General features: G+C 50.3%; 1 protein-coding gene across 7 annotated transcripts; it reads left to right on the top strand.

Annotated features, from left to right (window-relative positions):
- The first annotated feature begins 22,929 nt into the window (after positions 1–22,929).
- On the top strand, positions 22,930–126,163 carry LOC147729482 (spermine oxidase-like). 7 transcript variants are annotated; one of them, XR_015308317.1, is made up of 6 exons: positions 22,930–23,214; positions 30,984–32,204; positions 119,692–119,875; positions 123,237–123,463; positions 123,603–124,060; positions 124,219–126,163. XR_015308317.1 is itself a non-coding variant. In XM_086954348.1 (4 exons), exons 2-4 carry the CDS (start codon positions 31,015–31,017, stop codon positions 123,372–123,374), a joined length of 1,512 nt encoding a protein of 503 aa, XP_086810474.1. In that variant the 5' UTR covers positions 23,003–23,214; positions 30,984–31,014; the 3' UTR covers positions 123,375–126,163. The 7 variants fall into 7 exon arrangements, 3 of the variants coding, with proteins under 3 accessions (XP_086810474.1, XP_086810476.1, XP_086810475.1); XR_015308318.1 differs by having other exon boundaries at positions 23,003–23,373; XR_015308316.1 differs by adding an exon at positions 24,590–24,645 and having other exon boundaries at positions 23,003–23,413; positions 123,237–124,060.
- The last annotated feature ends 15,354 nt before the right edge of the window (positions 126,164–141,517 follow it).

Here is a 141,517-nt window from a genome sequence, read left to right as displayed (position 1 = left end):
GAGAACCACCAGTGCCAGGAAGAAGTCCTGCAGCGGTGTGTGTGTGCAGCATAACGTCACGCGACGTCACGTCTGGCCTCAGACAACTCTACAATTCGTGCAACTGCGGCCTGCTGTCTGACCTGCTCTGAAGAAGATGGCCCCGCCCCCAAAGAAAGTTCTCCGTAGCTCCTCTAGCAAGAAAGTTGCTAGTAAGGAGCAGAAGAAGCAAGTTACCAAGGAGGCTGGTGTGCCACCCGCCACTTTTTTGGGGAGCAAAAAAAAAAGTACGCCTGCAGCAGCAGGATCTGCTGGGGACCAAGCTGGGAGCAGCACCCCTGCTCCATTGGGTTCAGTACCTCCACCACCACGCCAACTTAAGTCAAAGCCCTTGAGTGCTTCAGAGGCAGTCAGTGTACTTCTCCAATCACCATCGACCAGTGATGTTGGCTCATCGCAAGAAAGTAGCAGCAATGTCCCTGAATCAACACAGGTTGTTGTAACTCATCTGACAAGTGTTGAACAACCACAGCCGCAACAACAACACCATGTGCAAGTACACGCCCAAGTACATGTGGAAGGAGAGGCAGCAAAAGGAGATGCGCAAGCAAAGGTGCATGGAGGTTCACAAGTGCCCACAATAGTTGTTCCTCCCGAAGTAGGGGCACATTTGGAAATCGACAATGAAGCCGAGGTATAATTGGAAGCCACTCCTCCTGATGATCATTCATTGTCTTCCACATCCCTAGCAAGGAAAAGATCAAGGGGGGTGTCTACATCTTCTTCAAGCCCACCTCGTTCTGATGCAAGTGATCTGTCTTGGGAACCACAACTCGGTCTGACAGTGAGGCACACCATGATCTGACACCGGTACCTAAGCGTAAAAGGAAGGTCGTCCAAAAACTCAAACCTATGGAGTGTGATGAGGCTCAACAAGAAGTGACAGATACTGCTGGTGATGAAGCCTCTCACGATGACGACGAGCCAGTCATCACAAAGGTCACTGCAGCCCCACCGGGCATGCAGCAAAGAGACATTTTGACCCTATCCCGAGAAGCTGCTGAGCGTGATGATGATGTCGGCGAGGAGGCAATGGAAATGGAATCATTAGATTTGGAGTTAAGTAGTACACCAAAACCTACCGCTTCCATATTTCTTCCTCGCAAGAAGGTACCCACCTCGTCCTCGACCTCAATTCGTGGTGGTGAAAGTGCAAAACGTACTGAAGTTCGGCAATCCACATCCTCCACTTCATCTGGCATTAGCAGCAGGACCACCACCACCAGTATCGCCGCCTCCTCCGGCCCCCGAAGACATTTCAAGTCTCCAGTTTGGGACTTCTTTAGTGTTTGCCCAAAAAATGAAAACGTAGCCATTTGTAGCATTTGTAAGCTTCGAGTTAGTCGTGGTAAGTTGGGTTCCAACTATGGTACCGGAGGCCAGAGAGGTCATCTTAGGAGAACGCACGATGTCCAATGGTTTGCGCACCTACACACGATCAAGGAAGCCGCAATTGCACGCAATGAAAACGTTGTTTTTTCATCTGGTGATGACGAGGAGGTAGAAGACGATTCAAACACTTCACTTACACCCAGTTCCCCTGTCAGCAGCACACCCCATGGGAGCCACACTAAGAGTGTGGGAGAGAGTGAGACATCAATGCGGAAAAGTTCATCAGCGAGCGTAACTGGGTCGAAGAGATCATCATCATCCCGTAAATCCTTGGTCCAGGGCAACATTAAAAAGACGTTGTTTACAGAAGCGCAATATGAACGCAACCACCCAATGACCCGTCTGTATAACACTAAGCTGGCTAAAATGCTAGCTCTGGACCTTCTCCCTTTTTCTTTTGTAGAAGGGGTTGGTTTTCTAGAATTAGTGACAGCGCTCTGCCCTAAATGGAAGGTTCCTAGCCGGTTCTATTTTGCCCGAGTTGCGGTTCCAGCACTACATGAAGATGTTCTGAAGGTGATTGGGGCAGCTTTGCAGAAGAGTGCTGTTCACACTATACATCTGACAACAGACATGTGGACCAGTGGCGCAGGCGCTGATTACATGTGCATCACTGCACACTGGGTCTCTTTTTCAGGGGCTAAAGCAAAGCTAAACTCAGGTGTTGACACTAACATTGTTTTTAAAGGTGCTCGGAAACATGCAACACTAGCCATGTTTGGTTTGGAGAAACGTCACACAGCAGAAAACATTTTGGATGTCTTTAACACAAAGGTCCTTAACTGTCTGTCCCCACTAAAACGCAAGGTTGGTTATGTTTCCACGGACAATGGCGCCAATATAGTTAAGGCCATGAGGGACGGTTACTATTTCAGAGTGCCGTGTTTGGCGCACTGTATAAACCTGGTTGTCCAAAAATTCTTGGGTAATAAAGGCAGTGCAGCGTACAGTGTATTGGAGACCTGCCGAAAAATGTGCAAGCATTTCAGGCATTCTTTTAAGGCCCGGAAGCAGCTGAGGAGCCTGCTATATCAACGTCAAATGCCAGTGAAAGCACTCATCCAGGAGGTGGTAACACGTTGGAACTCAACCTTCTACATGCTTGAGCGTCTGTATGAGCAGTATACGGAACTCGATCAATATTTCTTGAAAGAGGGTATAGAGGAGCTGAGGATGGGTGGGCCGCAATGGAACATAGTTGAAAGCCTGACACGCATGCTTCGTCCTTTTGAGTTCTTCACGCGTGCAGTCAGCAAGGAGGACTCTAATTTGGGAAAAGCTATCCCATTGTTGTACATGCTGGAGGACCAACTGAAGGAGGTGTGTTCTGTGTTTGGAAAAGATGACAAAAACCAAGACTCTTTGCTTCTGGCTGAGCAATTATTAGAGCTCCTACAAGGTGATGAACGTCTTAAAAAGATCCACTCAGAACAGCATTACATTTGTGCTACTATTCTGGATCCACGCTACAAAAAGGCGCTGGCAGGCCAAGCATTCTTTCCTTTTGATGATGAACATGTTCCAAAGTACAAACGTTGGCTAGCCTTGTCAGCCAAGAAGTTTGAAACAGAACGGCTGGAAATTGAAGGAAATGGCAGTACATCAGCAGGCCATCCCCAGTCAAAACAATCCACTTCTGCACCTGTGGCTGTGGCACAAGTGACCTCTCAGCCGTTAAAGACACCGGCAACCGGATCATCTGCACGAAAGACAACAGAAACATTGGAGGCTGAAGAGGATTGGCTAGCTCTGCGTGGGTTTGGTTCTCAAAAGGTCAGAGGCACAGCAAGAGCTAAGCAAAGTGGAGGAACCTTGGATGAGGACCTTGAGTCGATGGTGAAGGACTATCTGAATGACTCAACAGAGGTCTATGTTAATTCTGACCCATTGGCGTATTGGCATGGGAAAAAAGAATTGTGGCCACAGCTCACCAACCTGGCTTTAAACTACTTGTCTTGCCCACTCGCAAGCGTGTCTTCTGAACGGGTTTTCAGTGCGGCTGGTGGGATTGTAACTCCCAAACGGAGCCGCCTCTCGCCCAAAAATGTGGAGAGGTTAACAATGATCAAGATGAATCAGCACCTCATACCACCAGATTTCAGAGTACGAGAGAGCGTGCCGGATGAAGAGGAGGTGGCCAGCAACATAGATGAGGGAATTTCTACTCTGTCAGGTGACACTGAGCTCACCCTGCCTGAATTCGCAGAGTATGATGACGAAGCCTTATTCTTATTCCTGGACCGTGATACCGACTTCGAGCCCTGAAAATGAGACAACGAATCAATAACTTTCTTTTTCATCCTTATTCACTTTTATTCCTGTGTGTCTGTCTTTCTTTGTTGTGCACAGTTAATATAATTCAAACTTTAATCAGATAATCACAAAAACAAGCCCATCAGCAGAACTGTCTTCACTTGTTTGCTAATTTATTTGAAGGTGCCGCAGTCTGCATTCCTCAGGTTCACAAGTTCAGAAGAACATGCTCCTCTATCCTCCTCCTCCAGACTCCTATTTCCATCAAAGCAGAGGGCTGGTTTACGCCCAATGAAGAAAGACTCAGCACTTGTGGGGGTGTTGTTCTACCTCTTTGCAGGTGAGTTGACGGGTCTGGGGCCATTGCTGGGAAGCACTAAAAGTGGTTTGGACCAAATCCGAGGCGGAAATTTTTTTGTGTTTTTGATGACTTGCTTGCCTTTGAGGTGCTCTTAGGGGGGGTTCCGTCTGTTTGTGGGTGAGTTTCGTGGTCTGGGAGCATTGCTGGGACACTCTAATCTTGATTGCATTTGCTTTTCAGGAAATCCGTCGTGCCAACCCCGACTTATGGCCTAGCTACGCAGCGCGTTTGGACCGAAGGCCCAGAAATATTGCAAGTATGAGATTTTGCTTTTGGCCTGTTTGGGGGTGTTATGCTTCTTGGCGGGTGGGTTGCCGGGTCTTGGGGCATTCCTGGGAAGGTCTAATACCGGGTAGAAGTGGTTGGGACAAAATCCAGGCCGATTTTTTTTTTGGCTATTTCTGACATTTTGCTCTATGTAGCGTTTTCGGGGGTCCTGTTTGGGGGGCTTCCTGGTGTTTGTGGGTGAGTTTCGTGGTCTGGGAGCACTGCTGGGACACTCTAATCTTGATTGCATTTGCTTTTCAGGAAATCCGTTGTGCCAACCCCGACTTATGGCCTAGCTACGCAGCGCGTTTGGACCGAAGGCCCAGAAATATTGCAAGTATGAGATTTTGCTTTTGGCCTGTTTGGGGGTGTTATGCTTCTTGGCGGGTGGGTTGCCGGGTCTTGGGGCATTCCTGGGAAGGTCTAATACCGGGTAGAAGTGGTTGGGACAAAATCCAGGCCGATTTTTTTTTTGGCTATTTCTGACATTTTGCTCTATGTAGCGTTTCGGGGGTCCTGTTTGGGGGGCTTCCTGGTGTTTGTGGGTGAGTTTCGTGGTCTGGGAGCACTGCTGGGACACTCTAATCTTGATTGCATTTGCTTTTCAGGAAATCCGTCGTGGCAACCCCGACTTATGGCCTAGCTACGCAGTGCGTTTGGACCGAAGGCCCAGAAATATTGCAAGTATGAGATTTTGCTTTTGGCCTGTTTGGGGGTGTTATGCTTCTTGGCGGGTGGGTTGACGGGTCTTGGGGCATTCCTGGGAAGGTCTAATACCGGGTAGAAGTGGTTGGGACAAAATCCAGGCCGATTTTTTTTGTGGCTATTTCTGACATTTTGCTCTATGTAGCGTTTTCGGGGGCCTGTTTGGGGGGCTTCCTGGTGTTTGTGGGTGAGTTTCGTGGTCTGGGAGCACTGCTGGGACACTCTAATCTTGATTGCATTTGCTTTTCAGGAAATCCGTCGTGCCAACCCCGACTTATGGCCTAGCTACGGAGCGCGTTTGGACCGAAGGCCCAGAAATATTGCAAGTATGAGATTTTGCTTTTGGCCTGTTTGGGGGTGTTATGCTTCTTGGCGGGTGGGTTGCCGGGTCTTGGGGCATTCCTGGGAAGGTCTAATACCGGGTAGAAGTGGTTGGGACAAAATCCAGGCCGATTTTTTTTTTGGCTATTTCTGACATTTTGCTCTATGTAGCGTTTTCGGGGGCCTGTTTGGGGGGCTTCCTGGTGTTTGTGGGTGAGTTTCGTGGTCTGGGAGCACTGCTGGCTATATATACTTTACTTTGCAAGAGGTTTGAAGCAAATCCATGGTGGCAGAGGGGACTTAGGGCCTAGCTGCAGAGCGCGCGCGGAGTGATTTGGGAAATTTGTGAAAAATTGACTAAGTCCCCATTTTTGTACTTTTGCTCTTTGGCTGTTTGGGGGTCTTCTACTCGTTTTCTCCTGGGTTGACGGCTCTGGGGCCATTGCTGGGAAGCTCTAATACCGGATAAAAGTGTTTTGGACCAAATCCCAGGCGGAATTTTTTTTGTGTTTTTGATGACTTGCTTGCCTTTGAGGTGCTCTTAGGGGGGGTTCCGTCTGTTTGTGGGTGAGTTTCGTGGTCTGGGAGCATTGCTGGGACACTCTAATCTTGATTGCATTTGCTTTTCAGGAAATCCGTCGTGCCAACCCCGACTTATGGCCTAGCTACGCAGCGCGTTTGGACCGAAGGCCCAGAAATATTGCAAGTATGAGATTTTGCTTTTGGCCTGTTTGGGGGTGTTATGCTTCTTGGCGGGTGGGTTGCCGGGTCTTGGGGCATTCCTGGGAAGGTCTAATACCGGGTAGAAGTGGTTGGGACAAAATCCGCGCGGAAAAGCCTTTAGTTTTGGCACTTTTTGTAACTTAGGGTTCGTTAGGGTTAGCCCTAGCAGCAGGATTGCATGTGTTTCGGGGTGTTCTAGATTTTTCCAACTGAGTTCTGGGGTCTTAGAGCACTCGTGAGAATGTGTAATTTTGGTTGCAAGTCATTTGAAGAAAATCCATGGTGGGAAAGGGGGGATTTGGCATAGTTAAAGAAAGCCTTTGCCACTATTCCTAACTTAGGGTTCGTTAGGGTTAGCAGTCTTTCTATTGCATGTGTTTGAGTGGGGGGGATTTCGAGTCTTGGAGCGATGCTGGCTATGGCTACTTTTGCTTGGTTGCTTGCAAGTGGTTTGAATGCAATCCACGGTGGGTAATGGGTAATTAGGAAGGGGGTACTTCGGCCTACTTTTACTTTCAAAGTAAGTTTTGTCACCAGTTTTCTGCTAGGCCTCGTTTTTTGAGATTTGATTGGGGGTCTTCTACATTTTTGCGACTGGCTTTAGTAAGGGTCTGGGTGGGAGCACTGCTAGGAAGATCTAATTTTGTTCTAAAACACAGTTTACAGTACACCTAGCTTGAGGGGCAAGATCTGCTACATTAATTTGCCCATACTTATTTATCCTTCAAAAGGTGACTCAGAGTACGCACTTTCAAAAATATTGTACTGTCTACTAGGAAAATCAAATTGTGACTTTTTGCACTCCACAGCCTACATACCTTATATTTATTTATCAGTGGTGTTGTAATATTATATCACTTCCTGTTTTTCGTTGAATAATTACAGGCCGGGTTTCAGTCTCTGCAATGGGGAAAAAAGGATGGAGTCAGGCTTCACAGTAGCGAGCCACAATTCAGCATCAGTCAGGCAGTGGACAGGGTGTCTTCTGGTGACCAACATCGATGGACGAAGCGTCGGCTGCAATGGAGGAGTGCCGCTAATAGGAGGATTTTTTTTCTGCAGGCAACTTACTTACCACTTCCAACAGGACCACTACAACCACATAGATACAGTATCCCTTGCCTTTTTCTCTGACTGTGACTGCATTTCTTGGCTCTCTCTCGGCTTCTACATTGATCCCTTAACACATCACTTAGTCCACTCCACTATCACATCTGCACCACACATAGTCATTTGTAAGTGCTCCTACGTAATTCGCAAGTCGCAGCACGCCCCAGGCCGTAGAGGACTGGGATGGCCCCAATGATGAAGCATGTCACCAAGGGGCAACCCTGGTGAGTGAGGGGACACCTAGAAAAAAAGCAATTTCTCCTTTTCTATCTACTATACCTTCCAGACCAACCCCACTGAGTGTTGTTGTGAATGGATTTATAGTGACCAGCAAGGCTCTCGGGTATCTGGCTACAGAGACCTTATGTTGAATATCGTTATCAATAATTTACACATAGGCCCTTTACTGTTGCATTCTTTCTTCCACAGTTGTCGAATGTACTACTTACTTTTCACTGACATGCATGCAGTAGTGCATGCACTTTCAAAGATTGATGGATAGGTTTGTACCCAAAGAATTGTTTATGTTCAATTGTTTGTCTATGCTGTGCTTTTTTTTACAGGGTGTCTTCTGGTGACCAACATCGATGGACGAAGCGTCGGCTGCAATGGAGGAGTGCCGCTAATAGGAGGATTTTTTTTCTGCAGGCAACTTACTTACCACTTCCAACAGGACCACTACAACCACATAGATACAGTATCCCTTGCCTTTTTCTCTGACTGTGACTGCATTTCTTGGCTCTCTCTAGGCTTCTAAATTGATCCCTTAACACATCACTTAGTCCACTCCACTATCACATCTGCACCACACATAGTCATTTGTAAGTGCTCCTACGTAATTCGCAAGTCGCAGCACGCCCCAGGCCGTAGAGGACTGGGATGGCCCCAATGATGAAGCATGTCACCAAGGGGCAACCCTGGTGAGTGAGGGGACACCTAGAAAAAAAGCAATTTCTCCTTTTCTATCTACTATACCTTCTGTCAGGTTACGCAGCCCCTAAGCGCCTACCGTACTATGAAACTACATTTCCCATGAGTAGGCGGGAGACTTGCAGGAAGTTTATCTGGGGAACAGACGCGCTTCCTGTTGCGCGTTATTCTGGTTTCTGTTCTGCACCGGCATGAGAGCGGACGCTCTGCATGCTTTTCTATCGTGTCTCCTGTGGACTATCACCTTCCCCCCCCCCCCGGAGGCTCAGTGGGGAGCGCTTCCGTGTTCTGTCCTTGGCGGTAGACGGACTTCACGCGTCTTCAGGTAAAGCCGCTCTAAACTCTTCGGCTGCCCGTGCGGTCAGCTGATTACTGCCTGAACGGATTGTTAAGGGAGGTTCTGTGACTGTTTTCTAACAGAATTCTACCTTTGCTGAATTCCTGTTTGGTTGAATTGTGTGTGGCGGAGCACAGTGGCGGTCTATACCACGTGTTAGCGTTCACATCGGGGATCGTTTTTGTACTATTAAAACGGAGCGCGGTAGTAAGGACAACTACGCGTCTCCGTTGTATAACTGTGTATTTCAAAGGACCTCCATAACTGGGCATGTAGTGAGGTAACTACAGGCTACCCCAGTTCTCTTTGTGTAGTGCACCGTGGGGTGTGTTGTTGGCAGAATTCAGTGGTGGTCGCAACTACGTTTTTCTGTTTGACCTTCACCAAAGATTCTCTACTGGGTCATTACTTAGAGAGCGCAGTGTTGTAGTTCTTGCTTCCTACACACTACCGTTTCCCTCTTCCTTTTTGTTGGACCATACATCTTTGCTTTGACTATTTGGAACCCCCTTTGTACATTGAGTCCTCTACCATGTTTGTGGTATGTTGTGAGTAGTGGGTTTGATGTCTTAGTATAACGCGAGTGTGTTTGGTGCGACAGGAGTGTGTTCGTTAACTATATGTTTATGTGTTTCTTAGGCCTTCCTCACAGATTGTGGCAGAAGGGCTATAGTATTTCCTATCCAAGGTCATGTTTTCTTGGTGCTCAGGTACTTGTCTACTTCCTTGGTTCTTTAGTGAGACTATATGAGAGTAGCCTTGTATGTTAGGACAGCACTTCACTGATGCCTGTCTTGTCTTCTGTTACAGGTATCCTTTCCCTGCTGACCCTACCTTTACCCATCCCACATTTTTTATTTTAGTTTGTTATTTTTCTCCCCCGCCTAATGGCTCGAACACCCTGTGTTTACACTTCTGGGTGTTGGTGACATTTGGAGGTGGAACCATATTTGCATCGACTGGATCACGGGGAGTAAACCTGACACCTTCCAGACCAACCCCATTGAGTGTTGTTGTGAATGGATTTATAGTGACCAGCAAGGCTCTCAGGTATCTGGCTACAGAGACCTTATGTTGAATATCGTTATCAATAATTCCACACAGGCCCTGTACTGTCGCATTCTTTCTTTCCACAGTTGTCGAATGTACTACTTACTTTTCACTGACATGCATGCAGTAGTGCATGCACTTTCAAAGATTGATTGATAGGTTTGTACCCAAAGATTTGTTTATGTTCACAATTGTTTGTCTATGCTGTGCTATTTTTTCTTGTCTCCCAAAACCTTTCCCAAAAACCCCCGTACCCATCCATTTTTCAAACCCTAACCCTCTTCCCCCGGGCTGTGTGGTTTTGATTGATGTGTGACTAAATTATTATTACAGCAATAAATCCACACACTTGCTGGGGAGGATAAGGTGATAGCAACAGGCTGGTGAAGAAATCCGAGGATATATTCTTACTCTGCTTGACAAAGAACCATTGCTAATGTGAAAGAACTTCAACCGAATTAGTAGTTATACTTTACCATTTGTTAGGCTACAATGTGGCACTGCTCTACTGTACTTCTGTCACCTGCTATATTCTCAGTTGTACCGTTGAATTGCTCAGGAGGACAAACCAGATTTCATTTTCTTTTTTTTCATAGGCATGCAACTGCCACTGTGTCACACCACTAGTACCACCGCTATGAGGAAATTTTATCCAACCAAGATTGCCAACCTTATTCGGTGTTTCCCGTGGAGCCAGCCCTGGGTCTAGCCCTACTTTCAAACACAAATTACAGGTAAGATAAGCGTTTGGTGGTTTGGGGGTATAATGGAGTATTAGTACGAGAGACGAGAGACTGAAGGTAGTACTACTAAAGTCCTAGGACTCTTGGATTCACTTCACTTAGTCTGTGAGAGGCACTTAGTGTTGAAAACATTTGGGCATTTACACTTAAAGGAAGAAAATGGAACTAAACTTTCAGGAAAACAGTCAACGTTAAACCCCCACCCACCAGGCAAGCAGTAAAAAACAGGTATGCTCAGATAAAGTTTGAAAAAGTATATTTATATCCCTAACAAAATAATCTCCCGCAAGACCCTCCCTAACCCCAACGATTGTCCTTCAAAAGTCCCCAAAAACCCAACTCCCAATTCCCACCCCCCAAAAGTCTCTAAAAAAGGGGCAAGGGACACTATGGGTGGATGCTGTTAACTTTTTGGGCCAGGGCATCATGCTCCTCGCGGAGCAAGGCGAGCTCCTGCTGAAGGCGGGACACCATCAGGGTAGTGCGGCGCAGGCGTGCCTTCACTGCCTTGCAGGTGCAATGCCTGTGAGAGGCAGCTGTTGGCCTTGCTGCACGGCGGTGGCGTTTGCCTTTGGCAGCCCGGCTCAGTCTGGGTGGACCACTGTGCTGGGTGGCAGCCCGTGGGGCCACGGAGGCCGATGCAGACGACGTTGTTGTTGTTGTCGACTGCACACTTTCCTCGTCCTCCAGGGCCACCAGCCGCCGATATTCCGCAACAGTGGCCTCGATCCTCCGTTGCCGGGCCGCTCTAGCCAGCTCCTTCCTCCTTGTTCGTTTGGAAGGAGCATCTATATGAAGAAAGAAAGACATAGTCTGTAACCAATGCTCTTTAAGATTAACTCAATCATTCAGCAGAAATTTGTGTTGCAGTACAACTAGCAACTTGCAAGCGCATTACATAACTATTGAGGCCAGTATCTATCTAACCTCACACTTCTTCATCCTTGCTCTAACATTAGTGGGAGTTTAAGGAACAAATTCTACGAGCACTGTGGACTTCCATTGGAGTCGACTATGAAAGTACACCAGTCTTATTCTTCTTCTTATCTCTTGTTTTGGAAAATTGGTACGTTATTTTCTGCAAGCCGGCATAATGCCAGCGCAGTAAACTTGCACCCGAGAAAAAGAGACGCACGCCATGAGGAGTGACCTAGACTTGCGTTGCGTTACTGTACCCGTCCAGTACATGCAGGTGGTGAAGCTCTTACTTTTCTATTACGGGTGGCACTGAGAATACTCTGTTACAACTCAAGGGCTACTGCTTAATTAATTTAACTTTCACCCTACAGTGGAAATGAGTACTAGAAATGGAAAATTGAAGAAGATAAATAATCTGATTATCTATCACTTCACATGGGATGTTTTTGCTTATATATGGGATGACTTTAGGTGCTTTGCTTTTTATTGAGTGACCAGTGATACATCCACACATGAATGACTGAGTACTACTAAACTTATTAAGAGAGGTAGGGAGTGGCCACCATAATAACCGGATCTATGCAGTGCTTGCAATACAAACTACTGCTACTATTTATGGTAGTATTTGGACAAAATTAAAAGTTCTTTTCCTTGCCTTTCCTACACTGGAACGGACGTGCGGGTGCAGTGTTACATGCTCTTCAAAGTTACACTTAGTTCATCCACTGACCGTCTACTCTCTCTAGATCATGGGTACTCACAAACTTTCTCTCAGGGGCTACATTTACAGTGTAGTTTGGGGCCGAGGGCCGCACTGGTGGGGGCGGAGTCAGAGGGGGCGGGGCTAAAGCAAAACGATAACTTGTGACCATGAGGTTGCACACAGGTCCCTGCAGCAGATGCCCTCATCCACTGAGCCACCAGACCCAGCATTTACATACATCTCTCTCCCTCCTGCTCTCCCTCCTGCCCTCCCTCCATCTCTCTCTCCCTCCTGCCCTCCCTCTCCCTCCCCCTCTGTCATCTCACTGTGTGTGTGTCTATCTGTGTCAGCCTTCAGCCCGGGTTGAGACCGCTTCCTCAACGCGCACACACAGACAACAATACCAAAGTACTTAACAGGTCTTTAAAAGACCATTAACATAATATTGAGGCTTTGTTTGTTGTAGCGCCCCTGCTTCTCCACCCTGACAATCACTGCTTGCCCGGCCCCACAGAGCAGAGGCTTTGTTCTATTTCACCTCTTTGTGGCCTTGCATCTCCACTCTGCTCTGTGGGGGCCGGGGGAGCAGTGATTGTCAGAGTGGAGATGCAGGGGCGCTAACAGGTGAAATACAAAAAAGCCTCTGCTCTGTGGGGGCCGGGGGAGCAGTGATTGTCTGCAAGGTCTGCGCACCGCCAAGGAAGGCTTGCCGGGCCACCACCGGCCCGCGGGCCGTACTATGAGTACCCCTGCTCTAGATACACATATGCTATCTAAGAGTCAGATAGTAGCATGATCTAGGTATATGGACACATACAGTTTCTGTGTCACCCACCCAGGCTGTTGTCCTTCCACCCATCATTGCTTCATCATTCACCCAGCCATGCATCTCATATTCTTGCCTTCCCAGCTAGTCTTCAATCTCAATAAGTAAGGAATATATAAGAGCTTACCTCTGGCCGCCACCACCACCGTCTCAACTCTCACAGCCGCCGCCTCCTCCCCTGAAGAATCGCCCTCCGCCTCCGTGTCGAGCACCACCACCTCCACATTGGCCCCGCCACCAGATGTTCCACCTACAAAGTACATTTAAGAATGTTAGAATAAAGCACTCACTAGTCTTTGGTCTAGGAATGAAGACATGTGAAAACAATGTAATTTGTGACTGTCTACGTTAAAGTTAAAAAAAATGTCCCTTTTTCCAGGGAAGGTTGTCTTGCTGCACTTTTTGGCACAACTGATGAAGGCTGTTTTTTTAACACGCACCATTTTTCTCCACACAGACAGAAGATGGACTTCTAACAACAAGATCAAGTTGAAACCAGGTGAGAGCTCGGCTCGACCACAAGAAATGTCTTCAATTAATCGTCAGCACTAACCACTTTTCCATTATCAGTTAAACGTTTAGTTTTATTATGACTTCATTTTAATAAATGTGTTTACTTTTAATAAAGCTTTTAAACTTAAATACAATCTGTGTTTTTTGGTCCAGACTAGAGTGACTGAGCGAAAGGTTTTGCAATTTTTGCAAGCATGAGTCCAGATAGAACACTTCAAAAGACATTATGGACAATCCCAGAGGACTGCACTAAGTTGATAGAGCTATTGCTGACTAGAATCATGGGAGTTTCGCCAACCGTGCAATCTTAGTTAGCTACACAGACAGACTAATAAGAATAATCTAGTAATACCACAGGGAGTCATAGTAGAGGCAGGATAAGAATTTAGATACAGTCTACAAGAAGAGCAAAGACAATTTTGAAAAAAGTCAAATGAGGAAAGCTAGGAAAAAGAGGTACTAGTCTAAAATGAAAACTTACTGGGGCCAGCAGAGGAGCCCTCGCCTGCCCGATCCTGGCCCTGTTGAACAGCATCCGCCGCCTGCTGCTCCTGTGTCCTCCTCTCGCCCCTGGGGGGAGCTGACGTACAACATGAAAGAAAGCACAGAAAACATGGATGATTGTTGCTTGTCAATGTCAACCAAATCAAACATTTCAAAAGAACAATAACAAAATATTTCCGCGAAATTATATTGCTTATGGTTACTTTTCATTTATTTGCGGACCTGTGACTTCGAAAGTCACGTAACTCACTAAACAAAGTACTGAAACGTTCACCTAGGACTGGCAGGCAGCAGTCCGCAGGCAAGACGCAAAGTGACAGACAAACTCCATTGTGATTTCAGTCAGATCAGTGACAACACTAACAGTTGCCTGCTACATTACCAGTCATTTAAATAGTCAAACTATCAATCCACCGCCACTATTTTTCTTATTGTCAGGGGTACAAAGGAAGGGGCAGATTTAAGCCCTTGCGGCTCTTTTGCGCCGTTCTTGCGTGACTTTTGTGACGCAGCAGCTAAACAAAAAAGGGCGCCATGGTGCGGCGTATAATATTATAACAACGTGACGCATTTGGGAGATGCATCCCGTTATAAAGCCCTGCGCCATCAGGGGGCGTTCCGGCGCAAGGGAGGGCATTCCTGCGCTGGAACACATCCTAATAGTGGCTGAGGGAAATCTACAAAATATCAATCAGTCACCTTTAGGACAATGATGCGTCACACAAACCCTGCACCTGCTTGAAGCAGACGTACGGCTTGACCCAGCATTGGGGAGATAGGGTACCCCAGAGCATTGATGGAGCTGCGCCATCGTTGCGACGCAACTCCAGCAGTAAAGCTTCGGTGACGTTTTGGGCCCATGGTGCGCCGCATTGCAAATACGGCGCACCATGTTTGGTGGTGGTAGCGGGCCGCACAATTAATGGCGCATCCCTGCTACTTTGCAGGAATGCGACGGTAATTGCAATTCTGCCCCTTAGGGGCATACTTACTTACGCGTTCTGGCGCATCTCCAGAGATGCGCCAGATCAAATGCGTCACGCAAAACTACCCTTGCAACACGGCAGATGTGCCTCATTTACAATGCGGCGCGCCCTGGCGCAAGGGTAGGCACTTGCGTGACGCATCTCGTCACGTAAGAGCGGCGCATCGCTGGAGTCACGTCACCAACGCAATGCAACTCCAGTAATGCTCAGGGCCACCCAATACTTAACATGCTGTGTCAGTCCTTTCGCCTGCTTCGAGCAGACATAAGGAATTGAATTGACGTAGCAGCGTCGCAGAAGTGCCTGCGTTAAATCTTGTAGATTTCACGCAGGCAATTTTGCGAGGCGCACAGCCGCTGGACCGCCCACCCTGCGTACTAGGAACGCACCCATTGTGGTGCAGGCCCATGGCTTTATAACGTGACGCATCTCCCTAGATGCGTCATGCTGTAAATGACTCGCAGGGATGCGGCACGTTTACGCCGCTGTTGCGTCACGCAAGGCAACGTAAACGTGGCGCAAGGGGCTTGTAAATGTAATCTGCCCCCTAGTGTCTAGCATTACGCAGTTCTGTAAAGTACACTCATACATAATAGTTACTCAGGCCAATGAGACCACGAAATAGAAAACAAATAAGCATAGTAGCAACGCCACTGAGAAGGAGAGCAGTGCACCTGAAATGCACAGAAGATTTTGAAATATAATTTAACTACAATGTAATCGTCATCAGCGGCATTATTGGCTTGCTCCATGTAAAAAACAAATATTTGCAATACAACAACACAGAGCAGGAGAAAACATCATAGTAGTGAGTGATTAAATGGCTACTACTACTCACCAAGCCCGGGGATCTCCAAGCCGAGCTGGTCCAGCAGGTCGCGCTCGCGGTCCAGGAGGTCCGTCCAGCGATGGGTGACCTGGCTGTAGGTGCGCTGGACCCCGTAGAGGTGGGATATGGCCCAGCACACCTTCTCCCACCGCTTCCGGCGCTCCCGCATGTTGTAGCCGCCGGCCGCGATCCTGCCGCCTCCCGCGATGGTCCTGGGCAGGCGGCGCTGGACGAAGTAGACCAGCGCGCCCACTTCCTCCGGGCTGAATATCTCCCGTCGCGTCACCTGCTCCCCCCTCAATCTCCCGCATGCTGTCCTGCCACTGGGTCCAGCACTACTCCCCGCCGCCGCTGCGGCCCTCAAGTGCCTGGGCAGCTTCACGGCGCCTGGCTTGACCATGGTCTGGGCAGGTAAGGTAGGAAGAAGTAGAAAATTAAGAAAGAATAGGATAGGGAAGAAGAAAAGAAAAGAGTTTAAAAAAGTAGTTTAAAAGTAAAGAAAAATAGCAGAAAAGACAAAAATATACAGCTAGGAAAAGAGAGGGATAGATAAGAAGCAAAATCGTAAAAAAAAACCTGAAAACAAGCAAAGGATGGCAAAGATACCAAGAGGATTAAACACCATGCCCAGACACAGGAAATGAATGAAAAACAAGATGGCCGGCGCCCGTTCACGAGCGCGAAAGTAAGTTCGCGCGAGATTTTCCTCGCGATCTCGTGCGAACCTCTAGATTTCCCGCGCGATCTCGTGCGAACCTCTACTCGCAATGCGCTTACTGCGCGAGATTATACATAGCGGGCGGAAACGGAAATACGTCACGCAAACAAAATGGCCGCGCCCGTACTCGACCTTGGGGTAAATTCGCGTGTTGCGCTGCAAGCGGCTCGCGAATACTGCAAAAAAACTCGCGAAACAACAAGCCGCAAAAAAATAAAATGCTCATTCGCACGAATTGGCGGCTTCCGCGGTCGGTTTCGCACGACGCCGCGCCCCGCGAATAGCGCGAAAAAAACCGAAAAACGATTTCAGCAAAAGCAAAAGCAATGAGCAGGTGCAAAAGGTCAACCTCATGATTTGTAACGATTCTTTGTAGTGCTTCCTGAGGGGGCCCTCCAGAATTCGGTTGCCTGCTTGCAACTATTGTGTGACCCTGCTCTGACCTTAACTGTATGCCACAAAGGTCCTGATTTACAGCTAAAGGAGCAGACAAGCAGGTGCCAGGCTGGAACTTTAAATTCTTTCAGTGACACATTAATTAGCCCCTAATTCATTATTGTCAGTTGGGGCAGGGCAGGTGTTGTTAATAAACTAACCCCAAATTAATTCATGTCAGTTCAAGCAGGGCAGGTGGGCTTGCTTTTCCCCCCCATCTTCTACAGTGATGATGAACCAGAGGGTGGCATTGATGTAACAGAGGGTGGCATGGGTCAAAGAGAGGGTGCCAGTGGTAAAACAGAGGGTGCTGGGAGGCTGTGATGATGAACCAGACGTAGAAACAACATAGTCGCGACCGTTGCGAGCCGACAAGTAAGTTCGCAATTGCGAACTAGTACCAAATCCTCGCGAACTGGCAGAAACAATTGCGAACACACAAAAAAAAAAAATCCGCAAATTCGCGGGAATTCGCGGATTTTGCGGATTGCGAGTTCGCAAATCCGCAAAATTCGCGAACGCGAGATCCGCAAAATTTGCCCATGCTTAATTCACACTACACAGAGGCAGTCAACCATAGGTGTGTAAATCTGTGTATAGGAATGTTAAATAAAACTACAGGGTGTAGGAGTCACATGGCATCCACACTTGTAGACAGTATTGTTTAAGAGTGCTTTGTCTGGATGTTGGAAAGTGGGTTAATAGTAGGGGCAAATGTATATCTGTCCCCGGCAATAAGACCACTACCTCGGCTCAGTACCGGTCTTCGAAAATTATTCCCATGCTCAACCGGTGGTAGGTTGGCTGTGAGTAGGCGAGCTTAACTTCAAAGACAGGTATGTAAAGCATTTAAAAGCTCACACTCAGTAAATAATTAAGACACAACGTACAATAAAAATCCAACACCAATTTATAAAAATAGGAAATATTTTTCTCTGTAAAAGGAAAATATCCAATGTAGGGAACCTGATATGTGACTTTTTAAAGATTTAGCACTATATAGCACATAGAAACTTACAGCCCCTTTTGGTACATCTGGTCACGCTACACCTGCTCAAAGTCGAAGTTTTAGGCTCACCGCGATGACTACTCGCGGGCTACTCCTTGCGGTAGGTCTCGGTCAAAGTTTTTACCTTCTGTATTAGAAACTTTTCTAGAGCTTTTTTTCCCGGTGTCCCACGTAGCTCTCACCCAGCCCTGATTCGGTGAGGGTTCGCCGGCTTGCCTTGTGACAAGCTCCCGGTCAAACTTATGGAAGTCTAACCTCCGAAGCTTTCTAGCGGTATGAGCCAGGGATCCAGGCTGGCACACAGTTCATGGTGGGTGGCTTGGCTCTTGTGGTTGGTCCCGGTCACCTTTCCTACGTTCGGAATTAGAAACTTTTACAGAGCTTTTTCTTGCGGGTCCCTCAATGCTTTTCACTAGGCTGGAATCGGTGAGGGTTCACCAGCTTGAGTTTCAGCCTACGCTTGATCAAACTCTGGAAGTCGGACCCCTGGAGCTTTTCAGCAGAAGGAACCTGGACGGCAGGCCTTCTCATGGTTGATGGTTGCTGGCTTGGCTGGACAGGGCGAGCCGGTCCACTTATGGAGATTTTTTCCAAAGTTGCTCCAAACTTCTCCAAACCTCTGGAAATTCTTCCTGAAGTTTCCCAAAGGGTCTCAAAGTGTCCAAAACTTACTCCAAGGGTCTGGAATCTCCAAGATGGTCCTTAAAAGAGACTTCCGTTCCCACAATCCACTTGGACAAAACTCTTACAAATTTACTTGTAGTTCTCCAGGCTGGGCATTCTTGGTGGAGGTGGTTCAGGGGAGATCTGTTAACCTTCAACTTGCAGGGAGTCCACTCTTTAATCCTTTTGAAGCAAGGTAGTCCACAGGGCTGTAATTCCAGATTGTACAACAGGTACAATCTTCAGAGTCCAGGACCTGGTTGGTGCAAATCAAACTCCTCAGCAGGGACCCTTCTTCTCCCAAGTTTGAAGCAGCATCATCTGAGAGTCTCTGTCCCTCTAAGATACTTATTCCAAGTTCTCTGGGTCAAGAAGGAGGTCACTCCTGTCCAATGAGGTGCAGGGCAACGCTCCAGGGTATGACCACATCCTCTAAAGTGTGGCATTATTTTTTCACAGAGACCACAATTTCTCCAAAATGTTATCATGGCTGATTTTCCAGCAGAGGGAGCAGAACTAACTAAATCAGCCTACAGGATGGCTTCATCTACCTAGGCCCACTCCCCTTACATCTGGGAATTCCTCCTTAATCTCCCCTATCCGGCTGTGGGGCCGGGAGTAGAGGTGTAAATGAAAGTGATTTCTCCGGCTTGTCTCCTCCATCCCTTGAAGAGCGTTGTTTAGCACCCCTCCTCCTGGCTCTGGCATTCCCATGCCCAGCAATCTCTCCTCCCAGAAAGGCTTCCCAACTCCAGGGGTCATTTATCAACTCTTCAAACAGCCATTTTAATCCACTTACCTCCGACCAATCAAGGCAGAGCACTAGAGGGCTGAATTGTGGCTTACAGACAAGAAAGTCTTATAACTTCTTGTCTGTACATATTAGAATAAATTCAACAATACCACATTGCAGCATTTATAATTAACATTCTTCTGAGTCGTTTAATCCTAGTTGTATGGCTTTGCTTTCTCCAGTTATTAATTAATAACCTCTTGCAATGTTAACCTATGGGCTGGAGAGCTGCAATGGAAAAATGACCCGGCCAATTTCTCCAATACCAGGGCCTATATAAGGACCCTGCTTATACCTACAGAACCCCCCACCCCTGGAATACCCAAGAAAGACTTTAGGGGTTCTAGTTATATCAAAATATTGCAGATCCTCACTTCACAGTGCTCCTAGCACAAAAGCCAATTTTGGGAAGCACTTTACTACAATGTAGGCAGTGAAATGTGCAATTTCACTAAACCCAGGGCATATAAAACTCATTTTATACACCTCCTTGTAGATACCCGACCCCCACCCCTGGGACACCTGAGGGAAACCCTGGGGATACCTAATATGCCCCAACATTGCAGTTTATCAATTTGTAAGTGCCCCACACCCAGAAGTCAAGTTTGGGCACAATTTGCATTTTAAAAGCAGTCCTGCAACACGGGCCTGCTTTTAAACTGACCTCAGGCTTCAGCAGTGCACACATGCAAGAGCAGGAAGGGCTGCTGGCCTCTAAACCACTATGCTCTAATACAGAGTTCTTCAAACTGTGGGGCGCGCCCCCCCAGGGGGGCGCAACACTATCCCAGGGGGGGCGCGACGCGCACTCGGCACTAAAATCTTACCTTTGTTGTCCTCCTCATCGCAAATCTTCACCCATTTCAAATGGGAATTTCCTTCATTAAAGAACTCCAGGTGACAGAGGGTTGAAGGGGGGAGGGACGGGAAATCATTGGGCACGACGCGCCCATGCTTTTGTTTGCGAAGTGCTAACTGTTCAGCATCCCAGGAGGGGGTTAATAGGTAGCGCTGACATAGCTGTCAAGTTTTCAGATTGCTATGTGTGAAATTCAAACTTCTATGAGTGACACTTTCTCGCGAACAAAAATCATTCAATGAACACGAAGGAAACTTTCAAATATCAGAAATTGCAGCCATTTGAACAAAAAACTCCAAAACCTTCTTGAAACTGCTGTAGAGCACCAGAAATGGAAGGGCACTAGTGGCAAATCACACACCGGCACCCGTAGTTTAAAGAAAATACCTGAGCCTCAAGTGAAGTACCACGGCCTGCGAGATTACTGCCTGCAGAATTAAATGAAACCCGAGATCTCTTGCAGATGTAAACCTGAAGGATGACGAGCGGCCCAGCGCCTGCAGATTTCTGTATCTCAGTTAATTATCATCTTATCTCATCTCATCTCAATCATTTGCAATGCGTGGTGAGCTCCACGCTGTGAAACAATGATGTTACAACAAATGAGAGGGGACAGTGGGCATCTGAAGAATGATGATGATGACGTGAGCCATAACAGACCCCCTTCCTTTCCTCCCCCTCCCCCAGCCGGGCCCCAGTGCCAAGAGAGCAGGGAGAGTGTGCTGGTAAAACTGTCAACCGTAGTCTGTGAAGATAAATCTAGTTAGTCAGGGCGGCCATGATAAGGATGAGGAGACAGAGCAGCCCTGCGGCCAGGCCTGCAGATTTGAAATAATTTACCAGAGATATTGTCTTCTGTTAAACAGACACATACATACATGAGTAAAAAATACATCATGCCTGCAGGTCAGCCATGCCAGCATGGTGTTCTTGTCATCACTGTGGCTCCTGACTGTAGGCCTCCCAAAGCATAAGGTGGTGCGCCCATCCTAAACTAAAATCCCCCATGCTGTGATAGTGTTCTTCCGTGGCGTGGTACTTTTCTGCCCTACTACTAGTACTACACAAACCTAGTCCCATAGCTAAAAAAAACTGTAACAGCAATCTATTCACGGCAGCAGCGGATAAGTGTTTAAAAAGATGTAATTGATAACTACAGTTTAGTTAATAGATATGGCCCCTGATATGTACGCGGCGGTCGATTATGTAGTGTACTAGATTCCAGAAATTTCTGTCAAGTGGTGGGGGGGGCCAACATCGAAAACAATTCTGCTGGGGGGGCTCAACCTACAAAAGTTTGAAGACCTCTGCCCTAATATATATTAGGGGCTTAAAGGTAGTTTCAATTCCCATGCCCTACTATGTACTAGGGCCTTGTAGGAGAGGTCATGCCAACCATAGGGGTAACCTAACCCATGGTGCACCCTAGTGTATGTAGGTGTTTTCACTGTATTTGTAAGCGTCTCTGTCAGCATAGCACTGGCCCTAGGCCTGGTTAGACAGAGCCCAGGGTCAGTCAGAGTCAGGTGCCACCAGTACCGGTCAACAAACGGTTGGGGAGTGCCCAGGACACAGGATGGCTTTGCAACACTAGAGAAGCACAAACTCAGAATTTAAAACATAACACCATGGTTGGGGGTTCTCTTTAATATTCAGAATTGATTTCCATTCCAATGAACCCAATTTACAACATTAGGATAAGGAAATACTGGGGAAAAAGCATCATGTTCTAATCTATACCTTGCATTTTTCATGCTGCTCTTTGGTGACGTAATAGCTCTGTGTTCAGTGTTAGGATTTTAACTGATAAACTGCAAATAGCTAAATAACCTTTCAGACAAAAGCAGTAACTCACTGACCTATTTACATGATATGCTTTTTGTGATCCGCGTGGTACACGTTCTTTGCAGCAGGCGTGTTACCCCGCTGTGGCTACCTTACCAGGAGTAAAAACTTCCACTAGCCAAACCTCTGATCTCTCTCAATAAAGATCATTAATCACCGAAGTTATCTTCACATTTTTATTGTTGCCTGAAAATTGCTGGAGACCAGAAATGCAGCAGCAGGAACTTTTCAAGCCGTAATGCACTTGCAAACACGACGCCCCCACCCTAAGTCCGCGACCTTTGTTTGCTTGGTGCATGAAGATGCAAGATTCATATACATGTTTTCTTAACATTTGGTCTGATTACTACGTGAATGTAAATAAGAATAAAGCATACATGCAAACTGTGACTACATGCCTGCTTTTCTCAATATTTCCCTTCAGATATATGCGATTGTATGTGTTTAACATGTGGTGATTTGTATAGGGTCACTTGAAAGTCCACAAGGTTGTCCCTGTCCCCCCCAGAATTTTAGTGTCTCCTACGCCCCTGTAAACATGCAAGGCCCCCCGTGTGGACGGGAAGGGACTCCCACACCTTGTAACCCGCATGGTCTGATCTAACATTGCCTGGCCCTGATGTACGCACGTGTATGTTTGTGTCTGTACACTGTGTGGGATGTAAAGCGCTGTGAGACCCTAAACTGGCGCTATACAAGAAATGAAATAAAGAGTCATTAGTGCGCGCTCTTTTAACCATTATCGGTCGTAGAGTCACTCCTACAGACTGACACTTCCGACCTTCTTACAGCGCATGATGATGTCTTACACATACATGTGAAGTGACAGCAACATGTGAGGCTGCAGCATGGATGAGAGTAGCGCACAAGGGTGCTGATGGCCCTTGAAGTCAGGCCTTTGTGTTGGACCCACATGGAAGCGAGATGCTGAGAGCCCCCCGCCCTCCTCCTTGGCATGCTGCTGCTCGGAGAGGACTGCAGACACCGGGGGCGCTGCTGAGTGTGTCCCGCTGTCTGCAAAAGACACACATTCCGCACATGTCACGGGTGCAGGGCAGGATCCGGCTGCATAAGAGACGCTGGATCCGGCACAGTCTGTGAGTGTGTGCGTGGCACGGCGGGGGCACAGATCATGGGGCACAGGTGGGCCTGGCCAGCTGGGTGCCCCTGAACCCTTCTTATCGCCCGGCCCTGGCTGTGGCTCGCTCATCTTTCCAAAGTTCAGGTGCAGCGCCTGCTCACCTTTATCTGTGGCAGAGTCCGTTCAAAGTCCGGCCTGCCCACTCCCTGCCCTGCCCTGCAGTGAGAGCACAGGACCCCTGGCACGGCCACCAGAGCAGCACCACTCCAGGGCACCGCTGAGGACGCGGGCCGCACGACAGGTGAGCGCCATGTGTGAGCTGCGACCAGAATAGCGCCGCGCTGGAAGGAGGCTGAGGCTCAGCTATAAAGAGGAGACACGAGGGGGGCCCAGTACGGGGTGAGGAGCATCGGCAGAGCTGGCAGGGGCCCCAGAGCTGCACCAGCAGAGGGCGCTGCAGGTACGGGGTGAGGTGCATCGACAGAGCTGGCAGGGGTGAGGTGCACTAGCAGAGGGCGCTACAGGTACGGGGTGAATTGCATCGGCAGAGATGGCAGGGGTGAGGTGCATCGGCAGAGCTGGCAGGGGTCCCAGAGCTGCACCAGCAGAGGGCGCTGCAGGTACGGGGTGAGGTGCACCGACAGAGCTGGCAGGGGTGAGGTGCATCGGCAGAGCTGGCAGGAGCCCCAGAGCTGCACCAGCAGAGGGCGCTGCAGGTACGGGGTGAGGTGCATCGGCAGAGCTGGCAGGGGTCCCAGAGCTGCACCAGCAGAGGGCGCTGCAGGTACGGGGTGAGGTGCATCGGCAGAGCTGGCAGGGGTCCCAGAGCTGCACCAGCAGAGGGCGCTGCAGGTACGGGGTGAGGTGCATCGGCAGAGCTGGCAGGGGCCCCATAGCTGCACCAGCAGAGGGCGCTGCAGGTACGGGGTGAGGTGCATCGGCAGAGCTGGCAGGGGTCCCAGAGCTGCACCAGCAGAGGGCGCTGCAGGTAAGGGGCGAGGTGCATCGGCAGAGCTGGCAGGGGTCCCAGAGCTGCACCAGCAGAGGGCGCTGCAGGTACGGGGCGAGGTGCATCGGCAGAGCTGGCAGAGGTGAGGTGCATCGGCAGAGCTGGCAGGGGCCCCAGAGCTGCACCAGCAGAGGGCGCTGCAGGTACGGGGTGAGGTGCACCGACAGAGCTGGCAGGGGTGAGGTGCACCAGCAGAGGGCGCTACAGGTACGGGGTGAATTGCATCGGCAGAGCTGGCAGGGGTGAGGTGCATCGGCAGAGCTGGCAGGGGTCCCAGAGCTGCACCAGCAGAGGGCGCTGCAGGTACGGGGTGAGGTGCACCGACAGAGCTGGCAGGGGCCCCAGAGCTGGACCAGCAGAGGGCGCTGCAGGTACGGGGTGAGGTGCGCCGACAGAGCTGGCAGGGGCCCCAGAGCTGGACCAGCAGAGGGCGCTACAGGTACGGGGTGAGGTGCATCGACAGAGCTGGCAGGGGCCCCAGAGCTGCACCAGCAGAGGGCGCTGCAGGTACGGGGCGAGCTGCATCGGCAGAGCTGGCAGGGGTGAGGTGCATCGGCAGAGCTGGCAGGGGTGAGGTGCACCAGCAGAGGGCGCTACAGGTACGGGGTGAATTGCATCGGCAGAGCTGGCAGGGGTGAGGTGCATCGGCAGAGCTGGCAGGGGTGAGGTGCATCGGCAGAGCTGGCAGGGGGCCCAGAGCTGCACCGGCAGAGGGCACTGCAGGTACGGGGTGAGATGCATCGGCAGAGCTGGCAGGGGCCCCAGAGCTGCACCAGCAGAGGGCGCTGCAGGTACGGGGTGAGGTGCATCGGCAGAGCTGGCAGGGGTGAGGTGCACCAGCAGAGGGCGCTGCAGGTACGGGGTGAGGTGCATCGGCAGAGCTGGCAGGGGCCCCAGAGCTGCACCAGCAGAGGGCGCTGCAGGTACGGGGTGAGGTGCATCGGCAGAGCTGGCAGGGGTGAGGTGCACCAGCAGAGGGCGCTGCAGGTACGGGGCGAGGTGCATCGGCAGAGCTGGCAGGGGCCCCAGAGCTGCACCAGCAGAGGGCGCTGCGGGCACGGGGTGAGGAGCATCGGCAGAGCTGGCAGGGGCCCCAGAGCTGCACCAGCAGAGGGCGCTGCAGGTACGGGGTGAGGTGCACCAGCAGAGGGCGCTGCAGGTACGGGGTGAGGTGCCCAAGCAGAAATGGTCTGCCCCAGGGGAGTGGTCTGCCCTCAGGGATATTGTGTGTCTTCCCCTAGAGGCACAGACTCACCCGTAGGAGGGCTCTGCCCTCACTGAGGGAGAGGTCTTCATGAAAAGCTTGACCTGTTGTTTATGTCTAGCCGTCCCTCAGACCACGTCCTACAAAGGAGCAGAGGCCCTCAGGGGCAGGGCATTTCCACCCAGGACCGGTGTGCTCTCATTGGAGATCTTATCTCAAGGGATCTTCTATCCTTAGAGATGGAATTTGTTCCGAGAGCACGTCAACCAGTTGTGCCCTCAGAGCAGATGTGTGCCCTCAGAGCAGAGGTGTGCCCTCAGACCCCTGGTGTGCCCTCAAAGCACGGGTGTGCCTTCGCAGCAGAGGTGTGCTCTCAGATCAGAGGGCTCGCCTCAGAGCACTGGTGTGCCCTCAGAGCAGAGGTGTGCCCTCAGAGCTGAGGTGTGCCCTCAGAGCAGAGGTGTGCCCTCAGAGCAGAGGTGTGCCCTCAGAGCAGAGGGTCCCCTCAGAGCAGAGGTGTGCCCTCAGAGCAGATGTGTGCCCTCAGAGCAGATGTGTGCCCTTAGAGCAGAGGTCTGATCTCAGAGCAGAGGTGTGCCCTCAGAGCAGAGGTGTGCCCTCAGAGCAGAGGTGTGCCCTCAGAGCAGATGTGTGCCCTTAGAGCAGAGGTCTGATCTCAGAGCAGAGGTGTGCCCTCAGAGGAGCAGAGGTGTGCCCTCAGAGCAGAGGTGTGCCCTCAGAGCTGAGGTGTGCCCTCAGAGCAGATGTGTGCCCTCAGAGCAGAGGTGTGCCCTCAGAGCAGAGGGTCCCCTCAAAGCAGAGGTGTGCCCTTAGAGCAGAGGTCTGATCTCAGAGCAGAGGTGTGCCCTCAGAGCAGATGTGTGCCCTTAGAGCAGAGGTCTGATCTCAGAGCAGCGGTGTGCCCTTTAGAGCACTGGTGTGTCCTCAGAGCACTGGTGTGCCATCAGAACACTGGTGTGCCCTCAGAGCAGAGGTGTGCCCTCAGAGCAGAGGGTCCCCTCAGAGCAGAGGTGTGCCCTTAGAGCAGAGGTCTGATCTCAGAGCAGAGGTGTGCCCTCAGAGGAGCAGAGGTGTGCCCTCAGAGCAGAGGTGTGCCCTCAGAGCTGAGGTGTGCCCTCAGAGCAGATGTGTGCCCCCAGAGCAGAGGTGTGCCCTCAGAGCAGAGGTGTACCCTCAGAGCACGGGTGTGCCCTCAGAGGAGCAGAGGTGTGCCCTCAGAGCAGAGGTGTGCCCTCAGAGCTGAGGTGTGCCCTCAGAGCAGATGTGTGCCCTCAGAGCAGAGGTGTGCTCTCAGAGCAGAGGGTCCCCTCAAAGCAGAGGTGTGCCCTTAGAGCAGAGGTCTGATCTCAGAGCAGAGGTGTGCCCTCAGAGCAGAGGTGTGCCCTCAGAGCAGAGGTGTGCCCTCAGAGCACGGGTGTGTCCTCAGAGCACTGGTGTGCCATCAGAACACTGGTGTGCCCTCAGAGCCCTGGTGTGCCCTCAGAGCTGAGGTGTGCCCTCAGAGCAGAGGGTCCTCTCAGAGCAGAGGTGTGCCCTTAGAGCAGAGGTCTGATCGCAGAGGTGTGCCCTCAGAGCAGAGGTGTGCCCTCAGAGCTGAGGTGTGCCCTCAGAGCAGATGTGTGCCCTTAGAGCAGAGGTCTGATCTCAGAGCTGAGGTGTGCCCTCAGAGCAGAGGTGTGCCCTCAGAGCACGGGTGTGTCCTCAGAGCACTGGTGTGCCCTCAGAGCCCTGGTGTGCCCTCAGAGCTGAGGTGTGCCCTCAGAGCAGAGGTGTGCCCTTTAGAGCACTGGTGTGTCCTCAGAGCACTGGTGTCCCCTCAGAGCACTGGTGTGCCCTCAGAGCAGAGGTGTGCCCTCAGAGCTGAGGTGTGCCCTCAGAGCAAAGGTGTGCCCTAGGGGCACAGGTGTACCCTCAGAGCAGAGGTGTGCCCTCAGAGCAGAGGTGTGCCCTAGGGGCACGTGTGTGCCCTCAGAGCAGAGGTGTGCCCTCAGAGCAGAGGTGTGCCCTAGGGGCACAGGTGTACCCTCAGAGCAGAGGTGTGCCCTCAGAGCAGAGGTGTGCCCTCAGAGCAGAGGTGTGCCCTCAGAGCAGAGGTGTGAGCAGAGGTGTGCCCTCAGAGCAGAGGTGTGCCCTCAGAGCACTGGTGTGCCCTCAGAGCAGAGGTGTGCCCTTAGAGCGTGGGTGTGCCCTCAGAGCAGAGGGGTGCCCTCAGAGCAGAGGTGTGCCCTAGGGGCACAGGTGTACCCTCAGAGCAGAGGTGTGCCCTCAGAGCAGAGGTGTGCCCTCAGAGCAGAGGTGTGCCCTCAGAGCACTGGTGTGCCCTCAGAGCAGAGGTGTGCCCTTAGAGCGTGGGTGTGCCCTCAGAGCAGAGGTGTGCCCTCGGAGCCGTGGTTTGCCCTCGGGGCAGCGGAGTGCCCTCAGAGCCGACGTCCATCCCTCAGATGCTCCGCCTGCTTCCTAGAGAGCGTCCGCCTTCCAGATTCCTGGCAACCTCTCGCTCCCATAGCAACGCCGCCACCTAGCAACCGCCTCCCAAGGCACTGCCGGAGGAGTTATCTTGGAAGTGGGACCCGAATGCCTGAGCTTGTCCCGTGAGCTGGACGCGCAGCCCTGCGTGGGACCCTCTGAACACCCTGCCCGGACTATGAGCGCCCCTGTCATGGGTAACATCTGGCAGGTGAGGCCCGGCTCTGGGCGGGCGGAGGGGAGCCCTGGGCAGGAGCAAGAGGGGCTTCGAGCCCAGCTCTACTGCTCTCTCGGGTGGAAGCCTGAGGCTGGGTCACATCTGGGTGGCGAGGCACAGCCTCAGAGGCTGGGTCACATCTGGGAGGCGAGGCATAGCCTTAGAGGCTGGGTCACATCTGGGTGGCGAGGCACAGCCTCAGAGGCTGGGTCACATCTGGGAGGCAAGGCACAGCCTCAGAAGCTGGGTCACATCTGGGTATCGACGCACAGCCTCAGAGGCTTGGTCACATCTGGGAGGCGAGGCACAGCCTCAGAGGCTGGGTCACATCTGGGAGGCGAGGCATAGCCTTAGAGGCTGGGTCACATCTGGGTGTTGAGGCACAGCCTCAGAGACTTGGTCACATCTGGGTGGCGAGGCACAGCCTCAGAGGCTGGGTCACATCTGGGTATCGACGCACAGCCTCAGAGGCTTGGTCACATCTGGGAGGCGAGGCACAGCCTCAGAGGCTGGACCACATCTGGGAGGCAAGGCACAGCCTCAGAAGCTGGGTCACATCTGGGTATCGACGCACAGCCTCAGAGGCTTGGTCACATCTGGGAGGCGAGGCACAGCCTCAGAGGCTGGGCCACATCTGGGTGTCGAGGCAAAGCCTCAGAGGCTTGGTCACATCTGGGAGGCGAGGCACAGCCTCAGAAGCTGGGTCACATCTGGGTATCGACGCACAGCCTCAGAGGCTTGGTCACATCTGGGAGGCGAGGCACAGCCTCAGAGGCTGGGCCACATCTGGGTGTCGAGGCAAAGCCTCAGAGACTTGGTCACATCTGGGTGTCGAGGCATAGCCTCAGAGGCTGGGCCACATCTGGGTGTCGAGGCAAAGCCTCAGAGGCTTGGTCACATCTGGGTGTCGAGGCAAAGCCTCAGAGGCTGGGTCACATCTGGGAGGCGAGGCATAGCCTTAGAGGCTTGGTCACATCAGGGAGGCGAGGCATCTGGGAGGCGAGGCATACCCTTAGAGGCTGGGTCACATCTGGGTATCGACGCACAGCCTCAGAGGCTTGGTCACATCTGGGTGTCGTGGCAAAGCCTCAGAGGCTTGGTCACATCTGGGTGTCGAGGCAAAGCCTCAGAGGCTTGGTCACATCTGGGAGGCGAGGCATAGCCTCAGAGGCAGGGTCACATTTGGGAGGCGAGGCATAGCCTCAGAGGCAGGGCCACATCTGGGTGTCGAGGCACAGCCTCAGAGGCTGGGTCACATCTGGGAGGCGAGGCACAGCCTCAGAGGCTGGGCCACATCTGGGTGTCGAGGCAAAGCCTCAGAGGCTTGGTCACATCTGGGTGTCGAGGCAAAGCCTCAGAGGCTGGTTCACATCTGGGAGGCGAGGCATAGCCTTAGAGGCTTGGTCACATCAGGGAGGCGAGGCATCTGGGAGGCGAGGCATACCCTTAGAGGCTGGGTCACATCTGGGTATCGACGCACAGCCTCAGAGGCTTGGTCACATCTGGGTGTCGAGGCAAAGCCTCAGAGGCTTGGTCACATCTGGGAGGCGAGGCATAGCCTCAGAGGCAGGGTCACATTTGGGAGGCGAGGCATAGCCTCAGAGGCAGGGCCCCATCTGGGTGTCGAGGCACAGCCTCAGAGGCTGGGTCACATCTGGGAGGCGAGGCACAGCCTCAGAGGCTGGGCCACATCTGGGTGTCGAGGCAAAGCCTCAGAGGCTTGGTCACATCTGGGTGTCGAGGCAAAGCCTCAGAGGCTGGGTCACATCTGGGAGGCAAGGCATAGCCTTAGAGGCTTGGTCACATCAGGGAGGCGAGGCATCTGGGAGGCGAGGCATACCCTTAGAGGCTGGGTCACATCTGTGTATCGACGCACAGCCTCAGAGGCTTGGTCACATCTGGGTGTCGAGGCAAAGCCTCAGAGGCTGGGTCACATCTGGGAGGCGAGGCATAGCCTTAGAGGCTTGGTCACATCAGGGAGGCGAGGCATCTGGGAGGCGAGGCATACCCTTAGAGGCTGGGTCACATCTGGGTATCGACGCACAGCCTCAGAGGCTTGGTCACATCTGGGTGTCGAGGCAAAGCCTCAGAGGCTTGGTCACATCTGGGAGGCGAGGCATAGCCTTAGAGGCTGGGTCACATCTGGGTATCGAGGCACAGTCTCAGAGGCTGTGTCACATCTGGGAGGCGAGGCACAGCATCAGAGGCTGGGTCACTTCTGGGTGTCGAGGCAAAGCCTCAGAGGCAGGGCCACATCTGGGTGTCGAGGCAAAGCCTCAGAGGCTGAGCTAGGCTTTCCACGGTGCCACGTTATGGCTCTCAACCCTCTCTGTGGTCTTGGATACAAACGAGGCTAGCAAGAGCAGGCCTCAGAGGCTGAGCTTGGCTTTCCTCGGTGCCACGTTATGGGTTCACCCCTCTCTGTGGTCCTGGATACAAACGAGGCTAGCAAGAGCAGGCCTCAGAGGCTGGGCTCATCTTCCCATGGTGGCGCGCTGTGGCCATCTCTCCCGCTCTGTGTGGTCCTGGCTTCAGAGGAGGCTGGTATTTTTGGAAGGAGGCTAGCCTTGCAGGACTGCGGGTCCACAGGAGGCACTTGGAGCCCAGCCCTCCTCTGTCTCTGGGGTCATGGCTGGGAAAGGCACAGCCTCAGAGATTGGATGAGTCTTCTGGACAGAGGTCTGCCCTGGAGTCCCATGGTGGGCCACCTCACCTCCACACCGGTCTGCTTTTAGATCCAGGTCACAACTGGCAGGGGTGGAGAGCCCAGTCGAGGAAGAAGAGCCCTTTGGTGACTTTGATTCCAGCGGTCGCCTAGCCCTATCCCGGAGACTAGGATAGGCCTTCGAGTCCAGCTGTCGTTGTGGTCTTGACTAGACATGGGTTGGATCAGGCAGGTCAGGCACAGGCTCAGGGAGTGGTCAGTTCTTGAAGGAGACATGTCTGGTCTGGTGTCAAGGAGTAGGACGCAGAGTCGAGGTCCCTCCTCACACCTTGTGTGGCATGCTTGGCTAGGCCTGCTGTCCCCTCCTGCCCTGGTGGCTGCCACTGTCCACGGCTTACGGACAAGGTCCATCGGGGGTAATTTTGAGTGACCATGACCAGCGGGTTGTGGTCATCTTGTTATTGAGACCTCTTCTTCTTTTCTTGCAGACACCTCCCCGTCACTCCAGTTCCATCACCCATGGCTTCCAGCTCCACTTCCACCGAGCCCCGCATCGTCATCGTTGGCGCTGGCTTTGCTGGGTTAGCAGCGGCAACAACATTGGTGAAAAGCGGACTAAAAAATGTGGTCATCCTGGAGGCGATGGACTACGCCGGGGGGCGGACTCACACGGTGAGTCCCTTTGAGCAAAGCATCATTGAGATGGGGGCCACCTGGATCCACGGGCAGAAGAACAACCCTCTTTACCAACTAGCCAAGAGCCAGGGTCTACTAGCCCAAGATGGCTTCCAGATGACCTCTTGCCAACCGGGTGTGGTGGGCCCTGAGCATTACTTCTTCACTGAGCACGGGGACCAGCTGCAGAGGGAGGACGTACAGAAGGTCTCCGCGTTCTTTGCTGCGTTGATCACCAGGATTATGGAGCAGGGCTTCAAGGCGGACTACAACTCCTGGTCACTGGGCGACTTCCTGGACCAGGAGTTCTTGGCATCGGGCTTGTCAGAGTCAGCGGGTGTGGACTTGGTCTTTGAGTGGTGTAAGAGGATGGAGTGCGTCGATGAAGCCGTCAACTCCATGTATGAGTTTGCCTTAAGCCAGCTTGGGCTCTACACTCGCCTGGATGGTCCTTTCTTCAACAGCTTGGGAGCCGGGGGCTACCAGGCCATTGTAGACTCCCTTGTGGAGACCCTTCCACCCACCACCCTTCGCCTTGGCAAGCCTGTGGAGTGCATCCAGTGGTCCGGCTCATCTCAGAAGGACGCGGATGGGACCCACCACCACCCAGTGAGGGTGCTCTGCGATGGTGGCGATGAGTTCCTTGCAGACCACACCATTGTCACTGTGTCGCTCGGCTGCCTCAAGGAGCGCGCTCAGACCATGTTCAAGCCTCTTCTACCCCAAGGCAAGATGGAGGCCATAGGCAGGCTGGGCTTTGGGACGGTGGCCAAGATCTTCCTGGAGTTTGAGGAGCCCTTCTGGCCCGAGGACTGCATGGGCATCCAGCTGCTCTGGGAGAAGGGCCCGGAGGATAAGGGAGTGTATAACACTCACAAGACGGTAGGCGATTGGACGAGCGACTGGTTCAAGAAGATTGGCGGCTTCGACCGGGTGTCGCGACACCGGAGTGTCCTGTGTGGGTGGATAACAGGACTGGCGGCAGAGCACATGGAGACCCTGCCAGAGGCGGAAGTGGGTGAAACGTGTGTCAGGTAAACTCAAGACTAGGATATCCAACCAGTTGCCAAGGTTTATATACATTTCTTCTGTGCAGTGCTTATGTACTGTTAGAGCACACAAGCCGTGCACACTAACCAATGCTGCGCAGAGGTTATGCGCTGCTACTATGCACCTCTCATGCACACTCCTACACACTGCCAATGCTAGGAAGAACTTATGCACTGATGCCTCTCCTGCTCACTACTACATACGTCCAATGCTACGAATAAGTTATGCAAACATACTATACACCTCTCATCCGCACTTCTGCACTGTACTAATGCTGTGCAGAGCTTAGGCACTGCTACTATGCACCTCTTATGCATACTTCTGCATGCGTTCAATGCTGCATAGAACCTATGCACTGTTACTGCACACCTGATATACACACATCTGCGCACTGCTAGTGCTGCAAAGAGGTTATGCACATGACTGCACATTGTCTGTGCTGAGAAGTGCGCATGCACTGCTACTGCCAGCCTGACATGCACACATTCATCCCTCTGCTGAAATCCTCCTCCTCTTCCCTCTGGTCATCCTAGTCTGCTAGTGCTACTGGCCCTCCTGCTGAAATCCTCCTCCTCTTCCCTCTGGTCATCCTAGTCTGCTAGTGCTACTGGCCCTCCTGCTGGTTTTCCTCCTCCTCTTCCCTCTGGTCATCCTAGTCTGCTAGTGCTACTGGCCCTCCTGCTGGTTTTCCTCCTTCTCTTCCCTCTGGTCATCCTAGTCTGCTAGTGCTACTGGCCCTCCTGCTAGCTTTCCTCCTCCTGGCCCCTCTGGTCACCCTAGTCTGCTTTTGTTTCTGACCCTCCTGCTGATTTCCCTCCTCCTTTTCCCTCTGGTCATCCTAGTCTGCTAGTTCTACTGGCCCTCCTGCTAGCTTTCCTCCTCCTGGCCTCTCTGGTCATGCTAGTCTGCTAGTGCTACTGGCCCTCCTGCTGGTGTTCCTCCTTCTCTTCCCTCTGGTCATCCTAGTCTGCTAGTGCTACTGGCCCTCCTGCTGGTTTTCCTCCTCCTATTCCCTCTGGTCATCCTAGTCTGCTAGTTCTACTGGCCCTCCTGCTAGCTTTTATCCTCCTGACCTCTCTGGTCCTCCTAGTCTGATAGTGCTACTGGCCCTCCTGCTGGTTACCCTCCTCCTCTTCCCTCTGGTCTTCCTAGTCTGCTAGTGCTACTGGCCCTCCTTCTGGCTTTCCTCCTCCTCTTCCCTCTGGTCATCCTAGTCTGCTGGTGTTTCCGTCCCTCCTGCTGGTTTACCTCCTCCTATTCCCTCTGGTCATCCTAGTCTGCTAGTTCTACTGGCCCTCCTGCTAGCTTTCCTCCTCCTGAACTCTCTGGTCCTCCTAGTCTGATAGTGCTACTGGCCCTCCTGCTGGTTACCCTCCTCCTCTTTCCTCTGGTCTTCCTAGTCTGCTAGTGCTACTGGCCCTCCAGCTGATCTTCCTCCTCCTCTCCCCTTTGGTCATCCTAGTCTGCTAGTGCCACTGGCCCTCCTGCTGGTTTTCCTCCTCCTCTTCCCTCTGGTCATCCTAGTCTGCTAGTGCTACTAGCCCTCCTGCTGGTTTTCCTCCTTCTCTTCCCTCTGGTCATCCTAGTCTGCTAGTGCAACTGGCCCTCCAGCTGATTGTCCTCCTCCTCTTCCCTCTGGTCATCCTAGTCTGCTAGTGCTACTGGCCCTCCTGCTAGCTTTCCTCCTCCTGACCTCTCTGGTCATCCTAGTCTGCTAGTGCAACTGGCCCTCCAGCTGATTTTCCTCCTCCTCTTCCCTCTGGTCATCCTAGTCTGCTAGTGCTACTGGCCCTCCTGCTAGCTTTCCTCCTCCTGACCTCTCTGGTCATCCTAGTCTGCTAGTGCAACTGGCCCTCCAGCTGATTTTCCTCCTCCTCTTCCCTCTGGTCATCCTAGTCTGCTAGTGCTACTGGCACTCCTGCTGGTTTTCCTCCTCCTGGCCCCTCTGGTCACCCTAGTCTGTTTTTGTTTCTGACCCTCCTGCTGGTTTCCCTCCTCCTCTTCCCTCTGGTCATCCTAGTCTGCTAGTGCTACTGGCTCTTCCGCTAGTTTTCCTCCTCCTCTTCCCTCTGGTCATCCTAGTCTGCAAGAGCTACTGGCCCTCCTGCTGGTTTCCCTCCTCCTCTTCCCACTAGTCATCCTAGTCTGCTAGTGCTACTGGCCCTCCTGCTAGCTTTCCTCCTCCTGACCTCTCTGGTCATCCTAATCTGCTAGTGCTACTGGCCCTCCTGCTGGTTTTCCTCCTCCTGACCTCTCTGGTCATCCTAGTCTGCTAGTGCTACTGGCCCTCCTGCTGGTTTTTCCTCCTCCTGTTCCCTCTGGTCATCCTAGTCTGCTGGTGCTACTGGCCCTCCAGCTGATTTTCCTCCTCTTCTTCCCTCTGGTCATCCTAGTCCGCTAGTGCTACTGGCCCTCCTGCTGGTTTTCCTCCTCCTGGCCCCTCTGGTCACCCTAGTCTGCTTTTGTTTCTGACCCTCCTGCTGGTTTCCCTCCTCCTCTTCCCTCTGGTCATCCTAGTCTGCTAGTGCTACTGGCCCTCCTGCTAGCTTTCCTCCTCCTGGCCTCTCTGGTCATGCTAGTCTGCTAGTGCTACTGGCACTCCTGCTGGTTTTCCTCCTCTTCCCTCTGGTCATTCTAGTCTGCTAATGGTACTGGCCCTCCTGCTGGTTTTCCTCCTCCTTTTCCCTCTGGTCATTCTAGTCCGCTAGTGCTACTGGCCCTCCTGCTAGCTTTTCTTCTTCTGACCTCTCTGGTCATCCTAGTCTGCTAGTGCTACTGGCCCTCCTGCTGGTTTCCCTCCTCCTCTTCCCTCTGGTCATCCTAGTCTGCTAGTGCTACTGGCACTCCTGCTGGTTTTCCTCCTCATCTTCCCTCTGGTCATCCTAGTCTGCTAGTGCTACTGGCCCTCCTGCTAGCTTTCCTCCACCTGACCTCTCTGGTCATCCTAGTCTGCTAGTGCTACTGGCCCTCCTGCTGGTTTTCCTCCTCCTCTTCCCTCTGGTCATCCTAGTCTGCTAGTGCTACTGGCCCTCCTGCTGGTTTCCCTCCTCCTTTTCCCTTTGGTCATCCTAGTCTGCTAGTTCTACTGGCCCTCCTGCTAGCTTTCCTCCTCCTGACCTCTCTGGTCCTTCTAGTCTGATAGTGCTACTGGCCCTCCTGCTGGTTACCCTCCTCCTCTTCCCTCTGGTCATCCTAGTCTGCTAGTGCTACTGGCCCTCCTGCTGCCTTTCCTCCTCCTCTTCCCTCTGGTCATCCTAGTCTGCTAGTGCTACAGGCCCTCCTGCTAGCTTTCCTCCTCCTGACCTCTCTGGTCATCCTAGTCTGCTAGTGCTACTGGCCCTCCTGCTGGTTTTCCTCCTCCTCTTCCCTCTGGTCATCCTAATCTGCTAGTGCTACTGGCCCTCCTGCTAGCTTTCCCCCTCCTGACCTCTCTGGTCATCCTAGTCTGCTAGTGCTACTGGCCCTCCTGCTGGTTTTCCTCCTCCTGACCTCTCTGGTCATCCTAGTCTGCTAGTGCTAATGGACCTCCTGCTAATTTTCCTCCTCCTCTTCCCTCTGGTCATCCTAGTCTGCTAGTGCTACTGGCCCTCCAGCTGATTTTCCTCCTCCTCTTCCCTCTGGTCATCCTAGTCTGCTAGTGCTACTGGCCCTCCTGCTGGTTTTCCTCCTCTTGGCCCCCCTGGTCACCATAGTCTGCTTTTGTTTCTGACCCTCCTGCTGGTTTCCCTCCTCCTCTTCCCTCTGGTCATCCTAGTCTGCTAGAGCTACTGGCCCTCCTGCTGGTTTCCCTCCTCCTTTTCCCTTTGGTCATCCTAGTCTGCTAGTTCTACTGGCCCTCCTGCTAGCTTTCCTCCTCCTGACCTCTCTGGTCCTTCTAGTCTGATAGTGCTACTGGCCCTCCTGCTGGTTACCCTCCTCCTCTTCCCTCTGGTCATCCTAGTCTGCTAGTGCTACTGGCCCTCCTGCTGGCTTTCCTCCTCCTCTTCCCTCTGGTCATCCTAGTCTGCTAGTGCTACAGGCCCTCCTGCTAGCTTTCCTCCTCCTGACCTCTCTGGTCATCCTAGTCTGCTAGTGCTACTGGCCCTCCTGCTGGTTTTCCTCCTCCTCTTCCCTCTGGTCATCCTAATCTGCTAGTGCTACTGGCCCTCCTGCTAGCTTTCCCCCTCCTGACCTCTCTGGTCATCCTAGTCTGCTAGTGCTACTGGCCCTCCTGCTGGCTTTCCTCCTCCTTTTCCCTCTGGTCATCCTAGTCTGCTAGTGCTACTGGCCCACCTGCTGGTTTCCCTCCTCCTCTTTTCTCTGGTCACCCTAGTCTGCTAGTGCTACTGGCCCTCCTGCTAGCCTTCCTCCTCCTGACCTCTCTGGTCATCCTAGTCTGCTAGTGCTACTGGCCCTCCTGCTGGTTTTCCTCCTCCTGACCTCTCTGGTCATCATAGTCTGCTAGTGCTACTGGACCTCCTGCTAATTTTCCTCCTCCTCTTCCCTCTGGTCATCCTAGTCTGCTAGTGCTACTGGCCCTCCAGCTGATTTTCCTCCTCCTCTTCCCTCTGGTCATCCTAGTCTGCTAGTGCTACTGGCCCTCCTGCTGGTTTTCCTCCTCTTGGCCCCTCTGGTCACCATAGTCTGCTTTTGTTTCTGACCCTCCTGCTGGTTTCCCTCCTCCTCTTCCCTCTGGTCATCCTAGTCTGCTAGTGCTACTGGCCCTCCTGCTGGTTTTCCTCCTCCTGACCTCTCTGGTCATCCTAGTCTGCTAGTGCTACTGGACCTCCTGCTGGTGTTCCTCCTCCTGTTCCCTCTGGACATCCTAGTCTGCTAGTGCTACTGGCCCTCCAGCTGACTTTCCTCCTCCTCTTCCCTCTGGTCATCCTAGTCTGCTAGTGCTACTGGCCCTCCTGCTAGCTTTCCTCCTCCTGACCTCTCTGGTCATCCTAGTCTGCTAGTGCTACTGGCCCTCCTGCTGGTTTTCCTCCTCCTCTTCCCTCTGATCATCCTAGTCTGCTAGTTCTACTGGCCCTCCTGCTAGCTTTCCTCCCCCTTCCCTCTGGTCATCCTAGTCTGCTAGTGCTACTGGCACTCCTGCTGGTTTTCCTCCTCCTTTTCGCTCTGGTCATCCAAGTCTGCTAGTGTTACTGGCCCTCCTGCTAGCTTTCCTCCTCCTGACCTCTCTGGTCATCCTAGTCTGCTAGTGCTACTTGCCCTCCTGCTAGCTTTCCTCCTCCTGACCTCTCTGGTCATCCTAGTCTGCTAGTGCTACTGGCCCTCCTGCTGGTTTCCTCCTCCTCTTCCCACTAGTCATCCTAGTCTGCTAGTGCTACTGGCCCTCCTGCTGGCTTTCCTCCTCCTCTTCCCTCTGGTCATCCTAGTCTGCTAGTGCTACTGGCCCCCCTGCTGGCTTTCCTCCTCCTCTTCCCTCTGGTCATCCTAGTCTGCTAGTGCAACTGGCCGTCCTGCTGGTTTTCCTCCTCCTCTTCCCTCTGGTCATCCTAGTCTGCTAGTGCTACTGGCCCTCCTGCTGGCTTTCCTCCTCCTCTTCCCTCTGGTCATCCTAGTCTGCTAGTGCTACTGGCCCTCCTGCTGGTTTCCCTCCTCCTTTTCCCTCTGGTCATCCTAGTCTGCAAGCGCTACTGGCCCTCCTGCTAGCTTTCCTCCTCCTGACCTCTCTGGTCATCCTAGTCTGCTAGTGCTACTGGACCTCCCGCTGGTGTTCCTCCTCCTCTTCCCTCTGGTTATCCTAGTCTGCTAGTGCTACTGGCCCTCCTGCTGGTGTTCCTCCTCCTCTTCCCTCTGGTCATCCTAGTCTGCTAGTGCTACTGGCCCTCCTGCTGGTTACCCTCCTCCTCTTCCCTCTGGTCATCCTAGTCTGCTAGTGCTACTGGCCCTCCTGCTGGCTTTCCTCCTCCTCTTCCCTCTGGTCATCCTAGTCTACTAGTGCTACTGGCCCTCCTGCTAGCTTTCCTCCTCCTGACCTCTCTGGTCATCCTAGTCTGCTAGTGCTACTGGCCCTCCTGCTGGTTTCCTCCTCCTTTTCCCACTAGTCATCCTAGTCTGCTAGTGCTACTGGCCCTCCTGCTGGCTTTCCTCCTCCTGACCTCTCTGGTCATCCTGGTCTGCTAGTGTTACTGGCCCTCCTGCTAGCTTTCCTCCTCCTGACCTCTCTGGTCATCCTAGTCTGCTAGTGCTACTGGACCTCCTGCTGGTGTTCCTCCTCCTCTTCCCTCTGGTCATCCTAGTCTGCTTTTGTTTCTGACCCTCCTGCTGGTTTCCCTCCTCCTCTTCCCTCTGGTCATCCTAGTCTGCTAGTGCTACTGGCCCTCCTGCTAGATTTCCTCCTCCTGACCTCTCTGGTCATCCTAGTCTGCTAGTGCTACTGGCCCTCCTGCTGGCTTTCCTCCTCCTCTTCCCTCTGGTCACCCTAGTCTGCTAGTGCTACTGGCCCTCCTGCTGGTTTTCCTCCTTCTCTTCCCTCTGGACATCCTAGTCTGCTAGTGCTACTATCCCTCCTGCTGGTTTCCCTCCTCCTTTTCCCTCTGGTCATCCTAGTCTGCTAGTGCTACTGGCCCTCCTGCTGGCTTCCCTCCTCCTCTTCCCACTAGTCATCCTAGTCTGCTAGTGCTACTGGCCCTCCTGCTGGCTTTCCTCCTCCTGACCTCTCTGGTCATCCTAGTCTGCTAGTGTTACTGGCCCTTCTGCTAGCTTTCCTCCTCCTGACCTCTCTGGTCATCCTAGTCTGCTAGTGCTACTGGCCCTCCTGCTAGCTTTCCTCCTCCTGACCTCTCTGGTCATCCTAGTCTGCTAGTGCTACTGGCCCTCCTGCTGGTTTTCCTCCTCCTGACCTCTCTGGTCATCCAAGTCTGCTAGTGCTACTGGACCTCCTGCTAACTTTCCTCCTCCTCTTCCATCTGGTCATCCTAGTCTGCTAGTGCTACTGGCCCTCCAGCTGATTATCCTCCTCCTCTTCCCTCTGGTCATACTTGTCTGCTAGTGCTACTGGCCCTCCTGCTGGTTTTCCTCCTCTTGGCCCCTCTGGTCACCATAGTCTGCTTTTGTTTCTGACCCTCCTGCTGGTTTCCCTCCTCCTCTTCCCTCTGGTCATCCTAGTCTGCTAGTGCTACTGGCCCTCCTGCTGGTTTTCCTCCTCCTGACCTCTCTGGTCATCCTAGTCTGCTAGTGCTACTGGACCTCCTGCTGGTGTTCCTCCTCCTGTTCCCTCTGGACATCCTAGTCTGCTAGTGCTACTGTCCCTCCAGCTGACTTTCCTCCTCCTCTTCCCTCTGGTCATCCTAGTCTGCTAGTGCTACTGGCCCTCCTGCTAGCTTTCCTCCTCCTGACCTCTCTGGTCATCCTAGTCTGCTAGTGCTACTGGCCCTCCTGCTGGTTTTCCTCCTCCTCTTCCCTCTGATCATCCTAGTCTGCTAGTGCTAGTGGCCCTCCTGCTGGTTTCCCTCCTCCTTTTCCCTCTGGTCATCCTAGTCTGCTAGTTCTACTGGCCCTCCTGCTAGCTTTCCTCCCCCTTCCCTCTGGTCATCCTAGTCTGCTAGTGCTACTGGCACTCCTGCTGGTTTTCCTCCTCCTCTTCCCTCTGGTCGTCCAAGTCTGCTAGTGTTACTGGCCCTCCTGCTAGCTTTCCTCCTCCTGACCTCTCTGGTCATCCTAGTCTGCTAGTGCTACTGGCCCTCCTGCTAGCTTTCCTCCTCCTGACCTCTCTGGTCATCCTAGTCTGCTAGTGCTACTGGCCCTCCTGCTGGTTTCCTCCTCCTCTTCCCACTAGTCATCCTAGTCTGCTAGTGCTACTGGCCCTCCTGCTGGCTTTCCTCCTCCTCTTCCCTCTGGTCACCCTAGTCTGCTAGTGCTACTGGCCCTCCTGCTGGCTTTCCTCCTCCTCTTCCCTCTGGTCATCCTAGTCTGCTAGTGCAACTGGCCCTCCTGCTGGTTTTCCTCCTCCTCTTCCCTCTGGTCATCCTAGTCTGCTAGTGCTACTGGCCCTCCTGCTGGCTTTCCTCCTCCTCTTCCCTCTGGTCGTCCTAGTCTGCTAGTGCTACTGGCCCTCCTGCTGGTTTTCCTCCTCCTCTTCCCTCTGGTCATCCTAGTCTGCTAGTGCTACTGGCCCTCCTGCTAGCTTTCCTCCTCCTGACCTCTCTGGTCATCCTAGTCTGCTAGTGCTACTGGCCCTCCTGCTGGTTTCCCTCCTCCTTTTCCCTCTGGTCATCCTAGTCTGCTAGCGCTACTGGCCCTCCTGCTAGCTTTCCTCCTCCTGACCTCTCTGGTCATCCTCGTCTGCTAGTGCTACTGGACCTCCTGCTGGTGTTCCTCCTCCTCTTCCCTCAGGTCATCCTAGTCTGCTAGATCTACTGGTCCTCCTGCTGGTGTTCCTCCTCCTCTTCCCTCTGGTCATCCTAGTCTGCTAGTGCTACTGGCCCTCCTGCTGGTTACCCTCCTCCTCTTCCCTCTGTTCATCCTAGTCTGCTAGTGCTACTGGCCCTCCTGCTGGCTTTCCTCCTCCTCTTCCCTCTGGTCATCCTAGTCTGCTAGTGCTACTGGCCCTCCTGCTAGCTTTCCTCCTCCTGACCTCTCTGGTCATCCTAGTCTGCTAGTGCTACTGGCCCTCCTGCTGGCTTTCCTCCTCCTGACCTCTCTGGTCATCCTAGTCTGCTAGTGCTACTGGCCCTCCTGCTAGCTTTCCTCCTCCTGACCTCTCTGGTCATCCTAGTCTGCTAGTGCTACTGGCCCTCCTGCTGGTTTTCCTCCTCCTCTTCCCTCTGATCATCCTAGTCTGCTAGTGCTAGTGGCCCTCCTGCTGGTTTCCCTCCTCCTTTTCCCTCTGGTCATCCTAGTCTGCTAGTTCTACTGGCCCTCCTGCTAGCTTTCCTCCCCCTTCCCTCTGGTCATCCTAGTCTGCTAGTGCTACTGGCACTCCTGCTGGTTTTCCTCCTCCTCTTCCCTCTGGTCGTCCAAGTCTGCTAGTGTTACTGGCCCTCCTGCTAGCTTTCCTCCTCCTGACCTCTCTGGTCATCCTAGTCTGCTAGTGCTACTGGCCCTTCTGCTAGCTTTCCTCCTCCTGACCTCTCTGGTCATCCTAGTCTGCTAGTGCTACTGGCCCTCCTGCTGGTTTCCTCCTCCTCTTCCCACTAGTCATCCTAGTCTGCTAGTGCTACTGGCCCTCCTGCTGGCTTTCCTCCTCCTCTTCCCTCTGGTCACCCTAGTCTGCTAGTGCTACTGGCCCTCCTGCTGGCTTTCCTCCTCCTCTTCCCTCTGGTCATCCTAGTCTGCTAGTGCAACTGGCCCTCCTGCTGGTTTTCCTCCTCCTCTTCCCTCTGGTCATCCTAGTCTGCTAGTGCTACTGGCCCTCCTGCTGGCTTTCCTCCTCCTCTTCCCTCTGGTCGTCCTAGTCTGCTAGTGCTACTGGCCCTCCTGCTGGTTTCCCTCCTCCTTTTCCCTCTGGTCATCCTAGTCTGCTAGCGCTACTGGCCCTCCTGCTAGCTTTCCTCCTCCTGACCTCTCTGGTCATCCTAGTCTGCTAGTGCTACTGGACCTCCTGCTGGTGTTCCTCCTCCTCTTCCCTCTGGTCATCCTAGTCTGCTAGATCTACTGGTCCTCCTGCTGGTGTTCCTCCTCCTCTTCCCTCTGGTCATCCTAGTCTGCTAGTGCTACTGGCCCTCCTGCTGGTTACCCTCCTCCTCTTCCCTCTGTTCATCCTAGTCTGCTAGTGCTACTGGCCCTCCTGCTGGCTTTCCTCCTCCTCTTCCCTCTGGTCATCCTAGTCTGCTAGTGCTACTGGCCCTCCTGCTAGCTTTCCTCCTCCTGACCTCTCTGGTCATCCTAGTCTGCTAGTGCTACTGGCCCTCCTGCTGGTTTCCTCCTCATCTTCCCACTAGTCATCCTAGTATGCTAGTGCTACTGGCCCTCCTGCTGGCTTTCCTCCTCCTGACCTCTCTGGTCATCCTAGTCTGCTAGTGTTACTGGCCCTCCTGCTAGCTTTCCTCCTCCTGACCTCTCTGGTCATCCTAGTCTGCTAGTGCTACTGGACCTCCTGCTGGTGTTCCTCCTCCTCTTCCCTCTGGTCATCCTAGTCTGCTTTTGTTTCTGACCCTCCTGCTGGTTTCCCTCCTCCTCTTCCCTCTGGTCATCCTAGTCTGCTAGTGCTACTGGCCCTCCTGCTAGCTTTCCTCCTCCTGACCTCTCTGGTCATCCTAGTCTGCTAGTGCTACTGGCCCTCCTGCAGGCTTTCCTCCTCCTCTTCCCTCTGGTCACCCTAGTCTGCTAGTGCTACTGGCCCTCCTGCTGGTTTTCCTCCTTCTCTTCCCTCTGGACATCCTAGTCTGCTAGTGCTACTGGCCCTCCTGCTGGTTTCCCTCCTCCTTTTCCCTCTGGTCATCCTAGTCTGCTAGTGCTACTGGCCATCCTGCTGGCTTCCCTCCTCCTCTTCCCACTAGTCATCCTAGTCTGCTAGTGCTACTGGCCCTCCTGCTGGCTTTCCTCCTCCTGACCTCTCTGGTCATCCTAGTCTGCTAGTGTTACTGGCCCTTCTGCTAGCTTTCCTCCTCCTGACCTCTCTGGTCCTCCTAGTCTGCTAGTGCCACTGGCCCTCCTGCTGGTTTTCCTCCTCCTGACCTTCTGGGCATCCTAGTCTGCTAGTGCTACTGGACCTCCTGCTGGTGTTCCTCCTCCTGTTCCCTCTGGACATCCTAGTCTGCTAGTGCTACTGGCCCTCCAGCTGACTTTCCTCCTCCTCTTCCCTCTGGTCATCCTAGTCTGCTAGTGCTACTGGCCCTCCTGCTAGCTTTCCTCCTCCTGACCTCTCTGGTCATACTAGTCTGCTAGTGCTACTGGCCCTCCTGCTGGTTTTCCTCCTCCTCTTCCCTCTGATCATCCTAGTCTGCTAGTGCTACTGGCCCTCCTGCTGGTTTCCCTCCTCCTTTTCCCTCTGGTCATCCTAGTCTGCTAGTTCTACTGGCCCTCCTGCTAGCTTTCCTCCCCCTTCCCTCTGGTCATCCTAGTCTGCTAGTGCTACTGGCACTCCTGCTGGTTTTCCTCCTCCTCTTCCCTCTGGTCATCCAAGTCTGCTAGTGTTACTGGCCCTCCTGCTAGCTTTCCTCCTCCTGACCTCTCTGGTCATCCTAGTCTGCTAGTGCTACTGGCCCTCCTGCTAGCTTTTCTCCTCCTGACCTCTCTGGTCATCCTAGTCTGCTGGTGCTACTGGCCCTCCTGCTGGTTTCCTCCTCCTCTTCCCACTAGTCATCCTAGTCTGCTAGTGCTACTGGCCCTCCTGCTGGCTTTCCTCCTCCTCTTCCCTCTGGTCATCCTAGTCTGCTAGTGCTACTGGCCCTCCTGCTGGCTTTCCTCCTCCTCTTCCCTCTGGTCATCCTAGTCTGCTAGTGCAACTGGCCCCCCTGCTGGTTTTCCTCCTCCTCTTCCCTCTGGTCATCCTAGTCTGCTAGTGCTACTGGCCCTCCTGCTGGCTTTCCTCCTCCTCTTCCCTCTGGTCATCCTAGTCTGCTAGTGCTACTGGCCCTCCTGCTGGTTTCCCTCCTCCTTTTCCCTCTGGTCATCCTAGTCTGCTAGCGCTACTGGCCCTCCTGCTAGCTTTCCTCCTCCTGGCCTCTCTGGTCATCCTAGTCTGCTAGTGCTACTGGACCTCCTGCTGGTGTTCCTCCTCCTCTTCCCTCTGGTCATCCTAGTCTGCTAGTGCTACTGGCCCTCCTGCTGGTTACCCTCCTCCTCTTCCCTTTGTTCATCCTAGTCTGCTAGTGCTACTGGCCCTCCTGATGGTTACCCTCCTCCTCTTCCCTCTGGTCATCCTAGTCTGCTAGTGCTACTGGCCCTCCTGCTGGCTTTCCTCCTCCTCTTCCCTCTGGTCATCCTAGTCTGCTAGTGCTACTGGCCCTCCTGCTAGCTTTCCTCCTCCTGACCTCTCTGGTCATCCTAGTCTGCTAGTGCTACTGGCCCTCCTGCTGGTTTCCTCCTCCTCTTCCCACTAGTCATCCTAGTCTGCTAGTCTACTGGCCCTCCTGCTGGCTTTCCTCCTCCTGAACTCTCTGGTCATCCTAGTCTGCTAGTGCTACTGGACCTCCTGCTGGTGTTCCTCCTCCTCTTCCCTCTGGTCATCCTAGTCTGCTAGTGCTACTGGCCCTCCTGCTGGCTTTCCTCCTCCTCTTCCCTCTGGTCATCCTAGTCTGCTAGTGCAACTGGCCCCCCTGCTGGTTTTCCTCCTCCTCTTCCCTCTGGTCATCCTAGTCTGCTAGTGCTACTGGCCCTCCAGCTGATTATCCTCCTCCTCTTCCCTCTGGTCATACTTGTCTGCTAGTGCTACTGGCCCTCCTGCTGGTTTTCCTCCTCTTGGCCCCTCTGGTCACCATAGTCTGCTTTTGTTTCTGACCCTCCTGCTGGTTTCCCTCCTCCTCTTCCCTCTGGTCATCCTAGTCTGCTAGTGCTACTGGCCCTCCTGCTGGTTTTCCTCCTCCTGACCTCTCTGGTCATCCTAGTCTGCTAGTGCTACTGGACCTCCTGCTGGTGTTCCTCCTCCTGTTCCCTCTGGACATCCTAGTCTGCTAGTGCTACTGTCCCTCCAGCTGACTTTCCTCCTCCTCTTCCCTCTGGTCATCCTAGTCTGCTAGTGCTACTGGCCCTCCTGCTAGCTTTCCTCCTCCTGACCTCTCTGGTCATCCTAGTCTGCTAGTGCTACTGGCACTCCTGCTGGTTTTCCTCCTCCTCTTCCCTCTGATCATCCTAGTCTGCTAGTGCTAGTGGCCCTCCTGCTGGTTTCCCTCCTCCTTTTCCCTCTGGTCATCCTAGTCTGCTAGTTCTACTGGCCCTCCTGCTAGCTTTCCTCCCCCTTCCCTCTGGTCATCCTAGTCTGCTAGTGCTACTGGCACTCCTGCTGGTTTTCCTCCTCCTCTTCCCTCTGGTCGTCCAAGTCTGCTAGTGTTACTGGCCCTCCTGCTAGCTTTCCTCCTCCTGACCTCTCTGGTCATCCTAGTCTGCTAGTGCTACTGGCCCTCCTGCTAGCTTTCCTCCTCCTGACCTCTCTGGTCATCCTAGTCTGCTAGTGCTACTGGCCCTCCTGCTGGTTTCCTCCTCCTCTTCCCACTAGTCATCCTAGTCTGCTAGTGCTACTGGCCCTCCTGCTGGCTTTCCTCCTCCTCTTCCCTCTGGTCACCCTAGTCTGCTAGTGCTACTGGCCCTCCTGCTGGCTTTCCTCCTCCTCTTCCCTCTGGTCATCCTAGTCTGCTAGTGCAACTGGCCCTCCTGCTGGTTTTCCTCCTCCTCTTCCCTCTGGTCATCCTAGTCTGCTAGTGCTACTGGCCCTCCTGCTGGCTTTCCTCCTCCTCTTCCCTCTGGTCGTCCTAGTCTGCTAGTGCTACTGGCCCTCCTGCTGGTTTCCCTCCTCCTTTTCCCTCTGGTCATCCTAGTCTGCTAGCGCTACTGGCCCTCCTGCTAGCTTTCCTCCTCCTGACCTCTCTGGTCATCCTAGTCTGCTAGTGCTACTGGACCTCCTGCTGGTGTTCCTCCTCCTCTTCCCTCTGGTCATCCTAGTCTGCTAGATCTACTGGTCCTCCTGCTGGTGTTCCTCCTCCTCTTCCCTCTGGTCATCCTAGTCTGCTAGTGCTACTGGCCCTCCTGCTGGTTACCCTCCTCCTCTTCCCTCTGTTCATCCTAGTCTGCTAGTGCTACTGGCCCTCCTGCTGGCTTTCCTCCTCCTCTTCCCTCTGGTCATCCTAGTCTGCTAGTGCTACTGGCCCTCCTGCTAGCTTTCCTCCTCCTGACCTCTCTGGTCATCCTAGTCTGCTAGTGCTACTGGCCCTCCTGCTGGTTTCCTCCTCATCTTCCCACTAGTCATCCTAGTATGCTAGTGCTACTGGCCCTCCTGCTGGCTTTCCTCCTCCTGACCTCTCTGGTCATCCTAGTCTGCTAGTGTTACTGGCCCTCCTGCTAGCTTTCCTCCTCCTGACCTCTCTGGTCATCCTAGTCTGCTAGTGCTACTGGACCTCCTGCTGGTGTTCCTCCTCCTCTTCCCTCTGGTCATCCTAGTCTGCTTTTGTTTCTGACCCTCCTGCTAGTTTCCCTCCTCCTCTTCCCTCTGGTCATCCTAGTCTGCTAGTGCTACTGGCCCTCCTGCTAGCTTTCCTCCTCCTGACCTCTCTGGTCATCCTAGTCTGCTAGTGCTACTGGCCCTCCTGCTGGCTTTCCTCCTCCTCTTCCCTCTGGTCACCCTAGTCTGCTAGTGCTACTGGCCCTCCTGCTGGTTTTCCTCCTTCTCTTCCCTCTGGACATCCTAGTCTGCTAGTGCTACTGGCCCTCCTGCTGGTTTCCCTCCTCCTTTTCCCTCTGGACATCCTAGTCTGCTAGTGCTACTGGCCATCCTGCTGACTTCCCTCCTCCTCTTCCCACTAGTCATCCTAGTCTGCTAGTGCTACTGGCCCTCCTGCTGGCTTTCCTCCTCCTGACCTCTCTGGTCATCCTAGTCTGCTAGTGTTACTGGCTCTTCTGCTAGCTTTCCTCCTCCTGACCTCTCTGGTCCTCCTAGTCTGCTAGTGCCACTGGCCCTCCTGCTGGTTTTCCTCCTCCTGACCTTCTGGGCATCCTAGTCTGCTAGTGCTACTGGACCTCCTGCTGGTGTTCCTCCTCCTGTTCCCTCTGGACATCCTAGTCTGCTAGTGCTACTGGCCCTCCAGCTGACTTTCCTCCTCCTCTTCCCTCTGGTCATCCTAGTCTGCTAGTGCTACTGGCCCTCCTGCTAGCTTTCCTCCTCCTGACCTCTCTGGTCATACTAGTCTGCTAGTGCTACTGGCCCTCCTGCTGGTTTTCCTCCTCCTCTTCCCTCTGATCATCCTAGTCTGCTAGTGCTACTGGCCCTCCTGCTGGTTTCCCTCCTCCTTTTCCCTCTGGTCATCCTAGTCTGCTAGTTCTACTGGCCCTCCTGCTAGCTTTCCTCCCCCTTCCCTCTGGTCATCCTAGTCTGCTAGTGCTACTGGCACTCCTGCTGGTTTTCCTCCTCCTCTACCCTCTGGTCATCCAAGTCTGCTAGTGTTACTGGCCCTCCTGATAGCTTTCCTCCTCCTGACCTCTCTGGTCATCCTAGTCTGCTAGTGCTACTGGCCCTCCTGCTAGCTTTTCTCCTCCTGACCTCTCTGGTCATCCTAGTCTGCTGGTGCTACTGGCCCTCCTGCTGGTTTCCTCCTCCTCTTCCCACTAGTCATCCTAGTCTGCTAGTGCTACTGGCCCTCCTGCTGGCTTTCCTCCTCCTCTTCCCTCTGGTCATCCTAGTCTGCTAGTGCTACTGGCCCTCCTGCTGGCTTTCCTCCTCCTCTTCCCTCTGGTCATCCTAGTCTGCTAGTGCAACTGGCCCCCCTGCTGGTTTTCCTCCTCCTCTTCCCTCTGGTCATCCTAGTCTGCTAGTGCTACTGGCCCTCCTGCTGGCTTTCCTCCTCCTCTTCCCTCTGGTCATCCTAGTCTGCTAGTGCTACTGGCCCTCCTGCTGGTTTCCCTCCTCCTTTTCCCTCTGGTCATCCTAGTCTGCTAGCGCTACTGGCCCTCCTGCTAGCTTTCCTCCTCCTGACCTCTCTGGTCATCCTAGTCTGCTAGTGCTACTGGACCTCCTGCTGGTGTTCCTCCTCCTCTTCCCTCTGGTCATCCTAGTCTGCTAGTGCTACTGGCCCTCCTGCTGGTTACCCTCCTCCTCTTCCCTTTGGTCATCCTAGTCTGCTAGTGCTACTGGCCCTCCTGATGGTTACCCTCCTCCTCTTCCATCTGGTCATCCTAGTCTGCTAGTGCTACTGGCCCTCCTGCTGGCTTTCCTCCTCCTCTTCCCTCTGGTCATCCTAGTCTGCTAGTGCTACTGGCCCTCCTGCTAGCTTTCCTCCTCCTGACCTCTCTGGTCATCCTAGTCTGCTAGTGCTACTGGCCCTCCTGCTGGTTTCCTCCTCCTCTTCCCACTAGTCATCCTAGTCTGCTAGTCTACTGGCCCTCCTGCTGGCTTTCCTCCTCCTGAACTCTCTGGTCATCCTAGTCTGCTAGTGCTACTGGACCTCCTGCTGGTGTTCCTCCTCCTCTTCCCTCTGGTCATCCTAGTCTGCTAGTGCTACTGGCCCTCCTGCTGGCTTTCCTCCTCCTCTTCCCTCTGGTCATCCTAGTCTGCTAGTGCAACTGGCCCCCCTGCTGGTTTTCCTCCTCCTCTTCCCTCTGGTCATCCTAGTCTGCTAGTGCTACTGGCCCTCCAGCTGATTATCCTCCTCCTCTTCCCTCTGGTCATACTTGTCTGCTAGTGCTACTGGCCCTCCTGCTGGTTTTCCTCCTCTTGGCCCCTCTGGTCACCATAGTCTGCTTTTGTTTCTGACCCTCCTGCTGGTTTCCCTCCTCCTCTTCCCTCTGGTCATCCTAGTCTGCTAGTGCTACTGGCCCTCCTGCTGGTTTTCCTCCTCCTGACCTCTCTGGTCATCCTAGTCTGCTAGTGCTACTGGACCTCCTGCTGGTGTTCCTCCTCCTGTTCCCTCTGGACATCCTAGTCTGCTAGTGCTACTGTCCCTCCAGCTGACTTTCCTCCTCCTCTTCCCTCTGGTCATCCTAGTCTGCTAGTGCTACTGGCCCTCCTGCTAGCTTTCCTCCTCCTGACCTCTCTGGTCATCCTAGTCTGCTAGTGCTACTGGCCCTCCTGCTGGTTTTCCTCCTCCTCTTCCCTCTGATCATCCTAGTCTGCTAGTGCTAGTGGCCCTCCTGCTGGTTTCCCTCCTCCTTTTCCCTCTGGTCATCCTAGTCTGCTAGTTCTACTGGCCCTCCTGCTAGCTTTCCTCCCCCTTCCCTCTGGTCATCCTAGTCTGCTAGTGCTACTGGCACTCCTGCTGGTTTTCCTCCTCCTCTTCCCTCTGGTCGTCCAAGTCTGCTAGTGTTACTGGCCCTCCTGCTAGCTTTCCTCCTCCTGACCTCTCTGGTCATCCTAGTCTGCTAGTGCTACTGGCCCTCCTGCTAGCTTTCCTCCTCCTGACCTCTCTGGTCATCCTAGTCTGCTAGTGCTACTGGCCCTCCTGCTGGTTTCCTCCTCCTCTTCCCACTAGTCATCCTAGTCTGCTAGTGCTACTGGCCCTCCTGCTGGCTTTCCTCCTCCTCTTCCCTCTGGTCACCCTAGTCTGCTAGTGCTACTGGCCCTCCTGCTGGCTTTCCTCCTCCTCTTCCCTCTGGTCATCCTAGTCTGCTAGTGCAACTGGCCCTCCTGCTGGTTTTCCTCCTCCTCTTCCCTCTGGTCATCCTAGTCTGCTAGTGCTACTGGCCCTCCTGCTGGCTTTCCTCCTCCTCTTCCCTCTGGTCGTCCTAGTCTGCTAGTGCTACTGGCCCTCCTGCTGGTTTCCCTCCTCCTTTTCCCTCTGGTCATCCTAGTCTGCTAGCGCTACTGGCCCTCCTGCTAGCTTTCCTCCTCCTGACCCTTCTGGTCATCCTAGTCTGCTAGTGCTACTGGACCTCCTGCTGGTGTTCCTCCTCCTCTTCCCTCTGGTCATCCTAGTCTGCTAGATCTACTGGTCCTCCTGCTGGTGTTCCTCCTCCTCTTCCCTCTGGTCATCCTAGTCTGCTAGTGCTACTGGCCCTCCTGCTGGTTACCCTCCTCCTCTTCCCTCTGTTCATCCTAGTCTGCTAGTGCTACTGGCCCTCCTGCTGGCTTTCCTCCTCCTCTTCCCTCTGGTCATCCTAGTCTGCTAGTGCTACTGGCCCTCCTGCTAGCTTTCCTCCTCCTGACCTCTCTGGTCATCCTAGTCTGCTAGTGCTACTGGCCCTCCTGCTGGTTTCCTCCTCATCTTCCCACTAGTCATCCTAGTATGCTAGTGCTACTGGCCCTCCTGCTGGCTTTCCTCCTCCTGACCTCTCTGGTCATCCTAGTCTGCTAGTGTTACTGGCCCTCCTGCTAGCTTTCCTCCTCCTGACCTCTCTGGTCATCCTAGTCTGCTAGTGCTACTGGACCTCCTGCTGGTGTTCCTCCTCCTCTTCCCTCTGGTCATCCTAGTCTGCTTTTGTTTCTGACCCTCCTGCTGGTTTCCCTCCTCCTCTTCCCTCTGGTCATCCTAGTCTGCTAGTGCTACTGGCCCTCCTGCTAGCTTTCCTCCTCCTGACCTCTCTGGTCATCCTAGTCTGCTAGTGCTACTGGCCCTCCTGCTGGCTTTCCTCCTCCTCTTCCCTCTGGTCACCCTAGTCTGCTAGTGCTACTGGCCCTCCTGCTGGTTTTCCTCCTTCTCTTCCCTCTGGACATCCTAGTCTGCTAGTGCTACTGGCCCTCCTGCTGGTTTCCCTCCTCCTTTTCCCTCTGGTCATCCTAGTCTGCTAGTGCTACTGGCCATCCTGCTGACTTCCCTCCTCCTCTTCCCACTAGTCATCCTAGTCTGCTAGTGCTACTGGCTCTCCTGCTGGCTTTCCTCCTCCTGACCTCTCTGGTCATCCTAGTCTGCTAGTGTTACTGGCCCTTCTGCTAGCTTTCCTCCTCCTGACCTCTCCGGTCCTCCTAGTCTGCTAGTGCCACTGGCCCTCCTGCTGGTTTTCCTCCTCCTGACCTTCTGGGCATCCTAGTCTGCTAGTGCTACTGGACCTCCTGCTGGTGTTCCTCCTCCTGTTCCCTCTGGACATCCTAATCTGCTAGTGCTACTGGCCCTCCAGCTGACTTTCCTCCTCCTCTTCCCTCTGGTCATCCTAGTCTGCTAGTGCTACTGGCCCTCCTGTGTTGGACCCGGCCCATTAGGCAGGTTCACCCCTAGACTTTTTGCGTTTTCCTAGCCTATTTATGGAACCTGGTGTTGGTGGTTTTAGGCCTCTGCGCACTTTTTCACTGTGGTACAGTGTAAAGTGCATGAGCTCTCTGTATGTGTGGTGAGTGACCTGCCCTCCCATAGGAATGAATGGGGAGTATGTATGCCCATGGTAGTTCCTGATGTGTGGGGAGTGCAGGGGCGAGTTTGGTATGTATCAACTCGTGAGAGTGAATGCTGCAAAATGATGTATGCGACATGGCTGTGTCTAGTCTAGAAGTCCTACTTTTGGAAGTTGGCATATTTGTGCAAGTTGGTGCTAGCGTGTGATTGGCTGGTGAGCCTGGCCCAGAGTGCATGGGCCTGCTTGTGGATTGACTGTCTGGTTTGAGGATGACAGGGGCTGGAGAGCCCAGGAGGTTGTCTGAGTCAGCCCATGGATGAAAGGCAGCATCTGCTGCCAGGGAAGTGGGAGGAGATGGCACCTGATAGTGAAGGGCTGTTCCTGTGTAACTACAAAGCTGGCTCCACCTCCCGCTGGGCGACTGACACCTCTGTCCCTGATACTGAAGGGGACTTCCCTCTAAACCAGTCCAGCTGGTTCTCACACTGCCTGCTTCAAAGGACTTCAAAGAACTTCAAAGGTTTTGCACTGTATAAAAAGGGGTTGTATCCCCTTCCAAATTGTTCTTGTTTTCAACTTGAATCTGCCAGGGGCTGCTGCTGCTTGAGCTCAGGGGAATCCCTGGCTCTGCCCAGCCCTGGGCACCTGATGGACTCCTGGGGGACCCCTCTGCCTTGCTGGGCTGATGGGGGGGACTTTGCTTTGCCCCCTGAGACTCTGGAGACCTTTTGCTGGGTCCCCTCTACTCCCCTTTCCTGAAGGATTCTGCTGGACTTCTTGTTCGTGGCGCTGGGGAGCGCTGTATTTGCCCTTGAGAGCGCTTCGTTTTGTCCATAGCGCTGGGAGCGCTGGATTCCTGCCCCTGGCGCTTGAGAGTGCTGGTTCATGGCCCTTCTAGCGCTTTGGAGCGCTTTATTTCCCCCTAGCGCTAAGGAGCACTTTAATGGCGGTGTCTTTGCCTGAAGCGCCTGGCAGCGCTTCGTTTGCCACTTGCAGCGCTGGGAGCGTTTGTGTTGGTGGCCCGATCGAGTGCCCACCTCGATTCATTGTTTTGGAGAGGCCGGTGCCCAGCCGGCATTTGCCACCACTTCACCGCCGCTGCCCGGGACGAAGGAGAAACCGAAGGAAGAGAGCCCTGGTTGGCTCAGCGCGACGAGCCCCCTCAGTAAAGGCCGCGCTGTGATTGGTGCAGCGCTGGAGGCTGTCCCGACGAGCCGCGCTGGGATTGGGCAGCGCCTGGGAAGAGGTGAAGAGAAGATGGCGGCGGCCGCTGTGGGGCTCCCGTGACCAAGAGGGAGCCCCGAGAGAGTGAAGCCAGGGACGTTTCCTTCCGGTCTCCCATGAGGAGAGGGAGACCGGAGATGCCCGCCGCCGAGAGGAGAGCGGCAGAGAGCAGCTGAGCTTGCAGGCGGGGCTCCGTGGTGGAAGAGGAGCCCCGCGCTGCCCAGAAGACGAAGCCGCCGCCCAGAGGAGCCCCGCAAAGGAGAGCCCGGTGAGTCGAAGGGCTGGGGGGCTCCGTGTGGGCCACTGTGGGTGCCTGCTGAAGGCACAGTGACGGCGAAGAGCGGCCCCACTTGGCAGCGGGCCGCTCCAGCATTTGGGGCATGATTTCAGGAGCTTGAGAACTCCGCCACGGCAGACGTATATTCCGGGCGGCCCCAGATGGCAGTGGGCCGCCCCCGATTATGTCAATGGCCCCTGTGGCCCGTGTCTTCCCCCAGTTGTTTCGAGAGCCACGGAGGCTCTAGGGGGGCACATTATTGTTGGAGTCTAGAGGAGCTCACCGCCCACCTGATGTTTTTGGGCCCAGTGAGGCCCTTGGGGGACACGAGTGATTAGAGCCTGTGTGGCTCAGGTGGCGCAGATTTGTTCTGGGGGCTACTGAGAGCCCTGCCACAACTTTTTGATCCCAGCTGTCCAGCACTTTGTGGGCAGCTGCCACGTTTAGGCTTTTTGTACTTTGGACTGGCGCTGCATGGCAGCGCGCCCTGACATTGGACACAGGGCATCCTTGCCCCAACAAGGCCGGTTGGCCTAGGGACTGCCACAGGTAGTGGCTTATGTAGTGTAGGCGCAAGGTGATTTCTATGCTTTTAAATAGTTATTGCTTGTGTGAGTTTTTGCGCTATTGACTTATTAGGCACCTCTGAATGTTTATGCATTATGTGTCTTCCTTTCCATGCGCTGCACCTCTGAATGTTTAGTCATCATGTGTCTTCTTGCGCTGCACCCCTGAATGTATTTTATTGCATCATGTGCCCTATTCTTAACACCTCTGAATGTGTTACTGCATCATGTGTCTTCCTTTCCATGCGCTGCACCTCTGAATGGTTAGTCATCATGTGTCTTCTTGCGCTGCACCCCTGAATGTATTTTATTGCATCATGTGCTCTATTCTTACTCCTCTGAATGTAGGTTATTGCATCATGGGTAATGTGTCCTGTTCCTAGACCCCTAAATGCTGAGTGATACTTAGGTGGTTGTCTTTTCTACTCCTCTGAATGTAGGTTTATTGCATCATGAGTAATGTATTCTTTCTTAGACCCCTAATGCTGTGTGATACTTAGGTGGTTCTTCTTTCTTAGTACAGGTGGTCCTAGTCAGGTCCTGGTTCCTGTTACCAGTGGTTACTGGTTGTTATCTTTGTGATTACCATTTTATGTTTTATTATTTCTTATTCTAGAAGTGCTATATCTGACTATGACAGTGGCCCTTGTGGCCCTGTCTTGTGTACATAATCCCTGTGAATATTGCCCGTGCCAGTTGGCACCATGTATATGTGTGATTTTATCTGATGTGTTTTTACAATACAAAAGTTATTTTTATAATAACCTTGTGTGGAGTCTCTTCTGTGGTGTGCCTAATATGTTGTTGCTGTTGTGCGCTGGCGCAAATGCTTTACACATTGCCTCCGAGTTTAGCCTTATTGCTTGTGCCAAGCTACCAAGGGGGTGAGCAGAGGTTATCTTGGCGTGTGACTTCCTTGCCCTGACTAGAATGGTGGTTTCTGCCTGGCTTTGGCGTCAGCCTTAGCCTACCAGAAATAGCCAGTTCTAACATTGGTGGTCAGCGGTGCGGATTTGGAACTTGTGTTTGCGCAGTGCCATAGCGACAACTGGCTACATTACAAAACTCTGCAATTGTTTTTTTTCAGATAGTCACATGTTTGGGATTATTGTTTTTGATTTTTTTCCTCAAAGTGTCATTTTCAAATGTGTTTCTGCACTTTATGTTTAGTGGCAGATGAGAGAAAGTGACAGGGCGGGACGCCATTAGAAGGGGGAGGTTCCCATAGATTAGGAATCCCTTGCTGGGTCCCGTGTCCAATCCCAAATCCTATCCCCATGTGTGTGTGTGGGTAGATAGGAGAGAGAGGGAGTGTGAGGAGAAAAGACTAGCTCAGGAGGGTGGTTGTTCCCTGAGTGTAGTGTGTGTGTCTGGATTCCCTAGTGCGGTAGGATCCAGTGGTGGCAGCTTTAATGTGTCCAGTGTGTTGATTCCCATTCCCCGCTCCCAGAGTTTGGTACCTGTGTCACGTGTGGTCAGGTTGAGTGATCAGGGGTGGTGGAAACTGCCTTACCAGTCCGAGGGGGGGGGGAGTGTGCGAATGAGTGATGTGCTGAACTGGAGGAGTTGGTGTGAGTTTTCTTTTTGTTAAAAAGCTTGCATGAGAGGTGTACCTCTGGTGGTGTGCAGGAGGTCCTGCAGAGGCACTGGACAAGAAGGTGGATGTCTGGCGGTGTGCTAGATGTCTTGCAGAGGCATTAGGGAGTGGTTCCAAAAGGAGTGGCTTGTGTATCTGATGATCCTGTAAAGGGGAAGAGGTTCATGTGTAACCCAGCTTGGTCCCAGTAGTATGGTAGGGGTGTAGGGGCTCACGCCCTGTCTCAGTGGAGGCGGAGTGAGTGTGGGACGGTGTGTCCCACGTTGGCCTGAAACCCTATCTAAGGGCCTGGAGGGTTCCTTAAGGGAGCGCCAGGTCAGGGGCCTAAGCTGTACATAGGTCATTTGAGGAGGATCTTCCTGTGTCTAGAGGACGGGGGTGTCTGTAACCAGAACTCCGGCGGTCCTAGTGTTGGGCAGTACCGCTCCTAAGTGGAGGGTGCAGAAGTCCTGGCTCGCTGAGCATTTGACCGTCTAGAGTGCTTGACCATTTGTGGGGCCTCTGGAGGTCGTTCCCCGAGGAGGGGGGAAAGCCGGGTTGGGGTTGTGGCCTGACCTGGGAGGAGTACTGGAGGAGAGTGTGTCGCTGATACGCCGCTGGCGTGTGCTCTGTCTAGCCTGAGACATACTGGAACTGGAAGGGGGTGCAGAGGGACGGTGTCCTTACTTCTGACCCCGGTGTAACCTGAGGGTTTAGATCTTAGGTTGGGAGATTAGGAAACTTCTAGGTCAAGAGGAATCTCTACCAAAGTGGATCAGCTGAAGAGACTGAGGGGGCTGCCCTTGCTGTGTGTTCTGGGGCTCACCTGCAGTTTGTTGTTTTCACTAAGGTAGAGGAAAGGGGTCTTTGCTGTGTGCTGTGTCCCCCCACCTGCTTGAAGAGTAACTGTGCTGTGTGCTTTGTACCTCAGAAGTGAAATAGTTTCCAGGTGGTAGACCAGTGATGGAGTGAGGTCCTGATCTGGTAGGAGAATTGTGTTCTGGTGAAGTGCTTTTCTGTGAGGGTGCAGAAACCCAGAAGTAGAGGTAGGGTGGGGCATTCTTGCCCGTGACCTCTGGTCAGCTTGAGGGTATGGTCCCTAGGTTGTTGGATCAGTGGTGGTTGTAGCTACACTGAGAGAGAGAGTGGAGAATGGCTATTGTATGCCAGGGGTTACTACCCCCCACTCTGTGGATTAGTTAGGACCTGTGATTTGGATGGCCTATGGCCTGGTCTTGGCTGTGGATGACTAGTGTGTACCAGTGGGGTACCCTAGTTGAGTCAGAGAGTTATTATTTGGAGGAAACCATGTAGGTTCAGAGTGGCGAAAAACTGGACGGTGTCCCTGCTGTGCGAGGCCGTGTCCGTGGTTTTGTCGCCCAAAGCAGTGAAGCCCATCAGTGGTGTGATTGGTCTGCCCTGCGTTTTGGCTGGAAGGGGGTTGTGTTGGACCCGGCCCATTAGGCAGGTTCACCCCTAGACTTTTTGCGTTTTCCTAGCCTATTTATGGAACCTGGTGTTGGTGGTTTTAGGCCTCTGCGCACTTTTTCACTGTGGTACAGTGTAAAGTGCATGAGCTCTCTGTATGTGTGGTGAGTGACCTGCCCTCCCATAGGAATGAATGGGGAGTATGTATGCCCATGGTAGTTCCTGATGTGTGGGGAGTGCAGGGGCGAGTTTGGTATGTATCAACTCGTGAGAGTGAATGCTGCAAAATGATGTATGCGACATGGCTGTGTCTAGTCTAGAAGTCCTACTTTTGGAAGTTGGCATATTTGTGCAAGTTGGTGCTAGCGTGTGATTGGCTGGTGAGCCTGGCCCAGAGTGCATGGGCCTGCTTGTGGATTGACTGTCTGGTTTGAGGATGACAGGGGCTGGAGAGCCCAGGAGGTTGTCTGAGTCAGCCCATGGATGAAAGGCAGCATCTGCTGCCAGGGAAGTGGGAGGAGATGGCACCTGATAGTGAAGGGCTGTTCCTGTGTAACTACAAAGCTGGCTCCACCTCCCGCTGGGCGACTGACACCTCTGTCCCTGATACTGAAGGGGACTTCCCTCTAAACCAGTCCAGCTGGTTCTCACACTGCCTGCTTCAAAGGACTTCAAAGAACTTCAAAGGTTTTGCACTGTATAAAAAGGGGTTGTATCCCCTTCCAAATTGTTCTTGTTTTCAACTTGAATCTGCCAGGGGCTGCTGCTGCTTGAGCTCAGGGGAATCCCTGGCTCTGCCCAGCCCTGGGCACCTGATGGACTCCTGGGGGACCCCTCTGCCTTGCTGGGCTGATGGGGGGGACTTTGCTTTGCCCCCTGAGACTCTGGAGACCTTTTGCTGGGTCCCCTCTACTCCCCTTTCCTGAAGGATTCTGCTGGACTTCTTGTTCGTGGCGCTGGGGAGCGCTGTATTTGCCCTTGAGAGCGCTTCGTTTTGTCCATAGCGCTGGGAGCGCTGGATTCCTGCCCCTGGCGCTTGAGAGCGCTGGTTCATGGCCCTTCTAGCGCTTTGGAGCGCTTTATTTCCCCCTAGCGCTAAGGAGCACTTTAATGGCGGTGTCTTTGCCTGAAGCGCCTGGCAGCGCTTCGTTTGCCACTTGCAGCGCTGGGAGCGTTTGTGTTGGTGGCCCGATCGAGTGCCCACCTCGATTCATTGTTTTGGAGAGGCCGGTGCCCAGCCGGCATTTGCCACCACTTCACCGCCGCTGCCCGGGACGAAGGAGAAACCGAAGGAAGAGAGCCCTGGTTGGCTCAGCGCGACGAGCCCCCTCAGTAAAGGCCGCGCTGTGATTGGTGCAGCGCTGGAGGCTGTCCCGACGAGCCGCGCTGGGATTGGGCAGCGCCTGGGAAGAGGTGAAGAGAAGATGGCGGCGGCCGCTGTGGGGCTCCCGTGACCAAGAGGGAGCCCCGAGAGAGTGAAGCCAGGGACGTTTCCTTCCGGTCTCCCATGAGGAGAGGGAGACCGGAGATGCCCGCCGCCGAGAGGAGAGCGGCAGAGAGCAGCTGAGCTTGCAGGCGGGGCTCCGTGGTGGAAGAGGAGCCCCGCGCTGCCCAGAAGACGAAGCCGCCGCCCAGAGGAGCCCCGCAAAGGAGAGCCCGGTGAGTCGAAGGGCTGGGGGGCTCCGTGTGGGCCACTGTGGGTGCCTGCTGAAGGCACAGTGACGGCGAAGAGCGGCCCCACTTGGCAGCGGGCCGCTCCAGCATTTGGGGCATGATTTCAGGAGCTTGAGAACTCCGCCACGGCAGACGTATATTCCGGGCGGCCCCAGATGGCAGTGGGCCGCCCCCGATTATGTCAATGGCCCCTGTGGCCCGTGTCTTCCCCCAGTTGTTTCGAGAGCCACGGAGGCTCTAGGGGGGCACATTATTGTTGGAGTCTAGAGGAGCTCACCGCCCACCTGATGTTTTTGGGCCCAGTGAGGCCCTTGGGGGACACGAGTGATTAGAGCCTGTGTGGCTCAGGTGGCGCAGATTTGTTCTGGGGGCTACTGAGAGCCCTGCCACAACTTTTTGATCCCAGCTGTCCAGCACTTTGTGGGCAGCTGCCACGTTTAGGCTTTTTGTACTTTGGACTGGCGCTGCATGGCAGCGCGCCCTGACATTGGACACAGGGCATCCTTGCCCCAACAAGGCCGGTTGGCCTAGGGACTGCCACAGGTAGTGGCTTATGTAGTGTAGGCGCAAGGTGATTTCTATGCTTTTAAATAGTTATTGCTTGTGTGAGTTTTTGCGCTATTGACTTATTAGGCACCTCTGAATGTTTATGCATTATGTGTCTTCCTTTCCATGCGCTGCACCTCTGAATGTTTAGTCATCATGTGTCTTCTTGCGCTGCACCCCTGAATGTATTTTATTGCATCATGTGCCCTATTCTTAACACCTCTGAATGTGTTACTGCATCATGTGTCTTCCTTTCCATGCGCTGCACCTCTGAATGGTTAGTCATCATGTGTCTTCTTGCGCTGCACCCCTGAATGTATTTTATTGCATCATGTGCTCTATTCTTACTCCTCTGAATGTAGGTTATTGCATCATGGGTAATGTGTCCTGTTCCTAGACCCCTAAATGCTGAGTGATACTTAGGTGGTTGTCTTTTCTACTCCTCTGAATGTAGGTTTATTGCATCATGAGTAATGTATTCTTTCTTAGACCCCTAATGCTGTGTGATACTTAGGTGGTTCTTCTTTCTTAGTACAGGTGGTCCTAGTCAGGTCCTGGTTCCTGTTACCAGTGGTTACTGGTTGTTATCTTTGTGATTACCATTTTATGTTTTATTATTTCTTATTCTAGAAGTGCTATATCTGACTATGACAGTGGCCCTTGTGGCCCTGTCTTGTGTACATAATCCCTGTGAATATTGCCCGTGCCAGTTGGCACCATGTATATGTGTGATTTTATCTGATGTGTTTTTACAATACAAAAGTTATTTTTATAATAACCTTGTGTGGAGTCTCTTCTGTGGTGTGCCTAATATGTTGTTGCTGTTGTGCGCTGGCGCAAATGCTTTACACATTGCCTCCGAGTTTAGCCTTACTGCTTGTGCCAAGCTACCAAGGGGGTGAGCAGAGGTTATCTTGGCGTGTGACTTCCTTGCCCTGACTAGAATGGTGGTTTCTGCCTGGCTTTGGCGTCAGCCTTAGCCTACCAGAAATAGCCAGTTCTAACACTAGTCTGCTAGTGTTACTGGCCCTCCTGCTAGCTTTCCTCCTCCTGACCTCTCTGGTCATCCTAGTCTGCTAGTGCTACTGGACCTCCTGCTGGTGTTCCTCCTCCTCTTCCCTCTGGTCATCCTAGTCTGCTTTTGTTTCTGACCCTCCTGCTGGTTTCCCTCCTCCTCTTCCCTCTGGTCATCCTAGTCTGCTAGTGCTACTGGCCCTCCTGCTAGCTTTCCTCCTCCTGACCTCTCTGGTCATCCTAGTCTGCTAGTGCTACTGGCCCTCCTGCTGGCTTTCCTCCTCCTCTTCCCTCTGGTCACCCTAGTCTGCTAGTGCTACTGGCCCTCCTGCTGGTTTTCCTCCTTCTCTTCCCTCTGGACATCCTAGTCTGCTAGTGCTACTGGCCCTCCTGCTGGTTTCCCTCCTCCTTTTCCCTCTGGTCATCCTAGTCTGCTAGTGCTACTGGCCATCCTGCTGACTTCCCTCCTCCTCTTCCCACTAGTCATCCTTGTCTGCTAGTGCTACTGGCCCTCCTGCTGGCTTTCCTCCTCCTGACCTCTCTGGTCATCCTAGTCTGCTAGTGTTACTGGCCCTTCTGCTAGCTTTCCTCCTCCTGACCTCTCCGGTCCTCCTAGTCTGCTAGTGCCACTGGCCCTCCTGCTGGTTTTCCTCCTCCTGACCTTCTGGGCATCCTAGTCTGCTAGTGCTACTGGACCTCCTGCTGGTGTTCCTCCTCCTGTTCCCTCTGGACATCCTAATCTGCTAGTGCTACTGGCCCTCCAGCTGACTTTCCTCCTCCTCTTCCCTCTGGTCATCCTAGTCTGCTAGTGCTACTGGCCCTCCTGCTAGCTTTCCTCCTCCTGACCTCTCTGGTCATACTAGTCTGCTAGTGCTACTGGCCCTCCTGCTGGTTTTCCTCCTCCTCTTCCCTCTGATCATCCTAGTCTGCTAGTGCTACTGGCCCTCCTGCTGGTTTCCCTCCTCCTTTTCCCTCTGGTCATCCTAGTCTGCTAGTTCTACTGGCCCTCCTGCTAGCTTTCCTCCCCCTTCCCTCTGGTCATCCTAGTCTGCTAGTGCTACTGGCACTCCTGCTGGTTTTCCTCCTCCTCTTCCCTCTGGTCATCCAAGTCTGCTAGTGTTACTGGCCCTCCTGCTAGCTTTCCTCCTCCTGACCTCTCTGGTCATCCTAGTCTGCTAGTGCTACTGGCCCTCCTGCTAGCTTTTCTCCTCCTGACCTCTCTGGTCATCCTAGTCTGCTGGTGCTACTGGCCCTCCTGCTGGTTTCCTCCTCCTCTTCCCACTAGTCATCCTAGTCTGCTAGTGCTACTGGCCCTCCTGCTGGCTTTCCTCCTCCTCTTCCCTCTGGTCATCCTAGTCTGCTAGTGCTACTGGCCCTCCTGCTGGCTTTCCTCCTCCTCTTCCCTCTGGTCATCCTAGTCTGCTAGTGCAACTGGCCCCCCTGCTGGTTTTCCTCCTCCTCTTCCCTCTGGTCATCCTAGTCTGCTAGTGCTACTGGCCCTCCTGCTGGCTTTCCTCCTCCTCTTCCCTCTGGTCATCCTAGTCTGCTAGTGCTACTGGCCCTCCTGCTGGTTTCCCTCCTCCTTTTCCCTCTGGTCATCCTAGTCTGCTAGCGCTACTGGCCCTCCTGCTAGCTTTCCTCCTCCTGACCTCTCTGGTCATCCTAGTCTGCTAGTGCTACTGGACCTCCTGCTGGTGTTCCTCCTCCTCTTCCCTCTGGTCATCCTAGTCTGCTAGTGCTACTGGCCCTCCTGCTGGTTACCCTCCTCCTCTTCCCTTTGGTCATCCTAGTCTGCTAGTGCTACTGGCCCTCCTGATGGTTACCCTCCTCCTCTTCCCTCTGGTCATCCTAGTCTGCTAGTGCTACTGGCCCTCCTGCTTGCTTTCCTCCTCCTCTTCCCTCTGGTCATCCTAGTCTGCTAGTGCTACTGGCCCTCCTGCTAGCTTTCCTCCTCCTGACCTCTCTGGTCATCCTAGTCTGCTAGTGCTACTGGCCCTCCTGCTGGTTTCCTCCTCCTCTTCCCACTAGTCATCCTAGTCTGCTAGTCTACTGGCCCTCCTGCTGGCTTTCCTCCTCCTGAACTCTCTGGTCATCCTAGTCTGCTAGTGCTACTGGACCTCCTGCTGGTGTTCCTCCTCCTCTTCCCTCGGGTCATCCTAGTCTGCTAGTGCTACTGGCCCTCCTGCTGGCTTTCCTCCTCCTCTTCCCTCTGGTCATCCTAGTCTGCTAGTGCAACTGGCCCCCCTGCTGGTTTTCCTCCTCCTCTTCCCTCTGGTCATCCTAGTCTGCTAGTGCTACTGGCCCTCCAGCTGATTATCCTCCTCCTCTTCCCTCTGGTCATACTTGTCTGCTAGTGCTACTGGCCCTCCTGCTGGTTTTCCTCCTCTTGGCCCCTCTGGTCACCATAGTCTGCTTTTGTTTCTGACCCTCCTGCTGGTTTCCCTCCTCCTCTTCCCTCTGGTCATCCTAGTCTGCTAGTGCTACTGGCCCTCCTGCTGGTTTTCCTCCTCCTGACCTCTCTGGTCATCCTAGTCTGCTAGTGCTACTGGACCTCCTGCTGGTGTTCCTCCTCCTGTTCCCTCTGGACATCCTAGTCTGCTAGTGCTACTGGACCTCCTGCTGGTGTTCCTCCTCCTGTTCCCTCTGGACATCCTAGTCTGCTAGTGCTACTGTCCCTCCAGCTGACTTTCCTCCTCCTCTTCCCTCTGGTCATCCTAGTCTGCTAGTGCTACTGGCCCTCCTGCTAGCTTTCCTCCTCCTGACCTCTCTGGTCATCCTAGTCTGCTAGTGCTACTGGCCCTCCTGCTGGTTTTCCTCCTCCTCTTCCCTCTGATCATCCTAGTCTGCTAGTGCTAGTGGCCCTCCTGCTGGTTTCCCTCCTCCTTTTCCCTCTGGTCATCCTAGTCTGCTAGTTCTACTGGCCCTCCTGCTAGCTTTCCTCCCCTTTCCCTCTGGTCATCCTAGTCTGCTAGTGCTACTGGCACTCCTGCTGGTTTTCCTCCTCCTCTTCCCTCTGGTCGTCCAAGTCTGCTAGTGTTACTGGCCCTCCTGCTAGCTTTCCTCCTCCTGACCTCTCTGGTCATCCTAGTCTGCTAGTGCTACTGGCCCTCCTGCTAGCTTTCCTCCTCCTGACCTCTCTGGTCATCCTAGTCTGCTAGTGCTACTGGCCCTCCTGCTGGTTTCCTCCTCCTCTTCCCACTAGTCATCCTAGTCTGCTAGTGCTACTGGCCCTCCTGCTGGCTTTCCTCCTCCTCTTCCCTCTGGTCACCCTAGTCTGCTAGTGCTACTGGCCCTCCTGCTGGCTTTCCTCCTCCTCTTCCCTCTGGTCATCCTAGTCTGCTAGTGCAACTGGCCCTCCTGCTGGTTTTCCTCCTCCTCTTCCCTCTGGTCATCCTAGTCTGCTAGTGCTACTGGCCCTCCTGCTGGCTTTCCTCCTCCTCTTCCCTCTGGTCGTCCTAGTCTGCTAGTGCTACTGGCCCTCCTGCTGGTTTCCCTCCTCCTTTTCCCTCTGGTCATCCTAGTCTGCTAGCGCTACTGGCCCTCCTGCTAGCTTTCCTCCTCCTGACCTCTCTGGTCATCCTAGTCTGCTAGTGCTACTGGACCTCCTGCTGGTGTTCCTCCTCCTCTTCCCTCTGGTCATCCTAGTCTGCTAGATCTACTGGTCCTCCTGCTGGTGTTCCTCCTCCTCTTCCCTCTGGTCATCCTAGTCTGCTAGTGCTACTGGCCCTCCTGCTGGTTACCCTCCTCCTCTTCCCTCTGTTCATCCTAGTCTGCTAGTGCTACTGGCCCTCCTGCTGGCTTTCCTCCTCCTCTTCCCTCTGGTCATCCTAGTCTGCTAGTGCTACTGGCCCTCCTGCTAGCTTTCCTCCTCCTGACCTCTCTGGTCATCCTAGTCTGCTAGTGCTACTGGCCCTCCTGCTGGTTTCCTCCTCATCTTCCCACTAGTCATCCTAGTATGCTAGTGCTACTGGCCCTCCTGCTGGCTTTCCTCCTCCTGACCTCTCTGGTCATCCTAGTCTGCTAGTGTTACTGGCCCTCCTGCTAGCTTTCCTCCTCCTGACCTCTCTGGTCATCCTAGTCTGCTAGTGCTACTGGACCTCCTGCTGGTGTTCCTCCTCCTCTTCCCTCTGGTCATCCTAGTCTGCTTTTGTTTCTGACCCTCCTGCTGGTTTCCCTCCTCCTCTTCCCTCTGGTCATCCTAGTCTGCTAGTGCTACTGGCCCTCCTGCTAGCTTTCCTCCTCCTGACCTCTCTGGTCATCCTAGTCTGCTAGTGCTACTGGCCCTCCTGCTGGCTTTCCTCCTCCTCTTCCCTCTGGTCACCCTAGTCTGCTAGTGCTACTGGCCCTCCTGCTGGTTTTCCTCCTTCTCTTCCCTCTGGACATCCTAGTCTGCTAGTGCTACTGGCCCTCCTGCTGGTTTCCCTCCTCCTTTTCCCTCTGGTCATCCTAGTCTGCTAGTGCTACTGGCCATCCTGCTGACTTCCCTCCTCCTCTTCCCACTAGTCATCCTAGTCTGCTAGTGCTACTGGCCCTCCTGCTGGCTTTCCTCCTCCTGACCTCTCTGGTCATCCTAGTCTGCTAGTGTTACTGGCCCTTCTGCTAGCTTTCCTCCTCCTGACCTCTCTGGTCCTCCTAGTCTGCTAGTGCCACTGGCCCTCCTGCTGGTTTTCCTCCTCCTGACCTTCTGGGCATCCTAGTCTGCTAGTGCTACTGGACCTCCTGCTGGTGTTCCTCCTCCTGTTCCCTCTGGACATCCTAGTCTGCTAGTGCTACTGGCCCTCCAGCTGACTTTCCTCCTCCTCTTCCCTCTGGTCATCCTAGTCTGCTAGTGCTACTGGCCCTCCTGCTAGCTTTCCTCCTCCTGACCTCTCTGGTCATACTAGTCTGCTAGTGCTACTGGCCCTCCTGCTGGTTTTCCTCCTCCTCTTCCCTCTGATCATCCTAGTCTGCTAGTGCTACTGGCCCTCCTGCTGGTTTCCCTCCTCCTTTTCCCTCTGGTCATCCTAGTCTGCTAGTTCTACTGGCCCTCCTGCTAGCTTTCCTCCCCCTTCCCTCTGGTCATCCTAGTCTGCTAGTGCTACTGGCACTCCTGCTGGTTTTCCTCCTCCTCTTCGCTCTGGTCATCCAAGTCTGCTAGTGTTACTGGCCCTCCTGCTAGCTTTCCTCCTCCTGACCTCTCTGGTCATCCTAGTCTGCTAGTGCTACTGGCCCTCCTGCTAGCTTTTCTCCTCCTGACCTCTCTGGTCATCCTAGTCTGCTGGTGCTACTGGCCCTCCTGCTGGTTTCCTCCTCCTCTTCCCACTAGTCATCCTAGTCTGCTAGTGCTACTGGCCCTCCTGCTGGCTTTCCTCCTCCTCTTCCCTCTGGTCATCCTAGTCTGCTAGTGCTACTGGCCCTCCTGCTGGCTTTCCTCCTCCTCTTCCCTCTGGTCATCCTAGTCTGCTAGTGCAACTGGCCCCCCTGCTGGTTTTCCTCCTCCTCTTCCCTCTGGTCATCCTAGTCTGCTAGTGCTACTGGCCCTCCTGCTGGCTTTCCTCCTCCTCTTCCCTCTGGTCATCCTAGTCTGCTAGTGCTACTGGCCCTCCTGCTGGTTTCCCTCCTCCTTTTCCCTCTGGTCATCCTAGTCTGCTAGCGCTACTGGCCCTCCTGCTAGCTTTCCTCCTCCTGACCTCTCTGGTCATCCTAGTCTGCTAGTGCTACTGGACCTCCTGCTGGTGTTCCTCCTCCTCTTCCCTCTGGTCATCCTAGTCTGCTAGTGCTACTGGCCCTCCTGCTGGTTACCCTCCTCCTTTTCCCTTTGGTCATCCTAGTCTGCTAGTGCTACTGGCCCTCCTGATGGTTACCCTCCTCCTCTTCCCTCTGGTCATCCTAGTCTGCTAGTGCTACTGGCCCTCCTGCTGGCTTTCCTCCTCCTCTTCCCTCTGGTCATCCTAGTCTGCTAGTGCTACTGGCCCTCCTGCTAGCTTTCCTCCTCCTGACCTCTCTGGTCATCCTAGTCTGCTAGTGCTACTGGCCATCCTGCTGGTTTCCTCCTCCTCTTCCCACTAGTCATCCTAGTCTGCTAGTCTACTGGCCCTCCTGCTGGCTTTCCTCCTCCTGAACTCTCTGGTCATCCTAGTCTGCTAGTGCTACTGGACCTCCTGCTGGTGTTCCTCCTCCTCTTCCCTCTGGTCATCCTAGTCTGCTTTTGTTTCTGACCCTCCTGCTGGTTTCCCTCCTCCTCTTCCCTCTGGTCATCCTAGTCTGCTAGTGCTACTGGCCCTCCTGCTAGCTTTCCTCCTCCTGACCTCTCTGGTCATCATAGTCTGCTAGTGCTACTGGCCCTCCTGCTGGCTTTCCTCCTCCTCTTCCCTCTGGTCACCCTAGTCTGCTAGTGCTACTGGCCCTCCTGCTGGTTTTCCTCCTCCTCTTCCCTCTGGTCATCCTAGTCTGCTAGTGCAACTGGCCCCCTGCTGGTTTTCCTCCTCCTCTTCCCTCTGGTCATCCTAGTCTGCTTTTGTTTCTGACCCTCCTGCTGGTTTCCCTCCTCCTCTTCCCTCTGGTCATCCTAGTCTGCTAGTGCTACTGGCCCTCCTGCTAGCTTTCCTCCTCCTGACCTCTCTGGTCATCATAGTCTGCTAGTGCTACTGGCCCTCCTGCTGGCTTTCCTCCTCCTCTTCCCTCTGGTCACCCTAGTCTGCTAGTGCTACTGGCCCTCCTGCTGGTTTTCCTCCTTCTCTTCCCTCTGGACATCCTAGTCTGCTAGTGCTACTGGCCCTCCTGCTGGTTTCCCTCCTCCCTTTCCCTCTGGTCATCCTAGTCTGCTAGTGCTACTGGCCCTCCTGCTGGCTTCCCTCCTCCTCTTCCCACTAGTCATCCTAGTCTGCTAGTGCTACTGGCCCTCCTGCTGGCTTTCCTCCTCCTGACCTCTCTGGTCATCCTAGTCTGCTAGTGTTACTGGCCCTTCTGCTAGCTTTCCTCCTCCTGACCTCTCTGGTCATCCGAGTCTACTAGTGCTACTGGACCTCCTGCTGATGTTCCTCCTCCTTCTTCCCTCTGGTCACCCTAGTCTGCCTATGTTTCTGACCCTCCTGCTGGTGTTCCTCCTCCTCATCCCTCTGGTCATCCTAGTCTGCTAGTGCTACTGGACCTCCTGCTGGTGTTCCTCCTCCTCTTCCCTCTGGTCATCCTAGTCTGCTAGTGCTACTGGCCCTCCTGCTGGTTACCCTCTTCCTCTTCCCTCTGGTCATCCTAGTCTGCTTGTGCTACTGGCCCTCCTGCTGGCTTTCCTCCTCCTCTTCCCTCTAGTCATCCTAGTCTGCTAGTGCTACTGGCCCTCCTGCTAGCTTTCCTCCTCCTGACCTCTCTGGTCATCCTAGTCTGCTAGTGCTACTGGCCCTCCTGCTGGTTTCCTCCTCCTCTTCCCACTAGTCATCCTAGTCTGCTAGTGCTACTGGCCCTCCTGCTGGCTTTCCTCCTCCTGACCTCTCTGGTCATCCTAGTCTGCTAGTGTTACTGGCCCTCCTGCTAGCTTTCCTCCTCCTGACCTCTCTGGTCATCCTAGTCTGCTAGTGCTACTGGACCTCCTGCTGGTGTTCCTCCCCCTCTTCCCTCTGGTCATCCTAGTCTGCTTTTGTTTCTGACCCTCCTGCTGGTTTCCCTCCTCCTCTTCCCTCTGGTCATCCTAGTCTGCTAGTGCTACTGTCCCTCCTGCTAGCTTTCCTCCTCCTGACCTCTCTGGTCATCCTAGTCTGCTAGTGCTACTGGCCCTCCTGCTGGCTTTCCTCCTCCTCTTCCCTCTGGTCACCCTAGTCTGCTAGTGCTACTGGCCCTCCTGCTGGTTTTCCTCCTTCTCTTCCCTCTGGACATCCCAGTCTGCTAGTGCTACTGGCCCTCCTGCTGGTTTCCCTCCTCCTTTTCCCTCTGGTCATCCTAGTCTGCTAGTGCTACTGGCCCTCCTGCTGGTTTCCCTCCCCCTCTTCCCTCTGGTCATCCTAGTCTGCTAGTGCTACTGACCCTCCTGCTAGCTTTCCTCCTCCTGACCTCTCTGGTCATCCTAGTCTGCTAGTGCTACTGGCCCTCCTGCTGGTTTTCCTCCTTCTCTTCCCTCTGGTCATCCTAGTCTGCTAGTGCTACTGGCCCTCCTGCTGGTTTCCCTCCTCCTTTTCCCTCTGGTCATCCTAGTCTGCTAGTGCAACTGGCCCTCCAGCTGATTTTCCTCCTCCTCTTCCCTCTGGTCATCCTAGTCTGCTAGTGCTACTGCCCCTCCTGCTGGTTTTCCTCCTCCTGGCCCCTCTAGTCACCCTAGTCTGCTTTTGTTTCTGACCCTCCTGCTGGTTTCCCTCCTCCTTTTCCCTCTGGTCATCCTAGTCTGCTAGTTCTACTGGCCCTCCTGCCAGCTTTCCTCCTCCTGACCTCTCTGGTCATCCTAGGCTGCTAGTTCTACTGGCCCTCCTGCTAGCTTTCCTCCTCCTGACCTCTCTGGTCATCCTAGTCTGCTAGTGCTACTGGCCCTCCTGCTGGTTTCCTCCTCCTCTTCCCACTAGTCATCCTAGTCTGCTAGTGCTACTGGCCCTCCTGCTGGCTTTCCTCCTCCTCTTCCCTCTGGTCATCCTAGTCTGCTAGTGCTACTGGCCCTCCTGCTGGCTTTCCTCCTCCTCTTCCCTCTGGTCATCCTAGTCTGCTAGTGCAACTGGCCCTCCTGCTGGTTTTCCTCCTCCTCTTCCCTCTGGTCATCCAAGTCTGCTAGTGTTACTGGCCCTCTTGCTAGCTTTCCTCTTCCTGACCTCTCTGGTCATCCTAGTCTGCTAGTGCTACTGGCCCTCCTGCTAGCTTTCCTCCTCCTGACCTCTCTGGTCATCCTAGTCTGCTAATGCTACTGGCCCTCCTGCTGGTTTCCTCCTCCTCTTCCCACTAGTCATCCTAGTCTGCTAGTGCTACTGGCCCTCCTGCTGGCTTTCCTCCTCCTCTTCCCTCTGGTCATCCTAGTCTGCTAGTGCTACTGGCCCTCCTGCTGGCTTTCCTCCTCCTCTTCCCTCTGGTCATCCTAGTCTGCTAGTGCAACTGGCCCTCCTGCTGGTTTTCCTCCTCCTCTTCCCTCTGGTCATCCTAGTCTGCTAGTGCTACTGGCCCTCCTGCTGGCTTTCCTCCTCCTCTTCCCTCTGGTCATCCTAGTCTGCTAGTGCTACTGGCCCTTCTGCTGGTTTCCCTCCTCCTTTTCCCTCTGTTCATCCTAGTCTGCTAGCGCTACTGGCCCTCCTGCTAGCTTTCCTCCTCCTGACCTCTCTGGTCATCCTAGTCTGCTAGTGCTACTGGACCTCCTGCTGGTGTTCCTCCTCCTCTTCCCTCTGGTCATCCTAGACTGCTAGTGCTACTGGCCCTCCTGCTGGTTACCCTCCTCCTCTTCCCTTTGGTCATCCTAGTCTGCTAGTGCTACTGGCCCTCCTGCTGGTTACCCTCCTCCTCTTCCCTCTGGTCATCCTAGTCTGCTAGTGCTACTGGCCCTCCTGCTGGCTTTCCTCCTCCTCTTCCCTCTGGTCATCCTAGTCTGCTAGTGCTACTGGCCCCCCTGCTAGCTTTCCTCCTCCTGACCTCTCTGGTCATCCTAGTCTGCTAGTGCTACTGGCCCCCCTGCTGGTTTCCTCCTCCTCTTCCCACTAGTCATCCTAGTCTGCTAGTCTACTGGCCCTCCTGCTGGCTTTCCTCCTCCTGAACTCTCTGGTCATCCTAGTCTGCTAGTGCTACTGGACCTCCTGCTGATGTTCCTCCTCCTCTTCCCTCTGGTCATCCTAGTCTGCTTTTGTTTCTGACCCTCCTGCTGGTTTCCCTCCTCCTCTTCCCTCTGGTCATCCTAGTCTGCTAGGGCTACGGGCCCTCCTGCTAGCTTTCCTCCTCCTGACCTCTCTGGTCATCATAGTCTGCTAGTGCTACTGGCCCTCCTGCTGGCTTTCCTCCTCCTCTTCCCTCTGGTCACCCTAGTCTGCTAGTGCTACTGGACCTCCTGCTGATGTTCCTCCTCCTCTTCCCTCTGGTCATCCTAGTCTGCTTTTGTTTCTGACCCTCCTGCTGGTTTCCCTCCTCCTCTTCCCTCTGGTCATCCTAGTCTGCTAGGGCTACGGGCCCTCCTGCTAGCTTTCCTCCTCCTGACCTCTCTGGTCATCATAGTCTGCTAGTGCTACTGGCCCTCCTGCTGGCTTTCCTCCTCCTCTTCCCTCTGGTCATCCTAGTCTGCTAGTGCTACTGGCCATCCTGCTGGTTTCCTCCTCCTCTTCCCACTAGTCATCCTAGTCTGCTAGTCTACTGGCCCTCCTGCTGGCTTTCCTCCTCCTGAACTCTCTGGTCATCCTAGTCTGCTAGTGCTACTGGACCTCCTGCTGGTGTTCCTCCTCCTCTTCCCTCTGGTCATCCTAGTCTGCTTTTGTTTCTGACCCTCCTGCTGGTTTCCCTCCTCCTCTTCCCTCTGGTCATCCTAGTCTGCTAGTGCTACTGGCCCTCCTGCTAGCTTTCCTCCTCCTGACCTCTCTGGTCATCATAGTCTGCTAGTGCTACTGGCCCTCCTGCTGGCTTTCCTCCTCCTCTTCCCTCTGGTCACCCTAGTCTGCTAGTGCTACTGGCCCTCCTGCTGGTTTTCCTCCTCCTCTTCCCTCTGGTCATCCTAGTCTGCTAGTGCAACTGGCCCCCTGCTGGTTTTCCTCCTCCTCTTCCCTCTGGTCATCCTAGTCTGCTTTTGTTTCTGACCCTCCTGCTGGTTTCCCTCCTCCTCTTCCCTCTGGTCATCCTAGTCTGCTAGTGCTACTGGCCCTCCTGCTAGCTTTCCTCCTCCTGACCTCTCTGGTCATCATAGTCTGCTAGTGCTACTGGCCCTCCTGCTGGCTTTCCTCCTCCTCTTCCCTCTGGTCACCCTAGTCTGCTAGTGCTACTGGCCCTCCTGCTGGTTTTCCTCCTTCTCTTCCCTCTGGACATCCTAGTCTGCTAGTGCTACTGGCCCTCCTGCTGGTTTCCCTCCTCCCTTTCCCTCTGGTCATCCTAGTCTGCTAGTGCTACTGGCCCTCCTGCTGGCTTCCCTCCTCCTCTTCCCACTAGTCATCCTAGTCTGCTAGTGCTACTGGCCCTCCTGCTGGCTTTCCTCCTCCTGACCTCTCTGGTCATCCTAGTCTGCTAGTGTTACTGGCCCTTCTGCTAGCTTTCCTCCTCCTGACCTCTCTGGTCATCCGAGTCTACTAGTGCTACTGGACCTCCTGCTGATGTTCCTCCTCCTTCTTCCCTCTGGTCACCCTAGTCTGCCTATGTTTCTGACCCTCCTGCTGGTGTTCCTCCTCCTCATCCCTCTGGTCATCCTAGTCTGCTAGTGCTACTGGACCTCCTGCTGGTGTTCCTCCTCCTCTTCCCTCTGGTCATCCTAGTCTGCTAGTGCTACTGGCCCTCTTGCTGGTTACCCTCTTCCTCTTCCCTCTGGTCATCCTAGTCTGCTTGTGCTACTGGCCCTCCTGCTGGCTTTCCTCCTCCTCTTCCCTCTAGTCATCCTAGTCTGCTAGTGCTACTGGCCCTCCTGCTAGCTTTCCTCCTCCTGACCTCTCTGGTCATCCTAGTCTGCTAGTGCTACTGGCCCTCCTGCTGGTTTCCTCCTCCTCTTCCCACTAGTCATCCTAGTCTGCTAGTGCTACTGGCCCTCCTGCTGGCTTTCCTCCTCCTGACCTCTCTGGTCATCCTAGTCTGCTAGTGTTACTGGCCCTCCTGCTAGCTTTCCTCCTCCTGACCTCTCTGGTCATCCTAGTCTGCTAGTGCTACTGGACCTCCTGCTGGTGTTCCTCCCCCTCTTCCCTCTGGTCATCCTAGTCTGCTTTTGTTTCTGACCCTCCTGCTGGTTTCCCTCCTCCTCTTCCCTCTGGTCATCCTAGTCTGCTAGTGCTACTGTCCCTCCTGCTAGCTTTCCTCCTCCTGACCTCTCTGGTCATCCTAGTCTGCTAGTGCTACTGGCCCTCCTGCTGGCTTTCCTCCTCCTCTTCCCTCTGGTCACCCTAGTCTGCTAGTGCTACTGGCCCTCCTGCTGGTTTTCCTCCTTCTCTTCCCTCTGGACATCCCAGTCTGCTAGTGCTACTGGCCCTCCTGCTGGTTTCCCTCCTCCTTTTCCCTCTGGTCATCCTAGTCTGCTAGTGCTACTGGCCCTCCTGCTGGTTTCCCTCCCCCTCTTCCCTCTGGTCATCCTAGTCTGCTAGTGCTACTGACCCTCCTGCTAGCTTTCCTCCTCCTGACCTCTCTGGTCATCCTAGTCTGCTAGTGCTACTGGCCCTCCTGCTGGTTTTCCTCCTTCTCTTCCCTCTGGTCATCCTAGTCTGCTAGTGCTACTGGCCCTCCTGCTGGTTTCCCTCCTCCTTTTCCCTCTGGTCATCCTAGTCTGCTAGTGCAACTGGCCCTCCAGCTGATTTTCCTCCTCCTCTTCCCTCTGGTCATCCTAGTCTGCTAGTGCTACTGCCCCTCCTGCTGGTTTTCCTCCTCCTGGCCCCTCTAGTCACCCTAGTCTGCTTTTGTTTCTGACCCTCCTGCTGGTTTCCCTCCTCCTTTTCCCTCTGGTCATCCTAGTCTGCTAGTTCTACTGGCCCTCCTGCCAGCTTTCCTCCTCCTGACCTCTCTGGTCATCCTAGGCTGCTAGTTCTACTGGCCCTCCTGCTAGCTTTCCTCCTCCTGACCTCTCTGGTCATCCTAGTCTGCTAGTGCTACTGGCCCTCCTGCTGGTTTCCTCCTCCTCTTCCCACTAGTCATCCTAGTCTGCTAGTGCTACTGGCCCTCCTGCTGGCTTTCCTCCTCCTCTTCCCTCTGGTCATCCTAGTCTGCTAGTGCTACTGGCCCTCCTGCTGGCTTTCCTCCTCCTCTTCCCTCTGGTCATCCTAGTCTGCTAGTGCAACTGGCCCTCCTGCTGGTTTTCCTCCTCCTCTTCCCTCGGTCATCCAAGTCTGCTAGTGTTACTGGCCCTCTTGCTAGCTTTCCTCCTCCTGACCTCTCTGGTCATCCTAGTCTGCTAGTGCTACTGGCCCTCCTGCTAGCTTTCCTCCTCCTGACCTCTCTGGTCATCCTAGTCTGCTAGTGCTACTGGCCCTCCTGCTGGTTTCCTCCTCCTCTTCCCACTAGTCATCCTAGTCTGCTAGTGCTACTGGCCCTCCTGCTGGCTTTCCTCCTCCTCTTCCCTCTGGTCATCCTAGTCTGCTAGTGCTACTGGCCCTCCTGCTGGCTTTCCTCCTCCTCTTCCCTCTGGTCATCCTAGTCTGCTAGTGCAACTGGCCCTCCTGCTGGTTTTCCTCCTCCTCTTCCCTCTGGTCATCCTAGTCTGCTAGTGCTACTGGCCCTCCTGCTGGCTTTCCTCCTCCTCTTCCCTCTGGTCATCCTAGTCTGCTAGTGCTACTGGCCCTTCTGCTGGTTTCCCTCCTCCTTTTCCCTCTGTTCATCCTAGTCTGCTAGCGCTACTGGCCCTCCTGCTAGCTTTCCTCCTCCTGACCTCTCTGGTCATCCTAGTCTGCTAGTGCTACTGGACCTCCTGCTGGTGTTCCTCCTCCTCTTCCCTCTGGTCATCCTAGACTGCTAGTGCTACTGGCCCTCCTGCTGGTTACCCTCCTCCTCTTCCCTTTGGTCATCCTAGTCTGCTAGTGCTACTGGCCCTCCTGCTGGTTACCCTCCTCCTCTTCCCTCTGGTCATCCTAGTCTGCTAGTGCTACTGGCCCTCCTGCTGGCTTTCCTCCTCCTCTTCCCTCTGGTCATCCTAGTCTGCTAGTGCTACTGGCCCCCCTGCTAGCTTTCCTCCTCCTGACCTCTCTGGTCATCCTAGTCTGCTAGTGCTACTGGCCCCCCTGCTGGTTTCCTCCTCCTCTTCCCACTAGTCATCCTAGTCTGCTAGTCTACTGGCCCTCCTGCTGGCTTTCCTCCTCCTGAACTCTCTGGTCATCCTAGTCTGCTAGTGCTACTGGACCTCCTGCTGATGTTCCTCCTCCTCTTCCCTCTGGTCATCCTAGTCTGCTTTTGTTTCTGACCCTCCTGCTGGTTTCCCTCCTCCTCTTCCCTCTGGTCATCCTAGTCTGCTAGGGCTACGGGCCCTCCTGCTAGCTTTCCTCCTCCTGACCTCTCTGGTCATCATAGTCTGCTAGTGCTACTGGCCCTCCTGCTGGCTTTCCTCCTCCTCTTCCCTCTGGTCACCCTAGTCTGCTAGTGCTACTGGCCCTCCTGCTGGTTTTCCTCCTTCTCTTCCCTCTGGACATCCTAGTCTGCTAGTGCTACTGGCCCTCCTGCTGGTTTCCCTCCTCCCTTTCCCTCTGGTCATCCTAGTCTGCTAGTGCTACTGGCCCTCCTGCTGGCTTCCCTCCTCCTCTTCCCACTAGTCATCCTAGTCTGCTAGTGCTACTGGCCCTCCTGCTGGCTTTCCTCCTCCTGACCTCTCTGGTCATCCTAGTCTGCTAGTGCTACTGGACCTCCTGCTGGTGTTCCTCCTCCTCTTCCCTCTGGTCATCCTAGTCTGCTAGTGCTACTGGCCCTCCTGCTGGTTACCCTCTTCCTCTTCCCTCTGGTCATCCTAGTCTGCTAGTGCTACTGGCCCTCCTGCTAGCTTTCCTCCTCCTGGCCTCTCTGGTCATCCTAGTCTGCTAGTGCTACTGGCCCTCCTGCTGGTTTCCTCCTCCTCTTCCCACTAGTCATCCTAGTCTGCTAGTGCTACTGGCCCTCCTGCTGGCTTTCCTCCTCCTGACCTCTCTGGTCATCCTAGTCTGCTAGTGTTACTGGCCCTCCTGCTAGCTTTCCTCCTCCTGACCTCTCTGGTCATCCTAGTCTGCTAGTGCTACTGGACCTCCTGCTGGTGTTCCTCCCCCTCTTCCCTCTGGTCATCCTAGTCTGCTTTTGTTTCTGACCCTCCTGCTGGTTTCCCTCCTCCTCTTCCCTCTGGTCATCCTAGTCTGCTAGTGCTACTGTCCCTCCTGCTAGCTTTCCTCCTCCTGACCTCTCTGGTCATCCTAGTCTGCTAGTGCTACTGGCCCTCCTGCTGGCTTTCCTCCTCCTCTTCCCTCTGGTCACCCTAGTCTGCTAATGCTACTGGCCCTCCTGCTGGTTTTCCTCCTTCTCTTCCCTCTGGACATCCCAGTCTGCTAGTGCTACTGGCCCTCCTGCTGGTTTCCCTCCTCCTTTCCCTCTGGTCACCCTAGTCTGCCAGTGCTACTGGCCCTCCTGCTGGTTTCCCTCCCCCTCTTCCCTCTGGTCATCCTAGTCTGCTAGTGCTACTGGCCCTCCTGCTAGCTTTCCACCTCCTGACCTCTCTGGTCATCCTAGTCTGCTAGTGCTACTGGCCCTCCTGCTGGTTTTCCTCCTTCTCTTCCCTCTGGTCATCCTAGTCTGCTAGTGCTACTGGCCCTCCTGCTGGTTTCCCTCCTCCTTTTCCCTCTGGTCATCCTAGTCTGCTAGTGCAACTGGCCCTCCAGCTGATTTTCGTCCTCCTCTTCCCTCTGGTCATCCTAGTCTGCTAGTGCTACTGGCCCTCCTGCTGGTTTTCCTCCTCCTGGCCCCTCTAGTCACCCTAGTCTGCTTTTGTTTCTGACCCTCCTGCTGGTTTCCCTCCTCCTTTTCCCTCTGGTCATCCTAGTCTGCTAGTTCTACTGGCCCTCCTGCCAGCTTTCCTCCTCCTCTTCCCTCTGGTCATCCTAGTTTGCTAGTGCTACTGGCCCTCCTGCTGGTTTTCCTCCTCCTGGCCCCTCTAGTCACCCTAGTCTGCTTTTGTTTCTGACCCTCCTGCTGGTTTCCCTCCTCCTCTTCCCTCTGGTCATCCTAGTCTGCTAGTGCTACTGGCCCTCCTGCTGGTTTTCCTCCCCCTCTTCCCTCTGATCATCCTAGTCTGCTAGTGCTACTGGCCCTCCTGCTAGCTTTCCTCCTCCTGACCTCTCTGGTCATCCTAGTCTGCTAGTGCTACTGGCCCTCCTGCAGGCTTTACTCCTCCTCTTCCCTCTGGTCATCCTAGTCTGCTAGTGCTCCTGGCCCTCCTGCTGGTTTCCCTCCTCCTTTTCCCTCTGGTCATCCTAGTCTGCTAGTGCTACTGGCCCTCCTGCTGGCTTTCCTCCTCCTCTTCCCTCTGGTCATCCTAGTCTGCTAGTGCTACTGGCCCTCCTGCTAGCTTTCCTCCTCCTGACCTCTCTGGTCATCCTAGTCTGCTAGTGCTACTGGCCCTCCTGCTGGTTTCCTCCTCCTCTTCCCACTAGTCATCCTAGTCTGCTAGTGCTACTGGCCCTCCTGCTGGCTTTCCTCCTCCTGACCTCTCTGGTCATCCTAGTCTGCTAGTGTTACTGGCCCTCCTGCTAGCTTTCCTCCTCCTGACCTCTCTGGTCATCCTAGTCTGCTAGTGCTACTGGACCTCCTGCTGGTGTTCCTCCCCCTCTTCCCTCTGGTCATCCTAGTCTGCTTTTGTTTCTGACCCTCCTGCTGGTTTCCCTCCTCCTCTTCCCTCTGGTCATCCTAGTCTGCTAGTGCTACTGTCCCTCCTGCTAGCTTTCCTCCTCCTGACCTCTCTGGTCATCCTAGTCTGCTAGTGCTACTGGCCCTCCTGCTGGTTTTCCTCCTTCTCTCCCCTCTGGTCATCCCAGTCTGCTAGTGCTACTGGCCCTCCTGCTGGTTTCCCTCCTCCTCTTCCCTCTGGTCATCCAAGTCTGCTAGTGTTACTGGCCCTCCTGCTAGCTTTCCTCCTCCTGACCTCTCTGGTCATCCTAGTCTGCTAGTGCTACTGGCCCTCCTGCTAGCTTTCCTCCTCCTGACCTCTCTGGTCATCCTAGTCTGCTAGTGCTACTGGCCCTCCTGCTGGTTTCCTCCTCCTCTTCCCACTAGTCATCCTAGTCTGCTAGTGCTACTGGCCCTCCTGCTGGCTTTCCTCCTCCTCTTCCCTCTGGTCATCCTAGTCTGCTAGTGCTACTGGCCCTCCTGCTGGCTTTCCTCCTCCTCTTCCCTCTGGTCATCCTAGTCTGCTAGTGCAACTGGCCCCCCTGCTGGTTTTCCTCCTCCTCTTCCCTCTGGTCATCCTAGTCTGCTAGTGCTACTGGCCCTCCTGCTGGCTTTCCTCCTCCTCTTCCCTCTGGTCATCCTAGTCTGCTAGTGCTACTGGCCCTCCTGCTGGTTTCCCTCCTCCTTTTCCCTCTGGTCATCCTAGTCTGCTAGCGCTACTGGCCCTCCTGCTAGCTTTCCTCCTCCTGACCTCTCTGGTCATCCTAGTCTGCTAGTGCTACTGGACCTCCTGCTGGTGTTCCTCCTCCTCTTCCCTCTGGTCATCCTAGTCTGCTAGTGCTACTGGCCCTCCTGCTGGTTACCCTCCTCCTCTTCCCTTTGGTCATCCTAGTCTGCTAGTGCTACTGGCCCTCCTGATGGTTACCCTCCTCCTCTTCCTTCTGGTCATCCTAGTCTGCTAGTGCTACTGGCCCTCCTGCTGGCTTTCCTCCTCCTCTTCCCTCTGGTCATCCTAGTCTGCTAGTGCTACTGGCCCTCCTGCTAGCTTTCCTCCTCCTGACCTCTCTGGTCATCCTAGTCTGCTAGTGCTACTGGCCCTCCTGCTGGTTTCCTCCTCCTCTTCCCACTAGTCATCCTAGTCTGCTAGTCTACTGGCCCTCCTGCTGGCTTTCCTCCTCCTGAACTCTCTGGTCATCCTAGTCTGCTAGTGCTACTGGACCTCCTGCTGGTGTTCCTCCTCCTCTTCCCTCTGGGCATCCTAGTCTGCTTTTGTTTCTGACCCTCCTGCTGGTTTCCCTCCTCCTCTTCCCTCTGGTCATCCTAGTCTGCTAGTGCTACTGGCCCTCCTGCTAGCTTTCCTCCTCCTGACCTCTCTGGTCATCATAGTCTGCTAGTGCTACTGGCCCTCCTGCTGGCTTTCCTCCTCCTCTTCCCTCTGGTCACCCTAGTCTGCTAGTGCTACTGGCCCTCCTGCTGGTTTTCCTCCTTCTCTTCCCTCTGGACATCCTAGTCTGCTAGTGCTACTGGCCCTCCTGCTGGTTTCCCTCCTCCCTTTCCCTCTGGTCATCCTAGTCTGCTAGTGCTACTGGCCCTCCTGCTGGCTTCCCTCCTCCTCTTCCCACTAGTCATCCTAGTCTGCTAGTGCTACTGGCCCTCCTGCTGGCTTTCCTCCTCCTGACCTCTCTGGTCATCCTAGTCTGCTAGTGTTACTGGCCCTTCTGCTAGCTTTCCTCCTCCTGACCTCTCTGGTCATCCGAGTCTACTAGTGCTACTGGACCTCCTGCTGATTTTCCTCCTCCTTCTTCCCTCTGGTCACCCTAGTCTGCTTATGTTTCTGACCCTCCTGCTGGTGTTCCTCCTCCTAATCCCTCTGGTCATCCTAGTCTGCTAGTGCTACTGGACCTCCTGCTGGTGTTCCTCCTCCTCTTCCCTCTGGTCATCCTAGTCTGCTAGTGCTACTGGCCCTCCTGCTGGTTACCCTCTTCCTCTTCCCTCTGGTCATCCTAGTCTGCTAGTGCTACTGGCCCTCCTGCTGGCTTTCCTCCTCCTCTTCCCTCTAGTCATCCTAGTCTGCCAGTGCTACTGGCCCTCCTGCTAGCTTTCCTCCTCCTGACCTCTCTGGTCATCCTAGTCTGCTAGTGCTACTGGCCCTCCTGCTGGTTTCCTCCTCCTCTTCCCACTAGTCATCCTAGTCTGCTAGTGCTACTGGCCCTCCTGCTGGCTTTCCTCCTCCTGACCTCTCTGGTCATCCTAGTCTGCTAGTGTTACTGGCCCTCCTGCTAGCTTTCCTCCTCCTGACCTCTCTGGTCATCCTAGTCTGCTAGTACTACTGGACCTCCTGCTGGTGTTCCTCCCCCTCTTCCCTCTGGTCTTCCTAGTCTGCTTTTGTTTCTGACCCTCCTGCTGGTTTCCCTCCTCCTCTTCCCTCTGGTCATCCTAGTCTGCTAGTGCTACTGTCCCTCCTGCTAGCTTTCCTCCTCCTGACCTCTCTGGTCATCCTAGTCTGCTAGTGCTACTGGCCCTCCTGCTGGCTTTCCTCCTCCTCTTCCCTCTGGTCACCCTAGTCTGCTAGTGCTACTGGCCCTCCTGCTGGTTTTCCTCCTTCTCTTCCCTCTGGACATCCCAGTCTGCTAGTGCTACTGGCCCTCCTGCTGGTTTCCCTCCTCCTTTTCCCTCTGGTCATCCTAGTCTGCTAGTGCTACTGGCCCTCCTGCTGGTTTCCCTCCCCCTCTTCCCTCTGGTCATCCTAGTCTGCTAGTGCTACTGGCCCTCCTGCTAGCTTTCCTCCTCCTGACCTCTCTGGTCATCCTAGTCTGCTAGTGCTACTGGCCCTCCTGCTGGTTTTCCTCCTTCTCTTCCCTCTGGTCATCCTAGTCTGCTAGTGCTACTGGCCCTCCTGCTGGTTTCCCTCCTCCTTTTCCCTCTGGTCATCCTAGTCTGCTAGTGCAACTGGCCCTCCAGCTGATTTTCCTCCTCCTCTTCCCTCTGGTCATCCTAGTCTGCTAGTGCTACTGCCGCCCCTCCTGCTGGTTTTCCTCCTCCTGGCCCCTCTAGTCACCCTAGTCTGCTTTTGTTTCTGACCCTCCTGCTGGTTTCCCTCCTCCTTTTCCCTCTGGTCATCCTAGTCTGCTAGTTCTACTGGCCCTCCTGCCAGCTTTCCTCCTCCTGACCTCTCTGGTCATCCTAGGCTGCTAGTTCTACTGGCCCTCCTGCTAGCTTTCCTCCTCCTGACCTCTCTGGTCATCCTAGTCTGCTAGTGCTACTGGCCCTCCTGCTGGTTTCCCCCTCCTCTTCCCACTAGTCATCCTAGTCTGCTAGTGCTACTGGCCCTCCTGCTGGCTTTCCTCCTCCTCTTCCCTCTGGTCATCCTAGTCTGCTAGTGCTACTGGCCCTCCTGCTGGCTTTCCTCCTCCTCTTCCCTCTGGTCATCCTAGTCTGCTAGTGCAACTGGCCCTCCTGCTGGTTTTCCTCCTCCTCTTCCCTCTGGTCATCCTAGTCTACTAGTGCTACTGGCCTCCTGCTGGTTTTCCTCCTCCTCTTCCCTCTGGTCATCCAAGTCTGCTAGTGTTACTGGCCCTCCTGCTAGCTTTCCTCCTCCTGACCTCTCTGGTCATCCTAGTCTGCTAGTGCTACTGGCCCTCCTGCTAGCTTTCCTCCTCCTGACCTCTCTGGTCATCCTAGTCTGCTAGTGCTACTGGCCCTCCTGCTGGCTTTCCTCCTCCTCTTCCCTCTGGTCATCCTAGTCTGCTAGTGCTACTGGCCCTCCTGCTGGCTTTCCTCCTCCTCTTCCCTCTGGTCATCCTAGTCTGCTAGTGCAACTGGCCCTCCTGCTGGTTTTCCTCCTCCTCTTCCCTCTGGTCATCCTAGTCTGCTAGTGCTACTGGCCCTCCTGCTGGCTTTCCTCCTCCTCTTCCCTCTGGTCATCCTAGTCTGCTAGTGCTACTGGCCCTTCTGCTGGTTTCCCTCCTCCTTTTCCCTCTGGTCATCCTAGTCTGCTAGCGCTACTGGCCCTCCTACTAGCTTTCCTCCTCCTGACCTCTCTGGTCATCCTAGTCTGCTAGTGCTACTGGACCTCCTGCTGGTGTTCCTCCTCCTCTTCCCTCTGGTCATCCTTGACTGTTAGTGCTACTGGCCCTCCTGCTGGTTACCCTCCTCCTCTTCCCTTTGGTCATCCTAGTCTGCTAGTGCTACTGGCCCTCCTGCTGGTTTCCTCCTCCTCTTCCCACTAGTCATCCTAGTCTGCTAGTCTACTGGCCCTCCTGCTGGCTTTCCTCCTCCTGAACTCTCTGGTCATCCTAGTCTGCTAGTGCTACTGGACCTCCTGCTGGTGTTCCTCCTCCTCTTCCCTCTGGTCATCCTAGTCTGCTTTTGTTTCTGACCCTCCTGCTGGTTTCCCTCCTCCTCTTCCCTCTGGTCATCCTAGTCTGCTAGTGCTACTGGCCCTCCTGCTAGCTTTCCTCCTCCTGACCTCTCTGGTCATCATAGTCTGCTAGTGCTACTGGCCCTCCTGCTGGCTTTCCTCCTCCTCTTCCCTCTGGTCACCCTAGTCTGCTAGTGCTACTGGCCCTCCTGCTGGTTTTCCTCCTTCTCTTCCCTCTGGACATCCTAGTCTGCTAGTGCTACTGGCCCTCCTGCTGGTTTCCCTCCTCCCTTTCCCTCTGGTCATCCTAGTCTGCTAGTGCTACTGGCCCTCCTGCTGGCTTCCCTCCTCCTCTTCCCACTAGTCATCCTAGTCTGCTAGTGCTACTGGCCCTCCTGCTGGCTTTCCTCCTCCTGACCTCTCTGGTCATCCTAGTCTGCTAGTGTTACTGGCCCTTCTGCTAGCTTTCCTCCTCCTGACCTCTCTGGTCATCCTAGTCTACTAGTGCTACTGGACCTCCTGCTGATGTTCCTCCTCCTTCTTCCCTCTGGTCATCCTAGTCTGCTTTTGTTTCGGACCCTCCTGCTGGTGTTCCTCCTCCTCATCCCTCTGGTCATCCTAGTCTGCTAGTGCTACTGGACCTCCTGCTGGTGTTCCTCCTCCTCTTCCCTCTGGTCATCCTAGTCTGCTAGTGCTACTGGCCCTCCTGCTGGTTACCCTCTTCCTCTTCCCTCTGGTCATCCTAGTCACTAGTGCTACTGGCCCTCCTGCTGGCTTTCCTCCTCCTCTTCCCTCTGGTCATCCTAGTCTGCTAGTGCTACTGGCCCTCCTGCTAGCTTTCCTCCTCCTGACCTCTCTGGTCATCCTAGTCTGCTAGTGCTACTGGCCCTCCTGCTGGTTTCCTCCTCCTCTTCCCACTAGTCATCCTAGTCTGCTAGTGCTACTGGCCCTCCTGCTGGCTTTCCTCCTCCTGACCTCTCTGGTCATCCTAGTCTGCTAGTGTTACTGGCCCTCCTGCTAGCTTTCCTCCTCCTGACCTCTCTGGTCATCCTAGTCTGCTAGTGCTACTGGACCTCCTGCTGGTGTTCCTCCCCCTCTTCCCTCTGGTCATCCTAGTCTGCTTTTGTTTCTGACCCTCCTGCTGGTTTCCCTCCTCCTCTTCCCTCTGGTCATCCTAGTCTGCTAGTGCTACTGTCCCTCCTGCTAGCTTTCCTCCTCCTGACCTCTCTGGTCATCCTAGTCTGCTAGTGCTACTGGCCCTCCTGCTGGCTTTCCTCCTCCTCTTCCCTCTGGTCACCCTAGTCTGCTAATGCTACTGGCCCTCCTGCTGGTTTTCCTCCTTCTCTTCCCTCTGGACATCCCAGCCTGCTAGTGCTACTGGCCCTCCTGCTGGTTTCCCTCCTCCTTTTCCCTCTGGTCACCCTAGTCTGCCAGTGCTACTGGCCCTCCTGCTGGTTTCCCTCCCCCTCTTCCCTCTGGTCATCCTAGTCTGCTAGTGCTACTGGCCCTCCTGCTAGCTTTCCTCCTCCTGACCTCTCTGGTCATCCTAGTCTGCTAGTGCTACTGGCCCTCCTGCTGGTTTTCCTCCTTCTCTTCCCTCTGGTCATCCTAGTCTGCTAGTGCTACTGGCCCTCCTGCTGGTTTCCCTCCTCCTTTTCCCTCTGGTCATCCTAGTCTGCTAGTGCAACTGGCCCTCCAGCTGATTTTCCTCCTCCTCTTCCCTCTGGTCATCCTAGTCTGCTAGTGCTACTGGCCCTCCTGCTGGGTTTCCTCCTCCTGGCCCCTCTAGTCACCCTAGTCTGCTTTTGTTTCTGACCCTCCTGCTGGTTTCCCTCCTCCTTTTCCCTCTGGTCATCCTAGTCTGCTAGTTCTACTGGCCCTCCTGCCAGCTTTCCTCCTCCTCTTCCCTCTGGTCATCCTAGTCTGCTAGTGCTACTGGCCCTCCTGCTGGTTTTCCTCCTCCTGGCCCCTCTAGTCACCCTAGTCTGCTTTTGTTTCTGACCCTCCTGCTGGTTTCCCTCCTCCTCTTCCCTCTGGTCATCCTAGTCTGCTAGTGCTACTGGCCCTCCTGCTGGTTTTCCTCCTCCTCTTCCCTCGTATCATCCTAGTCTGCTAGTGCTACTGGCCCTCCTGCTAGCTTTCCTCCTCCTGACCTCTCTGGTCATCCTAGTCTGCTAGTGCTACTGGCCCTCCTGCAGGCTTTACTCCTCCTCTTCCCTCTGGTCATCCTAGTCTGCTAGTGCTCCTGGCCCTCCTGCTGGTTTCCCTCCTCCTTTTCCCTCTGGTCATCCTAGTCTGCTAGTGCTACTGGCCCTCCTGCTGGCTTTCCTCCTCCTCTTCCCTCTGGTCATCCTAGTCTGCTAGTGCTACTGGCCCTCCTGCTAGCTTTCCTCCTCCAGACCTCTCTGGTCATCCTAGTCTGCTAGTGCTACTGGCCCTCCTGCTGGTTTCCTCCTCCTCTTCCCACTAGTCATCCTAGTCTGCTAGTGCTACTGGCCCTCCTGCTGGCTTTCCTCCTCCTGACCTCTCTGGTCATCCTAGTCTGCTAGTGTTACTGGCCCTCCTGCTAGCTTTCCTCCTCCTGACCTCTCTGGTCATCCTAGTCTGCTAGTGCTACTGGACCTCCTGCTGGTGTTCCTCCCCCTCTTCCCTCTGGTCATCCTAGTCTGCTTTTGTTTCTGACCCTCCTGCTGGTTTCCCTCCTCCTCTTCCCTCTGGTCATCCTAGTCTGCTAGTGCTACTGTCCCTCCTGCTAGCTTTCCTCCTCCTGACCTCTCTGGTCATCCTAGTCTGCTAGTGCTACTGGCCCTCCTGCTGGTTTTCCTCCTTCTCTTCCCTCTGGTCATCCTAGTCTGCTAGTGCTACTGGCCCTCCTGCTGGTTTCCCTCCTCCTTTTCCCTCTGGTCATCCTAGTCTGCTAGTGCAACTGGCCCTCCAGCTGATTTTCCTCCTCCTCTTCCCTCTGGTCATCCTAGTCTGCTAGTGCTACTGGCCCTCCTGCCGGTTTCCCCCCTCCTCTTCCCTCTGGTTATTCCCCCCTCCTCTCTGGACAGCCATCTACCACCTCTAAGACTGGCACCAACCCTTGTCTTTGTTTTAAATCTGCTTCCAGATTTTCATGCTTAGTTGTCTCCACCCCCCTCTTGTTCTTGGCTGGTGCTGAGCACTGACAGGAGCCCCTGGCTGGAAACACAACAGCTTAAGCCCCTTAGTCCAGAGTTCAGTGTGTTTTCACCACACCAGAGGGTGTAAGAGTATTGAGCCAACGTTGATGGTTCATGCACTTACTGGAGGGACACAGGCGCCATCTCTGGTCAAAGATCTGAAGCATTTTAAAGTACCAAAGGGGGGTGAGGTGTCCTCTTTACAGGAAAGCCTGCAACCTGAAGGTCGGAGATGTGGGCTTTTGTTAACACAATTAGATCAAACACAAATAGTTCAGTTGGTTAACAATCTTGTAGTGTAGCTCCTGGTGTTAACCGAAGGTCTCATGCTACAGTCTTGGTAAAATAGATGAACAGCTAATGAATGGGAAACAACCTTTACAACGCAATCATTACATCACACTACATTTACAACGCAGGTATTACATCGCAGCATCCTAACGCACGTCATTACAACGCACCCATTACATAGCATGTAACTACAACGCATGACACTACAACGCATGTCATTACAACGCAGGCATTACATTACATGTCATTACAACGCTACCATTACAGCGCATAGTACCCCTACACTATCCAACACTTACCCTACTGTTGCACCCCCCTGGAGTTAGAATAGTAATTTTTACCCCTACACTATTCAACATTTACCCTACTGGTGCACCCTCTGGAGTCAGAATAGTAATTTTTACCCCTATACTATCCAATACTTACCTTAAATGCAATGTAATGGTATGCGTTCTAATGGTATACGTTGTACAGGTATAATACGATGTAATGGAATGCTTTGTAAATGTAATTAAACAAAATTTGTTGTAATGGCATGCAATGTAAATGTATGCCTTTTTAAGGATAATGTGATGTAAAAACTGCGTTGTAAAGGCATGCGTTGTAAATGAATGCATTGTAACGTCATAGATTCCTAATGAACCTGCTTCAAAGAGATCCATGTAACCTGTAAAGCATAGGTTTGAAACTGTGAGGATTGTCACACAATGGTTTGTTATTCTAAGGCTGGCAGGCAACATTGGTTTTGTTGGACGGGATTTAACAAACCCTTGTTCAGTGCAGAAAAGTCTATTTATATTCTTAGCTATCTATAAAGGGCATGTATTGGGTAGCCATGCAATTGTAGTGTACCCCTTCCCTGTAAGTCTGAGCTAGTGAATCCATCCTGTAGGCTCACAAATCCTGCATGTCTGAGCAGTATTGTTTGTCTTCTCGCTCCCTGTATGTTTGAGCTGGTATGTAGTTTCCTGTATGCCCGCAAACACTGCATGTCTGAGCTGGTGTGCAGTATCTTGTGTGTCCACGCTCCCTGTATATCTGAGCTGGTGTGCAGTATCCTGTATGTCCGTACTCTCTATGTGTCTGAGCTGGTGTGCAGTATCCTGTGTGTCGGTACTCTCTTTATGTCTGAGCTGGTGTGCAGTATCCTGTGTGTCTGTACTCTCTAAATGTCTGAGCTGGTGTGCAGTATCCTGAGTGTCCGTACTCTTTAAATGTCTGAGCTGGTGTGTAGTATCCTGTGTGTCCACACTCCCTGTATGTCTGAGCTGGTGTGTAGTATCTTGTGTGTCCACGCTCCCTGTATATCTGAGCTGGTGTGCAGTATCCTGTGTGTCCGTACTCTCTATATGTCTGAGCTGGTGTGTAGTATCCTGTGTGTCCGTACTCTCTATATGTCTGAGCTGGTGTGTAGTACCCTGTGTGTCCGTACTCTCTATATGTCTGAGCTGGTGTGCAGTATCCTGTGTGTCCGTACTCTCCATATGTCTGAGCTGGTGTGTAGTATCCTGTGTGTCCACGCTCCCTGTATGTCTGAGCTGGTGTGCAGTATCCTGTGCGTCCGTACTCTCTATATGTCTGTGCTGGTGTGTAGTATCCTGTATGTCCGTACTCTCTATATGTCTGAGCTGGTGTGCAGTATCCTGTGTATCCGTACTCTCTATATGTCTGAGCTGGTGTGTAGTATCCTGTGTGTCTGTACTCTCTAAATGTCTGAGCTGGTGTGTAGTATCATGTATGCTTGCAAACACTGCATGTCTGAGGTGGTGTGTAGTATCCTGTGTGTCCACACTCCCTGTATGCCTGAGTTGGTGTGCAGTATCTTGTGTGTCCGCGCTCCCTGTATATCTGAGCTGGTGTGCAGTATCCTGTGTGTCTGTACTCTCTATATGTCTGAGCTGGTGTGTAGTATCATGTATGCTTGCAAACACTGCAAGTCTGAGCTGGTGTGTAGTATCCTGTGTGTCCACACTCCCTGAATATCTGAGCAGGTGTGCAGTATCCTGTGTATCCATACTCTCTATATGTCTGAGCAGGTGTGAAGTATCCTGTGTGTCAACGCTCCCTGTATGTCTGGGCTGGTGTGCAGTATCCTGTGAGTCCATACTCTCTATATGTCTGTGCTGGTGTGTAGTATCCTGTATGTCAGCACTCTCCGAATGTCTGAGCTGGTGTGTAGTAACCTGTGTGTCTGCACTCCCTGTATGTCTGAGCTGGTGTGTAGTATCATGTGTGCTTTCATTCCCTCCATGTCTGAGCTGATGTGTGGTATTGTGTGTGTCCTCACTCTCTATATGTCGGAACTGGTGTGTAGTATCCAGTGTGTCCCCACTCTCCGTATGTCTGAGCTGGTGTGTGGTATTGTCTGTGTCCCCACTCTCTGTTCGTCTGAGTTGGTGTATAGTATCCTGTGTGTCCGCACTCCCTGTATGTCTGAGTTGGTGTGTAGTATCTTGTGTGACCACACTCCCTGTATGTCTGAGTTGGTGTATAGACATACAGAGAGCAAGGGCCGGATTATACATTCCATGTTGCCCAGTCTGTACATCGTGCCCATGTTCCATGTTTCCCAGTCAGCGCATCACGCCCAGGTCCCATGTTGCCCAGTCAGCAAAACATGTCCATGTCCATGTTGCCTAGTCTATGCATCATACTCAGGTTTCATGTTGCCCAGTCAGCGCATCAAGCCCAGGTTCCATGTTGCCCAGTCAACGCATCATCATACCCAGGTTCCATGTTTCCCAGTCAGCTCATCATGCCCGTGTTCCATGTTGCCCAGTCAGCACATCATTCCCATGGTCTATGTTGCCCAATGAGCACATCACGCCCAGGTTCCATGTTACCCAATCAACACATCACGCCCAGGTTCCATGTTACCAAATCAACAAATCACACCCAGGTTCCATGTTACCCAATCAGCACATCACACCCAGGTTCCATGTTGCCCAGTCAGCACATCATACCCTGGTGCCATGTTGCCCAATCAGCATATCATGCTCAGGTTCAATGTTGCCCAATCAGCACATCACACCCATGTTCCAAGTTGCCCAGTCAGCACATCATGCTCATGTTCGATGTTGCCCAGTCAGTGCACAATATCCATGTTCCATGTTGCCCAGTCAGCATGCCACACCCACGTTCCATGTTGCTCAGTCAGCACATCAAGCCAAGGTTCCATATTTCTCAGTCAGCACAACACTGTGTGATGACATCTCCCTGTTTTTCGAGAATAAAATAGAGCTAATCTACGGAAAAATTACAACAGCTAGCACCCCCCAATACTACCAGCGCATAAAAATAACCCACTGACTGTGTTTCCAGAGGTCAGCCAATCTGATGTCACTTCTCTGATCAGTCATATCAAAACTGGATCCCCTATGGATCTCCTGCCTGCGAAAATGGTTGCCTCTTTAGGTAATCTGCTTCTGCCTGGTATTCAAACTGTGATTAATTTCTCCCTCAAGGAAGGGCAATTATCCCTAGAATGGAAGAAGGCGGTAGTGAAACCTATTCGAAAGAACGTAGCCCTGCCATGGTCAGACCTTTCCAATCTTCGCCCCATCTCCCTTCTGCCATATTTAAGCAAGATGACCGAGAAGCATGTGAACCCCCACCGGTCCAATTTCATTCGAGGCAGTGTGAGGTCTTGACCACTCTCAATCTGGGTTTAGACCTAACTACAGCACCAAATCAGCCCTCCTATCCGTGACAGATAACATCAGGATGGCACAGGATAGTGGGGGCTCTATGATTCTGGTGCTGTTAGATCTGTCCGCTGCCTTTGACACGGTGTCACATGATATTCTTCTCGGTCGTCTGCAGAAGGTGGGGATAAGCGGTTTGGCTCTGTCCTGGCTTGAGAGCTTTCTCTCGGGCCGCTCACAAAGTGTCCGGTTGGGCTCCCATCATTCTATCTCTAGGGAGCTCACCAAGGGAGTCCCACAAGGCTCATGCCTAAGCCCAACACTTTTTAATGTGTATGTGGCTCCCTTCGCTGACATTGTGAGAAAATATGGGTTCACTCCAGTATCGTATGCTGACGATACTCAGCTCTTGTTTCCATTCCAGACCCTTACACCGGCAGTCAAACATACATTCGCCGCAGGTATGAGAGCAGTATCTGATTGGATGGCCTCCAATCGCCTACAATGTAATATGTCAGCAGGGGACCTCGGGGAACATAGTCATTCAAACAACAGTGGTCCCATGCATATTCGAATTTAAAACCAATAAATATAGACGGAATCAAATCTATATTTAGAATGACATGTCCAGCCGGATAGAGGTCCTTCAAGTTTTACTTGATAAACAATGTTTCAGAATAACACAAAGATACCTTCCACAAGAGCCCTGTGTGGTACACAAGCCTGTGCCCAACACTTGCGGGGTGTTTACAGTTGGTGGAAAGATAGACGGGTTTTTTAAGGCAAACAAACGTTGTTCTGTTCAAATGTTAATTATACAGAAAATGTCAACCAGCACCATTACATCAATTTAGCAATCAAAAATGAGTATAAGGTGCTAAAGCAAGTCGACGGCGTTTCGGTCCCCCTAAACAGTCACGGGGACCATCATCAGGACAAAACAATAATTGCCTTTATCGCTAAACCTCAAAAAATGCCTGAAAGGAAAAGAAATGAAAATGCATACTTTAAAAACAGAGCACTAATTAGTTCTGAACAAGTGACTCTTTGTGCAATGTGCATTCAACCGTTACCATGGTGAAGGTGTTACAGGGTTTCCACGAGAGGCCAGTGAAGAAGTGGTAATAACGCGGTGGAGTAAAGGATTCATGGGTTTGAGGTCGAAGTGAAACAGGTTAGACGGCGTTCTGTGCCAAGGCTGATTGCTGGTGCCTAATGCGGTAGTGCATTCCGGACCTCGACAGTGGACGTAGTTTGGGTTCAGGACCGCGAGCTATCAGTCGAAGTGGGCGTTGTGATTATTGGTGCCTAATGCGATGGGGGCAACATTTTGTAGCCTCGCAGTTTCACGAGCTGTTTGGTCAGCAAGAGCATTACTTTGCCCTATTTTATCAGTCACCTTTTTATGTGCACTGCATTTCACTATTGCTGTCTTCTTTGGATACGCCAATGCAGTTAAAAGGTTGTGCACCAATTCTCCATGCATTATTTGTGTCCGATGTGAGGTTAAAAACCCCTTCTCCCTCCAGAGCAAACCTGTAGTGTAGTTCCTAGTTTCCCACTAGGCCCTGCGCATTGGAATAACATAAACAGTAGTATCGACGTGGAACTGCGAATATTCCAGGCCTCCACTGACTATGCTAAACTTAATTGGGTGTGTTACCAACTAGCTCAGAGGTCACTGGAAACTTTCTTCTCTGCATGGGAAGTGATCAGCTTCCCTGGCACAGACAAGAAGGGATTCAGCTTTCCAACAACCGTGCAACATGACAACTTTGCTCCTCAGATCAAGAGTCAATCTCTAGGGTCGTGTGAAACAATAGACAGGTATTTCACTCAGTCAGTTTAGTGCAGTTTACTTTCACGAGATGTAGAGAATAGAGAGACGGGCGTTTGTCAATAAAGGGTTAACATTTATTGAACAGTCTTTCTTCTCGTACAAGAGAAATGTATTGCCACAATTGCAAGACTTGTTATTATAAAAAGTATGTACAGTAAGATAAGTATTGCGAAATAGAACTGTAAAAGCATTGATATGGTTTCTTAGCCATACAATGGTTTAAAAGTAATAAAACATATATACATTCATATATACATTAGGCTAAAATACTCAACTGGTGCTTCTAACTAAGCCTACCCCAGTGTGCCTGACCTAAGCCTAACACGTGGAAGGGGAGTAAGTAAGTAGCTTTAAGTTAAGTTGGTTTTGCCAAGGTTTGCTTCAAGAATTCTCGTCTAAGGGTTTAGTAAACACCATACCTCTGAATAGAATGATGGAAGTCTGGTATTTCCTTCAGGGGGCACTCGATACCCCAGTCACCCGCGAGGGCAGACCGGAAACGCTGGAGCTGGATTTCTCTGCAGGAGAAAGGCAGCGGCTCTCTTCAGCGCGTCGGGAGGAGGAGGGGGACAGCGTCCGCGGCAGCTGGAATATGCTGGGCTCTTCACAGAGGGACGGCTGTTCAGCTCCTAAGCATACTGCACCATCGTTCGCGCTTTAGCAGCGATAATGGTATCAGTAGCTTCACCACCAAGGGACAGCAGCAGCAGCGTACTGCCTGCAGCAGCAATGGGATGCACAGCAGGGTGCACGGCAGCATACAACAGCACGACAGCTTATTGCTTAAGGCAACGTTGGTAATATTTATACCTGACAGGTGCCGGGTTTGACGCAAGTTTGCTGGACATAAGACGTCAATTAAAGATGTCACTAGGAAGTGATCGCTATCAGTTGCTCATTAGAGTTCCATTACTAATCAAAACACAGCAAGCGGGGATTTCCAGGTTTGCTGAGTTTTTATCTTGTTGAAGAACTCGGAGTGTTAATCTAGGAATATCAGATAGTGACTTCTGCTTTGTCATTGCACTAATTAGTTGCAAAGGAAGTGGCAGAGAACTATGCTGGAATGTGGCTCTGTTCGTGTGAGGCCAGAGATGACTTTCTGAAAATCGCACTTGAACGGTTATGCCAATATAGGGAATAAATGGATTTATAGCCGAATAGGGGCATAAGGTCACAGTATCGATCAGGAACCTAGATAAACACGCAACACCCACTCCACGTATTCATGTCCATCAAATTACTAAAACTAGAGCAATTAGATGCATGTGTAACATTGCCCACCCCAAAATACATAAATGCATTCGAAAATAGGCGTATTTGTAATACATGAAATTTAGGTACTGTACGTTTTTTGAAGCATAGAAATCATTCAAAAAAATTATTGCATATGAAATCATTGAACGATTATGCAGAAAGAATTACACATGAAGTATCTCTGACAGAAGAAGGGCGAGATAAATCATCACATATAAATGCATTGTAATAACATGTGCTAGAGGCTGATGTAATGTTGTTATGTCTCTAGATGTGTTTTTAGAAATAGAAGTTTGAAGCTTCTGTTCTCTAAGAATAGTTTTTACGTTAAGCAAAGAATTGTTCGTGCCCAAAAAAGGGTGAATATTAAAAATGTCCAATTCAAAAGAATTAATGCTTGAACGGGGAAATAGAGTTCCAAAGCTTTTAGCAGTTTTTGTTGATCAAAACTGAAGGCCGAATTCAGAGTTCATAGGAACGCTGTGTGTCGGAAAGCTTCTCCAAAGTTATTGTTTCTGTACGGGTGAGAACATCGTATCAGACAGGCTCTCAAAGAATTGGTCTACAAAATCAGGTGACAGTTCAACCAAATTCGATAGTTCTGTAACTTGGCAGGTGTGAGAATGATTGCTGTCATCGTAGTCAGGAGCAGCAATGCTCACAGAAGGTCGTACCTGGGTGATGCTGCTTTTGTCGCTTGCTCCACTGTTACCACCTAGTCGTAGCACAGGAGTCTCAACGAATGCCGTCATCAGGATTGGTAGCCGCTGGGGACAACACAATGCGTGAGCCGTTATTGGACTGAGCAAAGTATCGACGTCCATTGGTACTGCTGATGAAAGTGAAAGACAGATGTCCAACACACACTCATCTCCGCATAGCATACTTCGTAGTACCGGTAAGATACAGTTCTGCCATATAGGTCTGAATGAAAGGAACCAGGTCATGTTTAAATCTCTCAGCCTGGCCAATCCAAGGACGTTAGTTATCCTGTCCCGGTAGCGCATTGCTAGGATTGTCTCTTCCATTCCCATGGGAGCTATGTCTGAGTTTCGGCTTGCCATAACGAAGCAGGAGGGTCAAAAATAAAATCCCTGCTACAAGTCCCAAAAATAATGGTATGCCGCCAAAAACAGAGTGTACAAAATTAGGAACGATTCCCAAAATTGCCTGGAAGGGTGTTAGAAGTCCCGTAAAGACTGTCTTAAATATGCCTGGGATGCTTGTGGCACTAGACATGTTAAGGAGTTGGCTTAGCATTTGTACGAAATACACGGGGCAATTTGTTGATAAAAGGTCATGAACTTCAGTAGCTGTCCTTGCAACTAGAAGATCATACGTCTCTTTTGATGACGTTATAGGCACTGTTGTCTGTAAAAGTACAGATTTCATTTTGCTTAATGTATCAATTCGTATAGAATAGAGATTCAGACGAGGCCAGATGGGAGTCACTGTGTCTGCAGGCCCACTCGGAAACAATGCTTGCATACAGCATTTGACCATGGATGTTACGCTTACTAGATAACTTTTCCCTGGCACAAGGCCACAACATCTGTGATCCGTTCTGTGGTAAATAAAGATTTACCGTATACTGAATTTCTATGCGGTATTAGTTCAATAAAATAGCTCAATCAAAATGAGAGGCAGAGTCCGTGGAGTCTGAGTTTATAAGGGTTTTATTCCATGTAATGGAATGGTTCGAACCATGGTATCATGTTCCATCACCATGAAGGTTCAGGAAGGGATAGACAATGCTTTATTAACAGTGCACATTATATATAGAAAATGCATACAATGGTGAAGGATACAGAAGGCGTAACAGCTGAAAGAAACGAGATAAGAACACATGTGCGTAACAGAAGGCGTGCACGAGGGCGTACACGGAGGTGTGTGCTAGAAACGTCACATGAAAGTGTCACAAGTGGGTGGATTCATAGAGGAATCCTGCAGTGTCAGCAGAAATATATGGCTGGATACGCGCGCAGGCAACATGACGTGTGATTGACGTGGAACTGGAGGGTGAAGGGGACTTGACATTTAGCACTATAAGGGGAGACAGAAGTCTGGCGTGTCAGAACAACCTAAACCCAAATCATATCTGATATCTTGTGTTTGAAGAACTGTTTTATCTAGAAGGAAAGGTCTTTCGGGTAGAGGCTATTCTATACTGACTGCTAGTGCGTGCATATGTGTCTACGTGTCTACGTGTAATGCGAGGGGCCATGGGCCTACCATGGTAACAGGAGCAATGAATTTCGTGCACGGAGACAGAAAGGCCGGGCCCTTTGCTCTGCAGCTGGGGAGATGTTTACCTAAATCACTAGACAGGAATGTATTTTCGAGGAGCGGAGCAGATAACTTGAAGGCTAAATTGTCTTGGCAGGCAAGCAGGCCGAGCCAGGCACCGCTCGCCGCGCAGGGAGTAAGGTAAGGGTCATGGATGCAGATCCAGGCTGCAGCTTTCTGAGGCAGAAGGCAGAAAGGGCTCGATGGCAGAAATCAGGGCCTAACTCAACAGAGTCAGGAAAACCTGAAAGTGCACCATGTAAAGACGGTGGCACGGCATACTTAGGAACGGAATTATCGACCCATTCATGGTGGATCTGAAAGAAGACATGTTAACGTTGGACGCAAATGTATTTGCGTCTTCATAACTGGTCATGGAGGGAAATTACATGTACTTGAAGCACGTACATGGAGCCGTTGGGTTCTACGTTAGGGGACACAATCGACCATAAAAATTCCAATTACCTCATTCCCTCCTTGTCCCCTACGAACCCTTCATGATATATCAATCTTCATTAGTCCATCTATTTGTTCATATAACATCATTTGCTCTTCCTTTTTCAGGCGGGATTTAGAACGTGGACTTGGATGGGGAATACATGATGTGGCGCACAGGCCGCAAATCGCCGGCCCACACTGTAAACATAGGCAACAACTGAATACTATGAGAAGGGCTATACCGAGGAAGGATAGGACTTTCCATCCCCAGGCTGATAACACGCTCCAGAGCCAACCGGACCAAGTCCAGGTGCCTGGATTTTGGTGTATCTTGTGAAAACGGGTTATGGCTCTATATACTGATGGTGCATTTTCTGGAATAAAAACACAGCAACTCGATCCGATGACTCTACAAGCTCCGCCCCTATCGGCCAGGATGACGTCAAAAACGAGACGATTCTGAAGAACAACAAGTCTCATAGCAGACTGTTCCTCTGTTAGGTTGCCTAGGGCGGAAGTAGTTTCATTCACTACTGCTTCAAGGGTTCTGGTTAATTTACGTATCAGTTTACTATTCGAGACAGTACCTAAATAGGGAAAGAAACCTTTATTAAAGTCTGTGTATTGCTCCCATGCTGTTTCAGTATAGTCGACAATCGGGAGATCTCTCTTGGGTCTATTGCGTACTAGATGGGAGTCCCTATGATAATCAGGTGGGGCTAGGAAAACAGGTGGCAGAAGGAATGCAATGTAACAAGTACCATTCCAATCTAGAGGTAAGCGTACATAAGCTGTCTGACCACAAATGAAATAGGAATGACGGGAAGCTTTGAATGTAGACTTGCCTTTATCACTGAATTCAATCACAGTAGTACATTCACTATGACCTAGGTGTACTGAACCATTCTTTCTGACACATAATTCACCTTTGACTGGTAATACTGACATAGCGGGTAAGTCTGGTTTTGTATCGGACTGGACATTCAGAATCATGAGGTTAAGTGTAAAATTACCCAATCCATACACTTAGTTTTCTAGATCGGTCCCTGTCCTTTGTGGAAGACCCTCCTTGTCAGGGAAACATGTTTTATGCATAACTGTGTTCAGATTTCCCCATACCCAGTTGCCCTGGTAAACTATGGAATCAGAATTTAAAGAATTCATTAAACTAAACCATGCACCACAGGAACCGTTGTGTGTAAACGGGTACGGAAAGAGGGGCGGAACTCCCTTGTATTTCTGATAGGGAGGGAGTCGGCCACATATCCAACAATTTGTAGCGTTGTTGGTCTGATGAGAATGATGTAACATACTGATGAAAGTATTGTTGCGCAGCGCAAGTCGGTATGATAACTCGTGAGGGGGCAATTCACTGAAAGTATGCTCGACAGTGTCATTTGAGGAAGAATGTGCACGTACGGAAATAGGAAAGTACATGTGTAATAATAAACTTGAGGCAATAATCGTAAGACTCAGAAAAAACATAATCAATAATGTAACAATACAATGGCTACGGAGAGATTTACAATATTTCTCTTTCTTGATCTGTTTCTGTCTATCTCTCTCTCTATTGGGGTCTAACTGGTACATGTCAGGAACCTGTCTAACCGCTTCACCTAGGGGAGGACTTAAACAATTAAACTGTCTGACTTGCTAGACCTCAATTTCATTCGGAACTCCTGCTGAGGAGTATTTTCCACCAGGGGGAGTTTAGTATCAGTCTCTGGAACGGGGCAGGGCTGGGAGTCTGTTTTTGGCGGAAGTCCATGGTATTTCTTGATGTGACTCGAGTGGAGCCAGCCTTTGCGGCCCTCCACCTTAACGGCAGTCCTTGTGGTTAACAGAACAAGCTTTGGCTCCTGCCAGCGGGGCTCCAGCGGACTCCTCCTATCGAAATTCCGGATAAACACTAGGTCTCCAGGGACGATCTCGTTTGGCTTCACCTCGGTGTTGTCGGGAAAGGCTGCAGCTACCTGTGAACGACATGATTGTAGTGCAGACATCAAGGAGGCAAGGTAATCTGTCAGCATATTACAGTCAACATCTGTGATCTTACGAGGCAGAGGCGTCCCCCACATATTCGGTGGCCTACCAAAGACCACCTCGTACGGGGATAGCCCTGTTCTTGAATGGGCTACCATTCTCATAAAAAAAGAGCAACTGGTAAAGCTACTATCCAATCTACGCCTTTCTCTTTACACACTTTGGCGAGACGTGTTTTCAGGGTCTGATTGTGTCTCTCTACGAGACCTGCTGCCTCGGGATGTCGGACACAGTGGAACTTCCACTGATATCCTAGCAGGAGTGATACCTGCTTCATAAGCTCGGACGAGAATGGCTGACCATTGTCTGAGTACACGATACGGGGCAAACCATACCGTGGGAAGAATTCACGTACCAGCTGCTTGGCAGTGGTCGGAGCAGTGTAATCTGGGACTGGATATGCTTCTGTCCATCGGGAGAGTGCACATACAACTACGAGGACATACTTGAATCCTCGGCAACGTTCCATCTGGATATAATCCATCTGGAGGACTTCAAAAGGGTGATCGGGAGGATGACATCCACCTTGCTCTACGGGAATGCCTTTTCCTGGGTTGAACTGACAACAGATCATGCAAGTACGTACTTTCTGTTTTGCTGCTGCTCATAAATGCTTATTGAACCAAAGGTTTTGAATACTGTCTAACATGGCTTTTTCTCCTAAATGTGCAGGACTATGTGCTGTGTTAATGATAACTTGAACCATAGAGTCGGGGAGAAACCATGTGGCTTTTCCCTTCGTCGTCCATCCCTGTTCTGTCTGTACCCCTCCTAGTTCAGTCCATTTCTTGATTTCGTCTGGTGTAGCATGTGTCTGTATGTCAATTACATCTAGGGCGGGATCCCTAACTGTCATGCAATATGTCGGTGTCGGGACTACTGTCTTTGTCATATCAGTTGTGTGAGTATGAGTCTGAGCTGTATGCTTGGCTGTTCGATCTGCCAGGTCATTACCCTGGGAAATGGTATCTGTAACCTTCGTATGTGCTTTGCACTTCATGATGGCTATGGCTGTAGGCAAATGTATCGCTTCCAACAGAGCTTGAATGAGGGGACCGTGCTGAATCTTGGCTCCGTGAGAGGTCAAGAAACCTCTTTCCTGCCAGAGGACACCGAAGTCATGTACGACTCCGAATGCATAAAGTGAATCCGTGTATATGTTAACTCTCTTGTTCTTTGCTTGTATACAGGCTTGAGTCAGAGCAATGAGCTCTGCTGCTTGGGATGACAGTGTGTCAATGCGATGTGTTTCTATGACTTCAGTTTCCGTCGTGACTGCATATGCGGCCACTAACTCTCCTGTACTTGTTCTCATACATGAACCATCCACATAAAGTGTCAGGTCTGGATCTGGTAATACGATGTCTGTTAAGTCTTGTCTGGGTTTCGTCGTAATGGTAATGACTTCAACACAATCATGTGCCAAAGGGTCTGTCTCACTTAATGGTAAAAGTGTAGCAGGATTCAATGTATTGCAGCGCCTGATATCTATGTGTGGCTGAAACAATGTCAATTCATAACCTGTCAGTCGTGCTATAGTCAAGTGACCTCTGCCTGCTTCCTGAAGTTGCGCATGATAAAAAAGATACTCCCCTATCTCCCTCTGGACTCCCGCCGTACAGTTACCCATGCCCTCATCACGTCCCACCTGGACTATGCTAATAGCCTTTACGCTGGTGCCCCCCAATACCTGATTGACCGGCTTCAGATAGTTCAGAATGCGGCGGCCAGACTGATTGGCAATATTCCCTACCGTCAATCAGTTTCCGCATATCGTAAGGAACTGCACTGGCTTCCAGTGGCCAGCCGTATCCAGTTCAAGATCCTTACCCTGACCTACCGAGCCATCAACGACCGCGGACCAAACTACCTCAAAAAGCGGGTCTCAATATCCCGCTCCATCAGATCTTTGAGATCCAATGACCTCCGCCTTCTGATCTCTCCCCGTTTCAGACTCTCCAGAATGGGTGGCAGAGGGTTCAGTGTTATTGCGGCCAAACTGTGGAACGCTCTGCCAGTCGATCTTAGATTCTGCCCCTCTGAATCCATCTTCCGGGCCAGACTCAAAACTTGGCTCTTCTCTGGACTCTGATCTACTCCGCTGTTTCCCCCTTCTTGCTCCTCTCCTCTCCTTTGGAGGTTCAGGTTCTAGCGCCGGGACACCCCTTCGGGAGTAGCTGTGCGCTCTACAAACTACATAAAATAAAATAAATAAATAAATGCTGAGTCTGTGTTCTGTTCAAAAGGACTTCCACGGAATGTGGAACTTGTACTGTCAATTGATGTCCTAACACTATGGAATCACTTTGTCTGATCGCTAGAGCTGTTGCTGCTACAGATTTCAAGCACGCAGGCAGAGCCTGGGCTACCGGATCTAATGTACTAGAAAAATAAGCACACGGTTTGTGTGAACCTGCTTGATCCTGGGTGAGTACTGACAATGCAGTACCTTCGCGTTCTGTGACAAAAAGTGTAAAAGGCTTGCTGTAACATGGTGTTGCTAAAACTGGTGCTTGACATAAGGCTTTCTTTAATTCGTCAAAAGCTTGTGTATGTTCCTGAGTCCAAGGGAGGACAGTCGAAGACGCTGCCTCCTGGGTTGTCAACTGTATGAGTGGTTTAGCTAGGAATGCATATTGTGGAATCCATTGTCTGCAATAGGAAGTGAGTCCAATGAAGGCTCGTACTTCTTTCTGTGTCTTAGGTTGCGGAAGATGTGCAATTAACTGAATTCGGTCAGGTGTCAGCTGCCTACCCCACTTGGACAGCAAGTGCCCAAGGTACACCACTTGCTGGGCACAGAATTGTAGCTTCGAAGGAGACACCTTGTGTCCCTTGTCCGCCAGGAAATGCAAAACTGTCAGTGACGCTTGTTCACATTCTGGTTCACTACGGGCGGTGATCAATAGATCATCGACGTACTGGAGTAGGGCAGTGTTGTCAGGCATGTGGATACTGTCAAGTTGTCTCTTCAATGCTTGGCTGGAGATACTGGGGCTTTCTGTGAATCCTTGAGGTGCACGTGCAAATTTGAAGCTTCGGCCATTTAAACAGAATCCAAAAAGGTATTGGCTTTCCGGATCGATGGGGACACTAAAGAAGGCGTTCTTCAGATCTATTACAGTAAAGAACGTCGCCTCTGAATCAATAGCTGTCAATAGTGAGGAAATGTCTGGAACCACAGGGTACTGTGGTACAATACATTTATTCAATTCTCGTAAATCGATCACTAATCGATAAACTGGAGGTGCATTTGGATCAGTGCGTTTAAGAATCGGAATGATAGGGGAATTACAAACGTTGGAGTCGGTTTCTACAACCACTCCTTGTGCAATGAGCTCGTCAATGATTTTCAGTAAAGCCACTACAGCATCAGGTGGTAACTTGTATTGTCGGATGCGTGGTAATACTACTCCTGGCTTGAGTGTAACACGATATGGAGTAATGTGCATACAACCTACATCAGTGGGGCCTTGTGCCCATAAATGTGCAGGAACATTCTGTAATCTGGAATCAATATCTCTCAACACATAGTGACCCTTAAAGTCACGCAGAAACAGCCTTACTCCTTCCGGAGAACAACAAATTACAGCCCCTAGAGCTTTCAAGGTCTGTATACCAAGCAAGTTTTCTGGACATGATTTCGTGAGCAACAAATCTGTAGTACGTGACAATGGACCAACTTCAAGGGGAACTGGTTTCGATACTTCATTAACAATAGGCTTTCCTGAAAATCCAAGGGAAACATTCTGTGAGCCTGAGAGGGGTGCCCCTGGAACCTTGTCGTGACTGATTGTTGTCCTGCTTGCCCCTGTGTCAATCAAAAACTTTCTATCTTTCCCTAATACCTGACTATGTACATAAGGACCCTCTTGATCTACAGGAACCTCAATAAGAGGCAACCCAACCTCCCTCTCTAGGCTGTTTCATGTGTATCGCTGATAATCGGGATAGTCCGATTGTGCATATTGGTACATCTGCTGGGTTGCATGTTGTGTTGCGGCAATGGGTTGTGGCTGTGGTACCGCTACAGTCTGTTGTGGAGTCTGCATAGGCTGAACATTCTGTGGAACGTGTTGTTGGGCCTGGTCCTGTCTAGGAGGACGCGGTCTCTCTTTAGTTTTACCTGTGGCTATGTTGTGTTTCAAAACTGCACAATCGTTTACATAGTGACCTGGCTGTTTACAATAGTTGCATATCCCTTTAACAGGAGCTGCTGAATTTGAATTATTGGATTGTGTAGTACCCCTTTTATGACCGTCAGTTGGAACTGACTGAGCAACTAGCATTTTCATTTTCGTGTCTTTCATACGTCTCTGTTCGTGGTCATGTTCTTCCCTGATCCTGTTCTGGTGATACTGTAACATTTGTAACATTTGTGAAGGCGAATTAGCTTGCCATGTGCTCTCGACTTTCAGTACACGGTTCTTAACCTGGGGCAATGAATTCTCGACTAATTTGGATACAAAAAGGTGTGGGTATGACTCGCTACTTGCTTTCAGGCCACTATTAATAATAAAACATTTCTCAAATCGGGAATAAAAATCACTAGTGTCTTCATCGGGTTTCTGTTTGCAGGCTGAGATTGCATCCTAGTCCTCCTTTTTAGTTGCTAACAAACGTGGCAAAACCTGTACTAACAATACTGGTAATGCTTTAGTTTTATCCCCAAGACCCAAACCTGGGGTTCGACCAGTCTCTTCCGTTTCTAATGCAGCCCAATCAATCTTTTGGTCTCCCACCTCCCATTCCTTTTCTTTAAGTTTCTCGTAAATACCGGCAGGCAATAACACTTTCAATATTTTCATAATGTCGGGATAGGTGTAATCTCCCATGAGTAACATGTCTTTTATTTCACGGTGAAAACCTGCAGGGTCTTTATCATGACTGGGCACTATTTTCTTCATTTCCAATAATTCCATTTTAGTTATAGGCGTGTATACATACACACGTGTAAGGGTATCATCAGTATTCCTGACTGGATGTACTTCTCGTAAAGGATTCTGTTTGTCAAAGTCAAAGTGAAATGGTTTCCTGACTGGGGGTGGAACAGAAACAAGATGTGGAGTCAAGAAGGTTTTATATTTGTGGCGTTGTTCTAAAATCGTTTCAATTAGATCGGTACCTAGACCTCTCCATCTTCTTAGGAGTAAGTCTTGCAGTAAATTATATAACGGACCTGGATCGGAAGCTTGGTTTTCATACTGTATAATGAGGTGTTGGGTCATGTATATACCAGCTAGTCGCTGTTCTTCTGGAGTAAGACTTAAAAATGTTTGCACTACTGAATCATCTTTATATATACTGTCATCTCCGGCCCACTGTACTGCGGACCGAGCTAGTTCCTGATCACGTAGGCTATTGAGTTCTTGATAACCTATCCTTTCTTTTAGTACTTTGTCAGTCATTTGGAATACATGCTCAAGGGTACATCGCTCTGGTATCGGACAAAGGTAACGTTCCTTGGTTTCGAACTTTTCTTGTTTACGAATGGGTCTATCGAAGGGCCTATCAAAAGGGTGCGGTCTAGGGAGTTTCTCTCTACCTACATATGCTATAATTTTTTTATCTGCCAGTTGCGATGTTTCTGCTAGAGTCTCTGATTCATTCTCCTCCTGCGAGGAGTTTGGATCGTCTGATTCGAGTGGCTCATCAGATTCTCGACGGGCATGTATATCTATTATTTCTTTACGGATCTTTCTAACCATAGCATGTACACTTTTCTCTTTATCATGTTTACCCTCCGAAATATTCTGGCTCCATCTGTTCAATCTATCCATCTCATTTTGTGGAAAACCTGCCTGATCTTGTTCTCTTATCAAACAATTAACCAAAAATCGCATAATTAAACCTTTGTTCTCAACTTTCTGACGTGACATGGCTTCACCAACACTCTCCGGTCTTTCTCCTGTTCTAATAAAATTATACAATTTGTCTAGATGGTCTGGCATTTCTGGTAGTAATTGCAAATAATCTGTAACACGTCTTAAACGTAGGGACGCTAACAACATGGGTCCTGTCGTACCAGGCACTGTGTCATATCTGCAATCTGTAAGCTGTTCTCTAAGCTGTTCTGCCGGGGCACCTCTAGGTGTCCGTGCCATTGCGAATTCTCTCATTGTCACTCGATGTAACGGTGGTGGGGTTTGATAACCTCCTGTAGCACCTCCTGAGGCGGAGGCTTGAGCATAACCTGTCTGTTGGGTCGGTACCTGCTGTAACTGGGTTGGAACCTGAACCGTGCCAGTCCCAAAAGGATTAAGAGGATGTAGTTGTTGAATACCAGGGGGAACGACAGGTAAGGGTGCAGGAAGCGGACCGGGAGGGGTCTGCTGTTGCGGACCTGGGGGCTGATGATCATGGGGCAGGTTATCGTCAGGTGGTACACGAGCAGGTACATTGGTATATGCGGGAGCTACATCGTCTAAATAGAAAGAAAGGAAAATGTCTGCTGCGGTCTTATGACGTAATTTAGTCGGAACCAATGGAGGGGGCAGACTTTTCGGTGTTTCCGGGGTCGCCTTGGGCAGGCCCTCGACCAGAACTGGATACAATCCTGTCAAAATGGCATTACTCTGTCTCTACTTTTCTCTGCTTTTCTAAGTGCTTTCTCTGTCCGTCTGTGTGCTTCTTTACGCCATAATTCAATGGCATCTTTCTGTGACTGTCTGGCTTTCTTTTTCCACAACGCTTCTTCTACTCTCATGATGCACTCGGCGTCCCTGTAACGGGCCATCTCTGATTCTCTGCTAAGTCCTTCGTGTAATCCACCCACAAGTCGAGATATAATATGGCGTCTAAGCCGTGCTTGTGGTACATAAAATGACCGGGAGTGTCCGTGGGTGGGATGGGAACAGCTTCCTCAAGTATCCCTTTTCTAGTTCCTATCTGTCTCAGTTTAGAGAATAGAGGCATTCTGTAACTCGATACTTGATACTTGATACTTACTCGAACTTGGACACAACTAATACAATAAACACAGGAATGAAGATCAAACAATCACTCATACCACGACATTAAAATACATTTAAACATTTCAGAACGAACAATAACTGGATAACTGGATACTGGATATACTGCTAAACAGTACAGATACACTGCTAAAACAGTGCAGACCGGGTCTGCGTACCCAAACCCGTCTTGACCGGACACAAATTAATGCACCCGTCTAGATGCGTCCCCAGCAACGGTACTCACCGGGAAGCACGGAACGGAAGGCCTCGGAAACTCGACTGGACTGGACTGGACTGACGTCACTGCTATTGCCGCGCACTACGCATGCGCCTCGACACTACTGGTGGGTCTCTCGATACCTCGGACACTGCTCTCTCGGCTGGGCTCTGGTCGGGATCCTCCGCACTCCTCACCGCCTCGTCTGGATGTCGATCGCAGTCTCCGTCACCTCCGTAGGCCTGAGGGAGATACAGGAAATCCTGCGGGTACGCGTAGTTGTCCGTCACGGCTGTGGCAGGGGGCAAGGCCTGCGACGCATCGCCGGCGTGTAAGGTGGGGGAGGGGTCCCTATTCGGGCGCCAAATTATGTGGTAAATAAAGATTTACCGTATACTGAATTTCTATGCGGTATAAGTTCAATAAAATAGCTCAATCAAAATGAGAGGCAGAGTCCGTGGAGTCTGAGTTTATAAGGGTTTTATTCCATGTAATGGAATGGTTCGAACCATGGTATCATGTTCCATCACCACGAAGGTTCAGGAAGGGATAGACAATGCTTTATTAACAGTGCACATTATATATAGTAAATGCATACAATGGTGAAGGATACAGAAGGCGTAACAGCTGAAAGAAACGAGATAAGAACACATGTGCGTAACAGAAGGCGTGCACGAGGGCGTACACGGAGGTGTTTGCTAGAAACGTCACATGAAAGTGTCACAAGTGGGTGGATTCATAGAGGAATCCTGCAGTGTCAGCAGAAATATATGGCTGGATGCGCGCGCAGGCAACATGACGTGTGATTGACGTGGAACTGGAGGGTGAAGGGGACTTGACATTTAGCACTATAAGGGGAGACAGAAGTCTGGCGTGTCAGAACAACCTAAACCCAAATCATATCTGATATCTTGTGTTTGAAGAACTGTTTTATCTAGAAGGAAAGGTCTTTCGGGTAGAGGCTATTCTATACTGACTGCTAGTGCGTGCATATGTGTCTACGTGTTTACGTGTAATGCGAGGGGCCATGGGCCTACCATGGTAACAGGAGCAATGAATTTCGTGCACGGAGACAGAAAGGCCGGGGCCTTTGCTCTGCAGCTGGGGAGATGTTTACCTAAATCACTAGACAGGAATGTATTTTCGAGGAGCGGAGCAGATAACTTGAAGGCTAAATTGTCTTGGCAGGCAAGCAGGCCGAGCCGGGCACCGCTCGCCGCGCAGGGAGTAAGGTAAGGGTCATGGATGCAGATCAAGGCTGCAGCTTTCTGAGGCAGAAGGCAGAAAGGGCTCGATGGCAGAAATCAGGGCCTAACTCAACAGAGTCAGGAAAACGTGAAAGTGCACCATGTAAAGACGGTGGCACGGCATACTTAGGAACGGAATTATCGACCCATTCATGGTGGATCTGAAAGAAGACATGTTAACGTTGGACGCAAATGTATTTGCGTCTTCATATCTGGTCATGGAGGGAAATTACATGTACTTGAAGCACATACATGGAGCCGTTGGGGTCTACGTTAGGGGACACAATCGACCATAAAAATTCCAATTACCTCAGTTCTAAGAATGTAACTCCCGTTTGAAAGTTGCATAAAGAAGGGCTCTATCTGAGTTGCAGGTGTGACTAGCTGGTGGCATGAAAGGTTGTTAGAATTTCCATCACATGCTCCGTGTAAATTAATACCCTGACACAAAAGTATACCGCTTAGTGAATGTTTACAGTTGTCACCACTAAGAAATACATTTTTGTCGCTGTCACTATAGCAAGAATGTGTGTATGGTAATTTCCATTCAGATTTTACATATCCTTTACCCAATTGTTCATACTGGCCAGCAGGTATGTACTCAAGGCACTTTTTAAATCGGAAAGTTGTTATCGGAATTGTGATAATTCCGTGTATTATCCATTCAATGACAGGACTCTCTGACATTGTCAATGGTAATCTCTCGAGTTTTTCGATGCTCAGGATTGTATAGTCTGCTCCTTTCTGTGCCAAACTGATCTGTTTATCAGTAAGGTTAAAAATGGAAAATAATGACGTTGTGTTGATTAAACGCCAAGGCACATAGCCTGAACGAAGATTTTGCAGCGTCCAGCCTAATTCTATAATAGAACGCAATTGAGATTGGCCATGTTGTAACATTAGCAAGTCTCTGTCTATCACATCAAAGGCAGATGATACAATATTGTCCAACGAATATATTCTGGAAGACAGAGTCATTAACCCATTGTCTACTACAGAAAGTGATTTCTCCAAATTAATACGATCAATTTCTCGTATTTTTTCAGCAGTTTCAATTTGTTTGACTTTCCAAGCCTCGTTGTAAGCAGCATAGATACTGGTCGCTATGAAACGCTTTTGACACTGTTTGCGTGGTCCAAGAATGAAATCGCGCAAATCAGCACCATCTTTTAGTAAAGACAAGTGTTGCTTAATTTCAGCCAGTGTGGATGAAGTTAGCCATTCAAGGCAGAGTTTCCCTACACTGTATGTTGTTATTATCCCTGGATGTTGTCTCTGGGAGTATCTCGAGTCTAATCTGGTCATTTTTAACCCCTGTGTTTTATTCAGGAATCTATCTTGACAGCTGTTTGTGTCAGTAGGCCAGATTAACCACTTTTTCCAATCAGGATGTGTTCTGTTAAAATGTAAAATTTTTGATACGTCTAACTCAATATCTGTAGTTGTATTCTCAGGTATTGGCTTTGGTATAGACGGTGTTTTAAGGTCTTTGATCTTAGCTAGGCCAAGACAAGATGTTTGGTGTATTGTGTCATTTAAAAACAACATTTGTTCTGGTATCATGCAGGTTCTAAATAGTGCTTCAATGCCTTGCACCTGCCAATCTTTTGTACCCCAAATTGTTTTCGTTTCAATATTATTTTTCCGATAATCAAAACCAAATGTCATCATTTTGTCATAAAATGCTTCTGAATATATCAATTTAGAATTTGTCAGCATTGTTTTCATTCCTGTTTTATCTAACAGTTTGTAATAAAACGTTTCTGCATTACTGGTGTTAAACCCTGAGAAGTATTTGAATTTCTCAAAAAATGCTTTAGAACTGCTTTTAGGTGGTGTAGCACAATGTTCCCATTGATTATACATAAAAACATTTCTAGGCTGTGCAGATTTATGCAAGTAGTGATCACCATAGTGTGTGTAACAGAATAACTGCTCATAACTAGATGAACCTTGTAAATAATCATGATCTGTGAATCTAGCTGACATTACTAAATCAGACATCATGTCATTAATACTGTTAAAGTCCCAATCATCAGAGAATGTACTCGGTGTTACAAAGTCACTTAAGGAAACCTTCAGTTGATGAGGATACTTCAGGATTTCGACCGGACCATATATCTCATAGTCTGTTTTCTCCCATACTACCCCATCAGGTATTGGAATTGCTGTGACATTTACTGTTGACAGTTCTCTTTTCTTCACGTGGGATGATCTGTGTGGTTTCAGGACTAAGTTGATGTTCTAACTTGCTGTGTCCATTCAATTGTAATAAACTTTCCTAAAATTAAAACTAAAATTAGGCATAGTAGGAGTATGAATACCCCTGAGATAATCCAATGCTCAATCAACGGTGAATCCAGATATAATTCTTTGATTTGTTGAAGGAGTCCTGTTGTATTTTCTTTAGAATACTGTTTTGTTTCTGGCATCACTTCGGGGTCGTTTTGATCTTCAGAGAAGTTGTCGAAGTTGATGAAATAACCAGAGGCAGTTCTGTCAATTGATGGGATTGTTCTTTCAATCTGTCTTTCGGTAGCATTTTCTGATGCCACATCAGTGTAGACTGGTGATGTTTCTTGACGAACTGTTTCAATCTGTGTTTCAAGAGGCACGATTTCCATGGCATTATTGCATAGTCCTTCATTGTGCACTGCAGGCTGATCGAATGTGATGAGTCTTTCAGTTTGAACCTCTTGGATTGTTGCAAGTTTGGGTATTCTGTTGTTTCTTGGGAGTCCACTGGGCCTACTGTTGATTATAGGCCACATGCTTGTGGTTTTACCAGGTCGATGGACACAACTCTGTTCTCCTTTTTACCAGCAAGGGGCGGTAGCACAACTGATCTTGTTCCGGTGACTGCCAGGACAGGTACTGCTTTTCTGTAAGAAGGCCCAAATTCCTTTTTAACCGCGATCTTTTCTCTGACTAGATCCCCAATCTTTGGAATCCAGACAGGCCTTGCTGGGGCTGTTGCTGGTGGTGCCTCGTCAGTAGTACTTGGCTGTTGCTTTAACTTTATGTTGCTTAAGGATTTTCTTGTTTCATTCAGTTCCTGTAAAACAGCCAAACGATCTTTGATGTCAAAGTTTGTTGTTTTTTCTTGTACCACTGACATCTGACTATCGAGGTCCTGAATACGCATTCTAATTCCGAACAATAGTTCGTATGGGCTGAAACCTTTTAGAGAATTTCTTGGCATGTTATTAAGACTAGTCTGGACACTTATTAAATGTTTGACCCACCCAGTGCCTGAACCTAATACCTTCGCTGTTATAGATCGCTTTATGTCCCGGTTTTTTCATTCTACCACACTATTCCCTTCCGGGGTATGACGGACAAGAATACCGCAACCCAATTCCCATGCTAGCCATGGCCTCCTTATAAGCTCGAGAGCTGAAAGCAGGACCCTGGTCAGAATGGAACGTGGTAATTGCGTATGTGCCGATAAAGACTCGCAAATCTTTTATAACCGTTCTAGCGTCAGCCGAGCGCTGGGGCCACATCCATATGAACCTCGTACAGGAATCCACTGCTACCATGATATATCTATAGTTGCCGTCCCTTTGTAGGGGACCACAGTGGTCCAGGTAAACACATGCAAATGGTTTATCCGAGATAAGAAGGGGTGTCTGCGCTGGTCGTTTTACTGTTGCTACTTTTATCCTTTGGCATATGTCGCATTCTAATACATACTTTTTAGTTTGTATTCTCAAGCGAGGCCACCAATATCTCTGTTTTAATAGTGATATTGTTGAGGAAACGCGAGCGTGTGCAGAAGCAAGCCCTTCGTGTGCCGCTTTGATTAGTCCTAACCTGTGTTCCCTGTTTGGAATTACTCTATCCCCCACTCCAGGGATTCGAGCAAAAGGAACATTATTCGTATCTGTTAAGTATAAGTACTTTTCAGGAAAGCCTTTTGGGAGTGTTTTCTTATCATTTTTTACTGACGCACTGACAGCTTGTAGAATATCGCTGTCTATTTTTGTTTGTGACCGAGTTATCGCAGCTACGGAAGCCGTTTGCACAGCTGCCTTCGCGGCTTCATCAGCCAATGAATTCCCTGCAACGTGAACGCCATCACGTTGATGACTCAGTGTATGTATCACGTGAGTCTTTTGTAGTTCTTTCTGTAAAAGAACTACCTGTTCCCAAAGCATTTTATGCTTTATTGTGCCACCTTTCGCATCTTTGAAACCATTTTCCACCCAATTCTGCAAGTATTCATTATAAGATTGTACGCAATAAAAAGAATCGCACACTATTAGTGTGGGGAATTCGCGATCGGTATTTTCTAGCGTCATCTTAAATGCTACTAATTCAGCTCGTTGAGCCGAGCAATCTCCTAGAGATTGTGTTTTAGTGACCAGTGGTCTGAATTTTCCTTTGTGCCAGCGACCTTTTACAATCGCGCACGCAGCACTGTAAGCTTGCTTACCCCCAACTGCGGGTTGTGCTGATCCGTCAGTATATAATACTTCCGTATTCTTCGAGAGGCAGGATTTCAATTGGCAGAGGACATTCATATTCATATTGTAAAAATTCCTGTGTTTTTAAGTTAGGATCAAATTCGTAAACTACGTATGTTGCAGCAAGAGAATTAACCCACTGGATCCATCTCGGATGCAAAGCCTTAGCATTAGGAATGCTTGCTTTAGTTACCGCTTCTAAAGCCGGTATAGGTGTTACGATTATTATTCGTTTACCTTGTGCTAGGGGCCTTTCTTTTGCTACAGCAGTCTGAACCGCAGTTAGAATTTTCTCAGTTGAACTGAATTTTATTTCAGCCTTTGTGTACAAATGTGATTTGTATGCTATTGGTACCTTTTCTCCCTCATTAGAGGTTAGGTACGTGAATCCGCATCTTCCTGGGATGACTCAGATTAAAAGATCACGTGTGTTGTCACGTGTATCTAATTTTGTTTTTGCTAACATGTCTGTTTGCAGTGATCTCAAAATTTCTGTGTGTTTTTGAGTCCAATTGATTTGTTTAAAATCAGGTTTAATTAGTTCGTAGAGAGGTTTAACCCTCCCTGCGTAATTTAGAATGTAAGTTCTTCCGAAATTCAGAAAACCTAGAATGGATTGTAAATTCTTCAGCGTTTTTGGAGCTTGGAGTACAGCGCACTTCTCTAAGAAGTTGTCCGCTAGGCTTTTTCCCTTCACTTGATAATTCGTACCCTAAAAATAGTACTGTCAGATGGGCAATTCGGGACTTTTTAAAGTTGAATTTGTAACCCTCTGCTGCGAACCCAAGTATGATGGTGTTCACTCTTTTCAAGTGAGTATCCAAGTCGTCGTCTGTGAGATAAATATCATCTACGTAAGATAATGCCTCATCATCATAGATTTGTAGTAACTCTGTTACCCTAGCTGAGAATAGTCCTGGGCTGTTCTTGAACCCCTGTGGGAGTCGACAGAAGTTTTACTGCGACCCAAATGCAGAGAAAGCGGTCAAATATCTGCTTTCTGGTGCAATGTTTTGACAAAAGAAACCATTAGATATGTCTAATGTCGTTTTATATTTTTTCCTAACTATATTATTCATTAGGGCTGCACTATGCGAGTTTTGTACTGCAAAAGTTTTGCAACATGTATTAAGATGTCTGTAGTCCAAAACTAGACGATATGAATTGTCTGGCTTGGAGAAAGGAAACAAAGGATTGTTCATTTGAGAGGCGCATGTTTCAATCACCCCCTGGTACTCAAGTTGATCTAAGATCTCCCTGACCTGTTTTTTAGCTTCTTGCTTTATGGGATACTGCCGTTGGGCAGTTGGTTCACTTCTTAATTGGATTTTGTGAGGAATTGAGTCCTCATCCCATCCTACATGATTTTTATATAATGCAGGTGCCTGGGCTACTGCCCATTTCCTTGCATATGTATATTTTTTGTGAATCGGAATGTGATTCGAGAAGGCAGGCATAATCACTTCTTCGCAACGAGGGCACTCCCTGACAAATTCCGGGGGCCAATCTTTTTCAGCTAACAGAATATCATAGCCTTTTGAGAGCTTATCCCAAAATAGACCCTTTATTTTCCTAGTCTTATCACCCTCTATACGCAATGGTATTTCGTATATTTTATGGGGCTCGCTAAGTCTGGCGTCTGCAGTTTCAACCTGAATGTATTCATTCGTGTCCACTGTCTCCAGATGACTCATCAAGATCTTGCGCGCTATACTGATTTCTGCTGCACTGTCCAACATTGTCAATGCCCACTCCCCGTTTTTCAACTGTGTCCTCAGTATTCTCGGCATGGTTGATTACTCTAATACTGGCTACCTTCTTTTTCTGAAATTGAGATTTTTTACTCTGAGCAGGTTCCTTGTCTTTGGACTTGGTGTGCTCTCCTGGGTCTGACCGTCCTCTTCTTTCCGAATTCTGTGGAAAAGATCGAGAGGGACATGTATCAATACTTTGATATCTATCAGGTTTTTTCAGATTATCCCTATTTCTAAGGTTATATCTTTTCTCAGAGGGCTCCCTCTGGGGAGAATGGCGTTCTCGAGTCGGAGTTCTTTCCCTCCGTCGAGGAGACCTTCCTCTGGACTGGAAAACTTTTTCCTTGGGAGTGGATTGTTTATTTCCATCCCAGCTCTTTTTAGGAGTGTTTGAATTATTTTTAATAAATAATTTTTCAGGATTTTCGAGCAGTTGGGGCTTTACTGGTTTCCCACCCAAGCTGTCTCTACCTAATTCTTCATAGCATTTTTCTATGATTTTTGCAAGCTCAACAGGATCTTCTATAACTGTTTCCTTCAACTTCCGGCGGATCGCCACAGATGCTGCTTATCCTTTTATGTTGGCTAATAATATAGCCGAGACCTGCTTGAAGTCTTTCAGTAATTTCATACCAAGATTTAAAGCGGGCTCTGGACCGTATTCATTCTGAATCTGTTTTAGCACTTCTGGTATTACCGCCATAGACGGAACACCGTGTGTTTTTGTGTAAATGGAAGCAAAGACTGTACCCCAAGTGTCGCAGTCCTCCACGTGTGGTGCGATTCCCATTGGAAGGCAGATGGTCAAGATTCTGTGTTTCTCTATAGGGGTAGTATCAGGAAATACTGCCTCTATTTGAGTGATTTTCTGTGCTAACCAGAAAGGAATTTGTTCCCGTTTTACGGGTGTTTTACCAAGACATGACTGTATGTTCTGTGGTGTAATTGTATTAGTGTTCCCCTGAGGAGGGGTCAGCTGTGGTACATTAACAGCTGGCGGGACTGTTGCAGTCCGCATTACATATTGGACTAATTGCCTATGTATTTTAATTAATGTGTTTAGCTGTACTAACAGCTCTTCTCTAGACATTTTTACAATGTCCGGATGTGGTGTGTAGCTGGCTAGAACCGGCCACGTGGCTCCTGGTCTACCTAGTGGACCGAGCCTAGTTATGTGATCATTATGTTTTAGGGCGCCATTAAACCAGAGCAGGGGCTCTTGAAATTTAAGTGGAATTTCAATCTCCTCGAAAGGAGCGTACTCTTCCGGAGGTTTCTCTATTTTGTAATAGTGAAACTCTTTTGTTGTAGCGTTTACCGCTGGAAAGTTTATCCATGAATAGAATACCTCTGTCTGCCGATACTCGTGAGCCTCTATCACGAAAATTACTGTACCACCTAGAGGTGTCAGTCCGTTTTCTATAAGTTTTAACGTTATAGATTTTCTTAAATGTGCCGGGATGATTATTGCACCCGGTACCATATTGTCGGAATCCTGCTGAGTTGCATTTACTGCGGCCCCAGTGGTTCCGTTATTTTATCCTGGCATTGTTAAAATGCAAGGTTTGCAGAGTAGGTCTCCAAGGAGACAAAGATTAGGTGCACAATATTTTGGAACACTGTATCCTTCAACGTTGAATAAACCAGAGCTTTACATAGGAATCTCTTCCTACTAAGGTCGGGCGGATTTTAACCTTTCACCCACTCCAGACGTCTATTGGAGTATTTACGGGAGAAAGGGGTGTGAAATATGCACGACTGAGTTACTCTAACGTCTTGCGTTAGTTTATCGCCTTACCAAACGTTTGGGCGCCATGTAGTGTAGTTCCTAGTTTCCCACTAGGCCCTGCGCATTGGAATAACATAAACAGTAGTATCGACGTGGAACTGCGGATATTCCAGGCCTCCACTGACTATGCTAAACTTAATTGGGTGTGTTACCAACTAGCTCAGAGGTCACTGGAAACTTTCTTCTCTGCATGGGAAGTGATCAGCTTCCCTGGCACAGACAAGAAGGGATTCAGCTTTCCAACAACCGTGCAACATGACAACTTTGCTCCTCAGATCAAGAGTCAATCTCTAGGGTCGTGTGAAACAATAGACAGGTATTTCACTCAGTCAGTTTAGTGCAGTTTACTTTCATGAGATGTAGAGAATAGAGAGACGGGCGTATGTCAATAAAGGGTTAACATTTATTGAACAGTCTTTCTTCTCGTACAAGAGAAATGTATTGCCACAAGTGCAAGACTTGTTATTATAAAAAGTATGTACAGTAAGATAAGTATTGCGAAATAGAACTGTAAAAGCATTGATATGGTTTCTTAGCCATACAATGGTTTAAAAGTAATAAAACATATATACATTCATATATACATTAGGCTAAAATACTCAACTGGTGCTTCTAACTAAGCCTACCCCAGTGTGCCTGACCTAAGCCTAACACGTGGAAGGGGAGTAAGTAAGTAGCTTTAAGTTAAGTTGGTTTTGCCAAGGTTTGCTTCAAGAATTCTCGTCTAAGGGTTTAGTCAACACCATACCTCTGAATAGAATGATGGAAGTCTGGTATTTCCTTCAGGGGGCACTCGATATCCCAGTCACCCGCGAGGGCAGACCGGAAACGCTGGAGCTGGATTTCTCTGCAGGAGAAAGGCAGCGGCTCTCTTCAGCGCGTCGGGAGGAGGAGGGGGGACAGCGTCCGCGGCAGCTGGAATCTGCTGGGCTCTTCACAGAGGGACGGCTGTTCAGCTCCTAAGCATACTGCACCATCGTTCGCGCTTTAGCAGCGATAATGGTATCAGTAGCTTCACCACCAAGGGACAGCAGCAGCAGCGTACTGCCTGCAGCAGCAATGGGATGCACAACAGGGTGCACGGCAGCATACAACAGCACAACAGCTTATTGCTTAAGGCAACGTTGGTAATATTTATACCTGACAGGTGCCGGGTTTGACGCAAGTTTGCTGGACATAAGACGTCAATTAAAGATGTCACTAGGAAGTGATAGTTATCAGTTGCTCATTAGAGTTCCATTACTAATCAAAACACAGCAAGCGGGGATTTCCAGGTTTGCTGAGTTTTTATCTTGTTGAAGAACTCTGAGTGTTAATCTAGGAATATCAGATAGTGACTTCTGCTCTGTCATTGCACTAATTGGTTGCAAAGGAAGTGGCAGAGAACTATGCTGGAATGTGGCTCTGTTCGTGTGAGGCCAGAGATGACTTTCTGAAAATCGCACTTGAACGGTTATGCCAATATAGGGAATAAATGGATTTATAGCCAAATAGGGGCATAAGGTCACAGTATCGATCAGGAACCTAGATAAACACGCAACAAACCGAAATCGTGCACCACTCCGAAGGCATAGCGACTATCTGTATAAATGTTTACACACAACCCAGCGCTAAGCTCGCCTGCTCTTGTCAGTGCTATTAGCTCAGCTGCCTGAGCCGGCCTCTGTGGTATGCGAGCTATTTCTACCACTGTCTCAAGTGTCGTGATCGCATAGGCTGTGGAAGTCGTACCATTTGGCAGCTTCAAACATGCCCAATCAACCCACAGTTCCCCATCGACATCGGGAAGGGGCGTATCTTGCAAGTCAATGCGACTCTTTGTTTGTTCTTCAGTAAGAAAAATACAATCATGTGATTCTTTTGACTGAGATTCAGATGCAGGATATGACAGCAAAGTAGCTAGATTTAGAGTCGCGCACCCCTTCAACGTAATATGAGGCGCCAGCAACGTTAACTCATATCCTGTTAGACGAACACTAGTTAAATGCTGTGTTTTCGTTTGGTTCAGCAAAGCATCTACTGCATGGGGTACTAGTACCAACAATTTGTGGGACAAAACTATTCCTTCACTCTGTCGTATAGATACAGCTGTCGCTGCAACTGATCGAAAACACCCAGGTAACCCTCGTGCAACAGGATCAAGTACTGCTGAAAAGTATGCACAAGGACGCTATTTATCACCGTGTGTCTGCACTAAAAACTGACAATGCGCACCCATCTTTCTCATGTACATAAAGTGTAAAGGTATTCGTATAATCTGGTGTGCCTAACACTGGTGCAGAACAAAGGGCTTGTCTTAACTGATAAAAAGCATTCTGACATTCATCTGTCCATGAAATGGGAATCGGGGTGTTTTTCGCTAAAAGTGCTAACAAGGGTTTCACAATATTTGAAAATCCTAATATCCATTGTCTGCAAAATGAAGTCAGACCAATGAAAGCACGAACATCTTTCTGAGTGGAAGGCACTGGTGTATCTAATATTGCTTGAATACGATCTGAGGTCAGTGCACGCCCCTCCTTAGACAGAAGATGACCTAAGTAGGTCACCTTCGGTCTACAATGTTGCAATTTCTTCCGTGACACTTTATGGTGGTGCGTAGCAAGGAAAGAGAGCATGGATAAAGTACTCTCCTCACATTGTTCAGGCGTATTGGCTGCCAACAATATGTCAGTGACAGATTGAATGAGAGCCACTCCTGTCGGTAGCTCGAAAGAGTCCAGCTGCCTTTTCAATGCCTGACTATAAATACTTGGGCTCTCCGTATAACCTTGAGGAACTCTACAAAATCTATACGATCGAATATTCAAAGTGAAACCGAATAAATATCGGCTATCAGGGTGAATAGGGATCGAAAAAAAGAAAGCATTTTTCAAGTCTATAACGGGAAACGTAGTTGCAGTTGGTGGGACCAATGTAAGCAGTGTAGTTACATCAGAAACCACAGGATATTGGGGCACCACAATCTTATTTACCTCCCTTAAATCCATGATGAAACGATAAGTCCTAGTATCAGTGTCTTTCTTCAAAATAGGAAGAATAGGGCTATTGCAGACATTGTAGGGGACTTCTTCCAAAACTCCAATCTTAATCAAATCTCTAATAATGTGTGTCAGTGCTTCTTCTCCTTCTCGTGAAATCTTGTATTGTGGCACCCTGGGCAACAAAGCGCCCTCCTTGACACTAATATGCACTGGGGGAATAACCATCTGCCCTACATCCGTATCATAAGTGGCACACAAAACACCTGGGAGTGAAGCTAATGCGGCGTCTTCCTTAACAAGACACGATCTCACAGTCATAGGATGGTTCTCATTCACGATGACGCACACCCCTTCAGGAGAGCAGCGTATCGTAGCCCTAAAGTGCTTTAACATATCAATATTGTCTGATGTATTTGGAGACAACAAGAACGGGCAGGGAGCTGTAAACATATTAATGTGGAATGGAAGTGGTTGTGACAATGGGTTAAGGAAAGGTGTTCCATCGAACCCTATCAATGTAATCCTTGTACCAGACAGGGGAGCCCTCTGAACTAATTGTTTAGACAAGGCGCCAAGAGTAGGGTCTGTATCAACCAGAAACCGATCAGTAGAAGCCAAAACATGCGCTGTAATATATGGACCTCTCTGATTTACTGGAACTTCAACTGATTCCATACCACATCCTCGACAATCCTATGCATAGGCAGCATCTTGAAATTCAGGAGGCACACAATCAGATATTTGATACTGGTTCCGCCTATCAAAGGTATTGTACCCGTCTTGTCTATGCCCACTGGACTCAAACCTAGCACGATCATTCATACTCCCTCTAGGGCCTGAATATCCTATTCTGTTTCTAGATTGGCCTCGGCCACGTTGGTTTTGCTGGGCACGCAGCATGGGGCAATCAGAACTCCAATGCCCAAACTGCAGTAAGCACATTGATCTGCAGATAAACCAGGATGAGAATAAGGTGGGCCATAAGGCCCACATCTGCCCCTATCATTTCCTCTAGCAGGTGGGGCATAAACCTGAGCCATCAGAACCTTTGTCTTTAGATCTTTGGTCGTTGTGTCTTAATTTTCTTTGGCCTCTAACTCCTGCCGCTCATAATACTGAGCCATAGTTAAAAGGGAAGCGGTAGACGCGGTGGTCCACGAACTTTCACTAGCTTTCAAGCGCTTAGCAATTTCTGGTAAAAGGTTTGCTACATATTTATCAACAAACAGATGTCTACCCGTATCATCTGTTAATAACTGTCCACTAAAGTCATGAAAAGCTTCCTCGAAGTGCGTAAAGAAATCTGACACTGATTCATCTGCTTTCTGCTTACACGAAGCTAACATAGTCCAATCAATCTTTTTAGGCGGGATGAGTAATTTCAATTTAGTCAAAATAGCTGCTGGAAGATCGAGAATTAATTTGCACGGTTTACGTGCAGGCTCCCTATATCTATCCGCTTGTTCCAAATCATTCCAATCTCTCCCCAAATTTACACGATCATCCCTTTTACGAATAGTCCTCCACATATCAGGGGGTAATATTAACCCAAAAAATAAGTCAATGTCAGTTAATGTCACAACACAGGAACTAATAGCACCCTCTACTTCTTCATAAAAGGCTGCTGTGTTTTTCAGCGGATCAGGCAAAGCCTTCTTAAGGGCCATAACATCCACTCTCTTCCATGGAGTGTAAACCCAATTATAAATAAAATAACCCTTTGCATCGGCAGACAGTTTATTACCATCCGCCCCATTGCCTTTAGGAGGAATATACAAAGGTGCGGCTTCCCGCATGGGTTTTGCATGTATTACGTGACTCTTATCTGATCCGAAGATAGAAGCTTCTACTTCTTCTGTTGTCGACTGAAGCGCAGCTGGATCCGCCGCCTTCTTCTCCTCCTGCAGTCGAGTTGCGGTGTCTCGTACTTTAATCAGACGACAAACAAAATCGGTTGTCTCTGAGAGAACAAAAACAGCATTACGCAATTTCTGATAATCATCTGTTACATCTTTAGGTTCCAACACAGGCAAATATTTTCTAAATCGTTCAATAACCTCTTCAGCGAAATGCTCCATAAGATATAACTGCTCCTTTTCTGACCATTCTTTCATACCCGTTAAAACATCAAGGGCAGAAGCAGTATTAAGGCTAATTTTACGAGTGATCGATCGTAAATCAGAAGCACGAGAGGCAGAAAGCATGGAACGAGTGTCCTGCGCCTTGTCCCGATCTTCAGAGGATTCTCCGGCGTCCGCGTCCTGGGCCGAAGGCATCGCATACGGTGGTGGAGAACGATCTAATAATGAAAAATCATCAGGTAAATTATTAAGGACAGGATAAAGAGGGCGTCGAACAGGGAATTGACCATTAATCTGTAAATTACGCTCCCTTTTCTCCCTCTATTGTTGTTCACTTATTTCTTTCTCCTGTAGCTGTAAAGCTTTGACATGGGCAGCCTTCCATTGCTCTTTATCAGCTAAGGCCTGCTCACTCTTCGTTCACTCACGCTTCGCTTTCGCCCACATATGTACCCAATCAAATATATCTTGTCTAGACCGACGCTCAAACAAAGACTGCTCCACGTACTGAACCTTCCATAAATCAAATGACCCATGCATTGGCCAGCGTAACTCAGGATCCTTTCTAGTGTATCGATGCCATAACGTACTATACATTATGGGAGGAAGTCCAAATTTAACATACATTTGCCTATTAGGTGTCCCCTCTGGGGGAGCCGGCTGTGATTCATTTAATCGTAAACTGGTACCATTACAACCGCAACACATCTTTCGAAGTATGCCGAGGACGGCATGTCATAAATATTGCAAAATATGCAATAAAATACATAAAGTAGCACTTAAAGTATTTCACATACGTTGTGCCGTTCAAATAAATATAAGATCAGAGAAATATCTCCACATTACCTGCCTATGTGAGGTGCCCTCCACATATGATGCAAAACATAGATCTAAATGTTAGCTAACGCATACAAATCCAAAAGGCACAGTAAGTGTCAGTAGACTACCTTACCAATCAAAAGCTTACCGATCCTTTCAACCGTCCAGATTCCAACTGCCAAGTTCCCGAATCGACCAAACGGTCACTGCACGGCAACCCAATGATCGAGATCTCGGTCGAGGACCGGCGCCACCTGGAAGGCCAGATCGGAAAGAAAGGGAAAACGCCGTAGATGCCAAGACTCGGGTCTCTTCGGGCAGCGATCGCGTCCAGGGAGAGTTTCCAATCCTTCGTCGCGACCAGTCCGTTGAGTCCCTATTCGGGCGCCAATTGTCGTATTGAGTTTCAATGAGCCCACGTATACCGCGAGTAACTCTTATTGTCATGGAACAGAAGTTGGCACAGAAACTGGAATACAAAAGATATGTTTATTAGGACCCCATGGGGTGGTGGTACATTCAAACAACACCCTTCGGTAATGCAAGAAGTATCACCCCAAACAGGTCCTTTTATACTCACACACGAGTTTGGAAAGTAGGCGGCACACACGTAAGACGAGTTTATGTACATATAAGGACATTTTTGGAACACATCCAACATGTGGGAGGAGTTTAACAACTTGACCAGTTTGGAAAAAACATCTTTCAACGATGATCGATTAATGACAGATGTGGTTCGATTGCGCTTGCGCGGACCTTGACCACAGACTAAATATAGCCTGTTGCTGGGCAGACCATGTGGTCAACTGACGGGGAGGTAGGACAAAGAGCATGGTGACCACGAGGTAACGCAGATACTCATAATGGAGGCCGTGAATGTAAAATGGCCTCCGAAAACCGGTCAACATAACATTGAAATCTCGCGTAGCTTCAGCGAATGCTAACCTAATAGCTACTAATTTGCAACAATCACACCCATGTTCCAAGTTGCACAGCCAGCACACCACACCCAAGTTCCATGTTTCTCAGTCAATGCATCACGTCCAGGTTCCATGTTGCTCAGTCAGTGTATCACATCCAGGTTCTATGTTGCCCAGTCAGCGCATCACACCCAGGTTCCATGTTGCCCAGTCAGCATACCATGCCCAGGTTCTATGTTGCCCAACCAGCACAGCAATCCCAGGTTTCATGTTGCCAAGTCAGCGCACACACCCACTTCCATGTTGCCCAATCAGCGCATCACACCCAGGTTTCATGTTTCTCAGTCAGTTCATCGCTCCCAGGTTCCATGTTGCCCTGTCAGCACATCACTCCCAGGTTCCATGTTGTCCTGTCAGCACATCACGTCCAGGTTCCATGTTGACCAGTCAGCGCATCACGGCCAGGTTCCATGTTGCCCAATCGGCACATCATGCTCAGTTTCCATGATGCCCAACCATCACAGCACGCCCAGGTTCCATGTTGCTCAGTCAGTGTATCAACCCCAGGTTCTATGTTGCCCAGTCAGCGCATCACACCCAGGTTCCATGTTGCCCAGTCAGCATACCATGCCCAGGTTCTATGTTGCCAACCAGCACAGCAATCCCAGGTTTCATGTTGCCCAGTCAGCGCACACGCCCACTTCCATGTTGCCCAGTCAGCGCATCACACCCAGGTTCCATGTTTCCCAGTCAGCGCATCACACCCAGGTTTCATGTTTCTCAGTCAGTTCATCGCTCCCAGGTTCCATGTTGCCCTGTCAGCACATTACTCCCAGGTTCCATGTTGTCCTGTCAGCAAATCACGTCCAGGTTCCATGTTGACCAGTCAGCGCATCACGCCCAGGTTCCATGTTGCCCAATCGGCACATCATGCTCAGTTTCCATGATGCCCAACCATCAAAGCACGCCCAGGTTCCATGTTGCACAGTCAGCGCATCACACCCAGGTTCCATTTTTCTCAGTCAGTGCATCACGCCCAAGTTCTATGTTGCACAGTCATCACATAATGCCCACGTACTGTTCTATCAAGTTATCATTGTATCAGCTGCAAAAGGATTAAAGGCTGAGTTGGCCCTGTGAGCTAGGAATGGAGCTCTACAGCAGGTCTTTAAGGAACTGAGCAGTTTTAGTAAGTTACCATTGTAGTATCAGCCACAGAAGGATGAAAGGCTGAGTCAGTTCTGTGACCTACAAACTATAGTTAGATCTGTGCTGAAGCTGTTTAAGGCACTGAGCCCTTTCTCAAGTCATCTTTACTTTTTGGTGTTCCTTCCGGTAGGTTGTTGAAGAAGTTCACTGGCTGGGAGGTGACAAGACTGCGGCGTGTGGTGAAGAGCACCTGGCACAGTAACCCATTTATTCGTGGCTCCTACACCAATGTGCCAGTCGGGGTGGATGCAGTGAAGGAGCAAACAGCCTTAGCAGAGCCTGTGCCCTCAACCCACCAAAAGAGTGACCTCCCAGTAAGTATCAGTTAAGTCTGCCTTGGTTAAGTTATCATGGCTGAGTCTCAGTGAGCATGGCTGGCATGTAGTGACCTGTTCATGGTCACAGTCGTGAGTCATGATTTAGAGCTTATCAACAAATATTTAAAGCAATTCACCATCTCAGGACGGCATTTCAGGTATTTTTATTAGTAGGGTCAATGTGCCTTCAATGGATAAAGCCGCCATCACTCTGTGCCGCGTGTGTGAATCGTATGGCTGTAAAGGCATGTCACTAGCAATAGCTCAGGGGGTTGTAAGACAGTGAAGAGCTGTCCTATTGACAGAAAGGCGAAATTTTCATGAGTCGTACTACATATGTGTGAAGTTTGGTGGCTAAACACATCATGGAGAGTAGAGTTTACTAGAGGTTGGTGGAGGTAGCACATGTAATTTAAGTCTGGACATATTCTTAAGTGCTCTTGCTTAGGCCCTGGATCTCAGCAATGAATGAGTCCGAATCATCGTGAGCTTCAAAGATGGTTAATTTTGCCATTTCAGGTAGTCTTCAGTCATGCTGGTCCTATGAAAGAGAATTGTATTGCTAAGTCTTTACGAGTTTTTCGCTGCAACAGGAAGGCTTTCCTTTTTTGACACTGTCTGTTGAGTAGTCCTGGGAGGTTCCAATGGAGATCCCTTGCACCTTTTTTTAATCTGTGTATGCATTGCTTTAGTATGTGAGTATTGGAGAGGTCTGAAATAAGAACTCTGGGTGAGTTAGTGTTTTTTCATTTGAATGTAGGGACTCTGTGCCCGTGTGATTTCAAAGTCCTTTGTGTAGTTTATGCCCAAGAATTGAAAAATCAATTTTTCCACAGAGGCGACCCAGGATGGTGCATGTTCCTCCATGCCCTCTGGGAGCCCAAAGATCCACAGCTTGCCTCTTATATCTCTGTCTTCCAATTCTGTAATGTTTCTTTCCACTTGGGCTTGCCTTGTGGTGGTGGTTACAAACATCTTTGAAGAGTTCCGCTTGTGGTCTTTGAGGAGGCTAATGCATGAATCTGTTTTGGTAACTCTACCCCCTAGAGAGAGAATATATTGTTTTATCATGTGAGGTAATTCTGCATGGATTGTGGCTTTTGTAGGTTGGGCAAGATCATTTAGTGCCTCCAGGTTCAGTATAATTTGGTCCAAGGCTGCTTTATTGTCTGTTTTTGTTTTGATTGGGGAGTCTGGGATGAGGTGGGGGAGTCCTGTTTTGCTCTCTTTTGTGCTGGTTTAAAATCTTTCAGACCTTCCCTGGACACTCTAGTATCATATGTTCTGGGGACGGCCATGTTGTTGTTGAAAGGAGCTGTCTTTATAAGTTGGTGTCAATGCCAGGATAACGAGAATAGGTAGCTGAAAGATGCTCGCACTGAGAGAGTGTGTTTCTAGACACTGGCACTGTGTTAGGCTTCAGTTGGATCCAGTTTGCAGAGAGGAGGAACTTCTATGAGTATTATGGTTCCATGGAAGGAGAGGCAAAGACAAGCATGTCACGGGTACAGGGCATAAAAATTGCCAGCAGGCCTCCGTAGGTGTCAGACCAAAGTTTGAGATTTTGCTTTGAAAAGTCACTGTAAAAAAAATTCAAACTTGAGATGGAGTAGAAGAACGTTATAGCAGATTGAAAAGTGTATGTGATTTCAGGAGTGTCAGGACAACATTAGTTTGAGGTGTTAGTCCCAGCGGTGGCCATCTTAAGTCCAGGCATTACCTTCCAACTTTCCACAAGTGGGCAGCAGTAAGTTTGTGGGAAGCAATAGAGGTAGGACAGCACCTACCATACAGTGGACTCTGGGGGCCTGATCACGCACTGTGTGTGGGGCTGCTGGAAGTCCAATGCAGTAAGAAGCTGCATGAGTTGCACTCATTAGAAAAGTGTCCCATTGGCAGTCATTTTGAGGTCAGGCGCTTCTCCTCCATCTGCCTCATTTTGCAAGGCCGGGTAGTAGCCTCAAGGCAGGGGTGAAGCATCGGCAAAGCAGGGCGGCAGATGAGCGGTGCTTCAGGTGCATTGCATGTTCAGTGAGGCACTGGAATGCACTTCTGAACGGTGGTGTGGGGAACGGGGACGGGAGAATGAGAATCGTTACGAGGTGGAGCAGGTCTGTAACTATTTTTATTCGGTTTAACAACACCGAGATAAGTTCAAGGTTTTCAAAGTACAGTCTCCTGGGAAACAAACAATACACGAGGGTCCTCTCCTTTGGGGGACGAGTCCGGGTCTTCGGTTCCAGTCTTGAGGAAGCGGGAGCTGACCACAGGGCTGGAGATCACTCGGAGAAAAGGAAAGAAAAACAGCCACGTTAGGGGCTGGGCTCGACATATACAAATGTGGGAGGAGGGTAGGGTAGTGAGGGTTCACCAGGGTACTATCACCAAACCTATCAGTCAGGGAGTGTAGGCGGCCGGCAAGATACGACAGTAGTGACCACCCTCAGACTACCCCGTCCCACCCCGTGATTTGAACAACCCTTGGAAACGACCCCGTACCTTGTGGAGCCACACTTCTCCCCTGGAAGTGTGGCGGGGCGACTCGTGGTATCGTTGGCCTCCTGGCTTGTCGTCACTCAGCTTCAGGGGTCCTAGCAGCGGTTCCACGACAGCGGCTCCGTCTTCCTCCTTGGCGTCCTCCTCGTGTTCCAACTGGCGTTCCGAAGGTTTCGCGCCGGCAATCCAGAACGGAGCTTCCTTAAACGCCCCCGCCTCCTCCGGTTGGTCAGTATCGAGTGACGTCGTTTGACCTGATTGGGCGAGTGTAGTTGGACATGCCCCTAGCGTCACAGGGTCAGGATACAGAGGCACACGTCCCTGAGGCAGAGCCGGGGAGATCCAGGAAACGTCCAAAGGATCCTGCGGACGGGGTGGAAAGGAAGAAGCATTAGCAAGGACACCCCGTCCGTCCGAGTCAGGGAGTTCATCCAAGTCAGGAAGCTCCGCTTCGTGACAGGTGGGTAAAGCTGTTATTGAGAAAGGGGTCGACAGAGCATTGAAGCTAGGCGGCCATCTTCTCAGGTGCTAGTCACCCCCCCTGTAGATGTGGTTTGATAACACATCACTGGCAGCTGTTTTCTGTGTTTCCGTAAGTAGTGTTACTATGTTCCTAATTTTCTGCTAGTCCAGTTATATACTCAGACATTGTGCATAGATTAAACCAACACAATATTGTTGTGATGACAGAAAGCATCCCCTGTATGCCATGATCTCATGTTCTGTGGTGTGGGTGACTCCTCTGTGTGCCTGAGAATAAAGGAAAATGTGTCCGGCGTCTCTACTAGCCATTCTGGCATTGTGTTCAGGTAATGCCACACTAAGATCTCATACTTAATCTTGTCCCTCTTTTATTCTTTAGCCCCTACAGGTGCTGTTTGCTGGTGAAGCTACGCACATCAACTACTACACCACTACTCATGGAGCATATCTGAGTGGGGTCCGCGAAGCTGAGAGAATCCTGCAGCACTACAGCAACCTCACAACAGCCAGACTGTAAACGAGAGCAGACGCACAGACCTCAATGGACCCTGCAACACCAGAGCCACCTTACCACAGCTAGAATGTAATCTAGAGCCGATGCACAGAGCTCAATGGACCCTGCAACACCAGAGCCACCTTACCACAGCTAGAATGTAATCTAGAGCCGATGCACAGAGCTCAATGGACCCTGCAACACCAGAGCCACCTTACCACAGCTAGAATGTAATCTAGAGCCGATGCACAGATCTCAGAGGATCCTGTATCAGCACAGTCGCCTCACCAAAGCTAGAATGTAATCTAGAAGAGGATGATGGACCACAGAGTACCCTGCAATGCTCCGGGCACTGCATTGTTCATAATGTAATCCCTATCTTAAGTAATCAGCCTCTAGAACACCAAGCGATCCTGAACTGTTTGCAGCTGCCTAGCCACTCCAACATTTGATCTAGAGCAGGATCCACTGGACACAGAGATCCCACACTGCATGAACCTCCAGAGCTGCACTGAATGTGACGCCACAACCACTGACGCCTATAATCCAGAACGGGACACTCTAGGCTCAGGGATCCCGCACTGTAACCCCAGCCTTTGATCCAGCACAGGATCCACTGGACTGTGATCCCGCACTGTCACCCCAGCCTTTGATCCAGCATAGTATCCACTGGTCTCAGATCCTGCAAGCACCCCAGCCTTTGATCCAGCGCAGGATCCACTAGTCTCAGATCCTGCACTGTCACCCCAGCCTTTGACACAGCACAGGATCCACTGGACTGTGATCCCGCACTATCACCCCAGCCTTTATTCCAGCATAGGATCCACTGGACTCAGGTCCCACACTGTCACCCCAGCCCTTGATCCAGCGCAGGATCCACTGGACTTTGATCCCACACTCTAAAAGGCTCCACAGTTGCTCCAGACGGTGACATTGGATCAGATCCATCAGATCCAGTGATCCGGCCCTCATGCCTGTCTGCAGCGGCACTGGAGGCTAACACTGAGCAGAATCCAACAGATCGAGGGATCCTGCATCACGATAGAGTCCACACACCCTGATTGTAATCTTGGAAACTACCTGATCTTGTTGATAAGTAATACCAGAAGGCAAAATAAATTCTCCGGCAGAGATACAATAGAAAGTAGATTGATTCCATGGGGGGCTCTGTTTCAAGCCCCCTTGAGGAGGACTGAGCAATCCCTCCATTGAAGCCCTCTCCAGGCAAAGGCCAGGAGCTTATTTGAGTAAAGCCAGAAAACAGAAAACCGATCAAAAACATCGATTCGCCCACAAAAGGCCGGCCACATGCAGGAATAAGAGATGTAATAATAAATAGTAAACAGGATGCGCAGCCAGATGCACCAGATTGTTCACTTTGAATGCAGCTGGCGCGAGAGAGCACTGCATCTGGAAATATTCCTGCAGACCCGTGAGAGCAGAACCTCTAGGTGAAGCTGTCAGAGCCCCATGTCAGATAGGTTCAAAGCAAAACTGCAGCAAATCCTGCCCCTCCCCTCAAGAGCTGCAAATCAACCCACTGACTAGAGGAAACAGGATGTATCCACCCCACATTAAACAGGCTGAGTCCACCCACACCAAGCAGGCTGACTCCGTCACACCAAGCAGGCTGACTCCCCCCACACCAAGCAGGCTGACTCCCCCAACACCAAGCAGGCTGAATCTACTCCTCATCAAACAGGCTGACTCCCCCAACATCAAGCAGGCTGACTCCCCCCACATTAAACAGGCTGAGTCCACCCCACATCAAACAGGCTGACTCCCCCCACACCAAGCAGGCTGACCCCCTACACACAAAGCAGGCTGATTTCCCCCACACAAAGCAGGCTGACTCCCCCACACCAAACTGGCTGAATCCACCCCACATCAAGCAGGCTGACTCTCCCCACACCAAGCAGGCTGACTTCCCCCACACCAAGCAGGCTGGCTCCCCTCACACCAAGCAGGCTGACTCCCCCCACAGCAAACAGGCTGACTCCCTCACACCAAACAGGCTGAATCCACCCCACATCAAGCAGGCTGACTCCCTCACACCAAACAGGCTGAATCCACCCCACATCAAGCAGGCTGACTCCACCCCACACCAAGCAGGCTGAATCCACCCCACATCAAACAGGCTGAATCCACCCCACATCAAGCAGGCTGACTCCCCCCACACCAAGCAGGCTGAATCCACCCCACACAAAGCAGGGTGACTCCCCCCGCACCAAGCAGGGTGACTCCCCCCGCACCAAGCAGGCTGACTCCCCCCAAACCAAGCAGTCTGACTCCCCCCACACCAAGCAGGCTGACTCCCTCTCTACCATGCAGGCTGAATCCACCCACACCAAGCAGGCTGGCTCCACTCCACATCAAACAGGCTGATTCCCCCCCACACCAAGCAGGCTGAATCCACCCACACCAAGCAGGCTGACTTGTTGTGGGGATTCTGCTCATGCACAGAACTATGCACAGGAAACCAGGACCTCAGTGAATTGTGGTGGACCAAAAAACTCACCTCAGTACCCAGAACCACTATCCGACTAGCATCAGTGTCTCATTAGCTCTCCGTCCTATAGCGAAGCTACCAATGATTAGACAACCCAGAACATGCGACTTAGGGTACTCTCAGGAATGGTGGGAATCAAGAACACTCTTTCGTTTTTATTCTCATACCAGTCCACAACGTGAGTAATCGGAGACACGTAAAAGTTTAAAATGTTTATTTTAACTAATTGCTCTAAGATGCAGTATTTTGGTTAACATAAGCAGGCATATGATTAGAAATAAAACAATCAGCATTGTTACAATTCCATCAATCAATCAATCAACACAAAGGGAGAAATCATATTACAATGATAGTGGAAACAGGTCCAATAGCACCTTGTTGTATTGTATTGTATTGTATGTTGGATTTATATAGCGCTTATAACCCAGGGGTCTCTAAGCGCTTGCCTTGGGAACCCGTCCTGGCTTTTCCCTGTGAGATAGCCCCTACAGGGCATCCCCAAGGTGAAAGCCAGGCATCCCGCTGCGGGGGTCCGTTGTGGAGATTAAGCAAGCTTAATGCCCAGAGTTGCAGAGTGTGAACCCATGATTAGGTCAGGCACCGAAGCGAGAATTATCGAGTCCGTGGACATTTGAGCTCAAGACCCTGCTGCATCGGGAATTGAACCCTGGTCCCGGGTCTGACCTCTGCTTCAGGGTCTGCCTGCTCTAATCAGTTAACCACCCTCCCCTGCTAGGAACTAGATTTTATAATAATGGAAGGTCTCTTAGGCTTAAATGGGGAACTCCATACCTCCAAGATCAGCAGAAATTAATCACATCTCAGGATCAGAAAAGCTCTCTGTGTCTGAAAAAGGTTTTTCTCCAAGTGCCCAAAAACATGCATGCAGTGCAATATTAAATGCACTAGAATTTCAGTTTTTTGCAGCAGTGTGCGTGTTGTTTCTAGAGTGTGGGTCGATCAACCTGAATCACAGCATATGTTGTTATTATGACCTTGAAGACTTCTAATACAGACACTTCGCCCTGTACAATATCAACAACAGATGAAACAATGTTATCTAAGGTGTCAATTCTGGAAGAAAGAGTATTAATGCCATTATCAACGACAGCCAGCCCTTTTTCTAAATTTGCTTGATCAATAGCCCTCAACCTGGAAGCAGCTTCAATTTGAGACAATTTCCATACTTCGTTGTAAATAGCATATATCCATCTTTTTGACCTGCCTCCTACAGGGCCTATAACAAAGTTATTTAAATCAACATTGTCAGTCAATTGTGATAAATTATGTATAAATGACGCTAAGGTGGAATGTTTAGTCCAATTTTGACACAATTTACTTACAGAATAGGTAGTAACAGAATGTGAGCTCTCAAAACAGGGGTCCACCCTAACCTACGTGTAGCCTGGAGCCAGACCCAGAAAACGATGTTGACGTGAATCTGAACTTTTTTGCCATATTAACCAACCCTTGGGATCCAAGCTGGAAATATTGAAGGCGGTATTAGTAATTAGGGACTGCAATTCATCAATAGACATGTCTGTGTGATTGTCCCATTCGGGATAAGCACCTAGATAAGGAAAGGTAGGAGCATTCATCTTTTGAGAAGTAGCCAATCCAAAGCAAGTAGTTTGTGAAATTGTTGAGTTCAAAAACAACATGTGGTTAGGGATGAGACATGCATGATGCAAAGATTCTGTTCCTTGCACCTGCCAGCTTTTAGAACCAAAACACACAAAGTACAGAGGGGTGAGAGGGTGAACCCTCTTCGACCTCCCGCTCAATAGTTAAATATCACAAAAAGAAGAGGGATAAAACACATAAGTGGAGATAGAAAATGTGTGTGGGAATGCACCAATTTTGTAAAACTGCCCTCACACACAGCAAACTGTGTCATGCTTCATCATAGAGCTGCTAACACACCTCCACGCCTGCCCAATGCTGGAGGTGGAGCAATAGGGAGTGGAAGACAATACAACACAAAATGTGAGAGTGGAATCACAGGTGAGATAACAGTGCAGAACAAGTGATGATAAGTGATATAAAACTGGTACCGGGGAATCCTTATTCCAATTTTATTATTAGGTGCCCCATCCAGAATTTAAAACAGATACGTGGGTGGTAAGTTGGAGAGCTTATAATGAGATTCCAACCCCCCACTCAGCAATAATGTCGACATGTTTCAGTCAGCACAAAATAATACCCCGGCTTTACTCAGGAACTCTCACCACTGCAATCCCTAGGTGCAGAACATTACTCCTCCCAATTTAGAGGGTAAATGACATATCACCTTAAATGGAGCCCCTCGTCTTTAGAGAGGAACCTTTGCTGATTTAAAAACAACACAAAAAAATAATAATATATCCAAATTAATTAGTGAAATGTTCTCCACCTCACTACATGTAACAATAAAAGTCACAGATATGGTGAATCATGCCCAAACACACATAAAAAAATCACCACAGAAACATACTCACACCGCCCTTCATGGTAGGGTGGCGGTGCTTGCTTCCAATCTTACTGCCATATAGCTGTTGTAGTAGCCAGCTATTTACTCTATTAGAAAATGTTTCTAATCAAGAGGTGCGGTTATATGCATTATCCTACACACATTGCTCAGAGCACCACAAAACGTACCCGGCACCGCATACTCTGCCAAACTTACCGAGTTTATTAAATTCATAAACTCGAGATGGCGGGGGAGTGAAAACAGCTGCCTGCACACACACTCTGTAAGAAAGAGAATGTGTTAGTGAAATAAAATAAAATAAAATGAATAGAACAATGGTTGGGCTACTATTGTGAAGAGCCCAGCTGTCGCTTATTCTTTCTATTGGTTTCATGGATATCAGATCGTGCCATTACACCCTGTCCAAAATACGCCTTCTCTCTTACTCAAGTAAAGATCTTCTTTACACAGATAAATGATTGAATAAATAACGGGTCATCAGTTTTCCGAAGCGCTGCCCCGATTCTGCTGCCACCCTTAGTCCCCCCATTCTAGGGTGGAGTGCGACCCGATTTCTTCAATAATAAATGTTATCCTAGCGGTTTCTAAGAGCCAGCGTGACTAAATCCGCTGTCAATGTACTCAGTTGTGAACCCACATCCAACTTCCCACCGTCTCCATAATTTGTAATGCAACAGTGGTTTTACAGTCAGTCAGCTAACTACGCGGTACCTCAGTCTGCCCCCTGTGCTCCGCTTACTGCTTTCAAGGTCAGCTGTTTGCCCGCGCAATTCGTCTCCCCAGCTCCGCCGTGTAGGGTATCGGGCTGGCGTCCTCTCGATGCTCTTGAGGACGTCCAGGCCACGCCCCTCATGGAGCGTCGCCCCTCGGGACCCACTGGTCTCCCAGGCCTCACAGAAACACTAGAGTGCTCGTACTCGGGCGTTAAGCTCAAAACCCCGGGTTCAAGGCCACCTCTATCCCCGTACAGCCTGCCAATCGGGTGAAGTTTTTAATTTAAATGACACACCATATCTCAGTTATTATTATTATTATTTATTCTTTTCATAAGTATAGGTTATGGAATCCAATGCATATATTTTAACAGTAGTGCAGACACTTTATCATCCTGCCCCATAATAAAGTCTTGGTAGTCGGGACACAAAAATATACAGATAAGAGAGTGCTAGATGTAACACGATTGATATTATTATTACTATTAAAACCCACGTATAGGACCAGGGCGACTAAAGAAAATTAAAGTCATTAAAGGTACACAAACGGGGATGACAGCAAAGTCTCCACAAGAGGATCATAGTTGTGGTCAGAGTGCAGTCAACTATTTCTAACTAACGTATTAAAGAGTTAGAAGTCTTATTTATCCTTTTAACAGGGGCTAGAGGGGTGGTGGAAGGAAAAACCACACGCTCTTGAAATTAGTATCTCAGATGGTCCCTTAGAACCCCAAACAGATTTAAGATCAATGGTATCTTTCCACAGCTCATAGCCCCCTATAGCTAATTGATCCATAAAGGACTTCAAAAAAGTAACTTTGTGTGGGTGAGTCTAACTTTGGAAGAGGACTTTGCAGTCAATCTGAAATAAAAGGCTTCGGGGTTAGTTTGACTAAAATCAATAAAATAAGTAAATGTCTTCAATAGTGTTTTAGAACTACCTTAAATGGGAGCCGGGCAATGTTCCTATTGTGTAAACTTAACCACATTTCTAAAGGTATTAGCTTTATGCAGGAAATGATTGCCATAGTGCTGATAGCAGAATAGGTCTGCATAGTTAGCAGACTCCAAGTACAAATCTTCAGCATCAAATGCAGTATAATAATTTTAAATCAGAGAAAAGAGTCTCTACGGCTTGGACATCCCAATCATCAGAGCGTATGTTTTGTTTCACAACATCCCCCATAGAAACACGAAGTACATTGGGGACATTAATAACCTCTGTGTGCCATGAATTTGAAATGTTACAGTATCCCAAACAATCCCATCAGACACAGGGCAAGCAGTGATGTTAACAAAAGTCTGGTCCCTCTTCATTCTGTGTGAACGAGGAGTGGTGTGTCAAAGTTCCATCAATCAATCTAATTGAAGATCTTTCTTAAAGATAATGTCCATTTACAAGACGAAAAAACATAATCACAAATCCAATCGACATGAACAAAAAATAGAGAAGAGCACCAGTCAAATGTAAGTCCAAGGGGGAATTAAAAAGTGTCTTTTAAAGCCAAACTGAAAAAATAGAAATTGTTGATGGGGCTCTTGATGTAGTAGAGTCAGAGTCAAAGGAAAAACGTGACTGGTCAATAGCCGTTGTCAGCACATCAGGCAACGACACATCTGTGGGATAGGTATACTCAGTATCTTCTTGGGGATCACCAGCCGGTGGATTCAATAATGGATTAGTAACTGTTTTCATCTCGATGGCTATGTCAGGCCTGATGGTGTTTGCTGATACCAAAACAGAATTTCTCAGCATTGCTGGACAAGAGACCGCTGGAGTAATACTAAGAAGAATCGGCCTCTTGTTGTAATTTGACATTGTCAATGGAGATGTACCTGTTATCCTCGCGACCAGGAAGTAGAGGTAAAATAACTTCTTGTACCCTGCATGCCATTGCCAAGCACTGGAACAGGTGCACGATAAGAGGGGCCTAACTCCTTGTTCTCCACCTTCTCAAGGACCAGGTCACAGACTCAAGGTAGCCAGCCCACTACCGAGATCTGAAGTGAGGCATCAGTGTGGAGGGCAAGTGTTCAGTAGTGTAGTTCCTATTTCCCTGACAGGCTCTGTGCATTGGAATAATATACACTATAGTTTTGACATAGGACTGAGGTCAGTATGTCTCTATCGAGTACATTAAACTTAATTACTTGTGTGTTCCAGCTAACTCAGAGGTCACTAGAAACTTTCTCGAATGAACAAGGAGGGATTCGTTTCTGACAACCGCATAAACATGACAACTTTGTTTCCGTTAGAGTCGGAATAATCTTAGAGTTGTGGAAACAATAGATAACCGTTTCACTCAGTCAATCGTGCATGCTTCATTTCTACAGAGTATTGCACAGAAATAGGGAGACAGGCATTTCAATAAAAAGGGTTTATTGAACAGTCTACTTTCTCATGCAAGAATTATGAACTGCTGCAATCGTAAGACAGAATGCAAAATATAATATGTACAGCGTTTGCAGTAAGATAAAATAATACTGTGATAGCATGGTCTGTAGCTATGACATATATTCATAAAAATACATACATAAATACCACAGGCTAAGCTACTCATCTGGTGCTTCTAAAATAATCCTACCCCAATGTACCTAACCTAAGTGTAGTACGAGGGAAGAAGTAGGTGCTATTTAGTTATAGTCTAGTTTAGCTATAGTTGCCAAGAGTCCCTCTAGGTTCTAGTCTGCTCCATACCTTAGAATGAGAGAGGTGGAATCTCTTTCCCGGGTCTCGATCTCTAACACCCCGCATGGGGAGTCAGAAACACTGGAGCTGGATTCTCTGCGAGGAGGATGGCAGCGTCTGGTCAGTGCGTCAGTTGAGGACTTGACTTCCTTCGGCACTTGCTGTGACAAGCCGCGTCATGCAAGTAGGTAGCCAAACCGCACCGTGCCTTGCAATAGCAAGTGAAGGTATATTTATACCTTGAAGGTGTTTAGGAATGCCAGTATTGACGTAAAAGTCGGGCATAAGAACGTCATGAATGAACCCCTAAGGAATAGATGTTCATGCATAATAAATGAGTTCTTGGAGAAATCAATATCCAAGCAAGGGGAAGTCTTAAAGGCTTAAGAGTCTGTTTCCAAGAACTCGTTGTGACGTAGATGAACAGATGTAAGTAGCCATGCATGTATTTGGTTAGCATGAGCAATGCCTAAATAAGGGCTGAATTTCTATGCCTAAATAAGGGCACTGTGAATTGTACCTATATAAGGGCATAAATCGGGAAATTCATACGGAATCTAAATCGATAAATAACACTTCCTTTGCAAGACTGTCTTGAGTCTCTTGTAGGTTCTATAAAACAGCAGATTGATCATCTACGTCAAAGGGTGTGGCAGACGCTGCCATGTCTATACCCTCAAGGTCCGGGTCCACCCACCCAGAGACCTTCTAGGGAGATTATTCAGTGCACGTTGAACGCTATACAGATAGGCCAACCAGTTTCTGCCAGTACCTAAAACCCTAGATGTCAAGGATTGCTTTAAGTCAGGGTTCACCCGCTCCACAACCAAATTGCCCTCAGGCCTGTATGGAGACAAAAATTTGACCTGCACCCCCAAAGACCTCATGGCTTCCTTGTACGCCTTAGAGGCGAACGCCGGACCCTGGTCCGAATGGAAGGTGCCACATGCAAAAATTCTGCATCTCTGTTGACAGTTCGAGTATCAGTGCTGCGTTGTGGCCAGACCCATAAAAAGCTTGTGCATGAATTCACTGCAACTAAGATAAACTTATACGCAGTATCAGAAGAGAAAGGACCTCAGTGATATAAATAAACACACCCAAGTGGTTTATTAGATATGTACAGCTGTGTTTGTGGTGGTCGCGCAGCAGTCGAAAGTTTTTTCTGCTGGCAAATGTCACAATTAAGGACATATTCACGAGTCTGTTTGTATGATCCGCGCCACCAGTAAGGCTGTTGTAAGATAGATACAGTCGCTGAGACGCCGGCATGAGCCGAGGCCATGCCCTCGTGAGATTTTATATCAAAAAACAACGGCTCCTGTGGACTAGTACTTCAAATATATCTTTAACTATGGCTAAATAGCAAATCAAATGGACAAGGGCTATCAGGGATGTCAAAAAAGGCCGCACCATCAATTTGAGAGAGTACTCAAAAACTGTTTATAAACCAAATCACAGATCACAAGATTGTACAGTTATATGCAGCTTGTCACATAATCATGTGAACACAAAGAGAAAAATTGTGCACAGTGTCCCAAGTGTACATGTGAAACCAAAAACATTAAATACACGGACAACATATATAAATTACATACAAAAAGGTTTCTCATACAATAACAAGGAAAAAGGAAAATGACCAAAATATTAATAGTGAATGGATATTAGTGTCTCTAAATGATCGTAGGCACTAGTTGTTGGTTCAATTCCTTATGGCGTCAATGGCGTTTCGACCCTTAGGAATATGGGTCTCATCAGGACAGGACAGTGGGGGACATCTGAATAGTTGCTTGTATTCTCACCAAGTGTGATAAAAATTGTAAATGACTTACAGGTAGCCCAACCGGGTACACTGTAGTGGTCAAGAATTATCCTAGGACTTGATGTTGTCAATAAGTGGAGGGCGTGGACTTAAAATGTAGAGAGAGCGCCTGATAGCGCAGGATACGTCCACATCTTTAAGCTGGATGTATAAGAAAATTACGGACAGGACGATGCCTGAATCGGTAAATGTGCCCCTCAGTGGCGTTTCCGTAACCACGCGTTGTTGGTCTGATCACCAACAACGCCAACAATGCGTGGTTACGGAAACGCCACTGAGGGGCACTATTAATATTTTGGTCATTTTCCTTTTTCCTTGTTATTGTATGAGAAACCTTTTTGTATGTAATTTATATATGTTGTCCATGTATTTAATGTTTTTAGTTTCACATGTATACTTGGGACACTGTGCACAATTTTTCTCTTTGTGTTCACATGATTATGTGACAAGCTGCATATAACTGTACAATCTTGTGATCTGTGATTTGGTTTATAAACAGTTTTTGAGTACTCTCTCAAATTGATGGTGCGGCCTTTATTGACATCCCTGATAGCCCTTGTCCATTTGATTTGCTATTTAGCCATAGTTAAAGATATATTTGAAGTACTAGTCCACAGGAGCCATTGTTTTTTTATATAAATTCATGCCCTGGTTCCTATGTGAGTAGGGTTCTCCTTGTTCTCTTCTGAGACTTGATGCCCTCGTGAGAGGCTGTAATCAAGGAGAGGCTGCAGTCTGCGTTGGGAATCAATCTGTCACCAACATCGTTAATTCTCACATAGGGAACTTTATCAGGACTTAAATGATAAGAGTATTTAGAAGGAAAACCTCTAGGGTAATCACATCCCTTCTCTGTCTTAGCAATGGCTGCCAAGATGTCATCATCAATCTTACTTTTGGAACGTGTAACTGCTGCTACTACATAAGTTGCCACTCCTGTCTTAGCTGCTTCGTCAGCAAGAATGTTACCAACAGCGTGTACCCCTATACGCTAGTGACCAAGAATATGAATCACATTCACGAAAGGCAGATGTTCTTTAAGTTCTGCATCTCAAACCCAAAGCATTTTGTGTTGATTTGTGCTACCTTTGTAATCACAATATTCATTCTGAGCCTAAAAGAATAAATTGTAATTAAAATACTGAACACAGTAGTAAGAGTCACTTACAATAAAGGTAGTCACACGAGGATCAGCAAACTCTAATGCAAGCACCAGAGCACGTAGCTCTGCCAACTGGGCGGTACAGACCCCTAATGTCTGCGTGTGTACAACATCAGACTTGAATTCGCCTTTCACCATGGTACCCACCAGAATTGCGCAGGCCGCTGTATAAGCATGCTTAGATGCTGTCGCCGGTTGCACCGAACCCTCAGTGTAAATTATTCAATGGTAATCCTCAAGCGGGCACAATGACAAAGGAGCAGAATGAATAAATTCATACTGTAAGTACTCCTGAGTTTGCAATGATGAATCAAAGATAAACGTGACATCCAGAGACGTCAGTGAAGTGGCCCATCGTATCCAATGCGGATGCAAAGCTTTAGGATTAGGTACACTGGTTTCGTCACTGCCTCAAGGGCTGGATAAGGTGTAACAACCAACATGCGTTTCCCCTGCGACAGCACTCTCTCCTTTAAAATCGCCATCTGCACTGCAGTCAAAACCTTTTCGACAGTAGAAAATTGCATTTCAGTCGAAGTGTTCAAGTGTGACTTGTAAGCAATAGGGACTGTGTCTCCTTCATTAAATGTTAAGTACATGAAACCCACTGCGCCTAGCACAATTCTTATTACCAGGTTTGTGTGGTTGTCACATGTCAGTTAAGTATATAGATTCAAGAAGATCAGACTGCAAAGATTGCAGTATAGCTGAATGTTCAGGAAGACAGCATGATTTGGTAAAAGTAGGTTGTATCAAGGCATATAGCGGCTTGTTACGCTGGGCAAAATCGGGAATGTAAGTACGTCCAAAATTAAAAAAATCCAGTAAAGATTGTAGTTTTTTCAGAGTTGTCGGAGCGCGCAAATGAGCGCACCTCTCAAGGTAGTGAAATGTGTGATTTTGCAAAGTTAAATTTGTAACCGAAGTCCGCAAACATAACAATGATACGGTCAACGCGACACAGATGCTGCAATAATTAGTCTTCTGTGAGATAAATATCATCAACATATGAGTACGCATCAGGGCCGATTCTACCCAACAGAGAGACAATACCTGCAGCAAAGATGACTGGGCTGTTTTTATAGCCCATGGCTAATCTTCTGAACTGTCTTTGTTTGCTGCCAGAAGTAAAAGCTGTCCAATGACTACTAATAGAGGACAGGTTATGACTGACAAAGCTATTGAATATGTCAAGTGTGGTTTTAAAATTTGTTCTCACAAGACTATCGACCAGGGCAGAACTGTGGGTATTCTGTACTGCGCACATCTGACAATGAGAGTTCAAATGTCGATAATCCAAAACTAGGCGGTACGACCCATCAGGCTTGGTCACGGTGAAAAGATATTATTCATGGGTGACACACATGTTTCAAGTACACCTTGATATTCCAGTTGTTCAAGGATTTCTGCATCTAGAGCTTTCGCTTCTCGCCGCATGGGATATTGGGGTTGAGGCTGTGACATAGACCGCAATGGAATCTCATGTCTGGGCAAAAGTTTATCACATCCGACTTGAGTACGGTACAAAGCCGGTGCAAGCACCTGAGCCCTCTCTTCTGCAAAATTCTGTGCCTGCTCCTTCGGCACAGTGTGTGCGAAACTAGGGAGGATTACCTCCTCCCCTTTTGGAGCGGCCAAAACGAAAAGTCTGCTTCCGCTAACAAAATGTCATATGTGGAAGTCAGATTTTCCCCAAAAATCCCTTTTATTTGACTTTGTATGTCACCTTTAATTAAAAGGACTATTTCATATAGCCTTTCACGGGGAGCCAATCTAGTGTCAGCAGTTTCCACCTTGATAAAAGTGTCAGTTGCTGTCGCCTTCAGATATGGACGCAGTGCTTGCCGCACTACTGTAACCTCCGCTGCGCTCTCTAGCAGCGTTAGTGCCCATGTCAGGTTCCGAAGCTGTGTTCTCACTATCCATGGCATACCTTGCAGTTAAAGCAGCAACTTTCTTTTTCTGAAACAGAGGGCATTGATGCTGAAAGTCATCCTGCTTGCCTTTGCCTTCCGTTGGGTGGGGCTGCTCACGTTCTCCTCCACCGGTTTGTAAGACCGATGTTTCCTGCAAAGAAAGAGGAGAACGTTGATCAGGAACCTGAAATCTATCAGGTGACTTAATTCTCACGCGGTCTCGCAAATCATATGTGCGCTCAGTAGTCAGAGGTATTGGCGATGCAGGACACGACCCTTGTTTCTTTTGCTGCTTCCCCTGTTTTTTATTTTTCCAATTATGTTTAGGAAAAATTGGACGGACGTCTCTATTAGACTTAGCCGTCTGTGTTTGCGGTTGAGCTGCTGTTTTAGCAAAAGGTTTAACACCCTAACTATTGCGGCCAATAGTCTTATAAGCCTCCGCAATAATCTTCGGCAACTGCCGTGGTTTATCAGCTTCTGGGACATTGCGCAAAGCATTAGACACCTGAAAGTTAACTGCATCTCCCTTGACATTAGCAAGGATGAGATCGGTAACTACGTCAAACACTCTGACAAATCTCATTTCCAAATCGACTGCTGCCTCCAGACCATGTTGATCCTGAACACGCTTGATCACGGAGGGCAGAACAGTCATAGACGGTGTGCCAAAGCACTTTACATAGACCGCCGCAAGTACTTTACCCCAGGTTTCACAATCAGTTGCCTCAGGCACCAAGTCTTTCTGCAAACTAATGGTCAGAATCCTGTGTTTCTCAACAGGAGTCGTATTAGGAAATACTGCTTCCAGTTGGTCAAACTTCTCGGCAAGCCAAAAAGGCATTTTGTCTTTATCTTGGAGGTGCTTGCCCGTAACCGAATTAACCATGACGTGACTAATTTTTATACCCTCCGGTCCAACTAGTTGCGCCGCATCTCCAGGCGCCCCCACCTGGATGTTGCGTGAAATGTATTGCACTAAAGCCCTATAACCCCGACAATGGAGGCATAGAGTAATCGTAACTCAGCTATAGCGAGTGCTTGATAACGTGGGTGCAGTGTAAACCCAGCCAAGAATGACCAAGTGGCCCCAGGAACAGACAAGGAACCTAACCGAACCGCAGATACGGTATGGGGGGGCACCATTAAACCAAACTTGATGCTGCCAAGGAGGATGTTGTGCTGACACTGACCAGCACCAATCGAGCTGTCCCCATACTTATCCCTGACACAAAGCCAGAGGATTGTCTACTGATGCTGGCTCTGGTGCTGACTGGAGCCAACCCCTCCAAGCCAGAGCCTTTTTTTTTTTTTTTTTTTTTTATATATAAGAGCTTCATTGCGTGATTAAAAGAAAAATCATTGCAAATACAGAATCTTTAAAATATGTAAGAGATACATTTAAGACCTATTCTAGGAGCTAGCAGCTAGATTCATCATTGTCCCATTTTGCGAGTCCTTAATAGCGATTATTAAGGAATCGCTATTAAGGACTTGCAAAACGGGATTCATGTAGGAATCGCGAAATAAATTGCGAATCCTACACATTCCTTATTTGCGATTAGCAAATTGCTAATCGCAAATAAGGAATAACTCCCCATTCATTCCTATGGGCCTAAGGCCCATAGGAATGAATGGGGAGTTATTCCTTATTTGCGATTAGCAATTTGCTAATCGCAAATAAGGATGCGATTTCAAGGGTGCCAGGGGTGTCCAAAGGACACCCTATAGCACCCCTGAAATGTAAATTTAGACTTATGTTGCGCACACACATGTCCAAAGGACATGTGTGTGTGTAACATACAACTGAGAAAAATACACAAAAGTGCATTTTTCTCAGTTTTCGCTATTTACCACGAAGTCAGACTTCACGGTAAATAGCGGCAAAAAATAGCGAATTTTTTTTTTAATGGTTCATGAATAGCATTTAAGGAATCTCAAATTGGGATTCATTAAATGCGATCGCAATTTGAAAAATCGCAATTTTTTGTGATTTTTCAAATTGCGAGTTCATGACTCATTGATGAATTCCAAATGCCATTTTTGCGGGCGCAAACGGCCGAATTCAGCAATTCGTTTGTGCCCGCAAAAATGCTTTATGAATCTAGCTGTAGGACTTTGGGAAGATTGGAAAGGGTTACTTGGTCCTGAAGAATATAAGCCCCTAGACACCAAGACAGGCAGGTGTGAGGACCTGGAAGATGCCAGAGGAATGGGCACCTTTCCAGATACTGGCTTGCTCTCCCTTTCTACCGTGGCTATGAAGGAGGGAGCATCATTTTTAGTGGTGGTGCAGAGGGCCGCTGAGGTCCTGGATCTTGTCCTGTCCTCTGTGACAATCAAGACTAGCGTCTTGACAGAGGTGCTTCAACCGGTAGTTACCCCTATGAACTGCTTCCACTAATTAATGAAGCCCGTACGAACATCCTGCTTGGGGGTTGGCCCAAGCTCCTGTGAAGAGGACAACTATCTACCCGGGTTCCTGCGGTGAGGGGTAGGTCTAACCAAGAAGACGCGGGATAAGGAAACCTGTTCACTATGAGGTTCACCCGCTGTTCTACCCGCCGGGTACTGTTGTTGTAGCATACCACTACCTGATAGGAATACAGAGCGCAACACAGGTACACGATTTCCCCTTATTTTGACAATGCAAAATAGTGGAACAGCCATACTGCAGATAGTTGTCTTTTAAACAACATAGTTAGACACTGGTCCTGATGAATCGCCAGTCAATTTGACTATTTGGCGAGAAACATGTCGACCCAGTCACATACCAGGTTAGCCTTGCATTAGGGTACATTATCTCCCTACCAGTCTAGTCCTTGTTTAAATTTTAATTGGAGCCAAGGGACCTCCAGAATAAAATTGATCCTGGTACCCTTGCCCCCATTTTAAACCACTTTCACGTCTACACTTTCCTGGCCCCACACCCGCACTTCACCTATACGGCAGTTGGAAAAAGATCTCTGCCAAAGAGCCCCTCTTTGAGGTGTTGCCCGTTGGGTATTGCACCGCCGACCCAACGAGGAGCATTGCCGATGATGAAGCATGACACTCGCAAGGGTGTGTGAGGCCACTACATCCAACAAAATGGATGCCCATTTGTAGGTACCCCACGTTGCCCTACAGCATCCCTAACCAGTCTCCAACCAAACTAGCACTCCTTTAGGAACAGCCTGGCACCCCTCTTGTAAATTGACAACTTTCTGCTGCCATCGCTCCGCTCCAGAGGACCCCAGTATCCTCACACAACACGCTACCCTGGAGAGCCTGGTGGTCTAGGCTTCCACTTTCCCTGTAAATCCTGGTGCATTTCCGACTACCCTACTGAATAGGAATCCAAAAGGCTGGACGCCTTAGGCAAGAAAATGTTTTTCTCTGCCAGCCTGGCACTGCAGTCCATGAAAACAGAGTGCCTTTAGGGCCGCCACTCCAATTCACTTTGGGATTCGGTTGCACAAAAGCTGCCTATGGTCCCAGAGGAAGCCCATACCATACTCTCCCAAGGTATGGATGACAGGGAAGATGCAGCTAAGTTCACAGTCCACTGTGGTCTGGACAAGACTGACTTGCTAGGCAGAGCAGTATCTTTATCAATGGCCTTTCGGAGCCCCGCGTGGCTGAGGACAATTGGCTTTTCGGGGGATGTCTAAGCTTTGCTTATAGACATGCCCTTTGGCGGCTTCCCTCTCTTCTGAGACAAGGCAGACTCAGCACTGGAGCGCTACGAGGACAGCAAAGCTGCGCCCAGGTCCTTGGGCTTTTTCTTGGGCCCTCACCAACCCCAGTCTGCCTTTCACTCCTCTCACGACCACGGATGTGACTTCCAGCCACGTCTTTACCTGTCCAGCCACCTTGGCATGCAAGATTCTAGCCTCTCTGTGGCCATGAACATGGTGCCTACAGACCCTGTGAGTGGGGCAGCCAGTCCACCACACCCCCTCGGCAGCCACATTCTCCAGACCTCTTCAGTTTGCCCTCAGAGCATCATAGGCAACCAGTGGGAGACAAGATATGCCATCATCTGCACCAATGGAGGTCGATAACACCTGACTGCTAGATACTTCAGAATGTCCAAAGGGGCTACTCGCTCTCCTTCATGACTTCACCTCCTCCCGTGCCACCCACTTGCCACAGGCTAACAGAGGACCATTCATCTTTACTCTGCCAGGAAGTGGCGGCCCTATTGTCCAAGGGAGCCATAGAATGGGTGCCGACACCAGAAATAGGTTGCACTTCTTTTTTCTGCTACTTTCCAATGCTCAAGAAGGGAAAAGGCCTTAGTCCTATCCTAGACCTGCACCCTCTCAATTTCTTTCGCTGTAGTTCAGTGCCACCTTGCTGGGCACACAGGAGTCCGCGCTGCAACTCCAGTGCTTGGACTGCCGTGGTCAGTGTCTGGACAGCTGCACAGACCTGGAAAGCAAACCACTTCTATTCACCAATGTGATGCCCTCTGGCCCTAGGGGATTCATGTAGGCCTTACGCTTGCTATGCAGTGTCATGCAAATAAATGGCACATGGACCTAGTATGGCAGTTCTCGCCGGGAGTGCCTCGAGCATTCACCGCAGCCTTTATTTATACCTTTGGCCCTCAGGATGTAACATGTGCAACTTTGTGTGTTAGAGACCGGGTGGCAATCTACAGCAAATATCTGTGAGTTCCGAGAGTAACAGTGAGTAGGCTTTGGGATGGATCTCCGACTCATTTGAGGGATTGTTCCTACATTTACAATTCAGCTGACGTCTGCACATTTTGTTCTGAGAGCATCTCCTCTGGGTAATTCATAAACAGCAGCACCGTCTTCAGGGAATTCTACTCTGTTATATTCTATGCTCCATGTTATAATATGTTATTCTATGCTCCATGTTATGTTATGCAATCT

The sequence above is a fragment of the Lissotriton vulgaris genome, chromosome 2_1, assembly GCF_964263255.1.
Source record: "Lissotriton vulgaris chromosome 2_1, aLisVul1.2, whole genome shotgun sequence".
NCBI lineage: Eukaryota > Metazoa > Chordata > Amphibia > Caudata > Salamandridae > Lissotriton > Lissotriton vulgaris.
Note: the sequence above shows the minus strand (reverse complement) of the source record. Positions and strands in the feature narration are given on the sequence as shown.

Bases quoted from the DNA above. Each gene is read 5' to 3' on its own strand.
- LOC147729482 (XM_086954348.1), top strand. From the start codon at position 31,015: ATGGCTTCCAGCTCCACTTCCACCGAGCCCCGCATCGTCATCGTTGGC. The intron at 32,205-119,691 runs GTAAACTCAAGA...TCCTTCCGGTAG, and splicing joins GTGGGTGAAACGTGTGTCAG to GTTGTTGAAGAAGTTCACTG. The intron at 119,876-123,236 runs GTAAGTATCAGT...TTTATTCTTTAG, and splicing joins ACCAAAAGAGTGACCTCCCA to CCCCTACAGGTGCTGTTTGC.